Source organism: Schistocerca americana, chromosome 5 (genome assembly GCF_021461395.2).
Source record: "Schistocerca americana isolate TAMUIC-IGC-003095 chromosome 5, iqSchAmer2.1, whole genome shotgun sequence".
In the NCBI taxonomy this organism is placed as follows: domain Eukaryota; kingdom Metazoa; phylum Arthropoda; class Insecta; order Orthoptera; family Acrididae; genus Schistocerca; species Schistocerca americana.
In genome coordinates, this window is record NC_060123.1 from 622168125 (window position 1) to 622312303 (window position 144179).

General features: G+C 41.7%; 1 protein-coding gene across 1 annotated transcript; it reads left to right on the plus strand.

Moving 5' to 3' along the window:
• Positions 1 to 14105: 14105 nt before the first annotated feature.
• LOC124616724 lies at positions 14106 to 69062 on the plus strand. Its single transcript, XM_047145084.1, has 3 exons — positions 14106 to 14237; positions 39347 to 39410; positions 68298 to 69062. The coding sequence occupies exons 1-3, from the start codon at positions 14181 to 14183 to the stop codon at positions 68891 to 68893; spliced, it is 717 nt and encodes a 238-aa protein (XP_047001040.1). The 5' UTR covers positions 14106 to 14180; the 3' UTR covers positions 68894 to 69062.
• The last annotated feature ends 75117 nt before the right edge of the window (positions 69063 to 144179 follow it).

The window sequence follows — 144179 nt, forward strand, 5'->3', positions numbered from 1 at the left end:
TTCTGGCACATTTTGAGCTGGTATTCCATCCTTAATGATCGAGGTATCGACGGGACTTCAAATGAAATCATCTTGTTTTCCATATCTGTATTCACGAAGTTACTTCACTGCTAAAGAGTTATTATTCTGATTACATACATTCAGCAACACTTGATTCTAATCTTGGTACTCTAACCTGGACTTACTCTGTACTCTGTAATTCTTAAGTGTATTTAATTTCCATGTTTAGTAGCTTACTAGCATTTTACACTTATTCATGAATCATCTATTATTTGATACATACAAGGCCGTCTATAATTTATTCAATCAGTTCCTAATTCATATCTCCCCAAAATCAACGTCCATGCTCATTCGTTCATTAACTTTTACCGTAAATATCTCTGGTGAACAGGCATGTAGGTACCTCCGATGAATTTCTCCTACTCAACATCTTTAAGACACGGAACTTCCGCATCCGTGACACTACTGTGAAAAATATATGCAACGTATTTAAATGCGTAAGACTATAAAATTGTCGCTGCCATTATTTCCCACATAAGTGAGTGACATGTCTGAAGGCGATCGAGGGGGTGACCATTGATTAATAGATAGAATTCTATAACATGACAGATGTATTCTTAAAAACAATGGAACATGTGTCAACATAAACAGTTATTATATTCTCGTCATTTTATCTTGTTCCTCTGCTCCTTAGTTGCTTCAATATTCGTGGAGATGTGTTCCGTCTGTGCAACTAAATGAAAGGCAATTAGTTTTTGCTGTTGTTTCGCTTCTTTTATTTTTGCAGCATCTTAAAATGTATTTTGTAGTAGTCACAATATGTTGCCACACCACATGTTGTCATGGTTTTCTTTTATTTTTCAGATTAGAATCAACTTTTGTTGCACAAATTTCGTAATGTTTAGCTTATGATTCCGAGAGTTAGTAGTTCATATGTGTGGTCCTGGAGGTGTGTTCATTCAGTCCCCATGCTCCACCTTATCGATTTCCGGCGTTTTCTCCCCACATTTATTGTAACACATCACTTACACTTTTCATTTTGTGATCAACATATGTATGTATGTATGTTGCCGGGTGTCCCTGTGTGTTCTCTATGTCCAAAGAGATAAGTGGTGCCGTTTCTGGAAAGTGTCCTTTATTTGTGTAATGAGTTCATTTGTGTTTTTTACTGCCGTTCATCATTTCATAAATTTGTACTATGTTTTTTTCGTATGTTTTGCCACATGGTACATCGGTGTGTTCATGAACTTAACAAAAGATCTCAACAGAATAAGGAGTTTGTGAACCTTGTGTTGGCTTCTGGGTATTGGTGCTTTAGGGTCTGTGCGAAGTGGGTTTTTTTTAACTGTGAGTATGTGTTTGATGTCTTTGAGGTTCACTTTCATGTATTTTTGGAAACGTGCTGTTGTTTCAGATTTCAAATTTTTGATATTGTGAAAGAAGATAAAATATTTTGCTTTTGTACATATTTATCATTGTTGATCAGTACTGTGCTATTTCCTTTATCAGCTGTTGTATCTATAATTGTTAGATCGTAGTTTTTCTTTTAATTTCTTAGTGATGTTTGCTGTTTGAAGTTTCCTATTTTGCTCTTTCTTTGATATCTCGATTATGTTGTTTATTTCTTTCTTCACTAGTTACCGGTTAACCAAATATTTACAGTTTTATTTTCTTATTTCTCTTCTTTCGTCAGGATGGTTCATGTTTCTATATAAGATTTTCTACATAGTGGATATCTATTTTTGTACTGATGTGTTTGAACCCTTTCTCTGAGAGCTGTGTTTCTTCTCTGTTAATTGTGCATCTGTGACGTTTATTAATTTTTGGTGAAATTCGTGGTGGTGGATGTACTGCATTACGTGTGGTTTTATTTGGGGCTCTTTTTGTTAATAAGTGTTCTGATTTTTCGTTTGTGTTTGTTCTATGTGTTCTTGCTGTGATGTGTTGAATTTATTAAATTGATCCCCGCGGTTGGGTTGTTTATAAATAGAAATAACTCGAGATGTAATCATTTAACATCCTGTTAAGCTTGAATTTCTTGGTATAAAGCGATTTTATTTCATTTTTTAACTAAGTCCTATCTTCAATGCATTTCGTTCTTCATGCAACCAAAGAGTTATGCCGGAGCTGATATGTTGGATGGTTCTGTGAAGTCTGAGATGGATGTTCTAGAAACTGTTGTATAACTTGACGGGTAATACATGAGATGGCTTTATTATCGTCTTTGGTTCTTGTTCCGCCGCTACTTCCTTGCTTCAGAATTCATGGAGGCGTGTTCCGTCTGTGAAACTTAATTAGACACAGCTTATTTTTTTGCTATACGTGTATCGCTTCTTTTATTTATGAAGCATCTTCAGTGGCCAGAAATACACGTTTCGTTTTATACATGTAACAAATGTATACTGAAGAGCCAAAGAGACTGGTACACGTGCCTAATATCGTGTAGGGCACCCGCAAGCATGCGCAATTGCCACAACAAGACGTGTCATGGACTCGACTAGTGTCTGAAGTAGTGCTGGAGGAAAATAGCACCATGAATCCTGTATGGCTGTCCATAAATCCATAGAAGTACGACGGGGTGGAGATCTCTTCTGAAAAACACTTTGCAAGGCGTCCAAGATATGTCTGGGGAGTTTGGTGGTCAGCAGAAGTGTTTAAGCTCAGAAGAGACTCCTGGAGCCACTCTGTTGCAGTTCTGGACGTGTAGGATATCGCATTGTCCTGCTGGAATAGCCGAAGTCCGTCGGAATGCACAATGGGCATGAATGGATGCAGGTGATCAGACAGGACGCTTACGTACGTATCACCTGTCAGAATCGTATCTAGAGGTGTAAGGGGTCCACTACCACTCCCACTTCACACGCCCCTCACCATTACAGAGCCTGCACTAGCTTGAACAGTCCCCTGCTGACAAGTACGGTTCATGAATTCATGAAGTTCTGTCATATCCGTTAACGCCCATCCGCTGGATACAATTTGAAACGAGACTCGTCCGACCAGGCAAAATGTTTCCCGTCATCAACAGTCCAGTGTCGGCGTTAACGGGCCCAGGCGAGGCGCAATGCTTTGTGTCGTCATGCAATCATCAACGGTACACGAGTGGGCCCTCAGCTCTGAAAGCCGATGTCGATGTTTCGTTGAGTGGTTCGCACCCTGATACTTGTTGATGGCCCAGTATTGAAATCTGCAACAATTTGAGGAAGGGTTACACTTCTCACACTGAACCATTCTCTACCGTCGTCGATGGTCGCTTTCTTGCATGATGTTTTCCCGTCCACAGAGATATCGGAGATCTGATGTCTTACCTGCTTCCTGATATTCACCGTACACCCCTGAAATGGTCGTACGAGAAAGTCCCAACTTCATCGCTACGTCGGAAATACTGTCTCACATCGCTCGTGTACCGACTATAACACCACGTTAAAACTCAATGAAATCTTGATAACCTGTCATTGTAGCAGCAGTCACCGATCTTACAACTGCGCCAGACACTTGTCTAATATACATGACCGATCCAACGATTTCTCAGTTCTCTGTTTAAGAATTCACGAATATCAACACCAACATCGTGTTGGTAGGTGAAAACCACACTGTCCGTTCCCAGTCGTGGCAGAGCCAACGTTCCACAATGTCCATGTTGTATCGGCCTTCAGCCGGTCGACCACACTTTCAAATAGGCGCGCCGTCAGTTACCCTCCTGTGTTTTCTACAGCCGCCACCGCAGCGCAAGAGTGCTGCCACGAACGATTACGCCGCTACCAATGAGATGCAAGCACCCCTCTTCCGCCGCGTTGGGTAGCAACGAGGTCCGAGGCGCCTTGCAACAGTTCGCGTGGCTTTCCCCGTGGGAGGTTTAGAGTCCTCCGTCGGGCATGGGTGTCTGTGTTGTCTTAGCGTAAGTTATTTTAAGTTAGATTAAGTAGGGTGTAAGCCTAGGGACCGATGACCTCAGCAGTTTGTACCCATAGGAACTTACCACCACCATCCCGTTTCTGGAGCTCCAGCAGTGGGTGTACATAAGCTCCAACACTGAATAACATTTACAGACTTTCATAGTTGTCAGGGCTCGACATCTTTCGAATATACTGAAGAGTGACAGATTTATAAATCTTAAATGTGAATGTACGCTTTCCCGGCGTATACAGCTGGCGAAGAGTCCTCGGGCTTCCAGCCGGGTGGCGGTGTCTTCAAATTGCGACGTTTCGACGAGTGACATAGTCATAATCTTCTGGCGAACTGCCGAGACTTTGCGGATGCCGGTCCCTTTATACCTGCGGTGTGCCCCCCACCACCTGGCCGCGGGAGGCTGGGTCAACAGGAGTCGCGGGCGGGGTGGAGGGGTAAGCGGGTGCGCCGTTCGTGTCTCCGTCAGAGCATTCTGATCGCGTCTCGTGAGCTGGACGGTTCTTGTTGCGTTCCTGGCGTATTGCGGCTAATGCTGGATTCCAGGCCGCGCTCAGTTGATAGCCTTCGACCCTGTTCACAAGATTCTCGTGGACCCGTAATTCTATTGATTCTTTAATGACGCTATCCCAATAGCTCCCGGCTCGGCGCAGCATCCTGGTGTTTTCGAAATCAAATGCGTGGTTTTCTTTGATGCTATGTTCAGCTATAGCAGATTTCTCTATCTGTCCAAGTCGAACATGCCTGATGGGTTTCTCACACCTTTTAGAGATGCAGCGCTGCGTTTGACCAACGTACTGCACACCACATTCGCAGGCAATGTTGTATATACCAGGTGTGTTTAGTTTGAGTGGGTCTTTAGCTGAGCCCAGCAGCTCTTTCGTCTTCGGCGGTGGTCGGAAGACGGTATTTATGTTTGATTTTCTTAATAGCCTCCCGATTTTGGCTGATGTGGGCCTCAAATATGGAAGAAAGGCGAGTCCCTTGTTAACTTCCTCTTCCTCTTCCTCTTCCTGAGATTTGTCAGCCTGTCCCCTCTTGAAGGCCCTGCCAATCTGTGCTTCACTGTACCCGTTTTTCCGAAATACCTCTCTTAGGTGGTGTAATTCGTCTGAGAGGCTTTCTTTGTCACAAATGACGTGCGCCCTATGTACCAAGGTGGTCAGTACTGACTGGTGTTGCGCCAGATGGTGGCAGCTTGTGTATACATTGGAACATTCAGAGCTACTGTTAGCAACTAGCGTTAGAAGTACAGCATCAAAGTTATGTATTATTTTTACTGTTTGGTGTTAGATGTAGAATAAACTAATATCTGAATTTGCTGCTCATGTAAAGCATCTGTTCCTATCTCCTATATCCGCTGCAGCCTACAAAGGCAGACAATAGTCCAGACACACGTGTAATGGACTTTTCGCAGAAGAAAGAGGGCCCTCAAGTTTTAAGCAAAGGCAGTGCAAAAAACACATTATCTTTTAGTCAATCTCGGATGTGCTGCACGATAGTGTGGAAATTCTCTGTCGCACATTGCACTTCTTCACAAAAATGTTGCTTAATCATTGAAGTGTCTCACGAAACGCATCCTCTTCCATAAGCTGCTGCAAATGTTCTGCTAAATTCAAAGTGGCTGGCCTTATCATTGGAAGTGAGGGCTTAAGGCAACTATAACTGCAGGCGGCAAGTATTCACCTGCACTCCTTTACGTAAGATCTTCCCAGCGTCGGTTCGTGTTTTACGTTCAGCTCTCTGCTTGCGCTGTTCGTCGACCGCAGCGGACTTCCGTGCATAATTATACCGCACGCGGTTAACCGTTTCTTTACTCACTGCTGGCCGATCCGTTGACTTCTCCTTGCGGAGGCATCCTAAATCTTTCAGCTGCGTATTCCATCGCCAAACGGACTTCAATATTGGAGGATCTTTGTTTAGCTTCGTTCTGAAGTGTCGCTGCAGTATTATGGCAGACTGATTTGAATACATTTCAAGCCGACATGCTCTTTCCTCGGCGCCTGCCGCCATCTTGAGTAACTGCTCAGTACTGTTCTCTCGTGGCAGAAATCTGAAGCGCGTCTGCAACAATAAAAAATGTTGAGTCGTTTTGTATGTGTATTCGTGACAATATGCCAGTTAATGTTAATTTATGAAATCCATTGCATCATTTATAACAACATTGTAATTTAGGGCAGTGTTTTTCAATCAGGAGGTCGCAATGCCGTGCTCAGTTGGTCGCGGTCGCAGAAGAAAGCAGTTGCAGCATGGCTGGTAATGTATGTTTTACGACGACCATCTGCTATGGTGTAAATGTCACACTGAAGGGACAAGATTTCGTGAAAGCACCTCGCAAATTCGCTCACGTTCAGATCTGATACTTATTTATAATAATGAATACGAATTTAATTTAAACCTGTTGAAGGGTTCAAATACGCAAACACTTGCAGGAGTGAGAAGCAACACGATGTCTATCGTTCTCTTCCCACTACTGCGGAATGGAACTAGGGCGGCGAGAGTGACTAAGTCTTGCACAGGTGGTATTTACCTCTGAGAAATTTGCAGGGAGAGGGTAACGACGAAGTCAACTTCCGGGCTCGATCGGCGGTGCAGCGGCAGCGTCTTGTGTATTACTGACATCTTAGTTTGCGCGCTAATCATCTGCTGTGATAAAAATATCACACGGAACGAAAACAATTTATGGAAGCGCGTTTAAAAGATGCTCAAGTTTAAATGTGATACAAAGTGGCTGCAAGAACACGCACACAGCTCCTATGCAAGATTTGGCACCAAAGTTGCTTGAATGCATTTCAGTAACAGGCTTCGAACCAAACAACAGACCACTAGGATTGGCAGCAGTGACGCAAGGCACGAAGTACAATAATTTCTACCGACCGGATCTAGGATGCCTGAGATCAACTCAGACTATAGTTCACACACTGCATGTTGTGAATTCTGAATTGAGCATAACACAGTGTCAACGATAAATACGCTGTCTTTTAAATCGCTGATAGACTTATTATGGTTCTGGAGATCGCCAGAATATTTTTGCTCGGAAGAGGGGTTGCGTATTCAAAAAGTTTGAAAATCACTGGTTTAGGGACTATAACAATTTGTTCACCGCCAGCATCAACATCAGGAAAGAAGACCGAAAACGTCACATTTTTCCTCATTCTGAGAGTTCTGTTTTATACGGCAGGAGTGACCGAATATTTAAAATAAAATAACTGACAACTATTAAATGCATGGACAACAATTATCAGCACCTCAGGAAGTTTCTGCATCCTAATAAAACAGTGATTTTGATGTACCATTTTCAGATTTAAACAAATTAATTCACATGTATGTCAAATTGTGTAAATCTGTAACGTAAATATTTGGAGAAACAATAAGCCACCTACCAAGACAATGTGTTTCGTTCTCATTTGAACTGTGAAAACTTACAAGCCAGCCATCGTAATATGTTCTCATATAAACCAGACTGCGTGGATTATAGTGAACGGAGATATATGAGGAATTTAAATAGTGATATAAATATCTTTGCTCTGATAGTTCCGTCTTATACTTCTGAATGAGCCAAATACTTCATTTCGTTTGGGGTTCTCAAAATGTCTGTCACTGCACGTTTGATAAAACGTTCCTACTTGTACTTATACTGATGGGGCAGAACGTTATAGTTACTGCCGACCGCGTAACCGAATGCTGCCTGAAGAACATGATGCTGTAAGGAAAGTGTGTACGAGGATAAGCAGGGACGAACGGGGAGGCAAATTGGGGAACATTGTGCTGTTGATACTACACCGTGAATGGCAAATCCATATATGTTATAGAAATGTACGTACGCATAAACAAGGTGCAAACGTTATAAGCTGTCAAAGTTATGCACACGGTAAATCTTGGTGTACTTCACAAAAAGGTCTAACGAATCGTTGTAATGCGTTCTTTATTTTTGTGTTCCTAATAGACAAATATTTGTAGGTCTTATAGTAGACGGATTTCTGTTTACATTTTCAACTGACGGCTCGCAGCCTTGCTTGTGTGTTACCGACATCGACGCGGCGGTCAGAGAAAGGTAACGGGCGAACCAGAGCAATGCACACACTGGTCGCGGAGTGGCGGTCGGGTGCTACCTAAACAAGCACTGTAAACAGTCATTTGGTTGTCAAGAACGTGTGATTCGATTAACGTAAACAATGTATTACGTACAACCAGCCGTTTTCGATCTTACAACATAACGAAGGGCGTTGTAGGAAATAAAATGTCTTTCCCTTAGTACTAAATCAACTAATTTCCTGTAATTTGGTGTGCATTAAATACAATCAACTGTTTCCTTTTTTGACAACAATACCATAACGAAAATTAAATTCAGATTTTTTTTCCTTTTCTACAACAGTATGGTAACGAAAATGAAACCCATGTTACTTTGTTTCCTGTAACACCAGTACCACAGTAAGTGTTCAAAACGCAAACCATTCGATTCGAGACAGACTTTATTACGGCGAAACCGGTTCCATCGCGCTCATTTACATACATGCACGTCACGTTTGCCTTTATGGTACTGGCGGCATTGGTAATCCTCTGCCTAAGTTGTTCCACATTATTTACTTGCTGAGCATAAATAAGTTCCTTCATACGGCGCCAGAAGTAAAAATCCATTGGATTTAAATTAGGATGTGGACCAAGACGTCCTATCCATCTTCCTGGAATTCGTCTCTTTAAAAATCTCCTTACTCCGCGAGCAGTGTGGGATGGAACACCATCATGGAGGAACCACATGTTTTGACGTACGGCTAACGGCATGTTTTCTAATAAAGTTGGTAGTAATGTTTTCTTCAGAAATATTCGCTAACTGTTACTAGTCAATCGTGCAGGTAAAACGTAGACCCAGTAATGTAATAATCGATTGTACCAGCCCATACATTTACGGAAAAGGGAAGCTGAAAATGTGTTGCTACTGCTTGGCGCAGATTCTGTACACTTCTCAAGTGTATGTTATGGAAATTGGTTATTCCGTGAAACACGCTTCGTCTACGACGATTATTCTGTTTACAAAATGATTCTGCGCCCTTTATGACAAAACCACTCTGATTGTCGTCGCGCAGGGAAGTCTTGCTCTTCCAACGCTTGTAAGCGTTGAATGTGATAAGATCGCAGCCGCTCCTCTTTCAAAGTGCGATGAACGACAATGTGCGGTACATCCACTTGACGGGCGATGCTTCTAGTACACCGAGTAGGATCTTCGTGAACGCGGCCCTGAATTTGTTCCTCAGCTCCCAATGTACTTTCTTCGTGTTGTGAGCCTCTGCCATTTGCACGGAGTAGTAAAGAGCCAATATCTCTCAATCTAATTTAAATATGTAGTCCTAAACTGTATTACGCCATGATTTATTTAGTAAGAAAAAAAGCATATCAGACCAGACAATACGTTTCGCAGGCAGAATTAAATGCAAAAAAGGTAAAAACATCTACTGTACTTTGTTACGAATGAATTGCAAAGTAGAAGTGGAGAATTATGATGATACAAACCTTTGATGAATAGAAAACAAATGTATATCGTGTAGGAAGTCTTCCTTGTGCGAAGTGTTCTCGATAAATTCGTACAGTTGGTCTTGCAACATCTTTTTCCTCGTCATAAATTAAATGAATACCGCATAGTTCGGCGATAGTAAAGATCCCTTCCATCCTAACGCCCACGACGCACGAATACTCAGGCTTCATTTACCCATTATTTGCGGATGAGAGCACTTAGAACTTATATAAAATTTTACACATAATTTTAAACATAATTTTAAACATTTAAGGAAATTTTTCACGCTGACAACCCCCAAAAAATGATTACTTACTACATTTTCACGCTCATGCAATAAAACTAACCTTTCATGCACGACCTTTACATTTACTATAGTTATGTTCCTAACTCTATTCGCAACTAATTTAGCAGACAGTACCCACATTTGTCGCTGAATGTCTCTACAAAATTATATCACCGTACGACACGTAAACCAGGAGATATAACGTCATAAGCCGGCCGCAGTGGCCGAGCGGTTCTAGGCGCTTCAGTCTGGAACCGCGCGACCGCTACGGTCGCGGGTTCGAATTCTGCCTCGGGCATGGATGTGCGTGACGTCCTTAGGGCTGTTAGGTTTAAGTAGTTCTAAGTTCTAGGAGACTGATGACCTCAGAAGTTGAGCCCCATAGTGCTCAGAGCCATTTGAACCATAACGTCATAAACACTCAGAGATGTATGGTAAACTGTCTCATCATGCACGCCTTTTTAATTTATTAGGTATTTACTACGGATTCTACTCGCAACACATTTCGTACTCAGTATCTAAATATAATACTGAATTTACCAGCAAAATTGTATCTTTTTATGGCTCATTCTTCAGAAAATATGACGTCATGGAAATTGAGGTGCGTGAAAACAAAACTGCAAGGCGAAAGTCACTACATAAACGGGCGAAATGTGTATACAAATGTGTGTGAAACATGCTATGTTTGTCACATGTGCGTACTCTGACAAAGATGCAGGTAAGAAGCTCGTCATAAACCACACAATTCATTTCAACAAATCTTGGTTCACATGTTAATTACTATCCACGGAGAAATACCGTGGACGTAATAATCACCAATCTAATAGTGAGATGTGAGTGATAACTTGGTGTGAAAATATTTACTATCAAAAACAGTCTTGATCACAAATTATCTGTTCCAGTAACTGCTTTTGACCACAACTGTCGTCATCTTCAGCCCAATGAGTAAGAACCTCCTTCTGGTGGTAAATCGTAACATTGATCACTGTTAACTCCTACAATGTATTCCAAAGTAATTTGGCGAGAAAAGATGTAGGGACAGGACACGAGATGAACAGAGATGGTGAGGAGGAGATGGACACAGACAGGGGAGGACGAGCTGTACAGAGAGAGGTGAGGAGGAAATGCACAGAGGAAGGAGGCAGAGGGAGGGTGGTGTAGAAGATAGAGAGAGAGTGGAGAGCACGAGATGAACAGAGAATGGGGAGGAGGGGATGGAAAGAGTGAGGGACAATGGGGAGTTTGATTTAGAGGGAGTGAGCGGATGAAAGATGGAGAAGCAGATGATGGACAGACAGATGGGAAGAAGAAGATGGCAGTGAGATGGGGGCAGATATGTAGAAGGGCAAGAGAATATTTAGAGAGAGGTGGGGGGGGGGGGGCGCGATATTGACAAAGGGAGAGGACGAGATGGGCAAAGAGAGGGGAGTGGAGATTGTCTTAGGGCGGGTGGGGTCAGAGGGGGGGGGGAGAGGAGATGTGTTTAGAGCGGAAAGGAGATGGTGGACATAGAGAGGAGAAGGATCATATGGACAAAGAGAGGGGAAGGAGCAGATGGACAGAGAGAGTGGGAGTAACAGATGGGCAAGTAGGAAATCACAAGCAGATGGACAACAGCAGGAGGGGGACGTTGACAGAGAGAGAAGGAGAAGGATATGGGCAGATACAGGAAGGAAGAGGAGATTGACCCAGAGGGGGTGAGGAGATGAATATAGAGGGGCAAGAGGAGGTGGAGAAAGACGGTCATGCACAGAGAGACAAGGAGGAGCATATTGACAAAGGCAGGGGAGACGAGTAAATATCAGGGACAAGGGTGGCAGGAGATGGGCGGAGTGGGGAAGAGGAGGACAGAGGGGAAAGGAGGAAATGGACTAACAGTATTGGAATATATATTACCCAGGCGTCCCGGGTTCTCAGTCAGTCCAGTTAAACAAATGACTTTGCAAAGGACAGACTATCATGCACCAGTGACTAGGTCCAAAAACCTGGAGGTGTGATATGGCAGAGCTGGTCGCAAAGTGGTTTAGAAACGTTGGAACTGACAGCAGAAGATAAGGAGTTGGGCGTCCACGCCCCATCATAAAACTTGGAGTTCAGAGGCTTCCTGCCAGACAAAATTAGGCAACTACTGTGACAGATCCGACAACAGAGTAGAGTGACGGTGCAGGTACATCCTTCTGTGCACATTGTTTAGCATGGAACATTGCAGCAGACAACCACTAGCGTTTTCCTACGTTGACGTAACGACGTCATCAATTGCGACGGCAATGGGCATGGCATCATGGACAGTGGCCTACGGATTAATGGAACCCTGGTACATGGCCGGATAAATAACACTTCCTGTTGCGACAGGTCAGTGGTTGCGTCTGGATGTGCCCTCATCCAGGCACCTTTCGGTATGATTAATGTCCATGTCGTAAGGCCAGAGCCGTGCTACAGTGGTGCCATTCACATCATACTGAACTCATGTCGATATCTTTGGTGTCACCGCCAGACACCACACTTGCTAGGTGGTAGCCTTTAAATCGGCCGCGGTCCGTTAGTATACGTCGGGCCCACGTGTCGCCACTATCAGTGATTACAGACCGAGCGCCGCCACACGGCAGGTCTAGAGAGACTTCCTAGCACTCGCCCCAGCTGTACAACCGACTCTGCTAGCGATGGTTCACTGACGAAATACGCTCTCATTTGCCGAGACGATAGTTAGCATAGCCTTCAGCTACGTCATTTGCTACGACCTAGCAAGGTGACATTACCAGTTACTATTGATACTGAGTCATGTACAGTCAAGAGCGACGCTTATCATTAATGGATTAAAGTTAAGTATTCCACCAGCTACGTCCGTTTTTCTAAATTCTAATTTCCTTGTCCTGTTCCAGACCTCACGCCAGTCTGCGTGAGCTAAAACGCGTGGCTTTCGGCTTCCTCTAATAACCCGGTGTTGGGTCTCCTGCCATTGTTGTACAATATCTTCGCCACCAAATTCACCTGTTAGAAACGTGCACGATGCCGCACAAGCTGGTCGTTGGAGTCAGCATTAGAGCACGAGCGACTTTCACCTCAGCTTGCAGCGCACCCATGGCAAGAATGGGAGCCGCCATGAAACCTATGGGCTTCGTGACTATTTTGTGGCTTCCATAGGATTTACATCAGGCAAATCTGGTCGCAGAGACGTCAACGTAAGTTCACTATAATGCTCCTCAGATTACTGTAGAACGGTTCTGGCTCCGAGACAAGGGCAATTATACTGCTGAAAGATGTCTTCAAGTATGATGTCTTTCCTGATGGCGATGGTATCCTTCAGCACGGTTGCCGTCTGTGGCCACAATCACGCTACGCTGCTGTTGTTTTGGCCAACAAAATGGATCTGAGCACTATGGGACTTAACATCTATGGTCATCAGTCCCCTAGAACTTAGAACTACTTAAACCTAACTAACCTAAAGACATCACACAACACCCAGTCATCACGAGGCACAGAAAATCCCTGACCCCGCCGGGAATCGAACCCGGGAACCCGGGCGTGGGAAGCGAGAACGCTACCGCACGACCACGAGTTGCGGACTGTTTTGGCCAACAAATTCATCTAATGTGATGTGGATGGAACCTCATCTGAAACGGTATCTGGCACCAACTCCACGTCTATAGACGACTAGCCAGTAATTTGTGAAAATTGCTTGTATGTTGACAGTTTGTGCCATATACCACTGGTAATCTACGAAGGACGTTCGGTATGGACCTACACGCCATGCAGTGTCGCTGCTATATCGCGTTCGAAAATTCGACCAACACACTATTAAGCACCTGGTTACAACATTTTCGTTCATCAGTTTGTTCTCTCTGACACCATCAATACTAGTTGTTTACCTCCGTGCAAGTTTGTCCTCCATCTTCATCCTGTCTTGGAACTGAGCTGCAACTGATTTCGAACACCACAATAGCAAGAAAAATATTATTTGACTACTTATCTGTTCTGAGTAAACACAAAGTACGGTAAAATCGACACATAGTTGAGTGTTACGAATATTCAGTCTTTACTTTCAGTAGATGCGCGAGGCAGAATGCAAATGTCGCTCTTCAGTTCACCGTAAAACGTTAAGCAGGTGACTTTGGTGACTTCATTTCTTTCCGATACGGACGAAATAGCTAAGTTGATAGGGTAATTTTGTGACGAACAAAATGAGCCACATCTGTTCTGATTCAATGGGGCGTAAAAACTGGAAACATATTTGCTGAGAATAGAGTAAGACGTATTGCTGCTGAACGTTCTCTTGTTCGGAAGAACCATCACGTTCGGGACACCTATGACTTCGATGACATTCAGATCCGCCTTAAAGATAACACAGGCATTGTGTAGCAACTCGGCAGAGCCGCCATTTCGGTGTTAACGGCAGCGGCGCGCTCGCCCCTACTTTACGACTGCCATTGGTACGCAGCGATCGAGTCGCCCCGGCCGCTCTTCTCACCGCAGCGAACCCTGGCGATGGCCGCGCTCTGGACTCACCTGCTGCTGCTGTGCGCCGCCGCGTCCGCTGCTCAGGTCAGTGCTCCGCAAGTCCACCTTGGTGACGGTCATATTTCATTTTGGTGCTACGATTAGGAAATTTTCGTAAACACTGATGCGTCAAAACCTTATTATCACCTTCCTAATAATTTGCTTGTCCGTCTTTGGAACGAAATCATCACCAATTCTATGTATAGCGCGTCCGACAGTTTGTTTACAGGATTTTGGAGGCATGTGGCATTATATGTCTACGCACAGGTCATGTAATTCACGTAAATAAAGAGATTCTGATTTGCGTACGTAATGATGGCGCCCGATAGCGGCCCAGGTGGTTTGCATAGAATTTACATCAGGCAAGTCTGGTCGCAGAGACGTCAACGCAAGTTCACTATAATGCTCCTCAGACCACTGTAGAACGGTTCTGGCTCAGATACAAGGACAGTTATACTGCTGAAAGATGACATCGCTGTCGGGGAAGACATGATTCGCTGATGTCAGCGTGTATTCGATTACTACCATAGGTCCCATGCAAGCTCAGGAGAATGTCTCCCACAGCACAATAGTGCTTCCAGCAGCCTGCGTCCGTGGTGCGCTGCACGTTTCCAGCGGCCGTTCCCCTCTATGATGGCGCTTGTGGAGACGACCAGCGACCTGGGGTAGCAAAAATGTGATTCACCCGAAGAGCCGACCCGCTTATAATGGCCGGAGGTCAAATATCGATGGTCCCGTGCCCACTGCAATGTCATTGACGAAGTCGTTGCGTCGACGTGTGAGGAAGTACGGTCAACGGTGCGCTCCGAATAACTTGTGTGAACCATCATTGTGCCTTTTCGGAGGAGATACTACAGATCAACATCTATCCTACATCACAGAGGAGGCAAGCGTTCCAGTCCCACTTTCTGTGAAGAGTTGTGGACGTCCAACCATATAGCGCGTAATGTTTGTTTCACTGTCCTTCTACCTCTTTCCATAGATGCTCACGACAGTAGCACGTGAACGTTCGAACACCTTCGCCGTTTCAGAGGTACTCATTCACAGGCTCTGTCAAATAATAATCTGCCCTTGGCCAATGTCGCTTGCCTCAACGTATTTCCCAGTTATCAGCTAATATCTTCGCTAGGGTGTTCCTCGTCGGTGTCTGCTCCTCTTTTATCATCTGTTATGACGTCACGTGACCGCCGCTCGACCATGCAGCGTCCAACGTCGCGGTCGGCAGTATCACTATATTTTCATCGGGATTGTACACGTTATCAAGGCCAGTTCGAGAACAGTTTTCTACACGGGAGACATACACTACTGGCCATTAAAACTGCTACATCAAGAAGAAATTCAGATAATAAACATTCATTGGAAAATGTATTATACTAGAACTGACATGTGATTACATTTTCACGCAATTTGGATGCACAGATCCTGAGAAATCAGCATCCAGAAAAACCACCTCTGGCCATAATAACGGCCTTTATACGCCTGGGCATTGAGACAAACAGAGATTGGTTGGCGTGTACAGGTACAGCAGCCCATGCAGCTTCAAAACGATGCCACAGTTCATCAAGAGTAGTTACTGGCGTATTGTGACGAGCCAGTTGCTCGGCCACCATTGACCAGACGTTTTCAATTGGTGAGAGATCTGGAGAATGTGCTGGCCAGGGCAGGAGTTGAACATTTTCTGTAACCAGAAAGGCCCGTACAGGACTTGCAACATGCGGTCGTGCATTATCCTGCTGAAATGTAGGGTTTCGCAGGGATCGAATGAAGGGTAAAGCCACGGGTCGTAACACATCTGAAATGTAACGTCCACTGTTCAAAGTGCCGACAATGCGAACATGACGTGACCGAGACGTGTAACCAATGGCACCCCATACCATCACGCCGGGTGATACGCCAGTATTACGATGACGAATACACGCTTCCAATGTGCATTCACCGCGATGTCGTCAAATACGGATGCGACCATCATGATTCTGTAAACAGAAACTGGATTCATCCGAAAAAAATGACGTTTTACCATTCGTGCACCCAGGTTCGTCGTTGAGTACACCATCGCAGGCGCTCCTGTCTGTGATGCAGCGTCAAGGGTAACCACAGCCATGGTCTCCGAGCTGATAGTCCATGCTGCTGCAAACGTCGTCGAACTGTTCGCGCAGATGGTTTTTGTCTTGCAAACGTCCCCACCTGTCGACTCAGGGATCGAGACGTGGCTGCACAATCCGTTACAGCCATGCGGATAAGATGCCTGTCATCTCGACTGCTAGTGATGCGAGGCCGTTGGGATCCAGCACGGCGTTCCGTATTATCCTTCTGAACCCACCGATTGCATATTCTGCTAACAGTCATTGGATCTCGTCCATCGCGAGCAGCAATGTCGCGATACGATAAACCGCAATCGCGATAGGTTACAATCCGACCTTTATCAAAGTCAGAAACGTGATGGTACGCATTTCCCCTCCTTACACGAGGCATCACAACAACGTTTCACCAGGCAACGCCGGTCAACTGCTGTTTGTGTATGACAAATCGGTTGGAAACTTTCCTCATGTCAGCGCGTTGTACGTGTCGCCATTTGCTCCAACCTGGTGTGAATGCTCTGAAAAGCTAATCATTTGCATATCACAGCATCTTCTTCCTGTCGGTTAAATGGTTGGTTCAAATGGCTCTGAGCACTATGCGACTTAACCTCTGAGGTCATCAGTCGCCTAGAACTTAGAACTAATTAGACCTAACTAACCTAAGGACATCACACACACCCATGCCCGAGGCATGATTCTAACCTGCGACCGTAGCGGTCGCTCGGTTTCAGACTGCAGCGCCTAGAACCGCACGGCCACTCTGGCCGGCTGTCTGCTAAATTTCGCATCTGTAGCACGTCATCTTCGTGGTGTAGGAATTTTAATGGCCAGTAGTGTGTTAATACGTGCTCCTCCCTGCGAGAGTTAGTTGTCTTTCCTTGAGCTCTAGACCAGCCCTTTAATTTTTTTTTCTTTTAAAGTAAGTACCGCATAATCAGTAATTTCTAATAGAAACAGTTTCCATTGAACCTTTTAGTGCTGCTTGGTTGCTATCGACACCAAAAGAGCGCTCGTATTAGTAGTGTAGTGACTGTGTAAATCTCCAGTTACCTTTCTATACAACAGTTCTGTAAATAATTAAAGTAGTGTATACTAAATTTCAGTTATGTTTGTTGTTCAATTGCCAAAAACATACACTGGGCTGCCCAAGATATACCGAATCATTCCTAATGTAACCGAAATTTGCATGCCTTTCACTGTTGTGGGTTTTCATGTTGTATTAAGTGAATCCTTTGTTGTTATTCCAATTGCTTTCCAATTGAAATAGGTTTCCAGGAGTCACTTTGCTTTCTGTCACTGTATAGTAATATCTCAATCTTCAGTTCGTGTAGTGTGTGAAGAAAACGAAATGCCAATATGCGTAATATTTAAATAAGTCGAAGCAGAGATAACGTATGATAAATGAAATTCAGAATCATGTAATAAATGCAAGTAACCGTAACATCACACTGGTACAGAGACGGATCATAAGGATGGAGGAAGATGAATCAACATAGTGTACGAAGAAGTTTCCATCAAGAAGTCTGAGGACACGGCTTCAAAACACCATTACTCATCCTCCAGACGTGAGACGTTTAGCCAGCATTGCGAAACCGCTCTTTTTGTGGTTCAGTTTCCGTATGTTCGGATAAATATTTGGACACACTAACAGTGCAAAGAGACAGATGTGGTCGAAATTAAGGTTTCCTCTGGGTTACTATTTTTTGATCAGTTTTTGCCGATCCAGATATATGAGCGTGAAGGACCTTTGGGAAACAGATAGCTCTAGAATTGAGGTACATCACACTGCGATGAGTTTTAGCGGTTCCTGTTTAAGTTCAGATGTGTAAATTTTAATTATATTCGTAAAATGTAAGAGAGATAGGGAACAGATGGACTTGCACCTATTAGGGATATATCTTAACTGTTCCAGGCGAACTTAAGATAAAATACACACTCTCTGGACACACTACAGTTGACGAATCGTTAGTCACTTTCAGAGGAAAGTATCGTTTCCGCTAGTACATACAAGGAAGCCATTGAAGTATGATCAGAAAACTACAAACCTCTGTTGCGCCAGGACTTGCCCTGTCCTTGGCCAGGTCTTATAATGCCCTTTCCATGGACACATACGTCGTAAACTGCCAGATGGGGCATACAAAATTTCAAACTGGCCCAAGCTGTAGTAATTCGTCTGAGCAAGACAACTGAGCGGAATGACCGTAATATGACGCCAGATATTTCCTTTATGAGTTGTAGCTTCTCTGCAGAGCTTCACATATGACATTTAGTTTCGTTAGAACTGTTCGCAAAAATAAATCTTAAATTTCTCCGAATTTTTTGAGTGTGGAGCAACATGATGTAAACACTGGCATATTTTTATTTCAAAGGATTTGACAATTATTTCGTATGTGAAAAAAAACGAGAAGAAAGAACGTGATACTTCTTTCATCTACGTAATTCGGTAACAAAAGAGTTGTCAGCACAGGAGAGAATAAGAAACACGAAATTATCACAAGATAGCACAAAAACAGGCGTCGCAGTTTATATCGAAAGTGCTCCACCTACTCCACGTATAGAAAAATAAGGCTGCAATAATATTTCCTTATCTTGTATATTTCTGGAATAAACGCTTCAACAATATTCACGAGAAATAATGTGATCAATAATGTGGCCAGAAGACTGTTACCGCAAGCTAATGCAACATGTTGTACACAAGAGAGGGGGGAATGTGTGGCTACCTAAATCCATCAAATACAGTGACCAAGATGATAAGACAAGATGATGAGGATGAAGTAGCAAGCAAAAATATCGACGAAAAAAGAATTTAGAAGTAGAGATTTACCAAGTTCCCAAGAAGTTTAGATGTGAAAAAAGTTTATGTGTAAAGGGCATAAAAAGATGTTTAAGTCATGTAGTTAAAATATTTATTAATTGTTCCGATAATGAAGATGTTTCTGATTCAGAAATTTTCTGCGTAAAAGCCATTCCAGTGGGAAATTTAAGAGGATGCTTTCTTCCTCAAATATGACGCTACTCCAGATGGCACCTACTCATTACTCAGCTACCAGTCACACTTTCTTAGATATATTCGCAAAGAAATCTCCAAACAGAATAATCCGCCCCTCTCAAATATCTGCGCCTGGGATGTCTGCCCATGACATTATTTTCATGACGTATTCACTAGAATGTCCTAGAAAGAGACAAAAACTGTCTACACACCGAGACTTCAAACGCATAAATTTGCCTGAACTCGGAACTGAGGCACAAGAAATAGTTTGGGGGATGACCTCTACTCCCCTCTTGGACATAAACGAAAAACTTCAGGGTTTCACTAACAAAATTACTCAACTATATGAAAAATATGCTCCAATAATGACCAGAAAAGTAAAAAGGAAACCTGCACCTTGGCTGACTGATGAACTAAAACAGCTCATGAATCTCAGAGACGCTGCACATCGAGCATACAAGATACACCCTACACCTGAAAATCATACTGTATACAAGCAGAAACGAAACATAGTTAGCCAAGCGGTGAGAAACACTAAGCTCAGGCATGCCCGTACATTAACTGTCAATAGTTGTGGACCAGCTATCCTGTGGAAAAATCTCCGTAGGCAAAATAAAAGTTGCAGAAAATCCCATGGTCCCAGCTGAAGAACTAAACGGATTCTTCATATTACCTACAACCACAATCGAACCGCGAAAATAACAGAGAATCATTGACTACTTCAAGGGGATGAACGACTGTAGAAAAGAAAAATTCTATCTACAACACGTCACTTGCAATTCTATCAAGAAAGCCATCATGCGGATTAGATCAGCTTCTACTGGACATGATGGCATCACAATCCAGATGGTAAAACTTATTATTGATTCACTCTGCCCATTATAACAGACATTTTCAACGATTCCTTAATTACAAGTGTTTTCCTTGACTCCTGGAAATTGACACAAATTAAGCCACTGCCTAAAAAGGACATTGTCACAGCACCCTCTGACTACCGCCCCATCTGCATTCTTCTTGCACTATCAAAGCCTTGGAATATATAGTCCATGACCAGCTCACCACCTACCTGACTAGCAACATCCTACTAGACGAATACCAATTTCTTTTCCATAAATATCGAAGCACAACATCCTCGTTGATAAAGGTGACAGATGACCTGAAACTTGCCATGGATAGACTAGAAGCGACTATCATTTGCTTCTTAGATTTCAGCAAAGCATTTGACACTGTCGACTTCGACATCTTACTTGCTAAACTTAGTGGTCTAAATTTCTCTCCAAGTGCAGTGCAGTGGTTTCAAGACTCGTCAGCAACACACCCTGTCCAGGAATATAAAATCACAATGGCGGCAAGTAGTGTCAGGCGTTCCCCAAGGCTCAGTATTAGGTCCTATACTCTTCTCCCTGTATGTCAATGATATGCATCGGTTCCGACCTACTGCAAATATCACACGTATGCTGATGACCTACAGTTGAATCTAAGTGCATAACCAATCACTCTTAAGAAAGCTATTGAAAATTTCAATACTGATGCACTAGCAAAATGGGCATAGAACATAGGATTAAAACTCAGGCCATCCAAAGCCAAAGTGGTACTTGTTGGTCAGTCTAAGCTCATTCGCCCAAAACGTTGGGAATCCGTACCATCTCTAATCCTAAATGGAACAAATACCAACTTCTCTCATTCAGCAGAGAGCTTGGGAGTAATAATAGATGAAAATCTAAATTGGACAGAGTACGTAACTGCAGTGTTCAAAAAAACATCAACATCTCTTCATGCCCTACAAAAATATAAAGAAACTCTTCCCTTTCGATCTGAAAAAGTAATTAGTACAAACGCTTATACTCCCAGCCATTGACTACAGCAATATTATCCTACAAGGTATCACTCAGGAAAACTCGCGACGTCTCGAACTGGTCACGAATGCCTACATCCTATATATCTGTGACGGTCGACTTTTTGATCACATTTCACCAGCATATCAACAACTATCATGGCTGTATGCAGACAAACGCAGAGATTTCCATACACTCTATCTACTGTCTTATAAACATACGCTGTCCCTCATATCTCACCTCATCCTTAACTCTCCTGTCGGAACAACATGAAAGAAACACATGTTCCCATCATAATAAAATCCTATCTGTTCCAGTACATCTCTCAGTCACCTTGTCGATGTCCTTTACAGTAGCAAGAACCCGACTCTGGAATAACCTCCCTCGTTGTATTAGAGAACACAAAAACATGTCTGGCTTCAAAAAACCGTTAATGACGTATCTACTTAAGCAACAGTAATGCCTTCCTCTGTACATGAATGCACTTCACCGCATTCCTTTCTTCTTTCCTACTAGATCTTACCCAGTTCCCAATTTCTTCTTAACTGATGCGGTCTCCTTAAATTTTCCTTCCTCAAAACTCGCTGTACCAGTAAACATCTACTTTATACACCAATATATTAATCTACACCTGCACAAATCTTCATTGCTATTGCTTTTATCATACTTTTATGTGTAGAAGCTGTTGTAAAAATATTGCCAGTATTTACTTTATTAGGTCTTAGTCATTATTATGTATTCATATTGTAACTACATTAATCTGTATTTCTTATTTCAAACTACTGTCATTGTGTAACTAGGATGTGTAAAATGCTGCATGTGTGAAACACTGATCCAGTGTAAGAGAGGGTCTCATGGCTCTAATCTGATCATGGTAAATAAATAAATAAAATAAAGAAAAAACTTCACAAAAGTAATATGTATATATCAAATGAACATGCAAAGAAAAATTAGTACTACTTTCAGTACTATTCGTATTGTTAATGTGTATAAACACATGGAGGAGCTTAAGACTTTTAGTATAATAATGTTACAAAATAGATTTTTCGCACTATCACATTGCTTAGGTTCTTATACCTTGGGATGCTTCCCGCACCCCAAGTCCGTACTAATGTTAGAATACAGCGCACCTATCCATATGGTTTATGGTACTGAGATCATTGAAAGGTTTTAATAATAACAAAAAGAACTAGCATTAATAAGATCATGCTATGTACTACACTGAGGAAAAGAATAAAAATATAAAATTTCAGTTATTCTTCCACTTAATAATACCATTTAATAATTATATAATTTACAATTTCTTCGAAGAAATACAAAACGTTATCACACAATTTTATTTCGTCGTGTTGTACACAAGATACTGTTCACCTGCATAAGTTGCAAGGTACGAATGAAGAAAACACATGTGTAAAGTAGTTAAATTTCACGAAATTTGCCATGAAAGAAATCGTAAATTGATAAAAATCTATTGAATCGAAAAGAAAACAAGACATTGTCTGTAATACAAAGTCAAATGAGATGGAAGCTTGATCTAAAAGTTTGCGTTTCAAATACAATTAACATAATACTTAATACTGAAGTTAGCGCTCTTCGTAGGTACTCACCAGCAAGCTTATTGTATCTCCTTTGGAAACATCGTAAATTTGTCAGTGTCGCTAAAGATGCCAGAGATAGCGGTCATGTATACTTGAGATGTGTCTCCTTGTGTGAATTTGTGTCAGTTTCCCTTTCATTTCTGAAGAATTCGACTGAAAGCTAAGTGTGCAATACTCTTTTCGTTGTGCTTATCTGCAACTCGGTGTGTCATCTTCATGGCGGGTAGCAGTCCATCCTTTTCAGAACTGTTGATATTCCATCCTGGATTATCCATTGTTTAATACAGGGTGATTCAAAAAGAATACCACAACTTTAAAAATGTTTATTTAATGAAAGAAACATAATATAACCTTCTGTTACACATCATTACAAAGAGTATTTAAAAAGGTTTTTTTTTTCACTCAAAAACAAGTTCAGAGATGTTCAATATGGCCCCCTCCAGACACACGAGCAACATCAACCCGATACTCCAACTCGTTCCACACTCTCTGTAGCATATCAGGCGTAACAGTTTGGATAGCTGCTGTTATTTCTCGTTTCAAATCATCAATGGTGGCTGGGAGAGGTGGCCGAAACACCATATCCTTAACATACCCCCATAAGAAAAAATCGCGGGGGGTAAGATCAGGGCTTCTTGGAGGCCAGTGATGATGTGCTCTGTCACGGGCTGCCTGGCGGCCGATCCATCGCCTCGGGTAGTTGACGTTCAGGTAGTTATGGACAGATAAGTGCCAATGTGGTGGCCCTCCATCCTGCTGAAATATGAATTGTTGTGCTTCTTGTTCGAGCTGATGGAACAGCCAATTCTCTAACATCTCCAGATACTGTAGTCCAGTTACAGTAGCACCTTCGATGAAAAAGGGACCAAAAACTTTATTGGCTGAAATGGCGAACGAATGTTCAACTAAATAAAACTTTATAGCTCCCTTAATTCGCCGACAGATAGTGCTTAGCTCTGCCTTTTGGCGTTGCAGAGTTTTAAATTCCTAAAGTTGTGGTATTCTTTTTGAATCACCCTGTATAATGAAATAATTTGGTTCTTTTAATTTAAAGTGCCTTGTGAAGTACAATTAACTGGAGTGTCTATGCTTTATGTAAAGTTTTTGCAGTGGATATCTGAAGGTTCCGCCAACCTGAAATGTTTTTTCGACTCTCAGAATGTTTCTATAAGAACTGAATGGAAAGACTAGATAGTCATTAATCGGAGAAAATCTTACAGAGCGAGTTTACTTTCCTGTTGGCTAAAGGTCGGCGACTTCTGTATTGTAAGTAAAATAGGACATCGATGCAGGTTCCTACTCTCTCGACTACGTCGCAACACAATGTCCTCACCAGGAGTTATCTGTACTGTAGAACACCACAAAATAGTCAATGAAAATCAACATTCAGTTCACACTTTACATAGTTATCTTTATCTTGGAAGCTTCTATCTATGCAAAGATCAATAGTTCTTGATAATTATATCAAATTTTAGAATTTATTTATTTTATCTTAATAACTCACAAATTACTTTCGTGAATAACTAATTCAAGAAAACGATGACAGCTCTACTCTTCCTGTATCAGTCATCCCCAGAATTGTTCCTTCTTTATACCCACCTGCGCCCAGAATAAGAAATGTGAATAGAGAAATGCTGTGCACAATTCACTCTCCAGAATAAATCATTGTAAATATTATCTTTGGCGGATCGTGTGGAGATAATTTCTTTAACATTATAGCACAAGCCCCCAGTGTAAGAAGAAACGTTAAAATCATTAACAGTCCTGCTTACGTTCCCGCTCAATTATTTTTAGATTTCCCAAACCGACAAATGTAGAAAACTTCTCAAACTAATGGTTTAATATTTTCATTAAAAGGTTAATATTTTCATTAAAAGGGGCTAGAATACGCTAATTGATTGGTTTATAAGTTGTTTGCTGTAGTAAAATATTCTTAATTCTTTGCGTTTTGATTAAAAATCTACATATAACATCGTATGTATGAAACCAATTATAATATTCTATATCTATGAAAATGGTTTTAATGTCGACCCATAGAATCAGTCAAATGTTTGGGACCATTCTGTAATAACTGTGTCTGAACATTGTAATTGCTTGTTAATATTACATGTATGGCTACTGTTAGACGAACTTTACTTACTATCTGCATTGTAGCAAGTTTGAAAAGAGACTCCAGCCAGTATTTTACTTTAGCTGCTAGTCTAACTGTGATTCTTATTGGTTCTAAATTCCTCCATTCCGGCTAGGCTCACAGGAAAGCCAGAGAAAAAACTGAGTGAAACTAGTCAATTTTGGTGTGGATATGCGGACTACATGCAAATAGAGGTGTTAATAATTAATTTGGTAAATATGTAATATGCAACATGTATGTTTTCAGTGTTTCAGTGTTTCGTGTGACATAGTAATTCTTTCACATGCTGTTTAGTGTTTGTCTTGCGTGGAGAAATAGGTACGACCAACTGACAAGGGAAGCTCCCTACCGTACCCCCTCCCCCTTCAGATTTAGTGGTAACGTGGCCCAGTGGATACGCCGTCAAAAACTGAACGCAAATCAAGCATGGAAACTGGAAGAAGGTGTACTGAACTGTGAAAAAGAAGCAAAATAGAAACAGTGGACGGTCCAACAACAATACTGCAATAAAGGTCAGCGTCAAACAGCAGTGGTGCCGTGGGTAAGTGGCCATGCTCTTAGACTAGCACACAGGTGACCCGTGTTAAATCACTCTCGTGCCATTTACTTTTTTCAGCCACATTAAGAACTGTCCGTCCGGTCATTGATATGGTTCTTTCTGCAGTTTTGGTTATAGAATTTGAGTCATGTGGTAAGAATACGTTACCGTGTTACTGAATAGTGAGAGCAGGTGAGATACCACATACACGGCTCGCCCGCTTTCCGCTTTGCATTGTAACACTGTAACCATTTAACCACGATGCCATTTCCCTTCCCATCTGCCCTATATTGCACTTCTTCTTGTTGGTCGTTTCACTGTTTCCATTTTGCTTTTTTGTTCAAAGTCCAGTACGCCTTCTTCCTGTTTTCATGCTTCATCTGTGTTCAGTATTTGACATCCTGTCTACTGCGCTCTCTTAGCACTAAATCTGAGAGGGGTTCGATGTATGATTTCGGAGTTTCCCTTGTCAGATGCACGACCAGTTCTGATAAAGAACGACTGGAAAACTATTTTGAAAATAATTTTACGCCTTCATGATGTCCACTAGGGTAACGGAAGGGTAAATAATGAAGGCCTGCAATGGGGGACATAGACTCCATTCTTGCTGTCGGCTCAGGTTATGTTACACAGGATGCAAGGAGGGTGGGGATGTTATTGCACCAAACCAGCATCCACGAATTGCAAACAAATTTTACGTTATATCGACAGAATTTCGTGTAGAAATCTGAAGAATTTTCCCATTTTATACATAAGTGTTATGTTTACGTATATAGTACTTCATTAAAATTGTGAAGTTTTTCAGACAGATTAATTTGTTACAGTGTTAATCCCTGTTACAAGAAAGGTGCCAGGAGGAAATCTGTATGTTATTTTTGTTCAACTTCCTTACTGTTACCGTATTATAAAGTATTGCCCCGCCGAACTCATCCCCATACACGTGTAATGCACCAGTTCTTCAGTCCCAGGAATCGTACGCAATTGAGAAGAGCATTTATACATTTACTGCCCCAATGATACAAATCATAAATAACAAAATATTTACAAATCGACTTTCCTCGTGTAACTGATTTCCTGGAGGAATCATGGCCCTATTTTAGGAAGATTTAAAATTAACAGAATAAATGGTATTACAAAGCGCTTGTCGGAATCGTATTTTAATGAAAAATTAGGGGTGAATATTTTAAGTGACACGGTGATCAGTTATATTTCCGCTCTTACCCTTGATATAAATGAGTGACCTTCCATGATTATTTAATTTTCGTAACTAACACAATAGCAATAGCAAATTAATATTCCCGCCGTTTGGTAGAGACGCAACATACTTAGTTCTCTACAACAGCAAAGAATGAAACATCTAATTAATGCAGCACAAATCCGGGAGTTAGTGCAGTGGACACAATGCCACAATGCTACAGATTGTTGAAGGGAGCAGTGAGAATAGAATGTGGGTTTCACCACCTAATATGGCCTCATTAACTTGTTACTAAGGGTTAGTGGCTCAGAAGGAAGCTTACTTTCTGAACATAAGAGTGTTTCGACAGTTGTTCATTAACAATGTATGGCTTTCGGATAGTAAACAGTATCTACAATCTAATCTGAAATCATTTCTGCAGGGCAACTCCTATTCTTTTGACGAGTATATAATTCTACAATGGTGGCACGTTATGATACATGTGCCGACCACAGAATCGTATGATCGTATCTCTAATAGTATGTGTAAGACGGTAATCCACCAAGTGACCTTCGCAAGGGAGGCGGTTCTATTCAACCGCAGTGAAACCTTGTTCTACTGTTCAGAGCGTAAAGGTTCTCACACATTTCAACTCACCTATAGATGCTATCGTTGCTGCAGTTTTCCTAAGGTTCAAGATGCTTCCTGCGATATTGAAGAAATGATAGCGATCGAGTGTCTTTGCAGTGAGATGGAAAACATACAGATACTGGAATTTTATACGACTTGTTATCAAAAGAGAAAGCGCAGGAAAGAAACCACAGTAGCTGATAGTCACTAATAACCTGATTTTCATTCACGGAGGCAATTCCCATTCTGTTGGCGATGTTAGAACACGTTAGGAACTTAACTAAAAGAAAGCATTACATAGAATCAACTGGATGAAAATATTCCGAGCATTCACTGGTAACAAGTCATGTCTTGCCCAGTATCAACTGCAGGACTACACATAGGCCATCATCGCTGGTAAGGGCCTACAATCTTGCTAAATAGTACAAAGTATAATGACGGACAACTACCTCGAAAAACTAGTGGTAAGCCCTTAACCGAATCAATTATGTTAGACCTTCTCACTGGAAACAAACTCGATCAGTGCAGGGAGTCACCAGCGAGAGAGGAATTAGCGACCGTGCAGGAACAATGATCACAAATGGCAAGTACGTAATGAATGAATAATGTTAGAATTGTGTGGTCGATCTGTCAGACAGTCACTAACAATCTAGTTTAACTAAGGTAAAATGCAGGAACATTTGCGGTTTAACGACAAATATATCATTAACGGAGTTGTGGGTAAATACGCAGACCACCACACAAAGTAACGAACTACGAAATGGTTTATATTGACTTGGCGCTGCCTTTCGGAGAATCTTTCGAATGGAGAGGCAACAGACTTCCTGGAAACTGACTCGAAAATTTACATACCTAGTTGTGGATACGAAAAAGGGCTACAAGTCATACTACGATAATTTCCACAATCTGACCCTGATGAAAGAGCCATCAGAAAAATTATGGGAAGTTCTGATCAAATGAAAGGTCAATGGACAGACAGATACGTTCAAGTCAGTCTCTCGTGGATCAGTTTGATATGGGAAGTGAATACAGCAGACAGGTATCAGAAATATAAATTCCGCGTTTAAAAGTTTAATGGCTGTCCCGACTAACAAATTACAGACATTGACTTCAACATACCTGGTATTAGAACTCAATAAAGACTACGTAAAGTGAGCATGGTCTAGACCCTTATGGAACTACTGTTAAAGTTTACGTTCAGCACGGGGCTTGTAATTATTGCCAATCTCAAACGCAGCGATTAGTTCCAAGTGACGAGAGAAGAGAACATGGTATCCTGTATACAAAAGGTTAAAGAAACACTGCAATTACAGACAGAAATCTCTAACGTCCGTCTGTTGAAAGATTCAGAAGCAAATTCTGAGGTCTGGCGTTGTTACTTTACTCAAGGAAAAGAGTCGTTTTTCAAAGGATCACCTCAATTTCACGCAAAATATACTGCAAGACACAACTGGCTTTATTCATAGTTGGCATATTGGAAAGAGTGGCTGCAGGTTAACAACTACAATGCGCCTTCCCGGATTATCAAAACTGCTATGAGCACTATGGGACTTAACATCTGTGGTCATCAGTCCTCTAGAACTTAGAACCACTTAAACCTAACTAACGTAAGGACATCACACACATCCATGCCCGAGGCAGGATTCGAACCTGCGACCGTAGCGGTCATGCGGTTCTAGACTGATGCGCCCAGAACAGCACGGCCACACCGGCCGGCCCCGGTTTATCCAAATGCGCTCGGCACTGTGCCCCATAGTCAATTAACAAAACAAATACGATCGCATGGAGTCTTTTCTAAGGTATACCATTGACGCCGAGAAGTTTGGTCCCATACAATCTAGCATATTGGACGGAAAACGTTGGCAGAAACAAAAGTAACATCGAGCGAGCAGGAGAGACGATTCAGAAGACCTGTGATGTTCTCGCAAGGGAAACCCTGTCACAACCAAAACAGATTTAGTGGTAAGGTCCAGTGGATAGCCCGTCAAAATCTGAATACAGATTAAGAGTGAAAACTGGAAGAAGATGTAGTGAACTGTGAAAGGAAATCGGAATGAAAAGAGTGAACGGTCAAAGAACAATATATGCAATAAAGAGCTGCCTGAAAGAGCAATGACATCGTGGATAAGTGGTTGAAGTGCTGGAGTGCCATGCGGGCGAATCGTCTTCGAAACTCTGTCGTACTTTTTTTTTTCTCAACATTGTGAGCTGTACGTCCAGTCATTGAAATGTTTGTTTCCTTTCTGTAGCGTTAGCAGTTGTCATACTGTACATTCAAAGTACAAGGTGAACATAATTCTATGTGGGGACATTAACATCAACACTAATATCATACATGAATCCAACAGCACCCTCATAAATATCCTTCGAAGTTTTGGCACGTTCCTATTGATCAATAGTGCAACAAGGGTTACTACAATGACGACATCAGTAACTGATCATGTGGCCACAGATATGGACAGGGAAAAATGTCATGTAGATTAAAAAAAAATTCAAATGTATGTGAAATCTTATGGGACTTAACTGCTAAGGTCATCAGTCCCTAAGCTTACACACTACTTAACCTAAATTATCCTAAGGACAAACGCACACACCCATGCCCGAGGGAGGACTCGAACCTCCGCCGGGACCAGCTGCACAGTCCATGACTGCAGCGCCGCAGACCGCTCGGCTAATCCCGCGCGGCGTAGCTGTAAAAGATCTCGGACTAACAGTCCACCTCTGTCAAATAACAACAATAGCAACAGTAAAATCAGAGATCGACTCATTCCCTAAACTACAAGCCTACAAACGACATCTATCAGAAATTCTAAATAAAAGATTTTTCAAAGGAACTATCAAAACAAAGCTGGGATGAAGTGTATAAGGAAACCAATGTAAATATGAAATTCTCTAAATTGTCCATATCATTTAAATCGAACTTTTAAACGGCATTTCCAAATGTATGCACGTCTGTATCAACATCTCACAAAAACAGGTGGATAGCAACAGCTGCTAAGAAGTCCTCCCAAACAGTTAAATACCTTAGTCCCATGAAAAAGAGTCGTAGTGATCCAGAATTCTTAAATTTCTATCATAGATACAGTAAGATCCATTGGAAGGTGTTGATTGCTGCAAAAAAGTCATTTAATGGCAAAATAATATATAATTCAGAGAATAAAAGCAAAGCAGTCTGAGATGTTATAAAAAAGAAAATGGGGAGAAGCAAAGAAACGCAGAATAACATACTGCTAAGCGAGGGTATAGGGTAATAAATGATCGACAAAATTTAGGAAACTATGTAAATGAGCATTTTTTAAGTATTGCAGGGAAGTCACAGCAAAAACTCCCCGAAACAAATATAACACCTGTAAATAATGTTGTACTAAATGCAATGATGTTACTTCCAACCATAGAGAATGAAGTCAATAAAGCTGTTCAAAAACTAAAAACTAAAAGTCAGTAGGCTTAGATGAAGTACCAGTGTGTGTACTGAAACTATGCATAGATATTGTACAAGGCCCCTTAACAAATATAATAAATGAATCCTTCACGTCAGGGACATTTCCAGAGCAGTTAACACAGGCAAGAGTGGTACCTTTGCTTTGGAAAGGTAACGCAGAAGACATAGAAAATTACCGGCCCATTTCACTGTTGTCATTATTCTCGAAGTAACAGAACCAATTATGAAAGACAAATTCATCAATTACCTGAATAAATACAATTTTGTAAGTGAATCACAGTTTGGTTTCCAAAGTGAAAAAAATTCGGAGTCAGCCGTAGTAGAATTCATAAAGGCTGTACTTGATGCTCTTGACAAAGATGAGTGTCTCACAGGCATATTTTTGGATCTTTCCAAGATCTTTGATACAGTTGACCACAAGGTTCTATTAAATAAATTAGAAGCATTAGGAATAATAGTGGTAGCTATTGACTGGTTTCGATCATACCTAGCAGGTAGGGTGCAAAGAGTAGAGATAACACATACTTCAAATAGATCTAAACATTTCGTAAAACACTTATCAGAACCAAAATACATTAATATAGGGGTTCTGTTCCTGGTATACATCAATGGCTTTCCCAGTAGTGTTACTCATGGTGAAAAAATTCTCTTTGCAATATAACAGTCATTGAGAAAACAAGAGAACTCCTTGCAGAGAAGGCAAATGAAGCTCTCAAGGAAGTTTAGATTTGGTCAATAAGCAATGAAGTGACATTGAACATAACGAAAACTAATGCCAATGCAAAATTTCTAGGAATGAATATTGATTCTCACTTGAGGTTGTGTGAACACACAAAGGCACTTGCAAGCAGAATGTCATCAGTGTGTCATGCAACGCCGGACGGAACACGAGAGGTGCTTACGCCTACGCTATCCAGAAAAATCAGCCGCGGCAGAACACGCCTTAGAAAATGGACACCGAATTCTATTCGACGAAACATCTGCCTTTATGAGGACGAAAGCATTTTGAGATAGCGTCATAAAGGAAGCTATTGAAATAAAAACCTCTGAAAACACCATCAACAAGGACGGCAGTTTGCAGCTCAGCACAGCCTGGGACCTGGCCATCGCAAGATTAATACGGGAGCGACGGACGCGGGATGAAAACATTACCAGAGATCTAGTGACGTAACAGCCAGCAGTGCGTCTATATAACGACACTTCCACGGCGACCCTGCAGTCATTTTTACCACTTGACAATGACTGAGGAGAGCTGGGTCGAAAGCTCGTGGGATTTTAACCACCTGACGCGGCTGGAAGCTCGAGAAAATTTTATTAACGGTTCAGTGTGTCCCAAAATATGTTCGACTTTAGGATGTGACTTTTTCACGAATTTGTGGGAGGATGTTTGATGTGGAGTCGTAGGATTCAGAGAAGGAGTCATAAACCCTGGTGGAATTCCACAAGCCATATATCTGAGGAGTGAACTAGTTTCGATGCCAACCACAATTCTTCTTACATCGGGATTTCTCCATATCATTGGATCGTATACCAATTCGTGCCAACTTACTGCAAATCTAGTGAACCATACGTTGCACCGCAAATCCTGGAACACTATGGTTACATCTCCGTTTCCACTGATGTACTCGTCACCACGTGCAGGCCATTTATTTGATTATCAGTTGTGTGCAGCTAATGGCCGCGATAGCATCGCAGTACGCATAGTGTTGTTCCCATTTCGCCCTGGCTTTTTCCGGGGCAATAATTTCCGTAAACTGATTCAGTCTGGTGTCTTATTGTCCATTCATAAAAGATGTGATACCGTCCCGAAGCAAACTCTGCTGTCTTCTACAACTCCATTTTGATAATACGGAACTCTTACTTGTCGTAGGCAGACCCCAAACTTCTGCGTTACTACATTGCTCGTTTTTTCAACACCGTAACAATCACTAAACCATCTTGTATGTTTAATTCTGAAACTACTACAAGTACTTTCCTTGAAATTTTGAGTTCCATAGAGTTTAAGTGCTTACAACACTTTCTTCTTTGAGAAGGAAACTCCATTACCTGTCTTCAGTAATCCGTTATGGACAGTGGACGGCAGGCGGACCTGAAGCACCTGAATAAGCAAAACTGAACCCAGTAGCTGTATTAGATATACTGTAATTCAGATGTCGTTTATTCAAAACATACTACCAGTTTCGAAGTGAAAAAGCGTCGTCTTCAAGCTCCTTTATATGAGAACATACATAGCATGATAGTAAACTACAATGAGAGTACTGACCACAAAAATCACAGCTAGTGTCTAACATGCGGATACATCACAACATGTAACTAAATAATAAAAATATACTGTCGGGACCAATACAAAACAAAATCCCAGCATCTAATTTACAACGCTTAAAGTTTTAAATATATATACAATAACTACATAATCAAGTGACATAATGCACACAAGGGCAATCCACGCGTACAACGAATTACACTAGCAAAGAAACGGAAGTCCTGTATACCCCTAACCGGAATACCTACGAAACAGAATGTACTAATAATAAAATGGAAGTACTTAATGACATAAAACTAACAAAACCCTAATGAACAAACAAAATCCAGAAGAACAGACACTTAATGTGAAGAACCATAAGGAACAAAGGCTTGTTGGATAATTAAAACCCATTGATATAGTATCACATGCATTGTAGTGACCTCCAATACATAAACAATATAAATCAGGTGACATCGCAGGCTTTCCTGGCGTAATAAGTCTTGAAAGTCTTTTCGGGTTTGCTGCCGGATCCTAAAATCAACTCGATGAGATATTTCAGCGATCATACTGGTCGCCATCTTAGGGAGAATGCTGTTTCTGTTGATGAGTCCCCTGAGAACTGTTCTCAGTGGGACTCATCAGCAGAAACAGCATTCTCCTGAAGATGGCGACCAGTTGGATAGCCAAAATATCGAATCGAGTTGATTTTAGGATCCGGTAGCAAACCCGAAGAGACTTTCGGCCTAGAACCTAGTGTACAAATAGTGTTGAAGACACCAAGAAACTGTAAACACGTGCCCATTGGCATTATTATATAGCAGCCCGGACCTATCCCTAAGGACATGGACACACTAACATAGCAATAGCAGGGATGCCGCTATCCCGACGAGCACTGCGCATTTCAGTACATATGAAACAGTTGTTTTTCGTAGCCTTGTGAATACATTAAAACAACTACATTGATGCAGTAGATGATCCGAAAGAAAAGAATGTTTTGAAGGATATAGCTTCAGTCAATGGCTTCCACCCTGGGTTTACAGATAGAGCGCACAGAGTTGTTGTTAGGAGATATTCTAATCTGAATGTGATATTAACCTTTCTCAGAGAGGAAGTAGTACGGAAATACACTGGAGCAGCAGGTCGTATCTCTGATAAAATGACACAGGCCTTCCATAAAACCAAAGTTAACGTTAATATTACGAGTAGGTACACGCTTCCAAATGTACTGTTCTATACTATTATAAGGTTTGACTTAATGTCGAGATCGAAAGTATATAAGATAAAATGCAGCGTATATGTTGGTCAGAAAGGGAGGACTTTTAGAGAACAGTTCCGCGAACACACAGTGTTACATACCATTAAACACTCCACGTTTAAGAAACACATAAGGAAAGCTAAATATGGTGTGATTCGTGTAGATGACAATTTCGAAATACTACACTTCACAGACAAAGGAATAACTATCGATTTTACGAGCAATGTAGTAACGCAGAAGTATGGGATCTGCTTACGACAAGTATATTAATGCAATTAAGCATTACTCGAAGCTCATTAATGAATAAACTATATCGAAGAACAGGCCCTTTTTTTGAAATTTTTTGTGAAGTTATAATTAGGTTCTGTAACCTTTTGAAGATTCGTCTTGTTAGACAGGAATGTCACCTTACTTTAGATTACGTGAATTCCCGTCCGGCTTTATCGGTCTGAACTTGGTTTGTGGGCTCTAGATGCGATTTAGGCGTAGTTCTGTTTGAATTGCTTGTCTTTGCTTCTATACTAGGGAATAAAATGGTCATAGTTAGAGATGCTGTTGAACTATCGATACACGTTGTTGACGTATGTCTTGAGCTAGAGAAATCCTTGTCTTTCCTCCATGTCTTGGGGAGCTTCAGTTGTTATCTGACCATCGGTGGGCTTGTTACTGGTACGTAAGTAACGCTCTATCAGTGTGATTTCTTTGTAACAATTTCATGGTTCCATGATTATGTGGTTTTTCACCAGAAGTTACGGAATTCAGATGATTTCGGTCTCCCTGCACATGCTGGCTTAACATACTGAATATGCTGTACTGTTTTCACCTGAAGACTCCGTTGGTCTTTGTCACTGTTGTTCGTACGTTGGTTGCAGATTCCGCTTGGTGAGTACACATCTTTTATTTGTGATTGGTTTTTTCCTGTAGGGCTCCAGTATTTCTTTTATGGTTATGTGTTCTCATTGCACGAGGGTTTTGCATGACAATAAGGTACCAGGACCGCAGCATAGTGAGTTACGTGTTTTATCCATCATGATGAATGTTTCACGCTCACTACTTGTTATCTGCTATTTATACAGGAGTGTCTGAGTTCCAATATATTTACTTTAGTGTAAAGCTGACCTAGGTTCCTTGTAGATGTCACTGCCTATTCTTGTTTCCTTGGAGACACCGCGGCCGTAGAGATCGCCACCGCGTAGTGTTGATCGACAGTGATGTTGTATGTACTTATTGATGATATGAACACAGTGGTTCCCATAGATTTCATTGTCTCACTCCAGAGGTGGTCGTACATGTTGTTCCTGCAGCAGTGGTGCACTGGTAATGATCACGTAGAATTATTTGTTTTAATAAATTTTAAAAGTTTTGCTCATGTGACTGTGGTTGCTTTGTGCTTTACGGTTACAGAAATTGCTTCATTGCACTATTTAGCATTACGTCTACAGCTGTGACTCCTACTGTTTTTTATAGTTCACACAATGGCGGTGTTTACTTTATTTTTGCTGGTGGCAGCTGGACATTCTCGAGTCGTAGATACGGTGTGCGTGGCACATACGGCATCAAAGGTTTGTTGCACTGAACTCAGTCGTGAGCCACAGTGCAGGCCTTTTACTTTCCGACGTTACTGGTCTGGTGGTAGTACTGTAGGTCTGACACCAAGTTTCGTGCTCTCGGTAGTTCCTCGTACCACTTTACCTTCGGCATGTGTTGTACTGTGTACAGTCAATTATGTGTATTCAAATGTTTCGTCGTTCTGTGTTTATAAATACAGACATATGTTTTCCTATGAATTACCGCACTCGGTGAGGATATGTATTTAGTTTTTAAGGTTTTCTAAAGTTTTCACCTTTTTAGGGTTTTCTGTGTTCCTCATCTACAAATTTTCATTTTGGTAGTTAACATACATTCATTGGCTGTTGCCATTTCCAAGAGGCTACTGAAGTCAAGTGTAGTTTATGAGTACTGGCTGTTTTTCTTAGAAGTTCCGCACTATGTCGTACTGCAATGGTCGTTTGGACCATTTTATATGGGTATTTAGCGACCACTTCCTGTTTTAAGGTACGTGATCGTATCGCATGTTTCGTATATTATTTCACCCTTTTAGTACTCTGTGCATGCTTCTACAGAACTCAGTTGTGACTTCGTTGCGACTGACTTTACGCTATGTAATGAATAACTTCAACTGCCACATTTGTTTGTGTTTTAAATGTATGGTTTTGTATTTCGTTCACTATAACTGGGAGAGTGTACAGTGCTGAGATTATCTGCAGGAAGTGCATTTTGCCTTCACAATTTGGTTTTACACTGGTACTCCAGTATCACAATGTAGTTTAGGTGTGCATAATTTTAATATATGAATAATGTATTTCGTCTAATATTACTGTTTGTAAATTGTGACTCGGTGTGTGACGGATGCCACTACCTCTTCCTTGGTTAGTGAAGTCATCAAGAACTGTGCTTGATGTTTGTGACGTGCAAATTATTGTGTGGGTTCATCTTCTTATGCACTCTTCAGAGTTCATTGTCTTGAAATGTATGTTAATAAGTATGTGTCTCTTGGCTTCATTCCGTTCGATTTCCATGTCAACGTTTCTATGTTCACGGTCCACTATGTGTTTGTTATACATAAGTGGCTATAGGCTTTACTGGTTGCTTTATAGGCTCTTGTAACATATGTATACAGGAACTGTTGCACGAGACGTTCTTTGGTAATTGTTTAGGGATATGTATAATGTACATTACTTTGAACCCTGTGGGAGCACATTATTGGTGGTTGTTACTAACATTGGAACGGTCTTCTACGTCCAGTAGATTTTCTGGAATTAAGAGAAACACGGGTGATGCCTTGTGTCCAGTACATTGATTGGAATTGGGAGGAACAACTGTGACTTGTTTTGTGGTTACTTTGGAGATATTGCGTACATATGGCCTTTCACTTACGCAAAACATAAATTTGCTACGATATTTTGTTCGTGGCCATTATGGGTATGACTGTGTTGCTATAATACCAGGGGAGTATGTATTCTTAGCTTTTTGTGACTTCAACGCTATTTGTACACCAGCTTTTAGACAGTGATTTACTTTGTTTAAATATCTGATTTTATTTCAGTTTGTTTTCAAAATACAGTGAACGTTTGTTTATTAGGATTTTGTTGCATTTGTTTACTCTAGCTGTTTCGTTTTATGTTATTAGGTTGTTTCGTTATCTGATTGGTATATCCCGTAATACATGACATCACTTGGTCTGATGGTGTAATTCGTTGTACTCATAGGTTCCCATCAGAGTCTTACGTCACTGGTGTGTGAGTGTGTGTATAGGTGCCGGTAGTAAAGTTTCATTATTTAATGTATTTCCGTTTTTGTCAAAAATTGTGATTTCTGTTGTCAATAGTCTCACTGCATTTTGCTGTCATTCTACACTCCTGGAAATGGAAAAAAGAACACATTGACACCGGTGTGACAGAACCACGATACTTGCTCCGGACACTGCGAGAGGGCTGTACAAGCAATGATCACACGCACGGCACAGCGGACACACCAGGAACCGCGGTGTTGGCCGTCGAATGGCGCTAGCTGCGCAGCATTTGTGCACTGCCGCCGTCAGTGTCAGCCAGTTTGCCGTGGCATACGGAGCTCCATCGCAGTCTTTAACACTGGTAGCATGCCGCGACAGCGTGGACGTGAACCGTATGTGCAGTTGACGGACTTTGAGCGAGGGCGTATAGTGGGCATGCGGGAGGCCGGGTGGACGTACAGCCGAATTGCTCAACACGTGGGGCGTGAGGTCTCCACAGTACATCGATGTTGTCGCCAGTGTTCGGCGGAAGGTGCACGTGCCCGTCGACTTGGGACCGGACCGCAGCGACGCACGGATGCATGCCAAGACCGTAGGATCCTACGCAGTGCCGTAGGGGACCGCACCGCCACTTCCCAGCAAATTAGGGACACTGTTGCTCCTGGGGTATCGGCGAGGACCATTCGCAACCGTCTCCATGAAGCTGGGCTGCGGTCCCGCACACCGTTAGGCCGTCTTCCGCTCACGCCCCAACATCGTGCAGCCCGCCTCCAGTGGTGTCGCGGCAGGCGTGAATGGAGGGATGAATGGAGACGTGTCGTCTTCAGCGATGAGAGTCGCTTCTGCCTTGGTGCCAATGATGGTCGTATGCTTGTTTGGCGCCGTGCAGGTGAGCGCCACAATCAGGACTGCATACGACCGAGGCACACAGGGCCAACACCCGGCATCATGGTGTGGGGAGAGATCTCCTACACTGGCCGTACACCACTGGTGATCGTCGAGGGGACACTGAATAGTGCACGGTACATCCAAACCGTCATCGAACCCATCGTTCTACCATTCCTAGACCGGCAAGGGAACTTGCAGTTCCAACAGGACAATGAACGTTCGCATGTATCCCGTGCCACCCAACGTGCTCTAGAAGGTGTAAGTCAACTACCCTGGCCAGCAAGATCTCCGGATCTGTCCCCCATTGAGCATGTTTGGGACTGGATGAAGCGTCGTCTCACGCGGTCTGCACGTCCAGCACGAACGCTGGTCCAACTGAGGCGCCAGGTGGAAATGGCATGGCAAGCCGTTTCACAGGACTACATCCAGCATCTCTACGATCGTCTCCATGGGAGAATAGCAGCCTGCATTGCTGCGAAAGGTGGATATACACTGTACTAGTGCCGACATTGTGCATGCCCTGTTGCCTGTGTCTATGTGCCTGTGGTTCTGTCAGTGTGATCATGTGATGTATCTGACCCCAGGAATGTGTCAATAAAGTTTCCCCTTCCTGGGACAATGAATTCACGGTGTTCTTATTTCAATTTCCAGGAGTGTATGTTGGGTTCCATATACAGGGTCCAGAATATGATTCTTTTATGCGTCGAAACTGGCAGCATGTTTGAATAAACGACGATTACCAAACTGGAAGCTCGTCTCAGCAGGTTGAGGGGATGAGCCGTCACAAGTCAAATGGCGTTTGAAACCCAACTGTTTCTTCGAGCGGACCTGAAGTACGGGTCAGCAATGCGTATTAATGGATTTGTAAATGCAAAGATGCTTTAATTTTCACAACAGTTGTCCTTCTGAAAGGGACTTAACTCGGAAAGTCATTTGAGTTTGTGTGCCATTTCCTTGGGAGCCTACTATAGAGATCTATTTCAACAGCGCTTCCTCCACGCTGCATGACGTTTTGCGCTAATCTAGCGTTTAATGTTTTTTTTGTTTTTTTTTTTTCAGGCGGCGGTGGCAGTGATGGCGGCGCCAGTGAAGCAAGTCAAGGTCGCTGCTGGTGTGGCAACTGGTGAGTTTTCGAGTGGCAGTTCTCGTGGCAAACCCAGTTTACCATTTTTATTTTTCTGAATTGAGTACACGTGTCTCCCTCATCGGCAGATATGTAAGTCACTCGTAATGATATGAGGACCAGTTCTGTCCAAGGACCCTTTTTCTTACGGGATGTATTAGAGGATGAGGCGGCTTCCTCACAGTTACTGTTCGCAACCGTCGAACAGCCAATTGCATTACGTAACGTTTGACGCAGTCCCGGTGACGTTGCCACTCGACAATGGTTGAGGAGCAATCGGCTGGAAGGTCATGGAAGTATGATCGCTGGACGTGGCAGCAATCCTGAGGAGACTTTGGTCGGAAAACTCGTGGATTGCATGTTCAAATTATAGTAACATTTATCCCGTTCAATAAATTTCGCACGTTCTCATTCACCGCTACTTGCGGATACAATGAAATTTGTACCTGAAAAGTGTTATAGTTTCGACGATCAGGCCTTGACAGCTACACAAAGGTATTTAGGATATCTTCCAGAATCGTACTTGACGGATGTAATTAATCGCTGTTTAAACTGTGGGGGAACTCTCTTGAGTTGGGGAGTATTATGTTAAAAAATAATTGCCTGCCCTAAAAAGAAATTTCACAGGCCTCAGAACTTTATTCTCGAAACAAAACTCACTATTGTATTTTTTTAATTAGTTTCATGAATGTGTCAGCTCTGTTGAAGTATGCAGAAGCTTGGAAATCCAAAGGTGCTTTGTTGTATTTATAAACAAAATGCCTTTCACTGGTGATGTTTTTGAGTGTGTTACCGCAGAAGCGTTCAACTTTAATCTGAAAGGCCTATTATTTGATTTTAATCATCCTGATTATAGATTTCAAACACTTGGCATTTAAATTCCATGTGTAATGAGTAGGTACCTGTGGTTGACAACATGACTCAAGGTCATAATCACACTTGAGTTTCACTTTCCAGTTTCCTAGCCGCACTCATCTCTAAGTCATTCAGTTTCAAATTTCATAAAAACTGTATTCTGCATGTTTACTGCTGATAACCTTTTCATCTGTTCGTAAATTTGTTACGAGAATTGTTTTACGTTACATCTCTGATCTGAATGGTTTCCTGAAGAAATATCTTTTATTTGTGTGTGCAACTGTAAACATTCCTTGTGGTAGGTTATGGTCTCTTATCGCGCCATACCCAGTCCCCCTCCCTCTATTCCTTCCTCTTCATTCACCTTTGACTAATGCCTGTCTCCTCATCACCCTCACCCTCTTCCTTACCCCTCTCTTTTCCTCCCCTGTCCCTTTCTGTCATACACATCACCTGTTCTCGCCTCTGTGTGTGTGTGTGTGTGTGTGTGTGTGTGTGTGTGTGTTGGTGTTACACTTTTTCCACAATTTCTGTATCAGCAATTTACGTTGCTAATATGTACGTTGTCTTACAGAATGATTAGATCTAGTTGTGGGACGTAGTAGAGAATAAGGGACAGTTCCGGGGCGAAATTCAAGGTCACAATTTGATATCGCTCCCACGTTTCGTGGACATTTCCGTCAGATATATTCACGTGCCCCTCTCCCCTTCCGTTGGCTACGGCTGTATTGCACCTATGTGTGGTACATTCAAGGTCAGGATGTAGTCTGATACCCCACCTCTCCCTCCCTCCTTACTAGTCTCTAGACAAACAGGAATCATGTTCCCCTACTCTCCTCCTTTTTTTCCTATTCCAAAAGTGTGAGTTTGCTGTTTAACAACTGAGACAAATATAACGGTAATTTATGTGTTAGGACACTCTGATATTACAATGTGTGATTAGGATGGGGTTCAGTTACTATAATTTAATGAATAATGACATATTCTGCAAAAGATGAGAACTATAACGTGTCACGTAAGAAAAAGCGAGTTACTTTTCTGTTGCTGAAATGGCTAACAGTAAATTAACGACAGCATGACATTCCTACAAGCATTCCATAATCTGACGATTACCCATTCATAGTAACAGTTTCTGGCCCATTTTAACCCACTTTCAAGAATACAAACATAAATACAGAACTGAACAACTAGTACAGTGTCATATTTACGTCAGTTATGTCGACTTCCACATTAAATAAAATCAGGAAAGTAATATTTGGGCAAGATATTACTGCTAAACACATAATCCAAGCAGACAAGCCTATGTACACATCCGTCCTTTGCTATTCACAAATCGTTACAAGTTTGTTGATTTTTATCTCAGTATTACAAAGTCACACGCATGAATGAGAGACTGAACTATTAGCACACAACACAATTAAAAATATTTAAATAATATGCTACAATCCCCCACGATAAGCAATAAGCACAGTGTGATATTTTAACAAGTACACACATATCTCGCTTTTAACAGACAACACACTGCAACAAATACATACCAAGCTTACAAGGAAATTCCACTTCTATTGTTACTGTGTTAAAGGACAGTGTCACTATATGGTTGCCTTAGAGGATGACAGGTTTTCTATCGTTATACAGTATACTAATCTACTGTAGTTAGTATACTGTATAACGATAGCAAAAAATCAACTATGATCACACATGTTACTTTTAAACATGTACTATAATTCACTACAGGCACAGGATAGGAACGGTAGGAAAAGCACTGTATTTAAAGTAAACTGAAAAAAATACAGGGAGTAGTACTGCGCGAGGTTCCAGATAGCTGTCTCCGTGCCCACTGCCGCCCTGTTGCCTTGCGTATGTATATTGTTAACAGCGTCCAGCCTCAGGGAACCACCACCACACACCACACACCAATGCCTGCAGCCAGTATACTATTATTTCCTCACATTACACAACTTCGACACCAGCAAAAGGCAGCAGCATGTGACACAACTGGAGGGAGAGAAATATTGTTAACAGCGTCCAGCCTCAGGGAACCACCACCACACACCACACACCAATGCCTGCAGCCAGTATACTATTATTTCCTCACATTACACAACTTCGACACCAGCAAAAGGCAGCAGCATGTGACACAACTGGAGGGAGAGAAATTACTCTACCTTTGTCACACATCTGCATGCTTATCCGATATGGGCAATGTTCATAAAATCTGACGCAAACACTGGAGAGAAAGTGAGTGAAAAGGAGAATGTTGCACAAGGCACAAACCCTCAATAATTCGTCCACAGACAGTGGACAGCGGCCTGCAGTAGCTCACAGAGTCACACCAGTCAAGAGACAGCCAGTATTGGAAAATATGATCCAGACTTGATAAGCTGCAACTCACCAGAATATATTTAATGCCAACCACTACAGTATTTTATTACTGCATCTACACTCCTGGAAATTGAAATAAGAACACCGTGAATTCATTGTCCCAGGAAGGGGAAACTTTATTGACACATTCCTGGGGTCAGATACATCACATGATCACACTGACAAAACCACAGGCACATAGACACAGGCAACAGAGCATGCACAATGTCGGCACTAGTACAGTGTATATCCACCTTTCGCAGCAATGCAGGCTGCTATTCTCCCATGGAGACGATCGTAGAGATGCTGGATGTAGTCCTGTGGAACGGCTTGCCATGCCATTTCCACCTGGCGCCTCAGTTGGACCAGCGTTCGTGCTGGACGTGCAGACCGCGTGAGACGACGCTTCATCCAGTCCCAAACATGCTCAATGGGGGACAGATCCGGAGATCTTGCTGGCCAGGGTAGTTGACTTACACCTTCTAGAGGACGTTGGGTGGCACGAGATACATGCGGACGTGCATTGTCCTGTTGGAACAGCAAGTTCCCTTGCCGGTCTAGGAATGGTAGAACGATGGGTTCGATGACGGTTTGGATGTACCGTGCACTATTCAGTGTCCCCTCGACGATCACCAATGGTGTACGGCCAGTGTAGGAGATTGCTCCCCACACCATGATGCCGGGTGTTGGCTCTGTGTGCCTTGGTCGTATGCAGTCCTGATTGTGGCGCTCACCTGCACGGCGCCAAACACGCATACGACCATCATTGGCACCAAGGCAGAAGCGACTCTCATCGCTGAAGACGACACGTCTCCATTGGTCCCTCCATTCACGCCTGTCGCGACACCACTGGAGGCGGGCTGCACGATGTTGGGGCGTGAGCGGAAGACGGCCTAACGGTGTGCGGGACCGTAGCCCAGCTTCATGGAGACGGTTGCGAATGGCCCTCGCCGATACCCCAGGAGCAACAGTGTCCCTAATTTGCTGGGAAGTGGCGGTGCGGTCCCCTACGGCACTGCGTAGGATCCTACGGTCTTGGCGTGCATCCGTGCGTCGCTGCGGTCCGGTCCCAGGTCGACGGGCACGTGCACCTTCCGCCGACCATTGGCGACAACATCGATGTACTGTGGAAACCTCACGCCCCACGTGTTGAGCAATGTGGCGGTACGTCCACCCGGCCTCCCGCATGCCCACTATACGCCCTCGCTCAAAGTCCGTCAACTGCACATACGGTTCACGTCCACGCTGTCGCGGCATGCTACCAGTGTTAAAGACTGCGATGGAGCTCCGTATGCCACGGCAAACTGGCTGACACTGACGGTGGCGGTGCACAAATGCTGCGCAGCTAGCGCCATTCGATGGCCAACACCGCGGTTCCTGGTGTGTCCGCTGTGCCGTGCGTATGATCATTGCTTGTACAGCCCACTCGCAGTGTCCGGAGCAAGTATGGTGGGTCTGACACACCGGTGTCAATGTGTTCTTTTTTCCATTACCAGGAGTGTATATCTGAACCTCTTCATTCTTTTCAGTAATAGATCACTATTAAAATCACAACATCACGAGGGCGAAATCGTCAGACAGATTGCACAACTACGAAGTTGGTGGGTTCTTATTATGAGGGTTGCCCAGAAGGTAACGCACCAAATATTTTCTTCAACAGTTCTTTATTCAACATAACGAGAATTACACACATGAAAGAATGGTGTTTTTTCTACACACTCTGTTTTTCTACGTAAGCTCCATCCTGTTCTATGGCCTTCCTCCAGTGCAAAACAAGGGCGTGTATACCCTGTCGGTACCAATCCTTGTTCCGATGGCAGAGCCAGTGATTCACTGTGTGAATCGTCTCCTTATCGTCCTCAAAATATCTTTCACGAATGGCATCCTTTAATATCCTGGCGAATGACAACATCAGCTCGCGGCAACATGTCAGGTGTGACAGCCGTTGATTGTCTCCCCGACCGCTGCAAATCGTGGCGCTCTGCCGAACCGTATTCTGAAGACCTCACCCTCCGTTCCCAGCTACTAACTGTATTCCTATCGACAGCAGATGCTCCATAGACTTTGCACGAGCGTTTGTGAATATTCCCCACAGTTTCTTTCTTTGCAGTGAGAAATTCAATGACGTCACGATCCTCGTAAGGTAAAGCGCCTATAGATGCCATATTGAACATGTCCTGCAGCTGCGCTATTAGTTGGCGGTGACGAAAACTTGGCGCGCTCACTCAGGACACTTCAAGTAATACATACGTAACGTTTCGCATTCGTAACATTGTTTTCGGCTGAGAAAAAAATTCGGTGCATTACTTTCTGCGCAACTTTCGTAATTCCGCATGAATTTGACAAAGGATGTAACACATCATGCATACTTTTGGGGAGAAGATTTCCAGTACTGTTCACGTACGGTATCGCTGGAAAATGTGGAAACAGGTATCAGTCTGTGAGAAACGTATATCTTCCATGAAAGAAGTCAATTACAAAACTCCTACAGGACTTGACGTCTTTTTACTAATATTTTCTTGTTAGCCTGAGGCCCTTAACAGACTGGATTCGTAAAATAGCTCAGGTTTTTGTCTTTAGATCACGAGAATATTGTGGAGGCAGTCACCAACAACACTGGTACTCCAGTATCATAATGTAGTTTAGGTGTGCATAATTTTAATATATGAATAATGTATTTCATCTAATATTACTGTTTGTAAATTGTGACTCGGTGTGTGACGGATGCCACTACCTCTTCCTTGGTTAGTGAAGTCGTCAAGAACTGTGCTTGATGTTTGTGACGTGCAAATTATTGTGTGGGTTCATCTTCTTACGCACTTTTCAGAGATCATTGTCTTGAAATGTATGTTAATGAGTATGTGTCTCTTGGCTTCATTCCGTTCGATTTCCATGTCAACGTTTCTATGTTAACGGTCCACTTTGTGTTTGTTATACATATGTGGCTATTGGCTTTACTGGTTGACTTCTACTCGGTTGCTTTATAGGCTCTTGTAACTTATGTATACAGGAGCTGTTGCACGAGACGTTCTTTGGTAATTGTTGAGGGATATGTATAATGTACATTACTTTGAACCCTGCGGGAGCACATTAATGGTGGTTGTTACTAACATTGGAACGGTCTTCTACGTCCAGTAGATTTTCTGGAATTAAGAGAAACACGGGTGAGGCCTTGCGTCCAGTACATTGACCGGAATTGGAGATATTGCGTACATATGGCCTTTCACTTACGCAAAACATAAATTTGCTACGAGATTTTGTTCGTGGTCATTATGGGTATGACTGTGTTGCTATAATACCAGGGGAGCATGTATTCTTAGCTTTTTGTGACTTCAACGCTATTTGTACACCAGCTTTTAGACAGTGATTTACTTTGCTTAAATATCTGATTTTATTTCAGTTTGTTTTCAAAATACAGTGAACGTTTGTTTATTAGGATTTTGTTGCATTTTTTTACTCTAGCTGTTTCGTTTTATGTTATTAGGTTGTTCCGTTATCTGATTGGATTCGTAAAATAGCTGAGGTTTTTGTCTTCAGATCACGAGAATATTATGGAGGCAGTCACCAACAACAATTACCTTCTATGGCAGATGCTGCGGGAGAGCAGTATGTACTGTTGGGTGCTAGATCCGCCAGAGATGGGTGCTGAGGAATAGGTGAGGCTTAGACAGAAAGCAGAAATGATTAGAAGCACAGACAATCTGTGTGATACTGGTGTTTACTTAACTTGATACAGAAAGTCCAAGAGAATCCAGTAAACAGAGCCTGATCGTCATAAATGATCACGATACAGAGACGCTACTATAAACTCCTGAGGCTTCGGCCGACTGCGCTCATAGACTGCAGGTATACACGGCTCGCTTCGCTGCCGGCGCTTCTTACTCTGGCACCAGTGGTGGAACCGTCGCATGGTCTATTGGCAACGTCGGGACGTGTTTTGCCTGGTGTGATAGCGATACTGTATGACACCACACTGTAAAAACAAAATCCAGGAGAGTTTGTTGCGGATGATGGGTTACTTTCTCGCACACCCTCTACAGAAGTGACAGTAATGCGGAAATACAGATCTTTACCAGTAGCTGTTCTTTCTGTGCTAATGGAGTAGGATGGTTGTTACAGTATTCCCTATCACACACTGTTACGAATCTGATTTTCTCGGCATGGTCCCCAATATGGACCCTAGGATCATCTTGGAAAGATGTATTTCGAATGCTACTTAAGATTCTAATATGCATACGCAGCTCTCACAGTGCACGGTCAGGTATATAAAGAAGGTGATGATGATGATGTTTGGTTCGTGGTGCGCTCAACTGCGCGGTCATCAGCGCCTGCACAAAGTCCCCATTTTCACACAGTCCAATTTTTTCACAGCCCAATGTAGCCACTGTCACGAATGATGATGATAATGAAATGATTAGGACAACACAAACAACCAGTCCCCCATATAGCAGGTGAGTTCACGTAACGCCCATGTGGGTGGACAGAGGTGGGAAGTGGGTGGGCTGTAGTCGAAATCTGATATGTATTTACTGTACTAGACACAGTAAAATTTAGATATAATAGAACCACCAGATTTTTCGAACCTCTGCCATTGAGACTCTAGTGTCCCATCTATAGTCGATGTGTTTACAGCTTGTTCTTAGCATTTTATAGTTAAGGAGATGAGTTTTCTGTATCAGATAGTCACTCTAATGGTCGGTTATTCGGTTTTCATTCTAAACATTAAGTACAGTCATGCTAGACACTTATGTTTACCAGAAGGAGGGAGATATGGGAATCCATTCAACATATGTTGAGAATGTTTATCGACAGGATCCCGAATTTATACCCATACTTGTTGGATTCTGAGGCAATGAAATGAGTAGTCCGATATCTAATCTTATATTCCAACCTTGCTCCTTGATATCTATCTGTGGATCAGGAATGCTTTCACAGTTTGTAATGACTTTCTCCCGCACGTCTGAAACGAGAGCAAACTTGTCATTTTCCGTCACTCTGACCATATCGACCTCAGTTTAAGAAGCAACATGATTTCCCTGAAGCGTTTACTTGAAATGAGAGACTTGTAAAAATGTAGAGCCTGACATACGGAATACTAGGTAATGCATAAGGCTCTTCTAATGGTAGTGTCCAATCCTCACCTTCCAACTCTCCACGCACCTCAGTTTCATTGCATTTTTGCAAATGTTTGAGAACAGATTCGTCAGTAAACAAGCGTCAAACATACGACGGAAAATGACACATGCCACATCTTAATATTTATGAAAAAGGATCAGAATTCGACTGATGAAAAAGCTGTTTTGCACGCCTTCTAGGACTCCCATTATTATTAGGGACTGCTTCCTCCTTTGGTCCATCAGGAGCTTCAATCTACGTACCGCAGTACATTTAATATGGAAGCATTCTATTCCAGAATTACGACGCCTTTTATCATGTGCATCGACAAGTTGCACAGTTTCCAATTGCTTGTGCTGAAGCTCCGCACCATCACAATCTGCCCTCTGTGAAACTCACATACATTACGTGCCTTCCCCATTCTGTATATATCACTGCCCTCTGATTTATTAGAGCTCCGTGTGGAGCCTTGTTTCGAATCATAATCAAAATCATTTTAAATACTGTGTACATGCGCTTCTTCAGTATAAGTTACCCGTGCTTACATCTGCTCAACCGTGAGACCTGGACGACCAGCCATGTTGCACTACTTCACACTGACTCTTTTCTTATTTATGAAGGGAAGTTTTATTCCGTCAAAGATGCTGCACATACCATTTAGATATCTGACAGGTAGCAAGTGTCCGTCAGTTTCCGGTCGTTTAACAATTACGGCAGCACTTTATTGAAACAAATAAACTCGGCCTTGCTACAAAGTGAAACTAACTGACTTCGAAAGAAAGGCATTGTAATTGATCGACTGCCTGGGAGAGTACCATGAAAAATCTCAATATTACCTAATTAAGACTGACTGCTTCGGGGCATAAAACATGTTATTTGTAGCAGCACACTCACCCTGCAATTTGTCTACTGCGATAATAAGAACACACGATAATTTTCTTGTGCAGAAGTACAAGTTGCTGACACTCAGGGCCGAAAAATGCTATAAATTATGATCCCCCCATCTTTAGTTTTAATTATTTGCTTGTAAACTGTGTGAAAACCTGTTTTACGCATCCGGTTCCATTGCACTGCTGGAATACGGCTATTCTTCTTACGGAATCTGCATTTCAGTATCAGGATGGGGTGAATATGCTGTAGAAGAGTACAGAAGAGTACTTCTTAATGTAATGTTTGTTGATTGTGCATATCAATACCAAAGACCAGTAGTTTGCTAAGAAAGAGTACTCACAGATATATGAAACATGTAATCACTCCACTGAAAAATTAGGTCTGACAAGTGTAATGTAGACTACAAGACATACAGCATAGGAGTAATATATAAGTGTTACATTAAGGATTTGGAAACGCATTTTTCTCAGGCCAGGACCTTGTTAAAGGTGAGGGATAATAACTAAGGTACAAAATGTTTTGAGCAGAATTAAACCATTTCCTTGAATAGGGAATTTTGCTCTGCAGTTAAGTTACTGTTATCATAACAATGACCCAAGGAAGTTTACCTATAAAAGTATCCCTACAAGACACTCAAAACCAAAAAAGGCTATTAACTATGCATTGTCTGCCTATGTTTTTAATTTTGCACATATAAACTTGGACTAAATAATTAAGAGAGACAACATATGTACCATATTGTACGTAAGTGGCATATTTTAGATAAGTAAACTTTGTTTCAATCGTGGACTTTGTTAATTAATCGTAACATGACAGATTCAAAATGAGGCAGCACCCTTCCGCATCCCACTGAAAAAACTTGATTGGAGACCTGAAAACAAAAGAAATATTACGTGATATACTATTACATGACCAACATATGTTTAGGCAAAGGCAGCACAAAGGCTTGACAAAAGCCCGCATCTCGTGGTCGTGCGGTAGCGTTCTCGCTTCCCACGCCCGGGTTCCCGGGTTCGATTCCCGGCGGGGTGAGGGATTTTCCCTGCCTCGTGATGGCTGGGTGTTGTGTGCTGTCCTTAGGTTAGTTAGGTTTAAGTAGTTCTAAGTTCTAGGGGACTGATGACCATAGATGTTAAGTCCCATAGTGCTCAGAGCCATTTGAGCCATTTTGAGCTTGACAAAACTCGTGTCACAGTTGGAATTGATTTGCAAGGTTACAGCGCCTTAACTATCAGTTTCTCTGCCCACCACATAGTAATCATCAGAGTAAAATGTCCACCTCACACAGATATTGTTGGTGAAGGTTACAGGAAATTAAAGTATTGTAACATGGTCCCAATAGCATGGGTAAAGTTAGAGTTCAGTGTATGTCATCGCTCAACCAGAATCATTCCTTTCGCGATGTGACTGATTGGAGGGGAAACCTTGTACAGGAGAAAGGACATGGAATATTACCACCTTCCAACTCGCGAACTGTAGGCAAAAGTATATGAGGAAACCTTTTTCTCAGATCGCTAGACAATAATTCAAGCAAATCGTATTAATCAGTTTTTATTACAGAAAATAAATGACAATATGTTGTGGACTGGCAAGACAGCCAATCCACTATGACAGGAAGCCGAAAGGCACGCGTTTAAGCTCACGCAGGCTGGCGTGAGGTCTGGAACAGGACAAGGAATTGAGACTAGCAAAAAAGGTACATAGCTTCTGGAATACTTAACTTTAATCCATAATTGGTGAACATCGGTCTGACGGTACATGCATCACAAGATCAATAGCAAATGATAATGGCGCCTTGCTAGGTCGTAGCAAATGACATAGCTGAAGGCTATGCTAACTATCGTCTCGGCAAATGAGAGCATAATTTGTCAGTGAACCATCGCTAGCAAAGTCAGCTGTGCAACTGGGGCGAGTGCTAAGACGTCTCTCTAGACCTGCCGTGTGGCGGCGCTCGGTCTGCAATCACTGATAGTGGCGACATGTGGGTCCGACGTATACTACCGGACCGGGGCTGATTTAAAGGCTACCACCTAGCAAGTGTAGTGTCTGGCGGTGACACCACACAATACGTAACTTTGAGAAATACAGTTGTGTCACGAGCAAAGCGCGACAAACAAACAAGAAATATTTTCAGCATACACAATTCGTAATACAAGAGAAGTAATACAGTGAATGCTTCTATCCAGATAGCTGGTCTTGATGCTTCTCGTGGAACCCACAGAACTGGACCGCGGCCTGGCAGTGTGGCGCTTATGTCCTCTTCGTGCAGAGGGCACTGTCGTTGCGTTGTCGTCCTGGACAGGGGTCGGTCGGCGTGCAATTGTCTGACGTCTTCTTCAGAGCCCTCTCTGCTGTTAAGTTCAAGGCTCACGCGCTGGCGTTTGACTTTACGCTGGAACATTGTATGTTGTTTTAGATATAGCCTTCGCTGAAGTCAGCCTTCAAAAGACCTGTAGAATAACAGTACAGTTTCACAGTGTATTTTTTTCTTAAGATCTACGGAGTACCAAGATGCATGCTTCGACCGCTACAACCTAGTAGTGCTGCAACCCTACTACACAGTGACCTAAAAAAAAGGTAAACAAATATTCCGTAAGCAACTGTGTTTTGTAGCAGTCTTTATAAGGATTTACATTTGACTCTATTGAACGCAAAGATCTATTAAAAATATGATGTCCGTACGTGTCTGTAATTACCATAAGCGTCTTTGTATGATGACTACGAGAAATTTAATGTTTTCAAAGGTGAGAATACAGGTGCGGGTAGGTTCTTGTAGAACTCCAGGGCAACGATGAAAGTATGATGGCCACTACACTGTTGACTGTACTCTGCTTAGTATGGTAACGACTTCACTTCATATTTCGACTAGATTAGAGTATATCTAATCCCTCACCCCTCTACCAATATACTGTGTGAACTCATCCCCTTTGTTTACCTGATTCTGCACTGTATCATCTGTATATGTTTTTCTACGAATTTAAACAGCATTTGTGATTTCCCTAAATTGTTTCAGGCAAATGCCGGGATGGTTCCTTTGAAAGAGCAAGGTCAATTTCCTTCCCCATCCTTCCCGAACCCGAGCTGGCGCTCCGTCTCTAATGACCTCGTTGTCGACGGGACGTTAAACAACACTAACCTAACAACTAACCTAAACAGCATTCAGAATTTAACCGCTTTCTGAGAGAGCTTTCCCAGTGTCCATACACAGACTGAGTCGAGAAAATCATATTCGTTACATTCCACTCATAGAATGAGGTAGAGAGTACGATACGGTACATCCTTGTCTATTAGCATGGAAAGTATAGCAGTTGGTTAACATCCGTATTTTTCTGTTGTGTTCGTTTCCCTAGCGCGTATGCGAGAAATTAAAACATCGCCTGCACTATACACCGTTGGACTTTTTTCTCAGCTATTAATGTCTCCCCATAACGCATAACACATCTCTCATAGCAACTACAAGTAAAAAATGGTTCAAATGGCTCTGAGCACTATGGGACTTAACAGCTATGGTCATCAGTCCCCTAGAACTTAGAACTACTTAAACCTAACTAACCTAAGGACATCGCACAACACCCAGTCATGCAACTACAAGAGCTTACCGCTGTGATTGTTGACTATTCCTATAAAAGTTTTGTGATCCGACTACTATAAGCTCCTATATTTTACTAGTCCAACCTGGTGAGGTCCTCAAGCTGATGAGTAAATACTCGTAAAGTTAAATGGATCTAATAGGTGTTTTGTAGCTGACTTCTTTCGTGGGTGATTACATTTCTCACGGACTGACATCTACTTCCTATTTTTAGATCGGTTGCTCCTAGCTATTTTATAGTAACTACTGTTTTGCAGCGATCATGTAGAAAAACACTACTGTGTTTCTTGTTCTCTTATGTGTGCATGGTACATTGCATACCAGCTCGGTGCAAAAATCATAGTAACCCATCAATTTCGTGGCTGTGGAAGCAGTTTCTAGAAAAAGAATGAACACCATACCAATATACGATTGCACCCTTATGATGTCATGATTTCAGTGACGACCTGGTACTGACAATTTCCTTGGGACTTCTGAAAAAAAAGGAGTAATAAAATAGAATGGTCAGTAGTACACTGTGCATTTTGGGTAGCTGCAGCTTGCTGACGCTGGGTTTCGTGTGGGCTGCGTCTCGTTATCAGTGTGGCTCTCCAGGCTGCCTCTTATTATCCTCCATGTACCGCATGTGAGCGAATGATTGACGGTTCGTGGCTTGTGTGACAGAGACAGAGGACAGAGGACTCGCGCTCTCTCCAGTGTCTGCATTTGATACCGTGGGTGTTACTCATTTAGGTGAGGCACCGGGAGTGTGTCAAAGATAGTCAATTCTTCCTCTCTTTCTGTCCAGATATTTAGGATGCTACCTTCCGTTGCTTGTGGCCAAAGTGTGTGATAGCTGCAAGTTATAGCGTGCTGGCTTTGGTTGTGGGCAGGCGGTGTGTGACAGCGTGCCAGCAAGAGGGTAGACATACAACATGTTCAATAAAATTCTGTCTGGGTTTGAGGCCGCATTGTCATCTGTAAAATTCCGACGTTTCGGCGACTGTTGCAAGGCGCCTTCGTCAGGGTGTTAGCAATACACCCTGAGGAAGGCGCCTTGCAGCAGTCACCGAAACGTCGGAATTTTACAGATGACAATGCGATCTCAAACCCAGACAGAATTTATTGATCGTGACAACGACCGCGGAAGCCTACGTTTACATACAACACGTTACCCGAGCCGTCAGTATAACGGGTTTGTAGGGCAACTTTTTCAGTGTGTTTGTGGCAACAAGCTAAAGGAGAAGTGAGACGAAGTTTCATTACCCTTATATGAAAACAGTACCAAAAAGTGGTTGAGATTACGCCCTCCTGCTCGAATGCATACCGCACAACGACGCTGGAGTGACTGTCGCACTCTTTCAAACACTCCTGGAAAAATGGAAATGGCATCGGAGGCTACCGTAAGGCGTGCTGTATGCTCATCATCAGTTTCAATGAATGTTTCTTAGGCAGTAGTTTTCAGGTGACCTCAGAAGAAAAAATCAATGGGCGTCGAGTTGGGGGACTGTGGATTCCATTCCACCGGCCTACTGCACCCTAGCCAGTTCTTGCCAAAGGTTTCATCAGAATGTATTCACGCAGGATGTGTGTTCAGTCAGCGAGGTAACGCGTATGGACCGGCCAGAGTATCGCCAAGCCGGCCCAAATGTTGACAACGAGGCGATCTTTGTGACCACGAACAAAGACGGTGTGCGGATTTTCCCGCGCCCACAAGTACTGAATGTGGCTGTCAAACATACCCTCTCGTGCAAAGCACGCCTCATCCGTAGAAACTGCACTGTTCGGAAAGTGCGGTTGACTAGCACACCTTTGCAAAAATCATTGGCAGAATACAATTGGACGTGGAAAATCGTCTGGGTTAAGTGCGTGAATCTTCCGCAGGAGGTCTGGGTGCAAATGGTGCCACACACGTCTAACTACGCGATGGCTTACACTCATCTGGCGTGCAACATGCCACTGACTGTCGACTGTGCGTTTTCCAGAAGTGCTAACTCCTCCTTTTCAAGCCTGCTGTACGCAATATGTGTTGACGACCGCGTCCGTCAGGAATTGGCACCCCCAACACAAAATGAATACACTGGGTTTCGAAGTAGACCTTAAATACACGTGTGCCGTTACGAGAACGTAATAGTGGAAAACGTACCTCAAGTGAACCTGTCTCTCGTGGTGATCTGTGAATGGCAGTTAATGTGCGTGGATCTGGCACTCGACGTTTCGGAAATCGTCGAACCTTGAGCAGTGTGTGGATTTCCATCCGCCGCCCCGTAAGCACAGTGCATGTCTGCCCTTTCATCCAAAAAATGGGGCTCAATTTCCTATCCACTCCACACTGTAACTAACAGAAAAGCTTCCCCGTTGAGATGACAAGCAGACGCAGGCCGAGCTAGACCTGGCAGTGCGCACAAGTGCTGACGTCTATGCAGCACCCATTAAACAGCCATTTGCGCAGATAAAAGCAACTCATTCTTGTCCAGGTAAGAGGCGGAAAACCCCGTAGTGTTGTCCCGCCTGGAATATCCGCAACTACGAGGGCGGTTCAGAAAGTAACCTCCGATTGGTCACAGTGCGGGTTGTGGGGGGAGTAGCGACGCCATCTGTGCGTTCACGCACTCAACAGGCTAGTCGGCATCAAGCCGTGGTCGAGTGAACGTCGTACCTGCGCTAGTTTAGTTTTTGTGGCAGTTTGAAATGTGTGCGGCAATAGAAAACCCCGCCAAATGTGAAGTGCGTGCTGTCATAAGGTTTTTTACAGCCAAAGGATATTCTGCAGCAGCTATTCATCGTGAGCTTTGTGCCGTGTACGGACCAAGAGTTATGAGTGAAGGAGTTGTCCATGAATGGGTACATTTATTTAAAAGTGGACGAGAAAACGTTCATGATGAAGAGAGGAGTGGTAGACCATCATTGGTGACTGACGAACTCGTTCAGACAGTTGATGCAAAAGTTCGTGAAAACCGACGTTTCTCAATGTCGGAGTTGTCTACTGGTTTTCCACAGATTTCTAAGACTCTCTTGTACGAGATAGTGACAGCAAGATTGGGTTACCGTAAGTTCTGTGCAAGATGGGTGCCCAAAATTCTTACCAACCACCACAAAACTCAAAGAATGGCCTCTGCATTAGACTTTCTGTCACGTTATGAGGACGAAGGAGAACCATTGTTAAACAGAATCGTGACCGGTGACGAAACCTGGATTAAGTACGTGAACCCTGAGACAAAAGAACAATCAAAGATGTGGGCACATTCAAATTCGCCTACCAAACCAAGAAAAGCCTCGCAAGATTTTTCTGCCAGAAAACTGATGGCAACGGTGTTTTGGGATGCCAAAGGGATGTTGTTGGTTGAATTCATGGAACGTGGTACGACCATTAATCAAGACGTGTATTAAAGGCGCTACAGTCTGGAACCGCACGACCGCTACGGTCGCAGGTTCGAATCCTGCCTCGGGCATGGATGTGTGTGATGTCCTTAGGTTAGTTAGGTTTAATTAGTTCTGAGTTCTAGGGGACTTATGACCACAGCAGTTGAGTCCCATAGTGCTCAGAGCCATTTGCACCATTTGAACCAAGACGTGTACTGTGAAACAATAAAAAAGTTACGACGGGCTATACAGAACAAACGCCGTGGTATGCTGACTTCCGGTATCGTTTTTTTGCACGATAACGCCCGTCCTCACTCTGCTCGCAGAACAACGGCCCTTCTTGAGTCCTTCAAGTGGGATGTTATCAACCATCCACCTTACAGCCCAGACCCGGGGCCAAGTGATTATCACCTCTTCATGCATTTGAAGAAATGGCTCGGGTCACAGCGGTTTGATGACGATAAAGAGCTCAAAGATGCGGTCACAGGCTGGCTCCAGGCACAAGCGGGTGATTTTTATGCAGAAGGAATTTCAAAGCTTGTGGAGAGATACGATAAGTGCCTCAATCGCTATGGAGACTATGTAGAAAAATAGTGCAAAGATGTAGTTGTAAGATGTATATATTAAAATATTTTTATTTAACTTGGTGTATTTTCTTAAATCAACCGGACGTTACTTTCTGAATGGCCCTCGTATGTCGACTACAGCGTCAACAATCAAAGGTCGTAAAACTTCAGCATGACACCTCCTCTACGTTGATGTCACAAATACATTGAAATCGTTGCCCTGCAGACCTGCTACCATGATGGACCGGATGACATGTTGTGTGCCTATCCTCTTCGCTGTGCGCGACGCTGTTCAACGACGCCTAGTGCGGTACGCTAGGGGATACGGATATACGAGGTGCATTCAAGTTCTAAGGCCTCCGATTTTTTTTTTTTTTTGTAGTTAACTACTCACCCGAAATCGATGAAACTGGCGTTACTTCTCTCGACGTAATCGCCCTGCAGACGTACACATTTTTCACAACGCTGACGCCATGATTCCAATGGCAGCGGCGAAGGCTTCTTTAGGAGTCTGTTTTGACCACTGGAAAATCGCTGAGGCAATAGCAGCACGGCTGGTGAATGTGCGGCCACGGATAGTGTCTTTCATTGTTGGAAAAAGCCAAAAGTCACTAGGAGCCAGGTCGGCTGAGTAAGGAGTATGAGGATTCACTTCAAAGTTGTTATCACGAAGAAACTGTTGCGTAACGTTAGCTCGATGTGCGGGTGCGTTGTCTTGGTGAACAGCACACGCACAGCCCTTCCCGGACGTTTTTGTTGCAGTGCAGGAAGGAATTTGTTCTTCGAAACATTTTCGTAGAATGCACCTGTTACCGTAGTGCCCTTTGGAACGCTATGGGTAAGGATTACACCCTCGCTGTCCCAGAACATGGACACCATCATTTTTTCAGCACTGACGGTTACCCGAAATTATTTTGGTGGCGGTGAATCTGTGTGCTTCCATTGAGCTGACTGGCGCTTTGTTTCTGGATTGAAAAATGGCATCCACGTCTCATCCATTGTCACAACCGACGAAAACAAAGTTCCATTCATGCTGTCGTTGCGCGGCAACATTGCTTGGCAACATGCCACACGGGCAGCCATGTGGTCGTCCGTCAGCATTCGTAGCACCCACCTGCATGACACTTTTCGCATTTTCAGGTCGTCATGCAGGACTGTGTGCACAGAACCCACAGAAATGCCAACTCTTGAGGTGATCTGTTCAACAGTCATTCGACGATCCCCCAAAACAATTCCCTCCACTTTCTCGATCATGTCGTCAGACCGGATTGTGCAAGTCCGAGGTTGTTTCGGTTTGTTGTCACACGATGTTCTGCCTTCATTAAACTGTCGCACCCACGAACGCACTTTCGACACATCCATAACTCCACCACCACATGTCTCCTTCACGCAAATTCAAGAAACGAATGATTGCACGCTGTTCAAGTAAGGAAAACGTCGCCATTTAAGTATTTAAAACAGTTCTCATTCTCGCCGCTGGTGGTAAAATTCCATCTGCCATACGGTGCTGCCGTCTTTGGGACTTATTGACAATGAACGCGGCCTCATTTTAAAACAATGCGCATGTTTCTATCTCTTTCCAGTCCGGAGAAAAAAAATCGGAGGCCTTAGAACTTGAATGCACCTCGTAGGCAGCTCGTTGTGACCCACTCTACCAGCCCTCCCATTTTCTAATTTAATTTCAGATGCACCCTGTATATTTGGACAATATACATGCGCGTTAGCATGCGTGTCAATGGATGCTATCTGGTTACCCTCATAGTACTACTCTTCGGATTTTGTTACATACCTATCTTATGTCTTTAGTGGGTTGGGGTAATTGTTTAAAGTGAAAATTTAGTGACGCATTGACATAATATTTTACCACCATTATTTACAGGCTTACTGTTGATCTGTACTGTCGCATTCCTTTAAGGCAACCTTGCAATTACGTGATTATTTTAATACAGTTATAAAACACGTACCACTTCCCCACGGACTTCTCTGTATCTATTTGTTTAACGTCGAATATGCGTGAACTCGCCAAAATGTCGTGCTGTGATAATTATTTATTGTGGAATATGATGCACTTGTTTAGATATTTCACGGTACTAACTGTTCAGTTGCGTATTCTTGCGTGTTTTCTTTTCTATACTATACTGACAGAGAACTGACAAAATTGTAACTCAATTGATTTCATATTGTAGTTTAAACGTACATCTTGCAGAAGTAGAGGCTTTCCTGATTCCTCTGACAGTGGAGCTCCTCTATTGAAAGCTCTTTGCTTTCCATATTTTTGGAGCAGCATAATATAGAAAGCAAAGAACTTGGACTAGAAGATACCCACTGCGAAAGGCATATATATATATATATATATATATATATATATATATATATATATATATATATACTCCTGGAAATTGAAATAAGAACACCGTGAATTCATTGTCCCAGGAAGGGGAAACTTTATTGACACATTCCTGGGGTCAGATACATCACGTGATCACACTGACAGAACCACAGGCACATAGACACAGGCAACAGAGCATGCACAATGTCGGCACTAGTACAGTGTATATCCACCTTTCGCACCAATGCAGGCTGCTATTCTCCCATGGAGACGATCGTAGAGATGCTGGATGTAGTCCTGTGGAAGGGCTTGCCATGCCATTTCCACCTGGCGCCTCAGTTGGACCAGCGTTCGTGCTGGACGTGCAGACCGCGTGAGACGACGCTTCATCCAGTCCCAAACATGCTCAATGGGGGACAGATCCGGAGATCTTGCTGGCCAGGGTAGTTGACTTACACCTTCTAGAGCACGTTGGGTGGCACGGGATACATGCGGACGTGCATTGTCCTGTTGGAACAGCAAGTTCCCTTGCCGGTCTAGGAATGGTAGAACGATGGGTTCGATGACGGTTTGGATGTACCGTGCACTATTCAGTGTCCCCTCGACGATCACCAGTGGTGTACGGCCAGTGTAGGAGATCGCTCCCCACACCATGATGCCGGGTGTTGGCCCTGTGTGCCTCTGTCGTATGCAGTCCTGATTGTGGCGCTCACCTGCACGGCGCCAAACACGCATACGACCATCATTGGCACCAAGGCAGAAGCGACTCTCATCGCTGAAGACGACACGTCTCCATTCGTCCCTCCATTCACGCCTGTCGCGACACCACTGGAGGCGGGCTGCACGATGTTGGGGCGTGAGCGGAAGACGGCCTAACGGTGTGCGGGACCGTAGCCCAGCTTCATGGAGACGGTTGCGAATGGTCCTCGCCGATACCCCAGGAGCAACAGTGTCCCTAATTTGCTGGGAAGTGGCGGTGCGGTCCCCTATGGCACTGCGTAGGATCCTACAGTCTTGGCGTGCATCCGTGCGTCGCTGCCGTCCGGTCCCAGGTCGACGGGCACGTGCACCTTCCGCCGACCACTGGCGACAACATCGATGTACTGTGGAGACCTCACGCCCCACGTGTTGAGCAATTCGGCGGTACGTCCACCCGGCCTCCCGCATGCCCACTATACGCCCTCGCTCAAAGTCCGTCAACTGCACATACGATTCACGTCCACGCTGTCGCGGCATGCTACCAGTGTTAAAGACTGCGATGGAGCTCCGTATGCCACGGCAAACTGGCTGACACTGACGACGGCGGTGCACAAATGCTGCGCAGCTAGCGCCATTCGACGGCCAACACCGCGGTTCCTGGTGTGTCCGCTGTGCCGTGCGTGTGATCATTGCTTGTACAGCCCTCTCGCAGTGTCCGGAGCAAGTATGGTGGGTCTGACACACCGGTGTCAATGTGTTCTTTTTTCCATTTCCAGGAGTGTATATATATATATATATATATATATATATATATATATATATATATATATATATATATATATATATATATATATATTACACATAATTTTAAACATTTAGGAAACTTTTTCTGTCTGACATCCCCCGCAAAGTAATGAAAGGAACAAGAAATTATCACTTACTACATTTTTTTTCTGCCCATTCAGTAAAACTGCAGCATGCTGCCTTCCGCCTTAATTTATTACTTCTTACTAATAACATCCACATAGCATCCACGTATCCTGCTGAATGTACCATCAAAATTATACCATCCTTCAATACATATTTCTGGACAAAGGACGTTATAAAAACAATGAGATGCTGAAAAACTGCCACATCATGCAGGACGTTTAAATTTTTTACTTTTCTGTTAATAACTCTATTCGATACAAATGTTTCAAACACTACCACATTTGCCAGTGAATGTATCTAGAAAAGTATATCATTCTGTGACACGTAGTGCAGGAATTTTGTTGTGGTTTTCAGTCCGACGAGTCGTTTGAAGCAGCTCTCCATTCTGCTCCATCCTGTGCGATCCTCTTCATTTCCGAATAACTGCTGTCACCTACATCTTTCTCAGCCTGCTTACTGTATTCGTCTCTTGGTCTCCCTCTATGATGTCTCAGAAACTGTCCTATTAATCGATCCCTTCTTATGGTTAGGGTGTGCCAAAAATTTTTTGTCTCCCCAATTATATTCAGTATTTCGTCATTAGTTGCGTGATCGTCCCATCTAAACTTCAACATTCTTCTCTGGCACCACATATCGAAAGCTTCTGCTCTCATTTTGTCTAAAATCTTTGTTGTCAATGCTTCGCTTCCATGTACGGTTACACTCCAGACAAATACCTTCAGAAACGTTTTCCTAATACTTAAATCTATATTCATTGCTAACAAATTTCTCTTCTACAGAAATGCGTCTCTTTCCATTGTCTGTCGACATTTCACACTTAAGTGCCAAAGAAATTGGTATAGACATACATATTACAAATACAGAGATATCTAAACAATCAGAATTCGGCGCTGGCATCGGCAACGACTATATAAGGCAACAAGTGCCTGGCGCAGTTTTTAGATCGGTTACCGCTGTTTCAATGGTAGGTCATCAAAATTTAAGTGAGCCTGAACGAGGTGTTACTGTCGGCGCACAAGCGATGGGACACATCTCCGAGGTAGCGATGAAGTGGGGATTTTCCCATACGACCACTTCACGGGTGGACCGCGAATATCAATAATATGATAATAATAATAATGTCGTGTGACGAGGGCCTCCCGTCGGGTAGACGGTTCGCCTGGTGCAAGTCTTTCGATTTGACGCCATTTCGGCGACTTGCGCGTCGATGGGGATGCAATGATGATGATTAGGACAACACAACACCCAGATCCTGAGGGGAGAAAACCTCCAACCCAGCCGGGAATCGAAACCGGGCCCTTGGGATTGACAGTCTCTCGCGCTGACCACTCAGCTACCGGGGGCGGACAATAATATGGTAAAACATCAAATCTCCGACATCGCTGCGTCCGGAAAAACGTCCTACAAGACGGCGACCAACGACGACTAAAGAGGATCGTCGAACGTGACAGAAGTGCATCCCTTCGGCAAATTGCTGCAGCTTCTAGTGCTGGTCCGTCAACAAGTGTCAGCATGAGAACTATTCAACCGAACATTATCGATATGGGCTTTTGGAGCCGAAGGCCCGTTCGTGTACCCTTGATAACTGCACCACACAAAGATTTACGCGGCGCCTGGGCCAGTCAAAACCGACATTGGACTGTTCATCACTGGAAACATGTTGCCTGGACGGTCGAGTCTCGTTACAAATTGTATCGAGATGATAGAAGTGTGTGGCCGAGCGGTTCTAGGCGCTACAGTCTGGAACCGCGCGACCGCTACGGCGCAGGTTCGAATCCTGCCTCGGGCATGGATGTGTGTGATGTCCATAGCTTAGTTAGGTTTAAGTAGTTCTAAGTTCTAGGGGACTGATGACCTCAGACGTTATGTCCCATAGTGCTCAGATCCATTTTTTATGGAAGTATACGGCTGTGGAGACAACCTCATGAATCCATGGACTCTTCATGTCACCAGGGGACTGTTGAAGCTGGTGGAGGCTGTGTAATAGCGTGGGGCGTGTGCAGTTAGAATTAAAAGGTTCTGAGTACTATGTGACTTAACTTCTGAGGTCATCAGTCCCCTAGAACTTAGAACTACTTAAACCTAAGGACGTCAAACACATCCATGCCGGAGGCCGGATTCGAACCTGCTACCGTAGCGGTCGCGCGGTTCCAGTCTGTAGCGCCTAGAACCGCTCGGCGACTAAGGCCGGCGGAATTAAATGGGACCCATGATACGTCTAGATACGACTGATAGCTGACACGTACGTAAGCATCCTGTCTGATCACCTGCATTCGTTCATGTCCGTTGTGCATTCCGACGGTTTTGGGAAATTCTTGCAGGACAATTCGACACCTAGGATTGCTAAAGAGTGGCTCCAGGAACACTATTCCGCTCGCTACCAAACTCCCCAAGACATGAACGTTATTGAGCGTATCTGGAACGCCTTGCAACGTCTTGTTAAGAAGAGATCTCCACCCTCCTCGTACTCTTAGGGATTAATCGATAGCCCTGCAGGATTCATGGTGTCAGTTCCCTCCTCCACTGCTTCGCACATTTGTTGAGTCCATGGCATGTCATGCTGCAGCACTTCTACGTGCATGCAGGGACCCTACATGTACTAGGCAGGTGTACTCATTTCTTTGGCTCTTCAGTGTGTATCCTTCCTACTTCGCCATGGTCAGGTATGTTGCTGCCCAAATTACGAAATTCACCTACTTCTTTTAGTGTCTCGTTTCCTAATCTGATTGCCTTAGCATCACCTGTTGTAATCGGACTACATTCCATTATCCTTGTTTTGCTTTGGTGGTAAGGTTGCTAGAGAAGAGGGGAGGAGGAGACGGGCTGAAAGAGTAGGAAATGTACACAGATAGGGAGAGGAGGGCATGGACAGAGAGATGAGGATGTCGAGATGGACCAAGAGAGGAAAGAGGAAGAGATGAACAAACAGAATAGCGAGCCAGTGATGGGCATAGAGGGGGAAGGAGGTGATGGGCAGATGGGGGAGGAAGAGACATACAATAACAGAGTGGAGAGCTGGAGGATGGAGACAAGGTCAGCAGTGGATAAGCAGAGGGAAGGAGAGAAGGAGGTGGACAGTGAGTGAGGTTGAAGGACATTCACAGGTAGAGGTGGTGGGGAGTTGAATTGAGGAGGTGAGGAGCATTTGGACTGAAAGCGGGGTGAAGGAAATGGACAGAGAAGGGAAGACGAGGATATGGATGTAGAGAGGGGAAAGGAGGAGCTGAAGAGAAAAAGGAAAGATAAGATAGACAGAGGGAGGAGATGATAAACAATGAGAGTGGGGAGGAGATGAAAAGTGTGAGAGGGGAGGAGGGGATGGACAGGAAGAGGGTAGTGGAGGAGAAGGAAAACGTGGAGGTGAGGAGTATATGGGCAGAGTGTGGGTTAAGAGGAGATGGATAGAGAGAGTGTGGGAGAAATGAGGGGGAAAGAGCAAATGGACAGATTGGGTTGGAGCAGATGGGCACAAAGAGGGGAAGGAGAAGATGGACAGAGAGAGGGGCGGGAAGAGATAGGCAGAAAGAAGGGCAGGTGGAGATGGACAGGGAATCCGGGCTTAAGGTGGTGGATAGAGAGAGGGGATGGAGGAGTTGGACAAAGAGAGGGGAAAGCAGGAGATCGGCTACTGGCTGATTCGAATAAGTATACACTCTGTCAATGCCGGACTTCTTAGGTTTGAAATTCTGCTTATTATCCAATGTAATGTAGCGAAGACGGGAATACCATGTAACTACATTTGCACATACATGTGGTATCACCTGAAAGATGGAATGGTCATTCCGTCTGGAGCTTTTATCTACTCGTGTATTACATCATATACGTTTGGGTTGTATATTTCATTATTCCATTGCTTACACATTGTAGTTTTAACGCGTTTCCTGCAGGGGTAGAAACTTCCCTAAATGCATTTGTGTCATACATATTGTTTGTAGGTTTTAGTTATCACAGAAATGTACGAGCAGCGGCACTGTTATGTGACAGTTATCTTGGAACTTAGCTTTAGCGCCTGATTCTGATTTTGTTACACGACCATATCAAGATAATTACTAGCCTGTTTCTGTCTGTGAAAAGAAAAGAATAACGTTGCGCGTCATGATTTTTTTTTCTTTTGTTAATCTCTGTCTAATGTCCCAATGTTTACAATTTTACCTTCACTTTTGCATTCTCTGAATTTCTGATTTTATTTCCTTTTTTTCACAGTTTATTTCTGTGGCTAAACGTGTTCTCAGCCTGAAGGTTGGTTTTAGTGTCACTCTTGTCTACTTGGTACGGCTTAGCAGGACATGCCATTGCCTGCATCCAACTTCTGAGCTGACCTACCCATCCCTTTCTAGACGACCACAGATTTAATGTGGATTCCAGAGCACAGTCAAACTTCATAATGACACAAAAACGTACCGCACAGTTTGTGTTTCATTACATTAGAACCTTTCACTGTGCTGACCAACGTCTTGACTTTTACATTAAGTCATTGACAGAGATAACACAAGTATAACTGACAGAGCTGTCGAAATGTCACATTGGAATTATGCGCTCTACTAATCTGTGTCGAGAGGATGATTTTACCATCAGTCATCATTCACATGATATTTTGGCGTTCACTTGACGAAATAGAAATTTTTGTACAGTCTGAACCAGAATCCTGAGTTTACCCTAAATGAACAATCTGTGTACTGAAATCTCCAATTCGACACTGTATTCCTTAGGAATTTCTGACTTAATGCATTTGTGCTCCACTGGTTGTTGAATGTTAATTCCCGAAAATAATGTATCAACAATTTTATGATATTTACTTTTCTATTCGTTTATCACTAAAATTTGTCATTATTTTTTGTCTAAGATTTGTTATTATGCTACTTTTATTTGAAATTTTACTGATTTCACAGATTTCTGCCTATAAGACCACAAAATTTAAACGCAAAATTATATTTCTGAAGGATTTGTAAGTTCTCGGTACTTTCTCATAACTAACGAATGTTGAATCATGTCTTTCGCACAGTTACTCAGTAATACTGTTTTGCTCACACAAAATTAACTTTTAACAGCTTCCTGTGGGCTAGAGAGCTGGTAAGAGAATAGTTGTCTGCAGAGACCAAAGGATTTTCTGAGCGCGTTTCCTATTACGTGGGCTAATTTTTTGTTCAAGCATGACGTAAACACGCTTTCCATTTTCACTGGGTTACTAAGTACACTCCTTTGTAGGTTACTGGCAGAAAATGTCAGAAATTATGATAAATAAGCGGTTACTTTGCGTTTTTCCAAACTTCAACAAATTTTAATGCAATAACATGGGAGTTTTCAGCTACTCCCATCCACCCTAGGGATATTTTATCCGATTTTGGAACTGAAAATTGTCACCTGGAAACGTCCTAGGAAGCTGAGAACCCAACGGTAAGTAACAAACTTTTGATGTAACATTTAGGAAAGCTTTTTATGTTCTGTTGGGACTTTCCTGCAGCAAGCTTATTTTCAAGTTCTTTCCTTCTTGCAGTTGATGCTCTACATTCTCGGAATAGGTTTGATATATATATATAGGGTGTTTTACAATTATGTTACAATCTTCTGCAGATTCTAGAGGGCACGTAGTGGATCACGTTGTATATGGTAACCCGCCCGAAAACGTCATCCAACGATACAACAGATCGTCAATGGTATAGGCGGCGGGTGATTTCGTGATGATGTTACAGACATTCTAGGGTGGTGGAAAACAATAAATGTGTCAATTTGAGGCAAATTTACCTCTACCTGAAACGAACGAGCCTGAAGTTATCAGCGAAAGCCATTGTGATATCTCCGACAATGGAATACATGTGTGGGTACTGTTGTTGCTAAGACTGTAGTGTAGGCAACTTTCAGAGGTAGTAGTAGGGACGAAGACAAAGAAAAAATATATAGTAAACCGGGGAGTCTTCGATACTGTAAAACACATCTCTATTGAACAAGTGCTCATAGCTCCTCATATATTTATTTTGGAGCCCATGTTTACTGACATTTTTTCTTTGTTTTCGTCCACACTACTACCTCTGAAAGCTGCCTGCCCTGCAACTTTAGTAATAACGGTACCAGTACATCTATTCCACTGTCGGAGCTATCGGAACGGTTTTCGCTTATAAAGTCCGACTAGTTCGTTTCCGGTACCGGGTCTCGTACATCAAATTGATAAATTTATCTTTCTCCATCACCCTAGTAAGTCTGAAACATCACGGAATCGCCATGTATATAGGGTGATTTTTTCCCACCGTGTACAAACTCTAGGGGTTGATCGATGACAGGATACGGAACAAAAAAGGTCTAATGAACTTATGTCTGGAAACGCAAGGTTTCCATACAACAGGCCATTGCTCAGTCATACTTTGTTACGGATACTGAGGTGTAATACGCGCTGCACCATGCAGCAACCGTTACTGTACGCAGAGGGCGGTACGATCGTCATACGTCACGACATAGCGTCCACTGTTGCCAAGTAATTGGTAATATTGATTCCGATTCACGTCTCTTGCTGACTCACCTTGTAGTGGATTTGATACAGCGTTGTACACAATGGTTCAGTATTCGAATCGAGAACTTGCCACATGGTGTTTACTTACGGAAAGGCTCATGGCAACGTGCGGCGGGCAGAAAGGTTGTATCAGGAGATCTGTCCTAGCCGAAAACAACCGCAGCATTCAATGTTTGCAACAGTGTTTTGTTGTTTGCCTGAGACAGGGTCGTTTCAGGAAGCAGGAAATCACGAAGAACGTAACCGAGATGTTCGGACACCAGACTTGGGGGAAAATCTGGTTAACACTGTGAAAGGAAACCTCCGTGTCAGTACCATGCAGTTTGCCCACCAGTACAGGATAAGCCAGACGACTATGTGGAACACTCTCCATTACAATTGTTACTAACCTTATCACTTACAGCGAGTGTAGGCCTACTAGCGATAGACTTTCCACATCTAGAGCAGTCTTGTCACTGGTTTCTTCACCAGGCATCACGATCCTGGGATTTGTGTCATCCATCCTATTCACAGATGAGGTGGCCTTTGTGCAGAGAAGTATCATCAACTTTCATTACAAATGGTTCAAATGGCTCTGAGCAGTATGGGACTTAACATCAGAGGTCATCAGTCCCCTAGACTTAGAACTACTTAAACCTAACTAACCTAAGGACATCACAAATATCAATGCCCGAGGCAGGATCCGAACCTGCGACAGACGCAGCAGCGCGGTTCCGAACTTTCGTAGTCACCTGTGGGACAGTGTGCAGAACCTCCAATGTATACTCACAGTGAATCATCAGCAGCGGTGGAAGCCGGAATGTGTGGGCCGAGATAACTGGTGCCCAAACTTAGGGACCAGTCTTCCTTCCACGTCGCCTAACAGGCCGGAACTATGAGAGCTCCTTGCGGGTGACATTTCCTTCACTGCTGGAAGAAGTGCCATTGATGATTTGAAGGGTACTGTGGCTGGTAAATGATGGTGCTCCAGCCCGCTTCGCCGTTTACGTCCGGACTCATCTCAATTGTGTCTTCCGTGGTCGGTGGACTGGATGAGAGGGTCCAGTTGCATGGCCTGTCGTTCAACGGATCTCAAGCCGTGTGATTTCTGGTTATGGGGCCATCTCAGAAGTATCATGTGTGCAGACCCCGTTGCAGGTGTGGAAACAGTGGAGCAGCGTGGTCCTGTTGTCTTTGATACTGTTCGGGTGCAGCCTAACATGTAAACGTGTGTGACAGAACATGCTACAGCACTTACACGCATGCGTTGGCACATGGAAACCATTTTCAACACATACTGTGAATGGGGCTGCATGGTGTAGCACGTAATAGACCGCTGTCTCTGTAACAATGTATGATTGAATGAAAACTCACTAGTATTAAAGCCATGGATTTCGAGACATAAGTTCTTTGGACCTTTTCTGCTCTATATCCCCTCATCGATCAGTCTCTAGAGTTCACCCTGGACATACACATTTACAGGTGCAGGCGCCTATAATGTTTATGCTTTGCTGCGTCGTTGGATGGCGTTTCCGGACATTGGTTCGTATGTAAAAAATGATCTACTAGAACCCCTCCACAGCAAGTTTTAACACGAATTGTGAAACACCCTGCAGATCTACGACATGATTCAACTCTCGCATCTTTTGCAACAACTTCAGCTCGATTTAGCAATACTCATTTGGTGAAACGGTCCGAAACCTTAAAGCTCTATTTGCTTCCACAGCTCTGCGGACACCAGTGCACGTGCACGCGCCAGCGAAAGTACACATGCACCGGGCAATGGAAATGCACGTGCACAAGCCAGTGGGAACAGTGGTGCGCGTGCCCAAACCAGTGCACGTGCACAAGCCAGTGGGAACAGTGGTGGGCGTGCCCAAAGCAGTGCATGTGCACAAGCCAATGGGAACAGTGGTGGGCGTGCCCAAAGCAGTGCATGTGCACAAGCCAGTGGGAACAGTGGTGGGCGTGCCCAAGGCAGTGCATGTGCACAGGCCAGTGGGAACAGTTGTGGGCATGCCCCAAGCAGTGCACGTGCACAAGCCAGTGGGAACAGTGGTGCGCGTGCCCCAAGCAGTGCACGTGCACAAGCCAGTGGGAACAGTGGTGCACGTGCCCCAAGCAGTGCACGTGCACAAGCCAATGGCAGCAGTGGTGGGCGTAACCCAACCAGTGTACATGCACAGGCCAGTGGGATCAGTGGTGCGCGTGCCCCAACCAGTGCACGTACACAGTGCCACCAGGATGGTGCCCCACCAGCACTTGGTGCGAGTACGCCCGGCTGGGCACAGCTGCGGCCGCGTGGTGCCCGTGGTGGGGTAGGGTGCGTCGTCTGCACCTATGCTGCCTCGTAACTCTCCGGCGGAGGAAGCCCGGCATAATGCCAGCAGCGGGACTGCACGCCGTCTCAGCTGATTTATTGTGGTTCAAAATTTCACGTGAAACTGTTGTCCAAATGTACAGATTACATTCCACAGTTACGACGAAATAAATAGTCGGCATAAAAATAATTAATACAAAAACATGTAACTGTGTTCAGTTCTTTATAACCCCACATCCTCCACATCCATCCCTGTTTCGTTAATGCTTATCTTCGAGTTGCTACAGCAATGGGCTACTAAGGTAACTGCACAAACTATTAACTACCCCGTTAAAAGGTAACACTGCTTAATTTGTAGCACTGTGGACGTTGTATAACTGCTACCAGACATTGTGTGACCCTACTGCACTAATGGAATTGTTTGTAGTATGGCTAGTGCGTTCGATATGGAATCAGTGCAATAACATAGGTTGACCCGGAGACCTGCCAGAATGTCGGAAAGACGGTACAGTGTTTGACTGTAGAGAGCTACTGACTCTGTCTACTTACATACGGGATGGTCTCATGAAACTTTCGCTAGTAGTTTTTGCTCGATGTGGGCCGCAGATGCGCAGTACACGCCTTAATATGACGGGTGATACAGAAATTATTGCTATTGTCAAAAGTGATTTCGTATATTCCCGGATTTGTGTATTCTGAGATTTCGGCCATTCCTAAATGTTGTTTTCTTACGAGGTTGTTATTAGTACAGAAGACCAGTTGAATATGCTTTTTCTCGAACAGAATGAATGTCCTTGTTCTTGTTTGAAATTTGTTCCAGGTTAATTGTAAGTACATGACAATCGCAATAATTTCTATAACTGCCAAACACGACTTTATTTTACTATCAGATTAAAAAAATCGCACCAGAAACAGCGACATTAACAAGTCTAGCTTCTCCTTACATCTAAAAAATCGACAGAACACAGTTGAAAAAATGGAAATTACGTTATAGATACCACACAGAATCCGAAAGGACTCACAATGAACATACTAGCAGAGTTGGAGATAGATAAACATACAGAGGTCTACCCAGACAAAATATCCAGACGCAATATTAAACTAACACACACAATTTAAACATAAATATTATCGGTGAAACTTTATTGACATACTGGAACACGAAAAGGGATAGTACATATGGACAAGAAAAGTTACTCAGACTGAAAATGTAATGCACAGAAAAATTTAATGAGTGAAGTATAACATTATCTTGGCCTAGCAAATTATACTTTGTAAGCTTGTAGCGTCATAGTGAAGGAGCTATCAAATAAATGTCAAATCGTACTTAATGCCAGGGAAACGAACACATTAATGAAAAAACGCATTCAATACATTTACAATTACTGCAAGTCACGTAAAAACTGTGAACTAGATTACAACAGTGTACTATAAATGCTATATGGACGCAAAATCAAACTACACGTAAGTACCAATATAGTACTGTGGTGTACAATTATTCACATGGATAACCACCATGTCTGTAGATAATTTCATCAGTGTTGTATTCGAAGGTTAAGGCCACTTGAGGATGGTAATGAAGCCTAACACCAGTCGCAATAAAGAATATTAAACTTATTGCAGCTAGTCTGGACCCTTCCTAAAAAAGAAAAAAAAGAAAAAGAATATGGTGAAAGAAATAAATTACCTGAGAGAGGGCACCTTGGAATATGAGTGGTTGCCCGATAGTGAATCTCTGTAGAACAGGTGTAAGTATATGGAGAAGGGAAAGAACAAGTTAACCTTTGGAGGTGTGATATGACCACTATTATTCTCTATACACACAAATTATTTGGCGGACAGTGTGCGCATCAACCTGCGTTGTTTCCTGATATGCTTTGGTGTACGGTGACGTGTCGAAAGTGAGTGACCGTAAGGGATACAGGATAACTTACACAAAATTTATGGTTGGTGTGATGAATGGGAGCTAGCTGTAAATATATAAAAACTTAAGTTAAAGTGGATGAGTTGGAAAAACAAACCTGTAACTGCTTGACACAGTCACATCGTTTAAATATACGGGCTGTAGCGTTGCTCTTTGGGGACGAAAAGAAAAAGAATTGTTATTTTTATATATATATATATATATATATATATATATATATATATATATATATATATTTTAAAGTGTCGGAACAGTGAATATTTTGGGGGGCCACTTGGCAACAGAATTAGGGATTGATTACACAATTATAATAACATACGTTGAGCATTGAAAACCTGACTAAGAGAAACATTATCATTTCTGTGCATTTTTATATTCGCGATGTAGTCATACCCGGAACAACACTAAGGGACCAGAAGATTAATAGACTTTAAAAGAAATGCAACACTACACAATAAAAAAAAGTTGGTTCACAAATAACAGGAAAACGATAATGTTCTTTGTGCCTCATGATGCGTTCGGCCCATCAGCGTGATCGTAATTTCTGGTGATGAACTAACACAAAATAATTATCAAATGAGTAAATGAGTATGGTTCAAATGGCTCTGAGCACTATGCGACTTAACATCTGTGGTCATCAGTCCCCTAGAACTTAGAACTAGTTAAACCTAACTAACCTAAAGACATCACACACATCCATGCCCGAGGCAGGATTCGAAGCTGCGACCGTAGCAGTCGCGCGGTTCCGGACTCAGCACCTAGAACCGCTAGACCACCGCGGCCGGCAGTAAATGAGGAGATGGAAATCATCAAGGTTAATTTACTAAAATAAGCACACTTATCTTTAACACACGTTTTTTAATGCTACGTACCTTTTCATATTAAATTACAATAGATGACCATTGTGGTTAAATACTTTATACATAACAGTCAAAATGTCCTCTTGATGCTGTCTGTTCGTAATCAGTTACAAGAAATTACATGTTTTCTGACTGGAAGAAATAACAATTATCATATTCACTCAATATTTTCACATAAAATATAAAATACAGTTGCGGAACGCAGCAAGTCCGCGTCCGCCTTTCATAGAATACAAACAGTAAAGGGTGAGGCGCCGAAAGCCTCATTTGTCTTGAAGCAACAGAATTCTTTTTTATACCATTAATCGATACATGTACATAGAGATTTACAGGCACCGCGCAAGAACGGCAAAGATAAAGAATAATAGACTCTGTCGCTGGTATGCGATGGTTCATTTCTTTTACTTTACAATTGTTCGATAACTTTAGGCCATCAGGCGTTTACTATTGAGGGTATATTAATGTTTGTGAGGCGAAAATTACTAATATTACTCTGCCTCCCTTGAGGAGGGCAGGAATACCGAGGGTATTACTTTCATCCTCATTCCCGTTGGAATATTTGTAATTTTCGGGTGTAACATACCGGTTATTAAAAGTTTCATTTCACATTCATTCCGTAATAAAAGAATTAGCGTTTCAATTTGTAATTACTGACGGTGGATCATTGTGAATTTGTTCTGTGTTTCTATCAGTGTTTGCATGGATTCAGTCTTTCTTGATGATTCTTAAAATTAAGGCTATAAGTACACATATTAACAAAATTTATAAGGAAATAGAGCCACACTTCATTTTTCATCGTTCCAAAAGTAATTTGACTATCACAACTGGTACACAACTTTCTGTTTTGACTGTATGCATTATATTGTCATCGTCTTCTCAATTGATTGCCTTGTCTGTTATCGCACTTAATTATACAGTTATTTTCGTCGCACATACACTGTTTATGATAGACTTGGATTGTAGAGCAGCCATTGGTGATGGCTTCGACAAGGAACTCCATATCTTTCACTTTCAGGGCTCTAGTGTGGCTCTCCGCATTATTTCACACATGAAACAGATAAAATATCTTATATTAGAATAGCTTACAAACAAATTTTATAAACATGTGGGATAGGATCTAGGAAGGATCGGATCCTTTGACGTATTTTCGTGTGCTTATTTTCATTCGTATCGTGACCTCTAGTTAAAGTTTACATTTCAACAGTGTTCAGAGGTGACCTTGTGACTCATCTCTGTGTACAAACAGTCATTGTACTAAATACGCTAACTTTTCTATCTTAGAGTCTCTCAGAGGGTTTATGATACATACAAAAATGTTTTCAGTACTGGCTGTGAATGCTTTTGCTCCAGAATGTAGCGCACAGCATCTGCTGTTGGCGGCTGAACGTTTACATTATTTCGTCATGGTGTCTGTCCGCCTCCACTGTTGCGAGCAATCTTGAAATTCAGTCTGTGCGCGCGCACGTGACCGGAGCTTCCTTGCAGAGCGTTGATTTCGCGTTTGAGGTGCCGTGCATCGCTTTTGTTCGGTGGATCGTGGCTTTGTGCTTTTTAGATTGCTGGAGGGAGCTTCTGCCACACTTCCTGTCCACTATCCAGTTACGGATTCACAGGTAAGTGGTAGCTACCGCTGCAAGAGCATGTGTGGAATGACAGTGATTATTTCACACTGCACACATTAACGAATTTTTCACACATATGGTGCAGTAGAAAACTGCCACTGAAAATCGTCGAACTTTAAAACTTCACTTGCACTGCGGTGAGCGTCTGCGTGAACGGTGTATTAAAAGAAATTCTAGCTTCATAACATCACATGGTGTTTACAAGTTGATTTACATACTAATATTTATAAGAGTTCATTTCAATCGAAAAATAATCTAATTGACCACTTTGAGTCAGAATAATTGTTTCTTAATTAATCTTTTTTTTTGCTATTTATGCCTACGGTCACAGGTAACCTATTAAAAGTCCTTTTTCTTTGACCAAATTCATTCCAGTCTCCTTTACAAATTAATTTCATTCATAGTAATCTTTACCAAGCTTGCTTATTCATTTTGTAGGCCCAATACATTTTTTTAATGCTCATCTTATTTAGTGACTTGTGAGGGGAGCTTCATTTATGGCAAGGTTTCTCTCGCATGTGCTTGTCTTTAAAGAAAGTTCGAGGACAGATTTGAAAATAGCAATTCCGCCTCTGGATTTCGTGTAGAAATACAAACAGTCCAAAAAGAAAAGTGGGCATAGCGGGCCTACTCGCGGATGGTTGACAGAATTTAAATTAATCCTCAACCAGGTCGAAAATTTGATTTACATTACGCATTACAAAAGCAATTTGCGGGTCGCGAACCTACTCATTTTTATACGTAGTGCCTCACTTCCCAAGCACACGTGCACCTTTACAAGTTGATCCTGGGGAGTGGATAGGATCAAGGATCTTAAAGGATTTGCACTTAGGAAAGGGATTCAATAATCACATAATCACAGAGAAAACAAAAAATATTGCAGTGCGCACTTAAAATAAAATCTATCACTTCAAACCTCTATATCTAATATGTATCTTGCTGCAGTTTCCTTACTACTCTTTGTTCATTTCTTAGTCTAAGTCAAGTTTATGCAATACGCATTTACGTATTAATTATCATTTGTATATGTAAGCCTCTCACTAGAGTGTTTGCTGCTGTGGCGACCTGTGAAGCTTGGGCGAGATTCTTATTCTATTTGCTGCTAGCTTGTGAATTTGCAGTATCGCTAATGCTCAATAGTACCGTGAACTTGCCATAATAAACCACGTTATTCATATGTTCTTTTACTCAGCTGGTTTATAGTCTGGGCTCGTCTTACTTTGAGTTATATAATAAACTTCCTTTTTATTCCATCACGCTTTTACTTAAGGTTAACGTCAGGTCTTTTTAGAACAATTGCACTGTTCGTGCTTAATCCTAGGTATCTGTTTAATTCAAAGAGATGTTATTTTATCGCTGGCGCAGCATTGTGTGGGGACTTACGAGTCAAATCTACCGACTGTTTTGCGCTAACAGGTGGTGCCTTATTTACGTCACATTTAAAAATAGGGAATAACCTCATGGAATCGAATCTTTCCATACTACTTTCCTCTTTTGTCTGGACGTTAAGTATTTTCTTTCAAAACAGGTCATTAATTTGTCCTTGATTGCATTTCACTTACTAATACTAATCACATATAATCATCATTTTCATATTACTATTTAGCGAGAGAAGTGCATTATTCGCTCCTTCCTGCTCATTTTCAAATTACTATTTAGCGAGAGAAGTGCATTACTCGCTCCTCCTCTTTCCTCATTTTAGTACCTCGGTGCTAATTAATACATCATTTTTCTTACATACTAACTTATAATTAAAATTGAAAATCGCCTCTAGCACGTCCTCCTGTTTACATAAAGATTATTCTTATAAATACTTGTCTAGAAATTATTCTGTATTTTATTTTCCAGGCGCGTTACTTTAATACATAAGGTTTCCTTTTAGCACCGGTTAACGTCTGTAGTCAGTTCAGTTCAGTTCTTGTCACTCATTGGTTAATCCTGATCTCCAATACCTTAGAATTTTCTTGCAGATTAAACTAACTTAATTCCTGGCGTTATAAAATTCTCTTAAATCATGATGGTGGAACAATCCTTTGATTTTATTCGTGGCAGGGTCAGATAACAAGTAGCTACCAATGTGGGGTTTCCTCATTATCGCAAAGGGACCTTCATAAATGTGTTGCCACTTCTTTAACAACAGGGATGGTTTAAAGTGAGTCCTGAGTAATACCTTTTCTCCTTCATTGAAATCGATAACTCTGTTTACCTTCTTATCAAATGCCTTTTTTTGGAGGTTAGCATACGTTCTCAATGATATGAGAGCTTGCCTGATTTTTGCGTCTAGGTCCAATTCGTTGTCTTGTAACTTTGGAAGGGGGTCTATCCATTCATTCCTTTCTTTTGATCTTGACATTAACTCATGTGGCGTGAATCCGGTCCACAGATGAGGAAGATGGTTTACAATCTGTTCGAAAGGTGTTACGAAGTCTACCTACTTAGATTGCTTATTCGGAATGTACGTCCTTATAAATCTGTTAAATTCTTTGAAGATTCTTGCTGTCGGATTCGATTACGGTCGAAACCGGGATATCAAAATTTGTTTGATTTCATGGCGAGCAAGAAATTCACACCACGGGCGTGATGTGGAATTTGAAGCATTATCGCACAAGATTGATTCTGGAACCCCGAATCGTAGGGAAATAATCATTTTCAATGAGACGAATTATCGGATTTGCACAAGAAGATTTCACTGCGTACAGTCTTATGTGCTTAGGAAAATTGTCCAGGATTGCTACTAAGTATTTAGCGCCTCCCCTACCGGTGGGTAGTGGACCTGCCAAATCAATACTAAGAAGATGGTTTGGCTTTTCAGCAATTATTGGATTTAGTGGGATTGAAGTGGAAATGTTCAAGGATTTTGCCTTTTGCCTTTCTCAATAATTTATTGATTCTCTGATGTAGATTCGGAACGTAACAGTAAATCGAGATTTTCCTTTTACATTTCGTGGTTCGTAGTGACCCCATGAAATGTGAGTGTACCAAAGAAGATGTTCAATGAAATTACGAGGGATGCAAACACACCACCGATCAGATGACTCACATGTCTTATGAAAAAGCACTTGGTTATGAACTTTATAAAACTTTGACAACTTGTGGGCTGGAATTTCGTGACGAATTTGTCTAACCTTTCTTCGCTTTGGATCTGTATTTTGAAGAATCTGAATCTGCCTACATAACTGAAGAAAATAGTTTCTGTGAATTGGATCTTTCATTAACAAAACTTTATAATTAGACATTTGTTCCACCAGTTCGCTGGTTTCTGGTAAGCCCTCAGGTGAGCGAGAAAGTGCGTCTGCTCTAACATTATCTTTACCTTTTATATATATAGTGTCAAAGTCATATTCCTGCAGGAATAAGCACCATCGAGTAAGACGGGGATGTTGCAACTTGCATGTAAGGCGGGATGATAAGGCTTGATGGTCTGAATAGACTTTAATTTTTCTTCCATAGATATAATAGTTAAATCGCCTAAAAGCCCATACAACGGCGAGTGCCTCCAACTCCGTAACCGAATAAGACTTTTCACACTCAGATAACACTCGACTCGCAAAGCTAATCACTTGTATTTGCTCGTGTCCATCTACTAATTGAGTCTGGAAAAGACAACCGCCGATACCCACAAAGGAAGTGTCTGCAGTGATGCAAAATTCCTTATACATCTGAGGATGATGGAGACTGTTCCTGTTAAGCGAACTGTCTTTTATTTTCTGAAATCCGTCTTGGCATTCCGGCGTTTGTCTTTTCCAGATTCAGTTAGTAGATTGACACGAGCAACTTGTTAAGCTCATTCTTCTGTTGTTTGGATAATTCAATGGACTCACTAGCTTTACCGTATAATTCATTCTGACCGGGAATTAGGTCTTTATACTCATCGTCATTAACACTTTCAAGATCTGTCATGTCTTCTGTCTGACTGTACTGTTGTCCTTTAGTCCATGGCCGTACTGCTATTTGAAGCACCCCAAAGTTTGTCTTCTCCTTACTTCTTAACAAATTTACAGTTACTTGTTGCTGGCTCGCTACTAGAGTACAGATTCCACACTCCATGTCAATTTTAGCTTTCGTCTGCCTCAAGAATTCCATACTCAGGATACATGGCACTGATAGGTTTTTAACAATAAGAAAAATGCACGTTGCTGAAATAGACTCTATCTGGATTTGAAGCTGAGTCTGAAAATTTACACGTCGTGTTAGTGGACCAATTGCTCCCGAAACGGTGCAACCTTGAATTGGAAGTGATAAAACTTTGCATACAGAGGATATTTGCTTGAATAAACATAAAGATAAGACATTTATAATAGCTCCTGTATCTACAATGGCTGTTACTGGTATGTTGGCAATTGATACTCTTATGGAAGCTTGAACTTGTTCGTCCCATACGTCATCATTGTCTTTCGTCTCAGTGTCTGCTACTAGATCATCCCGTAAGTTGGTCTCTTTGTCATACCTAACTGCTTTAATTTTGTGTGGAATAAGGGACAGGGTGGCCCCATTCAAACCTGCAGCACCCTCTAGGAGGCTCAAAAGTGCTGCTTTTAATTTTCCGCTCGACGCTTACTTTCCTGCTGATTTATTTTTCTTAAAGTTTCTTCCGTCTGGAACTGGTGTTGGTTTTGTGGTACGATCTCGGGTGGAAATGGATCTTGTTGTCCAGGCGTATTCACTTGCGCGTAATAAATTTGCGCATTATGCGGGCGTTTAGGCTTCAGACTTCCCGAAGGTCCGTTCGCTTGTTGCGTGAATATTTTGTGGCTGAAAAGTATTTTGCTGTGGCTTGTGTTGATTATAACCGTTACTGAAAGGTGTACGTTGGTCTCCACCTTGATTATGCCATTTATTTCCTTTCCACTGACGATTTGAACGTAAGACTGATCGTTTTGATAATTACCGTTGATCGGTTGCGTGTTTCCGTATTGCTGGGGCTGTGTATTATAATGTGCATTTCCGTACTGAGGTGGTGACGAATTATATATTGGATTGTATCTCTGGCCGTTATTTTACTTATTTTTGTATTTGCTGTTGGAGTACGTAGTGTGTTTATTTTTGAAACCGTTGTGGGGTTGGTACTGGCTGTCGCTGTGACGCGCTTTCGCTCCGCCACCATTGTTGCCTGCGTATTCTGTATTGTGCTGGCCGCCTGCACTGAAGTGGGCGTTGCCAACATCAACTCTAGCGTCCTCGTAAATCAGATCTAATGAGTCTAACACTGATAGGAAGGTGTCCGTATCGTCCTCAGATACGTTTGCTAACTTTTCTCTGATCGCAATGGGTAGCTTAGTTTTTAGAATCATAATAACGTCTTTGGCGGTGATCGGCGAATCCCAGAACTTGATTTTCGCTAAATACTTTTCAAAATATCTTCTCAAACTACCGCACTTACTGTTAAACACTTCGGCGTTGTAAACCTCTTTTCTCACGCGCTGCTGCACACCAGCACTCCAGAATTTAGCTGAAAACATCTGTTCAAACTCTTTGTAACTTTTGCATGAGTCGACCATTTCGATTCCCCATAAGGCAGCATCGCCTACGATAAATCCAGTAACGAATTGAATTCGCTGGCGATCACTCCAGCTATTCGGGAAAATTCCTGAAAATTTCGGAGGAACACTATAGGATGAATTTCTCTTTTCTGTGGGTGAAAGGTCGGAAGAACACGATGTTAGATGACGCTTTCCTCCTGCATCAAACTGACAAAAGTGGGTGGCCTGGTACTCCGGTTAAATTGTGCTTCTATAGAACTATGAGTTTGAGCGTTGTCAAATGGTGAGTTTGAGCGTTATCAAATGGTGAACGGTAATGTACCTGCTGTTCTTCATTACATCGCGGTGAATTATTCCACTCTCCTGACACCGGAGGTGGGGAATTTTCAACTTGACATTTTAGTGGACGAACTTCATCAACCATCTGTTGACGCCATTCAGGTAAATCTTGAGCTAACGTTCGTCTTATCTGGCCTAATTCTGACATGACCGTGTCTCCTGTTTTTCCAGGGGCTGCCAGTATTTCAAAGGTCACGGTTTTCACATTTTCCCTGAGTTCGTTCTTGACCTTGTATTCTATGAATCCGTCTTTGTTTTTAATCCACTCTTGGTAGTGGTCGGCCAATGCTTCAGCATTTGCCCTAACAGTATTCTTTATTTGATCCTCTACATTAAGAGTCTCAATCTGTTTGGAAAGATCAACAACATTCTCGATTGTGTCTACTGCGGTTTTAACTACCTTGACCTCATCAGAGACTGGAGTATAATCTTCTTTTAAGGTCGCAGCTTGTTTTTGATATTCCACCACTTTTGAATATATCTCTCCCTCGGCTGCTTCGATTTTTTCATCTAACCGTTTTGGTATATCCTCTATTTTTTACTCTACTTGTGTGTCAATTTCTAGCCTCATGGTCGTGATCTGACTACTGATTTGGCTTTGGACATTACCCAACAAGTTATTTAAATCAGCTGTTATGTCTGCCTTTAGTTCGACTTTTACCGAATTTAACCGTGTATTTAGGTCATATATCTCCGTTTGCAGATCTGTTTTTACTGAATTTATGCCTGCTTTTACTCAATTGCACAGATTTGTAAGGACCTGACCTTTATTATGCCGTCTTTCGGCCTTCTCTTTTTCTTCGCGGGCTTTTTCATCTAATCTTTCCTGTTTTTGGCTTTCGAACTTACGTTCCATTATTGCTTCGATCATTGCGGCCAAGTCATTTTTTTTTTCAAATGCGGGAATAGTTTGCACACTAGGACCGGCTTTTATAACTTCGGTCGAGGCTGCTTCTGCCTCCGCTCGTGTACCTATCGCGCGTGATCGTAATGGATAGTGAGGTCCATTCGCATCACCGTTGTCGTCTGCTTTTCTTTGTGTCCGCTGTTTACCGTCAGCCATGTTCATGAATTATTTGTCAAACGTCAAGATGCTACAGATATTGTTTGTCACTGCCGTCAGTCGTTTGTGACGTAGTGCTATGGCTTATGGGATCTAGGATGAAATTTTAACTCTGGGTAACAACTGACGCTCATGTACGCTAAGAAGACAAAATGGTTCCTACTAATTACAAACAAATGAAATATCACACGTTTTACCAGTTTTGAGGGTAATTATCCGCCAAATTGTAATTTTTTTTAATGCACTGACAACAATGGTCCACTTTCACTGAATTTAACTACATAAGAATGGACTATGGACAAATTGAAATAAAGCTGTTTCAAGGCAAGGAAAGACAGGTTTACTTTCTGATCGACTCGAAAAGCGCAACGTCAGTAGTTCCAATTGAATGTTGTCTACTCAGGGGGCATTGTTTCGACTCAGGTCTTTCAGTGCACTGTCAAACTCTTTACGCAGTATCGTATCTCGCATTTCATCTGCATCTACATCCTTTTTCATTTCCATAATATTGTCATCAAGTACATCGCACTTATATAGACCCTCTATATACTCCTTTCACCTTTCTGCTTTCCCTTCTTTGCTTAGAACTGGGTTTCCATCTGAGCTCTTGATGTTCATACAAGTGGTTCTCTTATCTCCAAAAGTCTCTTTAATTTTCCTGTAGGCAGTATCTATCTTACCCCTAGTGAGATAAGCCTCTACATCCTTACATTTGTCCTCTAGCCATCCCTGCTTAGCCATTTCGCACTTCCTGTCGATCTCATTTTTGAGAAGTTTGTACTCCTTTTTGCCTGCTTCATTTACTACATTTTTATATTTTCTCCTTTCATCAATTAAATTCTATATCTATCATGTTAGAAAAGGATTTCTACTAGCCATCACCTTTTGACGTACTTGATCCTCTCTTGCCTTCGCTATTTCATCCCTCAAAGCTACCCACTCTTCTTCTACTGTATTTCTTTCCCCAATTCCTGTCAGTTGTTCCCTTATGCACTCCCTGAAACTCTGTACAACCTCTGGTTCTTTCAGTTTATCCAAGTCCCATCTCCTTAAATTCCCACCTTTTTGCAGTTTCTTCAGTTTTAATCTACAGGTCATAACCAATAGATTGTGGTCAGAGTCAACATCTGCCCCTGGAAATGTCTTACAATTTAAAACCTGGTTCCTAAATCTCTGTCTTACCATTATAAAATATATCTGAAACCTGTCAGTATCTCCAGGCTTCTTCCATGTATACAGCCTTCTTTTATGATTCTTGAACCAAGTGTTAGCTATGATTAAGTTGTGCTCTGTGCAAAATTCTACCAGGCGGCTTTCTCTTTCATTTCTTAGCCCCAATCCATATTCACCTACTACGTTTCCTTCTCTCCCTTTTCCTACTACCGAATTCCAGTCACCCATGTCTCTTAAATTTTCGTCACCCTTGTTATTGTTGTTGTGGTCTTCAGTCCTGTGACTGGTTTGATGCAGCTCTCCGTGCTACTCTATCCTGTGCAAGCTTCTTCACCTCCCAGTACCTACTGCAACCTACATCCTTCTGAATCTGCTTAGTGTATTCATGTATTGGTCTCCCTCTACGATTTTTACCCTCCACGCTGCCCTCCAATACTAAATTGGTGATCCCTTGATGTCTCAGAACATGTCCTACCAACCGATCCCTTCTTCAAGTCAAGTTGTGACACAAACTTCTCTTCTCCCCAATCCTGTTCAACACCTCCTCATTAGTTATGTGATCTAACCATCTAATCTTCAGCAGTCTTCTGTAGCACCACGATTCGAAAGCTTCTATTCTCTTCTTGTCTAAACTATTTATCGTAGGTGTTTCACTTCCATACGTGGCTCCACTCCAAACAAATAATTTCAGAAACGACTTCCTAACATTTGAAACGTCCCCTTAGAAAAATTATACATGACTGTGCTTAAACTGACTCACAATATTTTTAGCGCAACGCTATCTGACTTTCAAAAATCCCTACAAAAGAATGGCCCTGACTAACATTAATCTATACCTTTCGCAAATCACTTACCTCACAAATATCTTCGTTACTCGAACTACTGCAATACAGCGAGCGCCACTACTGCCAGCTAAATAAAAGATTCAAACTACTGAAGGCACTAACTACTGATAGGTATAGTTAGCAAATGAAAGATTTTAATAGAGAACAAACAATGTATTTACCTTAATAGTCATGATATATATAGCAGTTCATGCCATCCAGTCTTACAAATTTCAAAACTCCGCCATTTCTCTCCCCACATCCACCACTCCTGGCGGCTCACCTCCAACTGCGCAACGCTACGCGCTTTTAACAGCCAACAGCCCAACACTACAATAACGGATATTACAACAATGCCACAGACTGCACACAGCACAGCCAGTAATTTTCATACAGAGCGCTACGTGGCGTTACCAATATAAAAACCTAAACAGCCTACTTACGTAGCCCCCATGCTCCCCACAGAAAATTTTACAAATTGTTTTGTGCAGTGGCCAATACAGATTTGAAAAAATTTTTCCTAATTACAATAACAAACAAATCAAATGCACACACTTATTGATACAATGTTGGTCAAAAGCTAAAATTTTCTCACAGTCCATAAAGACAGTCCTGATCATTCATCACAGTGAAATTGCAGTTTTTTTTCTCAAAGTCTGAGCAGTAAAAGAAAATGCACATGGAAGTAGTGGTTTTCCATGCTGTCTTGAAGAAGTAGTGTTGTCCTTCCAACGGAAACACAGTGCTGACTCTTGAAGAATATTGGTAGGTAGGTCATCACAGAGCAGACCCACTGTAGTCCTGGTAGTGATTACGGTATTGGTGGGCCACCAGAGATGCAGATCCACTGCAGTCCTTGTAGAAATAATGGTATTGGTAGGCCATCAAAGATGCAGACCCACCGCAGTCCATGTAGAAATAATGGTATTGGTGGGTCATCACAGGTGCAGACCCACTGCAGTCCTTGTAGAAATTTGTGGGCCATCAAAGATGCAGACCCACTGTAGTCCATGTAGAGATGGCCAGCAGCCATCTGCTGCGACTGTGCAGGTGCACAATCACCATCGAAGAGCTTTGCAGACATTATAGCAAGTCCATAACCACAACTTGTGCACTCACAAAGTTTTTGGAATTGTCCTTAGAACCAGCAATGCTGTTATCCAGTCCCTTGCTGAATTATTAACACATGTGCAAACATTATCAGTCCCTACTTCTCACATATTGTCCATATACTATGACCAACCAAAACGTGTGCAGTGAAATGTAACATACAAGTTACTTGATTTGATGAACTGGTGACAATTACAATTTTATAACATTAGAATACAATAACAAAGGTACAAAGTACATCATTAGAAACATAATAATACAGATAACATTCGTAGTAATACAGGGTTTACAAAAGAATAGAAATACACATATACATCAGTGTTACAGGAATTATGAAATAAGTAAATATATAAAATAATGAGAATAGTTTTTGAACATTAATTTCACACATGAGCATTGAAACAGAACAGAATTAATAATGTCTAAACATCTTTACGAAGAAAATAACATAGTATATGAAAAATTCTGCAACATAATTCTTATTAGCTAAACACATTAAGACAGAAAAAACACAAATTCACATAGTGTAATAACACAAAAATACAGGACAGGGTTCGTTTTCAGTGTGACATTTGGTACTGCAGTCAAACCCAAAACTTCGTTCTGTAGATCTTTCCCCTTATTTCAACATTTGTTTCCACCAAAAAGTCCTATCTGTAGTCTGTTCACATCCTCTTACCTCATTATTTATTTTCCATTATCTTACCTTGTAACATGTACATGGGGCACACAATACTCCTTAAAGCCTGTACTATGGTAAGTGAGCGGGGTTCACCTTACAAGACACGATTTTTGTATAGGTATTGACCGCGTGTACCTGAATGGTGGCCAATCAGACTTACACTCACTCTGTAATAACAATGATACATCAAGTAAGTCCGAAATGCAACTACACGTCAGGACGGACAAAAAGCAACACAGAGATGCTACCAATTGATTAATAATACGGTCGCCAGCCTAATTAGGCATTAACTGAGTTCCTTCCCTGTACAAGTTGGTGTATATTCATGCAAACCAGCACGTAGTAACACTGCATAATACAGTAAATTTTAGAACCAGACAATCTATTGAACTGATAGTTTCACGTTATGTACTGATATGGAAAAACCATAAATACATAACACTACACTATAGTGTATACTACAAAACTTTGTACAGTCCATTGATCTGATTAAAATCGGGCATAGGTTACCCTAGAAACAGCACTTTCGAGTCCCACACACAATGTCAATTTTGATAAAGATAAAACACTGATAAATTTTGGCTTTTATATGGACTTTAACTTTTGCTAGTCAAACCAATTTAGAACACTTCAGAATTCAAATGAATAAAAAAAAGGGGGGACCCTGAAACTCTTATGATCACTGTATTAAAAAAATTGATTACTGAAATTATTGTGCGTTCAAAATTTCCAGAATATGAGTTAATACTCTTCTTATCTCATTTACTGCTCATTTAAATACCTTTATATCTGTCTCGAAATTAATTATCTTCATTACTATATCAATATTAAAGTTATCATTCGACTTCATTAGACCTTCGTTATTCATTTACTGGTTCATTAACAAAACAGTTCTTTAAACACCATTCTAACATAGTTAGGTCTGCAAGTAAATATTATTAGCACAAAAGTCAATTTTTCATTTCGGGACACTCGGATTGCACAACATTTGGAAAGGACCCTGTGTAGGTTAGTTGTGAGGATAATTAAGTGATAGGAAATTTCTGGTAAAATTCAAGTTGTAATTGAATAGTCCACTCTCTGGTCCATACAAATACAGTACCAAAAGTTTCAATCTGCTTGTATGGATGCGGCGCTCAGCAGGCGGCGAGATGGCGAAGCACAGAGCACAGATACAACCACAGCTATGGCTCTTGACGTATTGGCACTTTAATTCTTCTTAGCGTCGCAATACTTTTCCATTTAGTGCCTATGGAATTTTGCCATGCTGTGTGGGTGTTGGAATGGCAATCCCGAGGCTCAATGAAACTACATCTTCCAGGAAAGCATCCTCGCTCCAGAAGGTGTTGCTCAGACCTACGCCAAACTCCAACTACTACTGCTGAGCCCGTTGTGCCGTGCAGTGCCCGCGTGCATTTTCCTGCACTCACCTGCCATCTACCTTTTACCGCTCCCTTACAGACAGGATATTCACCCGAGGTTTTGCATTCTACATATCCTAACACATTGCCTACATATGGACCAGACGCAGAGTTACAATTTTAAACATCTTACAATAGTTTCAACATTTGTTACATTTCAAATCTATTACAATATTGCTTGACATTTGACATAAACATTAATATTCACATAAAAACTTATTTACAGTTTTCTTAACACAATGACATGAAACAAAAAAGAAATGAAATCAGAACACCAATTACACTAGTTTATCGAAAAATCAGATCATAAAATTTTTTTATATGTACAATAGTACAGCGTTGTTGTTGTTACACATGCCCCTGTTTCCAGTAAATTTCACTAATTGCAAATTTGATGGGAACACTGAACTTTATATTTATACAGTGGTTCTGAATCTTTGAGTGAATGTACCATCATAAAATTTTGTATCACTAAACTTACTTTCTCTCACATTATAGAGGTATATACTTTTTAATATACTGAGAACATTTACCTATCATTTACTTAAGTGCCTTTGGCACAGTCCAACCTCCTATCACAACATAATTTAAGTAGCAAACTACTCATTATTACTAAATTTCTCAGATAAATTAAAATCAAATTTGGAACACAAACACTTAACTTCAAAGCAGATACAAATGCCTATATACACTATAAAACAATTTGTTGCTGCTTGCATTAAATGGCAGTCATTTGCTTATTTCCTAATAAACACACAATGTTTTTTAGAAAAATCACTACATTTATTTACTGCCTATTATTCAGATTTGGGCAGTCCATTTTGCATCATTTTATCACATCACCTGCACCACACTTACAATTCTCCTTTGACTATTTATCTGCCCACTTTGAGTTTTGGCAGTCCCATCTTTTATTTGGCTTGCTGCATTTACCCTTTCTTTTCAGCCCTTTTCTCCATACATCTTTACATTTATAATACATTTGGTAATCTGAAACTTACATAAGTACATTAGCACACTGACATTAGTATACATACATTTACAAAGATTTGTTACATTTAGAATAAAATTGTTTCAGCATAAGATACAGCACATTTACTGCAAATTGCTTTCTGATTGTACTTAGGTCACTCACTCCTAGGAAGATACAGTTTCAGGTCCACAACGTTTCTTACACCTAAAGGTCTCTTGGATTTTGGGTAGATCAGGTAGTAAGCATTATCGTGTGGCATGTTCTGTATTATATATGGTCCATTATAAATATATTTAAATTTGGAAATTTCATAGTTCAGTTCACTAGATTTTTCGTGGGTTCTTAAACGAACGTAATCCCCAATTTTAAATTTTGAAACTTTCAGATTTTTATCATGTCTTTTAGATCTAGATTCAGCTTTTTGCTTTGCCCTTTTTCTGACTAATTCTTTCTTTTGACTCAACCCCAAACTTGTACAAGGTGGAAACTTTAGTTTTTCCTCAATTAAACTTTTGCTTCTGCTGCCTAACAAAATTTCTTCTGGTGGGAACCCAGTAGTTTCATGATGTACTGTGTTCATGACATTCTCAAAGTCCAATATAAATCTGCCCCAGGCTCTACGGTTATGACTGCAGTACGTTCTACACAATCTCCCGATTTCTCGCATGTACCCTTCAACCGGGTTGCTAGCTGGGTGGTAGGCTGAGATATATTTAACCTCCACACCAATTTGCTCCATTCCTTCCTTCCAAAGTTTGGATATGAACTGGGGTCCATTATCAGATAGGAGTGCCTTGGGTTTCCCAATGGTTCTGAAGTATTCGACCATCCTACTAAATACAGCTTTTGCTGTTGCCTTTTTCAAGGGGTATAATTTCACAAAATTTGAGAATACTTCCAAAATTACTTCGGGAGGGGACCATACAAATCTACTGATAATAATTATAGGGTGTCCTCAGGTAATGTACTTTGCATTGGACCTCTACTTGTTGAATTCGGTACTGTGGCCCTTTGACAGACATCACATGACTGAATTCGTTCATTTAACTTCTTTCTAACACTACCAGCAATCACGACTACATTATTCAATTTATCCAAACATTTCTTTGGCCCACTATGCCCCAATGCTAAATGAAAATAGTCTATGACATCAGTATCAAACTGGTGTGGCCAACATACTCTCTATTCCTCAGTGATTAAATCTTTCCTCCTATATAAACTGCCTTTAAAGATTTTGTAGAATTTCTTAATTTGAGGATACTGCACACTGTCAAAATTTACCTTCACAGATTTCCACGTCGGATCCTCATTTTGATGGTACCTCATGTTTTTACATATTTGCTCAATTTTCCTTTTTCCTGAAACCTCTTTCATATACCTTATCTGAAAAGTACCCTCTTCACCATTTTCATCGGGCACTTCACTCATACCATTAGGCAATCGAGATAAAGCATCTGCCACGTAATTCTCAGTACCCTTAACATAGCAAATCTCGTAATCAAACTATTGTAGGTACAAAGCCCAACGAGTTAACCTGCCATTAAGTAAACGACAATCCTTAACAAAAGTTAAAGCTTTGTGGTCAGTACGTATGATGAGCATATGGCACCACAGATAATTCCTGAATTTCTTTAATCCCCATATAATGGCTAAAGCCTCCTTTTCTGATATAGTGTAGTTCCTCTCTTATTTTGTTACAGTTCTACTTGCAAACGCGATAGTCATGTGTTCGATTTCTTTGCCATCACAGATTTCTTGGAAAACTTCTATACCAATTCCATAAGCACTACTGTCAGTACTCATGTGGAAAGGTTCTGACAGTATGGGGTGATGCAAAATATTGTCATTCAAAAGTTCACTTTTTAAATTTTCAAAATCTCTCATGCACCCTTCAGTCCACACAAAAGCACTATTTTTCTTAAGTAGATTATTCAAATGAGGACTATTAAAAACTTGCCCCTTGACGAATTTTCTATAGAACCCACATTAACCTAAAAAGGCTTTCAACTGTTTTCTATTTCTAGGAGATGGACACCCTGCTATTGCACTTAACTTTTCCGGGTCATTGCCAATACTGGTAGTAGTAATAATGCGCCCCAAAAACTTTATTTCCGACATCACGAATTCACATTTCTTCCACTTAAGTGTCATGCCCCCTGCATGTAGAGCAACAAAAACTTTCTGCAATAATTCACAATGCTCTTGCCATTCCTCAGTAGTAATCAGTAAGTCATCTACATAAATGGTTAGCCGGGAACTCATTTCTCTCCCTAATACAAAGTGCCCTAATAAATACCGCCACAGAAGTGCTAAGCCCAAATGGCACTACTTTATACTGATAGCATTTCCCGGCGAATAGAAAAGCGCTATATTTACGGGATTCTTTGCTCAATGGGATTTGCCAGTATCTGGCGGTCATGTCCAGACTGGTTAAATACTTCACATTATAAAACTTTTGGAGCATTTCGTCCAGATTTGCAGGTCTGTCTATTTCCTTCTTTATAATTTTGTTCAAAGTCCTGGCGTCAATGACTACTCTTACTCCCCCATCCCTTTTATTCACGATGATAAGGGGACTATCATATTCGCTGCTACTCCGTTCGATTACACCCCATTCTATCATTTTACCTATTTCTTCTTGAACAGCCTGCCTCTTTGATATGGGCACCGAAAACGGTCTTAAAAAGAAAGGTTTATGCTCTAATGTCTCATCTGGTATTCAAAGTTCTTAACTAGGCCAGGTTTGCCCGAAAATACGGTGCTATTACTTTCTAAAACATCAAGCAATTCTGTTTTCTGATCAGGAGCTATCTCCTTCAAATTTTCCACAATTTCTTTAAAATCATGCCCCTGCCTGTTACTCTCATCTATTAACCTCTGGATATGGTACATTTCATACATGTTTGTCAAACCATCATTCCCTTGGTTGATCTCCAGCAATAAAGAACCAATTTCTGAATCGAACACCTTCCCATTTTCCTCAAATTTCAGTTCCAAATTCGTAGATGCATTATTAATTTTGACCACTTCCTGGCTACAATCAATAATAACTTTTTCTTTATCTAGCCAATCTATAACCAGAATCATTTCAGTACCCAAGTCTGGCACAACCAAAAAATCGTGTTCAAACTTTTGTCCTTTTATATTAAATTCAACCAATATCTGGTTCTTTACCGGCTTGCTAGTCTTGCCAGTAGCACCAACAATTTTTACACCATTCACTGACATAATTACTAGTCCAGGCTTATCATAGATGTGTTCGAAAAACGATTGGGAGATCGCACTTACCTGAGATCCTGTGTCAAGAAGTACTTGCAATTTCGCATTATAAATTTCAACTGGTATTATAGTTTGTTTAACCGTCAAATGCTTTTCATTGTTGTGATCTTCCCTAAGCAAATCCGGGTCGACGATAACACTGTCCCAAGATATGCTCTTGACCTGCACATCACCTATATCTGGCGGTTTCTTTGGTTCCTGGAGATCAAAGTCATCAAATACTTGAACTTTTTGTAACATTGACACTGAGTCGTCCGGTGGCTCCTTTTTTCTGTGTTCAGTTTCAACATCTGGATTTTGTTTTGAATCTTCGTCATCAGTAGGTACAATATCGCTATTAGCTGTATTCCCATTATTTTCACTAGTACCGAAATACTCGTCATCTGAACTATTGTCAGAACCCGACCATTCTGGATCGCTTTCAGGTTCTAACATAAAAGCTTTTCTGAGACAGGCACTAAGTTCTTCCTCTGCATTTTCGTCAGACTTTGATTTTAACTCAGTATCCTCCTTTGGCAAAATGGCCTCTTTATCAGCTTTACTCACATCCACTGTTACTTCATGTTTAGTGTAATCCTCGTGGACTTTAATTATTCTTAGGTCCTGCCCCTTCCCATGGTGCCCTTCGGTAACAACTTGTACTCTTGGTGGATCGTTAACAGAAGTTACTTCCTCGTCAATGCTTAGGATTTCATTCTCCAATTCCTTCCTATCTTTAACCATCGTCCTATCGGCAGCACGCATACTTTGCGCGGCGCTATTTACTCTCTCCTCTTTAAATTCGGGCCACGTCACTTTATCGACGTCCCTACTATCTCCTTTTTTACTAATTAACCTCTTTGTCTCATATTGCTTCTTAAAATCCTCCCACTCACATTGCTTGAGGCCCTTGTACAGATCGGCGATCTGCACACCCCAATCAGTTACTTCTGCTAATTCATTCTCGCCATTTATTTCATTGCTGACACTGCTAACCACACCTCTCTGTGTATCCACTGTTCCATCTACTATTTCCTTCGCCACGGAATTACCACTCGTAATGTATTCGCCAGCTCTAACGGCAATGTTTGTACCTAATTCTGCCGCCTTGCCAGTGGCTTATCTCTGAACAGCTGTTCTGCTAGGCTGGGCCGTTGCCCTCTGATGCTCCACTTGCCTGTTAGCATGTAGCGCTCTGCGTGGCGAAGAGGAGTCATCTGCGCTCGCACCTGACGCTTGTTTCGCAACAACACAATGCGTCGTTCCACGCCTGTCTCTAAGCTGTCTCATAACTTTACTGTCAGTCCGGTAACATTTCTTGAATCGGGGCCGGTACGTTCTGTCCACTTCTGTTTGGCCCGCACCGTTCGCGGAAATCAGTTTCCCACGTCGTTATTATTTTGCGCGGTGTACCCTCTACCGCAACCTAGACAACTCCCTCTTCCTCTGCCTCTACCTCTCTGTATCATGTTGACGCGAAACCCATAGCCGTCATTACAAAAAAATGGTTCAAATGGCTCTGAGCACTATGGGACTCAACTGCTGAGGTCATTAGTCCCCTAGAACTTAGAACTAGTTAAACCTAACTAACCTAAGGACATCACAAACATCCATGCCCGAGGCAGGATTCGAACCTGCGACCGTAGCGGTCTTGCGGTTCCAGACTGCAGCGCCTTTAACCGCACGGCCACTTCGGCCGGCAGCCGTCATTTCTCTCGTCATTATTGCGGTTATTTCTGTTACTAAAATTCTGATGATTGGCACGACTTACGTGCCAGTGGTCTTCGTCTTCGACCCTTTCGAGAAACGCTTGGAATCTGCGATGATTGCTTCCCACATATCTCTTCGAATCTTCTGGAAGTTTTTTACATAGCTCCCATATGATTTCAGAATCGTATCTTCTCCCTCTTAAGTGTGTCAACTTTCGGTACCAATATTCGCAGAAATCTTTCAAAGAATTCCTGCCCCTGTTATGATGAAGTTTGACCATGATAAACTCGCGCCACAAATGATCCTGTTGTTGTTCGGACCAGTATGCTTCCATAAACTTTTGTTTAAACTCTTCGAACGTCATTAGTTCGGTATTCAAGTTAATTCCCCAGCGCTTAGCATCACCTGCTAAGGCGCTGATTACTGCGTTTATCTTTTCCTGACCAGACAAGTGTTTAGGAAACATCCTCTCGCAATTTTTGATGAAATCTAACGGATGCCATCCGTTGTGTTTTTTGGCGGGATCGAAGCGTTCCTCACCTTCCAACAGCTTCGTAAGTGGCGTGCCATTACAGACCACGCCATGCCTATCGTTGATTTTACTCTCGAGATCGAACATTTGCCTTGAATTTTCGAAGCATTTTGTTCACACTTTTGTACACATTGCATGGGGGCTTAATTAAATAGTTTGAAAATATTTTTGGTAGCTGTATGTCCGATTACGCTGTGTCTCGTAAACGGTTGGCCCTGACTAGAATTATTACGCTATCTGACCGCAAAGAACAACAACAAAGAATGAAATGAAAATTTTCATAAACACAGTTAGTTAATTAAGTCCCCAGCAACTATAAAACCTACAAAACCAAAGCACAAATGTAATTGTTCTGTGTGTGGGAGTGTGACTCAACGCACACATCTGGCACGGTTCTTCTTCAACAAGACAAGAAATTCCAAATACCATTTATACTGACGTGATAAAGAAAATTACAAATACTATAATTGCGTAAGGAAAGCAGAATTAAACTCTAATACCAGAACACATGCCAGATGCTTTGTTGACTGAACCTGTAATGACACATTATTTAGGATACTGAAATAAAAAGATACGGTGTTTATTACCTCATTTATATTGATGAAAATCACTCTAATCCTTACATTATATCTCAACCAGAACTCTCCAATATCACATCTCAGCAAGCACTGCCTAATAGCACATCTCAACAAACACTCTCTGCTACAACATCTCAGCACAGACTACCACGAGACCTCGACAGGCACTGACTACGACGAGCTCTCGACAAGCACTGACTTCCACGAGCTCTTTCCAAGCACTGACTGCTATGAGTTCTTAACAGGCACTGACTACTACAAGTTCTTAACAAGCACCGTGGAGGCGGCTTAATAATACTCTTTGGCGCAATCTCTGGCGCAGTGGCTCAGTGTAGCCACCTTTCATATGCCCCTCCTCCACAGGCCAGAATTTGATGGTATTTTTGCCAGCATTGGTGGTGAAAATACCACCAAATTCGTCCACAAAAATACAGACAAAAATAAAAGATAATATTAATACTTAAATATCACATAATTATTTAAAATTTTGGCTTTGCACTGACCTTTCAATGACCTAATATATAAAATGCAATAGGCAATACAAATTCTTTTCATACATGTGGCTTTACATAATAGTTTGCACAATACACAAAAAAATCAGTTTATACAAATGTTCACATAAAATACTTTTAATTGTTCAAAAAAAGCAAATAGTTGATAATTCCAGCCCAGCAATGGTCAACAGGTGCAAACACCAACAAGTGACATCATTTCAGTAGAAGCAGTCCATCAGTTGCACCCAGCAATGTTGAGCAGGTGCAGACACCAACAAGTGACATCATTTTAGTAGAAGCAGTCCGTCAGTTGCACCCAGCAATGTTGAGCAGGTGCAGACAGCAACAAGTGACTTCATTTCAGTAGAAGCAGTCCATCAGTTGCACCCAGCAATGTTGAGCAGGTGCAGACACCAACAAGTGACATCATTTCAGTAGAAGCAGCCCATCAGTTGCACCCAGCAATGTTGAGCAGGTGCAGACACCAACAAGTGACATCATTTCAGCAGAAGCAGTCCATCAGTGGCACCCAGCAATGTTGAGTAGGTGCAGACAGCAACAAGTGACTTCATTTCCATACAAGTAGTCCATCAGTTACACCTAGCAATGATGAGCAGGTCCAGAGAGCAGTCCATGACATTCACTATCACCGATCACGCTGTTCATCAGAGTATATAAGCACAAATTAAACATGTCCTAGTGGCACCAATCATGTAGAAAAAGTACAAGTAACAGTCCATAATATTCACTATCACTGATCACACAGTTCATCAGCAGAAATTAAACATGTCCTAGTGGCACCAATCATGTAGAAAAAGTACAAGTAACAGTCCATAATATTCACTATCACTGATCACACAGTTCATCAGCAGAAATTAATCATTCGTAAGTGTCACACATTATGTTGAAAAAGTGCAGGTAACAGTTCATAATATTTACTATCACTAATCAGACAGTTCAGGCATGAACAATAGCTTGAATGCACATACAAATGCTTTTACAATAAACATACAAATCATAACAAACACACAAATGATGTCAGATAATTTTCATATTAACTATTACAAATACTCAAATATCAGTAAACCTATAATATTTATGGGTGTCAGTGCAAGCCACTACAAACAAATAAAATAATATTTACGAGATATGTGGGTAGGATTAGGAAAGGAAAACACACAAAACACACTCATTCATCTTTCATCCACATTAAGTACCATTGTGTAATTGAATGATGTTAACTGTGTAAATGTAATTCTGTCAAAATCTGATGTTCATCATGTGTATCAAGTAGTAGTGGCAGCAATGTATAACAGTCAATAATAGTTAGGTCAACGTCATAGTCATCATGTCAAGACCAATGTTTGCCAAGCCAGATCAAATGTACTGTTGTTGAACAACTTTCAGTGAGCCAAGATATGCAAATACTTCCTCTCTTCAAAAAAAATATATACTGCTTAGTGATTTAACAAAGTGTGTGTATAGACTATCTTCCTTCTACTTTAGTGTTCTAGTCTGCTATCTTCATCCTCCTTGTTCCATAAGACCACCAAAAAAAAATATGCATCTCACTTACTTTACCTCTTATCCACCAAAACTCCAATAATCATCAACTTCACACAATCTCAATAATATCCGAATAATACCTCTTCAATGCATCGATACATATAAATCTTATTACCAATATCATTTCACTTTCATAACAACTCTTTCCTCTAGTCAGTCTCCTCGAACAAGTACAGATAAAATCCTAATGCAAACCTCATCATCCCATACAATCCGAAGACACATTGTCAACACACAACCTCTGTGTAATCCATCTGAGCCAAATCTTCTACTCATTATGAATTATAAACAAAAGAAATGCATACATGACCTCTAACAGACTTAGCTCGAATAACTCTCAGCAACTAAGTACGATTACGGAATGTGAATGATCATAATATTTCACAGTGTGTACACCACTTCAAGAATTATGGCAAACAGAAGCAAACATGTGGAGAATTTCTTTGTGTCAAGTGTCACTTCCTATTTCAATTGCTCACGAAGAATGCAGTGTAATAACTGTTAATGGTCTAAACCTAGTAATGGTATGTCATGTCGTTAGCTTCCTTCCTATTAGCATAAAGTTACACAGCTTCCATAAAACCTCCAGCTCATGTGACTTCTCTGAAGTTTCTTGTACTAATGTCGTTTATGCCGAATTATAGCAGTTCATTTTCTTTTCTTAAAAATGTAAGGCACTGAGCGTAAGCAAAACAAGCAATAGCGAGTAAATATACCAGTAGAGAACAGAATGTCAACAAGTGGATGCAGCACAATTCTTACAACGAGGCTCTGCCAAGCGAACAATCTATAATTACCACCATACTGTAACCTAAACTCTATGTTCGTACACTGTACAACAGCATTGCTATATACCAAATTAAAGAGTAGTTATGACAACAACAGATATGTATAAATATGCAATCATTACGTAAAGCAGTAAACATGTCATTAGCATCATATCAGCATAAGCAAATAAATGTTCATATGTCATCTTAATAAGTAAACATGAAGGCGCAAGCAGATAAATCACAAAGTATAACTTACATACATATCAGCACAACTAATCAGGTGACAATTATAATTTAAATAAATAAGCACAGCAGGCACATAATTAAAAAAAAATATGATATCAGTGAAAAAGCATAGCAGCCAAGCGATGCATAATATATACAAATAACAATCCTGTTCATTAATAAAACATTGACAAAAATCAGAAAATGTACGCAAGCATGTCGCTTCACACGTAAATTCATAGAACATGAAATTAGCACAAAGTATGAATCACGTAATCGCGAGCAGCAAATTACGTCTAAAGTACGTACCTAAGTGGAAATATGTTACCTGAAAAATAAACTCAATTAATAGTTACCTTTTTAGTTTATTAGTTTCTTCTTCGAAATTACATTCTTCCTGAAAATTTCTCGATAGCAAGTCCTCTTAACGTCGGAGACACAGAATTTACCTGCAGTTCTTAAATATTTTATAGAACCGTATCCTGAAAAATACTGAATGTTAATAACATAATTCATCAAGTCACTATAGCTTTATACTGAATTTAATCAGAGAAATTAAACTGTATATTTGTTTACGGCTGTCAGTGCATTCGCACTGAGCGCTCGATCAGCTGTAGGCGCGTGACGTAGGAAGCAATTGTTCGCGGTCAACGACTGCCTTGTGCGGCGCGCAGACTTGACTGTTGCTTTGAGTATGTGCCGCCGCCAAAACACGGCGCGGTATCCTTGTACTCTCCGCATGTTTACATGTAGCTGTTAGTATCTCTAAAGTATGTCATTCCACAAAAATTTTTCAAAAGTATATCATTCCACAAAAATTTTGGAAACTAGGAACCTCACGTTTTGTGGTAGGAACAGCATAATTACGAATACCGTCTAATTTTTTTGGATCAGGAAGAATACCGAGAAATTTCACCTGAGGACGACCAAATTCAGATTTTTCGAAGTTCACTGTAATGCCAACTCTTGCACAGATACGTAATAATGAATCCAAAATTTTGTTGTGCTCACTCCAAGAACGTTTAGCAATAATAATATGGTCGACATATGAAGTAATATTGTCACGAAGATAAAGAGGTAAAATTTTATTTAAGCTAAGAATGAATGCTGCTGAAGGTACAGTAACTCCACATGGTAATTTCCGAAATCACTTTTGGGTAAATTAGTCAAATCCGGTTATTGTTTACTTACTCACTAGATAGATTGATAGTCGAAGAGTTGTTTTGACAGATGCAAATAATAGTACAAGAGTAGGCAGAGGTGCAGAAAACTAAAAGAGAAATAGCACCACTACAGCTCGGGGCCCTATGCTCGCTACGGCACATATTCACTTAGAGTAGTGAATCCCCTGAGGACTTTAATAGCCGCACATAATTTCCAGTTTGTGACTCAATGGCAACTTTGGCGGGAGTGCGTACATAAATTGATCCATCCATGAACATGGATGTATGTCATTCTTAGAATTGCGGAAGATCTTAAATTTCCGAACAGTCAAAAAGTGTTTATAGTCAAAGTTTTCGCCTCGTGGCGACAAAGACCTACCGCGTCTGTCCCAGTCCCAATGACGATTATTGTCAAGTTCGCGCGCCTGGCGCTCTCTTATTGCATCCCGTACACGAAACAAATTACTTTCTTCAAAGCCCTCTGGTATCTGTGATTGTAAATTTCTTCTGCTATCTTATCCTACGATTTCGCCTTCAATTTGCTTGACTTGCTTTTTTAATACCTCAAATTCCCTTTTAACGCGTTCATTAAATTTTCCCTGATTTTCAACATGTTTATTTACGTTCTGGTGCTCTTCGGTTTCTGCAAATGGTAATGGAGCTGTATCATCCGAATCTCTGTCCCCATGTAAACTAAGATTTGTCAATTTATCTGAAATCTCCTCAACTCTTTCCGATAAGTCACCTATTTGTTCTTTCTGTTTATTTACGTCTTCTGTAAATGTCGCGACTCGGGTTTCGGTGTTGTCACATTTAGTAGTTAACTGTTCACACTGTTGCGTTAAGTTATATATTCTGTCATTTGATACGGATTCCTCGACTCTTTCAATTATTTCTTCCTTATCTTTTGCATGTTGTAAATTTAACTCTGAAAATTTCTGTACTATCACGCGATCTCTTTCTTAATGTTCTCTGCCCTGTTCCTCTTGTCTAATTTCTGTCGAAATTAAGCTATTATTGTGAGCCTTCAAAATCGGTTGTACTTCTTCTCTAATTTCTTTATTTGATTCGTCTTTCATGTGTTTGAAACATGTCCCTGTTCGTGAGCCTAACTGTGTTTCCATTGTTTCCATCTCTGTTTTAATTGATCCTATTTGTGAGCATAACCGTGTTGTCATTGCTTTCATCTCAATTCTAATTATTCCTAATTCTGATCCCAAATTGATTATTGCACTCATTAACTGCTCCATTTCTTCTGTCGTTAACCACGTAGTCTGTGAATTTTCTGATTGAGAAAAATTTTGAACTGTTTCCGGACTATTTTCCCGACTTATTAAATTGTTTTCAACTCCATTATTCATCATACTGTTGTCCTGTGTTGGCGAGTTCGCCATTTCAACAATTTCGTCATTCTCACTATTCATCATTTTTGCCTTTTTCATTGATTGCGTAATCATTTACAAAACATAAAAAAATTCGTCACTGTACGAAAATTACACACAATGACTCTTTATCTCCAACAATACCATTCACATGAAATGTTTCCCTCAAACACGATTAACAAACAATTGACATAATTGCACTAGATTGTCAAACGCGTAAACAAGACAACAAATCAAATTCTGAGAAAAAAAATACCATTAGAAGAATGACAATTACCAAATCTACACATGCAAAATAGACTACAATTACTAACTCAAATTACTACAACAATACTACGGTCTACTATTTTTACAATCAGAAGAATTCCAAGGGACGATCCGAAGCAGCGGTCGCCACGTGCATGGGGGCTTAATTAAATAGTTTGAAAATATTTTTGGTAGCTGTATGTCCGATTACGCTGTGTCTCGTAAACGGTTGGCCCTGACTAGAATTATTACGCTATCTGACCGCAAAGAACAACAACAAAGAATGAAATGAAAATTTTCATAAACACAGTTAATTAATTAAGTCCCCAGCAACTATAAAACCTACAAAACCAAAGCACAAATGTAATTGTTCTGTGTGTGGGAGTGTGACTCAACGCACACATCTGGCACGGTTCTTCTTCAACAAGATAAGAAATTCCAAATACCATTTATACTGACGTGATAAAGAAAATTACAAATACTATAATTGCGTAAGGAAAGCAGAATTAAACTCTAATACCAGAACACATGCCAGATGCTTTGTTGACTGAACCTGTAATGACGCATTATTTAGGATACTGAAATAAAAAGATACGGAGTTTATTACCTCATTTATATTGATGAAAATCACTCTAATCCTTACATTATATCTCAACCAGAACTCTCCAATATCACATCTCAGCAAGCACTGCCTAATAGCACATCTCAACAAACACTCTCTGCTACAACATCTCAGCACAGACTACCACGAGACCTCGACAGGCACTGACTACGACGAGCTTTCGACAAGCACTGACTTCCACGAGCTCTCTCCAAGCACTGACTGCTACGAGTTCTTAACAGGCACTGACTACTACGAGTTCTTAACAAGCACCGTGGAGGCGGCTTAATAATACTCTTTGGCGCAATCTCTGGCGCAGTGGCTCAGTGTAGCCACCTTTCAACATCCGGTAACTTTTTCGCCTAAATCTCTTTCAGTGTCTGAAACTGCCTTTTTCAACTGTGATATTCCATGTTGGCATTCGTTTACGATCTCAGTTTTAAGACCGAAAACTTTTTCGTCTACTTTTGTTTCAACTAGAGGCTCTACTTTCCCTTGGATGTTGAGAATTTCAACATCAAACCTACTGTTAATGTTGTCAATTTCCCCCTGCATAGTATTCATATTTTTATTAATTGTGTCAATTTCAGACTTCATAGTATTTACTACAGAGCTTAAATTACCCACTTTTTGTTCTACCTGTTCTACTTGTTTGCTAATTTTAATTCCTTGTTCTTCGACCTGTGTTTTAAGCTGACCAACGTGTGTTTTAAGCTGATCATTCTGTGTTTTGAGCTGATTACTTTGTGTTTTAAGCTGCTCGTCAACGTGTGTTTTAAGCTGATCATTCTGTCCTGCAATTTGTTTGGTTAATTGTTCAAATAAATCGTTCATGCTTAAAATTTTCGCGCTGCTTTGTTCTACGAAATCGGTGTGTTCCGATCCTACATCAAAATTTTCTTTCAGTTCTTTCTTTATCTGTGGTGAATCAAACATCTCAGTGGATTCGTTCACATACCCACTATCATCTACAAAGTCACTCCCTACTTCCTGTTTTATTCCTTGCTTTGTTCTGGGCAATCTCGACATTTTAATCTGTTCATTAACATGTTCGTGATATTGTATGTACGCCAATTGTCTACAGCTAACGCCATCTATTATCTGGCCGCGTAAACTCCTGTCATTGCCAGCCGCATCTTTCATTACGCTCGGCACATCTACTATGTCTACGTTCTTGTCCATACTGAACGCAAATTACTCCTCACTACCGTACTTGACGTTCAGTCCTATTTACTTTATTGAATAATATTGCAATTCGTGCCACTGAACATCCACTGTTCGGTATTCACGTTAATTTGTAACCGAGAACAACTGGATGTCCTGTCACCAGGAGCCACATGTAACGTGTACATGGGGCACACAATACTCCTTAAAGCTATGGTAAGTGAACGGGGTTCACCTTACAAGACACGATTTTTGTATAGATATTGACTGCGTGTACCTGAATGGTGGCCAATCAGACTTACACTCACTCTGTAATAACAATGATACGTCAAGTAAGTCCGAAGTGCAACTACATGTCAGGACGGACAAAAAGCAACACAGAAGATGCTACCAATTGATTAATAATACGGTCGCCAGCCTAATTAGGCATTAACTGAGTTCCTTCCCTGTACAAGTTGGTGTATATTCATGCAAACCAACACGTAGTAACACTGCATAATATAGTAAATTTTAGAACCAGACAATCTATTGAACTGATAGTTTCACGTTATGTACTGATATGGAAAAATCATAAATACATAACACTACACTATAAAGTATTCTACAAAACTTTGTACTCTCCATTGATCTGATTAAAATCGGGCATAGGTTACCCTAGAAACAGCACTTTCGAGTCACACACACAATGTCAATTTTGATAAAGATAAAACACTGACAAATTTTGGTTTTTATATGGACTTTAACTTTTGCTAGTCAAACCAATTTAGAACACTTCAGAATACAAATGAATAAAAAAAAGGTGGGAGGACCCTGAAACTCTTATGATCACTGCATTAAAAAAATTGATTACTGAAATTATTATGCGCTTAAGATTTCCAGTATATGAGTTACTACTCTTTTTATCTCATTTACTGCTCATTTAAATACCTTTATATCTGTCTCGAAATAAATTATCTTCATTACTATATCAATATTAAAGTTATCTTTCAACTTCATTAGACCTTCATTATTCATTTACTGGTTCATTAACAAAACAGTTCTTTAAACACCATTCTAACATAGTTAGGTCTGCAAGTAAATATTATTAGCACAAAAGTCAATTTTTCATTTCGGGACACTCGGATTGCACAACATTTGGAAAGGACCCTGTGTAGGTTAGTTGTGAGGATAATTAAGTGATAGGAAATTTCTGGTAAAATTCGAGTTGTTATTGAATAGTCCACTCTCTGGTCCATACAAATACAGTACTAAAAGTTTCAACCTGCTTGTATCGATGCAGCGGTCAGCAGGCAGCGAGATGGCGAAGCACAGAGCACACATACAACCACAGCTATGGCTCTTGACGTATCACCACTTTAATTCTTCTTGGCGTCGCAATACCTTTCCATTTAGTGCCTATGGAATTTTGCCATACTGTGTGGGTGTTGGAACGGCATTCCCGATGCTCAATGAAACTACATCTTCCAGGAGAGCATCCTCGCTCCAGAAGGTATTGCTCAGACCTACGCCAAACTCCAACTACTACTGCTGAGCCCGTTGTGCCGTGCAGTGCCCATGCGCATTTTCCCGGGCTTGCTTGCCATCCACCTTTTACCACTCCCTTACAGACAGGATATTCACGCAAGGTTTTGCATTCTACATATCCTAACACATTGCCTACATATGGACCAGACGCAGAGTTACAATTTTAAACATCTTACAGTAGTTTCAACATTTGTTACATTTCAATTCTATTACAATATTGCTTGACATTTGACATATACATTAATATTCACATTAAAACTTATTTACAGTTTTCTTAACACAATGACATGAAACAAAAAAGAAATGAAATCAGAACATCAATTACACTAGTTTATCGAAAAATCAGATGTAAAATATTTACCTATATGTACAATAGTACAGCGTTGTTGTTGTTACAACCTCATCATTTATTTCCAAGAAAATCCTACCTAAACCTGTTATCCCTAAACCCTACTTTTTTGTTCATATCCTCTTTCAAAATACTTTTTTGGCCAACTCATCTTCTTATAGCTTCTCAGTGCATTTCTTCCAATTCATCACAACTCGTTCTCTTATATAGCCTACCCCATCTTAAGCTAACTTAAATCTACTGATTTCAGATGCTAAACTAAGGGACGAGGCAATGCAGCAGCACAAAACAATTAACACAAACAGCAATTGATAAAATAGTGCGAATTGGCAAAGCAAGCAGCAATATTACAACTAATATAAGGCAATGAGCAGCAAACAAGAAAAATAAATCAGTAGTAAATCTGGCTTAACAGTGTAATACAAAGTCAAATTCAGTAACATTATGCCTGGCAAACAGCAGCAGCAAATGAAATAACTTATATCTAAACATGACATAGCTCAATCAGAAAAAATAGTACACTAAAGACAACAATGCAGATACGGGAAATGTATATTCACATTTTAAAATCTATGTCATTAAAGTGGTGCACCACAAAAACTTATTCTATGAGATAAATTACCAAATATTTGAAAAGAAAATAATGTATGCAGTTCCTGTGAAGGGAAATGTATTTTTGTGCTCCCTCATTTTTTTTTTGGAAGTATCACAAAATTATTATTTACTGGATCTGTAGACAGAAAATATCTATATTAGTACATCTATAAAATTTTATTTTAACCAATGCTACAGTGCAGCTACAAACTAGATATTAAACAAAATGAGCAAATATGTACAAAGGAAGGCATGAAACATCATTCATTAGCCATATGACATTTTATAAGTAAAAAAATCTCTCAACTAGAAAGACAGTAGTCATAATCAGGTGTATAGACATAAAATATTTCTCGTCATTTCATTAGGCATTTCAGTAAATAGCATAAATTAAGAGCTCCACAGTGTAATCATGTGTTTTCAAGTGTGGGCGTGTCGTATTTGCGATGCTTTCTACAAAGAAATGTCAGTAGTGAGGATAATGGCCTCTTTTTTTCTCTCCACCTAATGGCTTTCTTTTGTCAGACGGCTATCTCTCAGCTGGGCGCCCAAAACGCATTACGTCATGGTCACTTACCTTTCTTGCCGAAATATTTACGACAGCAGTTTCCGATACAGTGACATTCTCATATAAAAATTTCACAGGTAGAGAATTTGCGTTACAAATGTGTAGAAACAAAATCCTATGGATATAACAGTGTGCAAAAAATTTTCGCCTGCATTGTGATACATTCACGCATGTACACACATTTCATAATTCTTAAAGTACGATTCTTGGTTTCTAACATCCTTTTCCACAAATCAGAGTCCCTAACCACTACTCATTATTCCTTACCTTATTATACGTATACATATTCGTCGACACTTCTTCAATATTTCATCATAAGAAATACATAGCATAATCAAATTCCTCATATATGGTAGCATCATCTTATTGATCATAAACATATCTCAACAGCATAATACACATTGTCGTCGTAATAATATCATAACATCTCAGTCAATTCTCAAAATCGTCGTAGCTTCCTGCAATAATTTCAAATCCTAAAAAAAATTCTCTGCTCATTTCAATAGTGTCATCTACCTCAAACGTACTTTAAAAATCATGATCCCATACCAAATACATCATTCAAAGCTCTCATAGTATCACAATGGTTCTGAAAAAACATGAACATTTCACAAAGTACAGACAAAATACAATTTCATAAGTGTAAAGTTATCCAACTGTGTAATTGCGTAAACATGTGTCACTCACATAGTAAAAAAATTTTTCTCTCTCTGTTAAATAATCAGATAGCTGTGTGATTATGTGTTAGAGAAATATGGAACAGAGGTGTGAAGTTGTATAAGCAAATACCATATTAGCTAGGGCTCCTTGTGCTTGCCAAACACATGGTACACAAAGTAAGCGTGTACCCCCCTGAGGACTAATGTAATTATACCCTCAGGTGTTACAGATTACAGCAATGGAATGAAATGTATCACGGAAAACTTTCTTTGTAACTCAAATATCTTAAAAAATAAATGGTTTAAGTGCAAAATTAATCACTCAAACGCGTGTCCTGTAGCGCTAAATGTGCGTCCTGCTGTAAGATAATTCTGTGGACGTGTCCTAGTTATCGTCCTCTGTAAGCAAAGTTCTGCTGAAGTCAATGTACTTACCTCATCATAAACGAAAGTGAAATGCTTTGCATATATACATTGTAGTTATTACGTACCTTACTGTGATCAAGAAAGTACTGTAATGTGACGTATTGTTGTGCTACGAAAAAGGCTGTCTCATTGTAGCTATACCACAAAAGTTACTACTAAAACATGTTTTACTTTCCAGAATAATACAGAAAAACTGCGCAGATATAAAACAGATACACCGCAAAAGCAACAATGTAAATTGTGTCACATATTAATAGCGTCGTGATATAATCATGTAGCTATCAAAGAAACCAAATGCTAAGTCATCTTTAATCTCACAGAATATACTTCAAATAAAGAGTATCTTTTCAAGTAAACCAAAATGTTGCATTAATATCTCATTAGCAGTATAAGTTCTAAGTATGTAAGCCTGATAATCGTTACGTAATCGTGCAACTTGTTGCAAGAATGTATAACACTGTGTCGTCTGTTCACTATAACAATGCATTCGTAATTACTGTCTAAGTAAGTTGCCCAGGTTCTTGACTGGATATTTAACTTCAAACATTGTTGCATGGTAACAGTTTCTTAAGTCTGACAAAGCATACTAGAAATGTGAAGTGAAAAGTTTTATTGCAAAGACAAAGTTAAAAAGCAGATTATCTTTCAACAAACGGTTTTACATGTGAAATGTGATGTAAACCTTTACTCTTCCTAGTACGCAGAGTTTCAACTTCAACGCAATTATCATGTGGTATACGTCGGATTCTGTAAGGTCCATTGTAAACTAGAAAGAATTTGTGACTCAAGTGTTTCTTCTTATGTGACAATGAATGAGCTTTAATGAGAACTTTCTGACCAATAAATAATTTCTTTGCATTTGCTTTACCGTGTAGTTTTAATAGCCTAATCAACTATGTCTTTGTGTCGAAGTTTACGCGTATTCGGGAAAGGTACAAGCTCTCTGATTCTGTTCGGTGGTTCTTCATTCTTCAGTACAAGAGTAGGTGGTAAAGCAGTGGAGTCATGAGGCGTTTCATTCAGCACATTTTGAAATAAGTGTAAACATCTGTCCCAATGCTGATGCTTTCTGTGACAATAAAGTCTGCAAAGCTTATTGATTTCTTTCATAATCCGTTCAAATGGGTTACAATGTGGTCAGTACAATGAAATAAAAACAGGTTTGATTTTATGGTTCCGAAGCATGCGTGACCAAACAGCAGATCTGAATTGCGGTCCTTTATCTGAAATGACTTTAGCAACATTGCCAACTTCACGTAAAATTTTTTTAACAAAGGCGTTGGATACAGACCGTCCAGTGGCTTTACATAACGGAGTGAAAGAAACAAATTTTGAAGTAAGTTCAACAGCGACTAGAATGTACGAAAATCCATTCGATGTTCTGACAAGGGGTCCCAAGAGATCAACACCAGCAAATTCTTTTAATTTAGAAGGAATGATAGGAAACAACGGAGCACGATGTGAGATAGTAGATGGTTTCGCCTTTTGACTAAGTTTACAAATAGACAAGACTCTTCGAGTTCTCTTTTCCATATTGTTAAAATAACAAGTCGTCCGAAGAATATGATAACATTTTCGTGGACCAATATGTGCATTGCTGAAATGAATGTACCAAATGAGCTTATTAACAAAATCGTCAGGAATGCAAAGTACCCATAGCTTGTCATCAACAGTGCAGCGTTTGAACAGTATGTTGTTTCTAACCAGATAATAATGCCGAATCTGTGTGTGTGTCTTTTCATGCCATTTACTTTTGATGTCTTTCCAAATCGGATCTTTATCTTGTTCATGAGCAATGTCCTTTAAAGATGTGGTGATGAAGTTTTCAAAGGCGAAATTCTGAATGTAAAGAATACTGAAATTTTTCTCGAGGTTTCCTTCTGTGTTATTTTTCTCAAGCCCAGCCGGTGCGCGTGACAGTGCGTCCGCAACAATGTTCTCCTTGCCGGGAATGTAGACTATTGTGAAGTGGAATTCTTGCAGAAACAATGCCCAACATTTTAACCTGTCACGACTTAATTTTGAAGACATAAGAAATTGTAATGCACGATGATAACTGTATACTTTTACGTGCTTACCAGAAAGAAATAAACGGAATTTGTTAAATGCCCAAACGATAGCTAAAGCTTCTAATTCAGTAATGGAATAATTTTTTTTCACATTTTGTTAGCACTCGGCTAGCAAAAGAATGGTTTTCTGAACAGTAGTGTCATTTTCTATGGCTTCTTGAAATAAATGGGCACCAAGACCGACTTTAGAAGAATTCGTGTTAAGGCAGAAATCTTGTGACAGATCTGGATGAGCTAGTATTGGCGCGTTAAGTAACGCTTCTTTCAAAGAATTGAATTCCAACTGTGCTTGTTCGTCCCAGTTCAAAATAGTATTTTTTCCAGTGAGAGAACAAAGTTTTGGTGTAACTAGAATTTGCATATTCAGGAAACGACGGTAAAAATTTACGAGACCTAGAAAACTGCGGACTTGTTTTTTTGTGGATGGAACTGGAATGGCTCTGATTGTTTCTAACTTTTAAGGATCCGGCTGAATGCCTTCAGAAGAAATAATATGTCCCAAAAACTTCACCTTTGTCCTACCAAATTCAGACTTTTCCAGGTTAACTGTAATTCCAGATTCTGCTAAAATATGTAACACGCTGTTGAGGATGCGATTGTGTTGTTCCCATGAGGCTTCTGCTATCAGAATATCGTCCACATATAAGGTGATGTGACGTTTTAAGAACTCAGGTAATATGGAATTTAGCCCGCAAATGAATGCTGCCAAAGAAATGTTTAAACCAAAAGGAAGTTTCCGAAACTTATAACAAACGCCGAAACAAAGGAAAGCTGTGTATTTTCTACATTCTGGATGAAGTTCGATCTGATAAAAGCTGGATCTGAGATCAATAGAAGACAACACTTTTACAACATTAAAATTTTGAAGAAGTTCTTCCAACGTTTGCGGCCTGTCTGTTTCAGGAACGATGACAGTATTGATTTGTCTCGAATCTAAGACAAGCCTGATCGATCCATTTTTCTTCTCAACGACATGTAATGGATTGTTGTATGAGCTTACTGCAGGCTCAATAATGCCCTCGTCAAGCATAGATTGTATTTCTGTGCTAACACGGTCCCTGTAATGTGCCGGAATTACGTATGGTCTAACACAAAATTTAGTATGCTCACTAACACGAAATTGGTATTGAAATCCCTTGATTGTTCCTGTTTTGTGAGTAAAAACTGTGGAATGTGCTTGTAAAATCTCAAAAAGATCTTGCCTATCACTGTCATTACAATTCTCAATTGTTTGAATTATATTCTGAATTAACTCATTAGTATCAAATGCGCCATCGATATCATCCCTGTCAGTACTTGCAGAGTGATTCTTAGTGTCAAGTTCCGTCGAAAATTCCATACTGTTGTCTAACAGGAGGTAATTCCGATTAATTTCTTCGTCATGATTTGAGAGCCAATCTTCAAATTTCAAAGCTATTGTCTTACCTTCTTTCTCTAAGCTTATTTTAGCATCGTGAAAGTTTAAGATTGCTTTGTATTCATTAAAAAAGTCTACTCCCAATATAATTTCCGTCGACAATAATGGGACAATAAGAAAGTTCACAGAGAAGCTGTGGCTTTGACAACAGAATTCTAAGTTGGTTTGTTGGCGTACATCTACACTTTTTCCAAAGATTGCACCTTGTAATTTAATCTTAAGTAACGGAAGTGTGGGGCACTCGTTAGATTTGTTGCATTTGCTAAAGTCTGTTTCACTAATTACTGAAATGGGACTGTCAGAGTCAAGTACTACCGTAAATTTTACGTCGTTTACTGTAATGTGAATCACAGGATATGCAATGTTGTTATGTTTTACGTCGTGTTCCTGGAGTAAGAAGTCCCTAATGTCTTCCATTTTTACATAATTACTAGCTACGGCAGCTGCGTCGTCAGTTTCATAAGTGCGTTTTGTGGCTGCCAGCGGTATGAGTCATTGCCTATTGTGTCTTTGTTGGCGCGCGTCGTTATTGGGATTTGGAGACCTAACTTCTACAAATTCACCTTGTCGAGAGGGCCCTGCTCTGTTTGAATCCCGCCAGTTCTGATGCAATTGAGGTCTGTCGTTACGATCATATCGTCTGTCGTCATGTCGGTAGATTCCATAGTTTCTTTCTTGTCGGTCACGTGGTGGAGAATTTCTCCCTGAATCGTAACTGCGCGCTGGACCGTTGCATCTAAAATTATTCTTTCTCCCTTGATAATAATTATTTTGGTTCCCACATTGTCTGTTTCTCTGATTATCTCTGTGATAGTCATTACTGCGGAGAGGTGATCTTTCCCTGTAATTATTACTACTCTGCCAACGATTGTCATACTGGTGGTGTCTGTTTTGGTCACGATTTACGTTGTAAGAATAGCCTTGTCGTGTATTATTTCTGTCATCGTGGAATTGTGACAGATGTGGCCTGTAATTGCTATGCTCCTGTTTTCGCGTTCCGCGATTGTCAGTGTCAATTTCCCGTTCGTGTAACAGTCCCTGAAAAGCTTCAATGTCATCTTTGCAACGTCCTGCTAAAATAATATGTCGTAAATGTTCAGGTAATTTGATTAAGCAAATGCGGATGAGTTCTGAGGGGCTGTATGGGTTTGACAGGTACTGATTCTTGTGCAACATGTCTTCAAAATATTTCACAAGACTGGAAAATTCAGATTGTTCGAAATGCTTCATCATTATGATGCTATGTTTTACTCGGTCTTGTGTAGCTTGAGACCAATATGCTGAGAGGAAGGCATGGTAAAATTCTCCTGCTCTGTGACAATCGTGAATGACCGATCGAATTCTTACAGCTGATTCATTCTCTAAATAGCCACACATAAATTCTAATTTGTGCTCTAATGACCAGTTGGGAGGAAAACAATGAGAGAAATGATGGAGTCACGCTTGTGGATGAATGACGCTGCCAGAATTCTTAAGTACTTTAAATTTACGCGTAGTAATGAACAGCTTATAGTCAAAATCATCATGTCGCCGAGTCGCTTATCGGTCATTGTTACGTCGTTTCGGCGGTTCCGTTTCAAAATTCGGTGCACCTTGCCAATTTCTTTCATAATTTCCGGTATGCGCTGTGTTATTACTTTGTGGCTGTTCCGTATTTCTATGTCCCTCTTCCCGTATTGGGGAGCGAGTGTCCTCTGAAATACTAATTCTTGTATTACCTGTGCCAGCTGATCTTGTACTTCCCGGATTTCTCTTTGGTGTTGCGTATTAATTTGATTCTGATTTTATTTGAATTTCCTTATTTGTTCGCACTCTTCTGTGTCATTAAAGACTACCGGTTTTGTGTCATTCAGATTATCATCTACCTTCGTAGATAAATTATTTAGCTGATCCGAAAGTTCAACTACTTTCTCTGATAATGAACTAATTTCCTCCATGTGTCTTTCTGAACCAATTTTCAGAGTATCTACTGTGTCCTCTAAGTTTTCCTGAGTTTTTGCAAGTTGCGTAACCGAATCGGAAGATGCAACTGAGTCAATTTTAGCTTGCTAGGTCTCATGACTTTCATGAACAATAGTTTGCTGTTCTTTTATGGCTGCTCGTGATTCTGTAATGCATTTTCATGCCGCGAAAGAATAGGTTGAAAATGCTCACAAATCTGTGTTTTTACGTCATTACAAACTTTTTGACATTTCGATTCAATGTTATGTAACTCAGTAGTTAAATCTTCACGTGTTTGTTCAAGCGTGGTGTCTAACTCTCGAAGATTTTGTTGCATTGTGTCTAACTTTTGAAGATTTTGTCCCATTTGTTTCTGATTTTGTTCCAGCGTTGTGTCTAACGTTTGAAGATTTTGTTCCATTGTGTCTAACTTTTGTAGCCTTTGTCCCATTTGTTGCATTAACTGTAATAACAATGCACTGGTGTCTGAAACATGTTCCTCAGTGCTATTCGGCAGTGTATTTGAACCGGCAATATTCGCATTTTGAAAATCAGAATATGTGTCTTGATTTATTTGAGAAAACGGTGAGGACGCAAAACCTGAATCTACAGTATTTGCAAGATTGTGTCCTGTCATTTCGTAATCCTGAGGCGAGCTGTTGCCGACAGATCGATCGATAATGCTTCCCTGTTCACTAATTTTTTCACTGTCTACACCATTATTTGCCGCTTGCTCCATTTACCTATGCACAATTACCAAATTACTACTTTGAATGTCTGGTAATTCATTACACGGTTGTGCTGATAAGCTACGCTCGTCGTCACTATTATTTCTCAGTTTACATTGGAGCCTAGTGTTACGTTTTTCACACGCCATTATTGTCACAATATTTCACACGATAACACAGAAAAGCACAACTCGAAGAGCAAAAATAAGAGAACACATTAACATAGCACTGCAAAAATTATCTAGTTAATTGCAAGCGCAGCTGCGAAATACTTGGTGCAAATCTACATGCATGCCACAACAACAATGAAAGACTGCAACTACAAAGGAGATTCTCTCTACAATTACGCGCTAGCAATAAACAATAGCTACATTAATTACACAAACTACAATAAAAAAAAATCAGAAGAGTCCAGTGAGGTATCCTCGGCTAAGGGTCGACATATGAAAAGTCCCATTAGAAAAATTATACATGACTACTTAAACTGACACACAATATTTTTAGCGCAACGCAATCTGACTTTCAAAAATCCCTAAAAAAGAATGGCCCTGACTAACATTAACCTATACCTTTCACAAATCACTTACCTCACAAAAATCTTCGTTACTCGAACTACTGCAATACAGCGAGCGCCACTACTGCCAGCTAAATAAAAGATTCAAACTACTGAAGGCACTAACTACTGATAGGCATAGTTAGCAAATGAAAGATTTTAATAGAGAACAAACAATGTATTTACCTTAATAGTCATAATATATATAGCAGTTCATGCCATCTAGTCTTACAAATTTCAAAACTCCGCCATTTCTCTCCCCACATCCACCACTGCTGGCGGCTCACCTCCAACTGCGCAACGCTACGCGCTTTTAACAGCCAACAGCCCAACACTACAATAGCGGATATTACAACAATGCCACCCAGCCACAGACTGCACACAGCACAGCCAGTAATTTTCATACAGAGCGCTACATGACGTTACCAATATAAAAACCTAAACAGCCTACTTACACACTTAAATCAATACTCGATGTTAACAAATTTCTCTTCTTCAGAAACGCTTTCCTTGCCATTGCCAGTCTGCCAGTCACCCTTCACTATCTGAATAATTTCTTTTATTTTATCATACATTTCTTCAATTTCTTCGTCATCTGCAGAGCTAGTTGGCATATAGACTTGTACTACTGTAGTGGGTGTGGGCTTCGTATCTATCTTGGCCACAATAATGCGTTCACTATGCTGTTTGTAGTAGCTTACCCGCATTCCTATTTTCCTATTCATTATTAAACCTACTCCTGCATTACCCCTATTTGATTTTGAGTTTGTAACCCTGTAGTCACCTGACCAGCAGTCTTGTTCCTCCCGCCACCGAACTTCACTAATTCCCACTAATTCCCACAATATCTAACTTTAACCATTCCATTTTCGTTTTTAAATTTTCTAACCCACCTGCCCGATTAAGGGATCTGACATTCCACCCTCTGACCCGTAGAACGCCAGTTTTCTTTCTCCTGATAACGTCATTCTCTTGAGTAGTCCCCGCCCGGAGATCCGAATGGGGGACTATTTTACCTCCGGAATATTTTACTCAAGAGGACGCCATCATCATTCAATCATACAGTAAAGCTGCATACCCTCGGGAAAAATTACGGCCGTAGTTTCCCCTTGCTTTCATCCGTTCGCAGTACCAGCACAGCAAGGCCGTTTTGGTTATCGTTACAAGGCCAAATCAGTCAATCATCCAGACTGTTGCCCTTGCAATTACTGAAAAGGCTGCTTCCCCTCTTCAGGAACCACACGTTTCTCTGTGCCCCTCCGTTGTGGTTGCACCTACGGTACGGCTATCTGTTTCGCTGAGGCACGCAAGCCTCCCCACCAATGGCAAGGTCTGTGGTTCATGGGGTGAGGACCAGAAGATTAATAGACTTTAAAAGAAGTGCAACACTACACAATAAAAAAACGTTGGTTCAGAAATAATAGTAAAACGATAATGTTCCTTCTGCCTCATGATGCGTTCGGCCCATCAGCATGATCGTAATTTCTGGTGATGAACTAACACAAAATAATTATCAATTGAGTAAATGAGGAGATGGAAATCATCAAAGTTAATTTACTAAAATAAGCTCACTTATCTTTAACACACGTTTTTTAATGCTGCGTACCTTTTCATATTAAATTACAATAGATGACCATTGTGGTTAAATACTTTATACATAACAGTCAAAATGTCCTCTTGATGCTGTCTGTTCGTAATCAGTTACAAGAAACTACATGTTTTCTGATTGGAAAAAATAACAATTACCATATTCACTCAATATTTTCACATAAAATATAAAATACAGTTGTGGAACGCAGCAAGTCCGCGTCCGCCTTTCATAGAATACAAACAGTAAAAGGTGAGGCCCCAAAAGCCTCATTTGTCTTGAAACAACAGAATTCTTTTTTATACGATTAATCGATTCATGTACACAGAGAATTACAGGCACCAGACAAGAACGGCAAACATAAAGAATAATAGCCTCTGTCGCTGGTATGCGATGGTTCATTTCTATTACTTTATAATTGTTCGGTAACTTTAGGCCATCAGGCGTTTACTATTGAGCGTATATTAATGTTTGTGAGGCGAAAATTACAAATTTTACCGGGCGTAACATTGGAAAGCAATACAAAATGGAACTAACCTGTGAGGATGTGGTAGGGAAGACGAATAGTCGACTTCGGTTTATTGGTACAATTCTAGGAATATGTGGTTCATGTGTAAAGGAGACCACATATAGGACGTCAGTGCGACCTATCTTTGAGTACTGCTGGAGTGTTTGGGATGCGCACCACGGCTGATTAAAGTAAAAGGTCGAGGAAATTCAGAGGTGGGTTGCTAGATTTCTTACTGGGAACTACACGCAGGCGTTTCGGAGATGCTTCAGGAACTCAAATGGGAACCCCTGGAGGTAAGGTGACATTCTGTCCGAATAACCCCATTAAGGAAATTTAGAGAACCAGAATTTAAAGCACGACTGCAGAACGATTCTGTTACGTCCAAAATACACTCCTGGAAATGGAAAAAAGAACACATTGACACCGGTGTGTCAAACCCACCATACTTGCTCCGGACACTGCGAGAGGGCTGTACAAGCAATGATCACACGCACGGCACAGCGGACACACCAGGAACCGCGGTGTTGGCCGTCGAACGGCGCTAGCTGCGCAGCATTTGTGCACCGCCACCGTCAGTGTCAGCCAGTTTGCCGTGGCATACGGAGCTCCATCGCAGTCTTTAACACTGGTAGCATGCCGCGACAGCGTGGACGTGAACCGTATGTGCAGTTGACGGACTTTGAGCGAGGGCGTATAGTGGGCATGCGGGAGGCCGGGTGGAGGTACCACCGAATTGCTCAACACGTGGGGCGTGAGGTCTCCACAGTACATCGATGTTGTCGCCAGTGGTCGGCGGAAGGTGCATGTGCCCGTCGACCTGGGACCGGACCGCAGCGACGCACGGATGCACGCCAAGACCGTAGGATCCTACGCAGTGCCGTAGGGGACCGCACCGCCATTTCCCAGCAAATTAGGAACACTGTTGCTCCTGGGGTATCGGCGAGGACCATTCGCAACCGTCTCAATGAAGCTGGGCTACGGTCCCGCACACCGTAAGGCCGTATTCCGCTCACTCCCCAACATCGTGCGGCCCGCCTCCAGTGGTGTCGCGACAGGCGTGAATGGAGGGACGAATGGAGACGTGTCGTCTTCAGCGATGAGAGTCGCTTCTGCCTTGGTGCCAATGATGGTCGTATGCGTGTTTGGCGCCGTGTAGGTGAGCGCCACAATCAGGACTGCATACGACCGAGGCACACAGGGCCAACACCCGGCATCATGGTGTGGGGAGCGATCTCCTACACTGGCCGTACACCACTGGTGATCGTCGAGGGGACACTGAATAGTGCACGGTACATCCAAACCGTCATCGAACCCATCGTTCTACCATTCCTAGACCGGCAAGGGAACTTGCTGTTCCAACAGGACAATGCATGTCCGCATGTATCCCGTGCCACCCAACGTGCTCTAGAAGGTGTAAGTCAACTACCCTGGCCAGCAAGATCTCCGGATCTGTCCCCCATTGGGCATGTTTGGGACTGGATGAAGCGTCGTCTCACGCGGTCTGCACGTCCAGCACGAACGCTGGTCCAACTGAGGCGCCAGGTGGAAATGGCATGGCAAGCCGTTCCACAGGACTACATCCAGCATCTCTACGATCGTCTCCATGGGAGAATAGCAGCCTGCATTGCTGCGAAAGGTGGATATACACTGTACTAGTGCCGACATTGTGCATGCTCTGTTTCCTGTGTCTATGTGCCTGTGGTTCTGTCAGTGTGATCATGTGATGTATCTGACCCCAGGAATGTGTCAATAAAGTTTCCCCTTCCTGGGACAATGAATTCACGGTGTTCTTATTTCAATTTCCAGGAGTGTACATCGCGCATAACGACTACAGAGACCAGATATGATAAATTAGGCTCGTAGGGAGAGATACAGACAGTAGTTCTCACCTCGCTCTGTTTGCGAGTGGAGCCGGACAGGAAATTACTGGTAGTTGCACGGGTTCCCCTACGTCACGCAACGTACAGTGAATTGCGGAGTGTCTCTTTCAAATTCTGAAGGTGGCAGGGGTAAAATACAGGGAGCGAAAGGCTATTTACAATTTGTACAGAAACCAGGCGGCAGTTATAAGAGTCGAGGACACGAAAGGGAAGCAGTGGTTGGGAAGGGAGTGAGACAGGGTTGTAGCCTCTCCCCGATGTTATTCGATCTGTATATTGAGCAAGCAGTAAAGGAAACAAAAGAAAAATTCGGAGTAGGTATTAAAATCCATGGAGAAGAAATAAAAACTTTAAGGTTCGCCGATGACATTGTAATTCAGCCAGAGACAGAAAAGGACTTGGAAGAGCAGTTGAACGGAATGGATAGTGTCTTGAAAGAAGGATATACGATGAACATCAACGAAAGAAAAACGAGGATAATGGAATGTAGTCGAATTAAGTCAGGTGATGCTGAGGCAATTAGATTAGGAAATAAGACACTTAAAGTAGTAAAGGAATTTTGCTATTTGGGGAGCAGAATAACTGAATGGCAATGGCAAGGAAAGCGTTTCTGAAGAAGAGAAATTTGTTAACATCCAATATAGATTTAAGTGTCAGGAATTCGTTTCTGAAAGTATTTCTATGGAGTGTAGCCATGTATGGAAGTGAAACATCGACGATAAATTGTTTGGACAAGAAGAGAGTAGAAGCTTTTGAAATGTGGTGCTACAGAAGAATGCTGAAGATTAGATGGGTAGATCACATAACTAATGAGGAGGTATTGAATTGGATTGAGGAGAAGAGAAATTTGTGGCACAACCTGGCTAGAAGAAGGGATCGGTTGGTAGGACATGTTCTGAGGCATCAAGGGATCACCAATTTAGTATTGGAGGGCAGCGTGGAGGGTAAAAATCGTAGAGGGAGACCAAGAGATGAATACTCTAAGCAGATTGGCTCTGAGCACTATGGGACATAACATCTGAGGTCATCAGTTCCCTAGAACTTAGTACTACTTAAACCTAACTAACCTAAGGACATCACACACATCCATGCCCGAGGCAGGATTCGAACCTGCGACCGTAGCCGTTGCGCGGTTTCAGACTGCAGTGCCTAGAACCGCTCGGCCATACTGGCCGGCACGCTAAGCAGATTCAGAAGGATGTAGGTTGCAGTAGTTACTGTGAGATGAAGAAGCTTGCATACGATAGAGTGGAGAGCTGCATCAAACCAGTCTCAGGACTGAAGACCACAACAACAACAACTATGTAGGTACAGAAGAAACACGTTTTAATTTCCACAAGAGAGGGTAACATAGGTTGGTAAATTGTTAATTGCTTGTCATGTTTACGTTTCAGGTTACAAATGTTGCTCAGTGTGACTACCATTTGTATCAATGACAACCTGGAACCGCGATAGTGATTGTCCTATTGCTGCCCGAAACGTATCAGGTGGGATGCTGGCTATCTCCATCGCAATATTGACCTTTAACCTATAACGTGTGTTAGTGTCCTGTTGACAAAGGCTGTCCTTCAACCAACCCCACATCTATAAATCACATGGGTTCAATTATTGTGATCTCGCTGCTCATGGAATTTGGAAAGATTGGCCAACGATTCGGTTTTCTCCAAATATGTTACAGACAACTGAGTGACAGCACAAGGTAAATGAGATGGAGCTCAATCGTACTTGAAAACGGTTTAGTTTAAAGCACTCTCTCCTGCAGAGCAGAAATCACATGTTGGTGAAGGAGATCTCTGTAATACTCCCCCAGTCGTTCGTCTACTTAAATATCTGAGTGTAATGATTTTATACCTCTCTGCTCTGCAGTTTCGAGATGTGCAAAGTAAGGGTACTTTGCAGTGTATTTATTGTTGTTGTTGTTGTTGTTGTGGTCATCAGTCCTGAGACTGGTTTGATGCAGCTCTCCATGCTACTTTATCCTGTGCAAGCTTCTTCATCTCCCAGTACCTACTGCAACCTACATCCTTCTGAATCTGCTTAGTGTATTGATCTCTTGGTCTCCCTCTACGATTTTTACCCTCCACGCTGCCCTCCAATGCTAAATTTGTGATCCCTTGATGCCTCAAAACATGTCCTACTAACCGATCCCTTCTTCTAGTCAAGTTGTGCCACAAACTTCTCTTCTCCCCAATCCTATTCAATACCTCCTCATAAGTTATGTGATCTACCCACCTTATCTTCAGCATTCTTCTGTAGCACCACATTTCGAAAGCTTCTATTCTCTTCTTGTCCAAACTGGTTATCGTCCATGTTTCACTTCCATACATGGCTACACTCCATTCAAATACTTTCAGAAACGACTTACTGACACTTAAATCTATACTCGATGTTAACAAATTTCTCTTCTTCAGAAACGATTTCCTTGCCATTGCCAGTCTGCATTTTATATCCTCTCTACTTCGACCATGATCAGTTATTTTACTCCCTAAATAGCAAAACTCCTTTACTACTTTAAGTGTCTCATTTCCTAATCTAATCCCCTCAGCATCACCCGATTTAATTTGACTACATTCCATTATCCTCGTTTTGCTTTTATTGATGTTCATCTTATATCCTCCTTTCAAGACACTGTCCATTCCGTTCAACTGCTCTTCCAAGTCCTTTTCTGTCTCTGACAGAATTACAATGTCATCGGCAAACCTCAAAGTTTTTATTTCTTCTCCATGGATTTTAATACCTACTCCGAATTTTTCTTTTGTTTCCTTTACTGCTTGCTCAATATACAGATTGAATAACATCGGGGAGAGGCTACAACCCTGTCTCACTCCTTTCCCAACCACTGCTTCCCTTTCATGCCCCTCGACTCTTATAACTGCCATCTGGTTTCTGTACAAATTGTAAATAGCCTTTCGCTCCCTGTATTTTACCCCTGCCACCTTCAGAATTTGAAAGAGAGTATTCCAGTTAACGTTGTCAAAAGCTTTCTCTAAGTCTACAAATGCTAGAAACGTAGGTTTGCCTTTTCTTAAACTTTCTTCTAAGATAGGTCGTAAGGTTAGTATTGCCTCACGTGTTCCAACATTTCTACGGAATCCAAACTGATCTTCCCAGAGGTCCGCTTCTACCAGTTTTTCCATTCGTCTGTAAAGAATTTGCGTTAGTATTTTGCAGCTGTGACTTATTAAACTGACAGTTCGGTAATTTTCACATCTGTCAACACCTGTTGTCTTTGGGATTGGAATTATTATATTCTTCTTGAAGTCTGTGGGTATTTCGCCTGTCTCATACATCTTGCTCACCAGATGGTAGAGTTTTGTCATGACTGGCTCTCCCAAGGCCATCAGTAGTTCTAATGGAACTAGTGTACTTATTATGCAATGAAATTATTAAAATGCTACCTTAATAGGTATACCCGTCACATAAGAAGCCCCTCACTCCATGGAGGAGATGTTTAGAGCACAAATTACGAAAGCCAATAACTGTTCCCCAAAAAGAGCACCCTGCAAGGAAATTTATGCAGCGGACTGTTCCAATCCGTGTGACATTACTCTGTCTCGTGCCCTCCTGAGACACACCAAATACTTCCTGAAATCGATTTCTAGTAGATACACAGCATATGAACAAATTACATGATGGAGGGTGAGCTATGCTTCTACTGAAATGATAAATTATACCTTTTACAAAACAATTTATTTGTGGTAAAGCCCCTTCTGATGAACATAAACAATAAATAAGTTACCAAACGTCCAGTGGACACACAAAACCAGTAAACTAATAATTCACTCTCTACCAACCAATTCTGCCCAGCTGTGGATAGCGCTGTCTGTGATTCTCTACATGAAATGAGTGGTATTACTTCCGGACTGAAAACCTGGAAGAATCTACTCCAGTCAGTTGACGTGAAATCTCAGTGGAGAAACTTTTACAAGTGGTCCCAGCAGTTTAAACTATCCGCCCTGAACACTGGAGCGCGCATCTCAGAAAGCATGCTGGAGTCGTGCAGTGACAACTCTCGAAGTATCGTGCGCTGCCAACAAGTTTGCAGCCCCGCAATGTTTATACTGCTGAAACCTAAATCCTCAGATAGCACCCTACTATCGAGAAACTGCTGAGTCCAAGCTCTGTCAAAATAGCTTCACTGCCAACAACCAGTGAAGTGAACTCCCAGCCAAAGAGGCCAATTTTAGAATTGCTTTAACCGTAAGTGAATAACAGAGAAAGCTCTCCAGAAAACTGTATGCCAGATGCAAGACGAGATCTTGAGAGACTGAAGGTCACTTTCACTTTTGATACGGTGCTGCTTAATGTTCTTAGGGAACATGATCTATATTGTTTGGTTGCTATATTTGATACAATCTGACTTCATTCATGTGATGAAATGGTTGGCATTAGTTAACGCTCTTGCTTGTGTGCTCTAGTGACGGCATAGTGGCAGGCTTTTGCCTGCATTCAGAGGAAGAGTGTGCCGAGTTAATCGACTGCAGTAAAAGTTTACGGATGCTGGGAGCCGAAGGGAGCGTTTGCCAGCGTAACCTGGGTGAAAACGTTTGCAGGCAGTCAAGTCCCCCGATCTCATTGTGCAGACACTTTGGGTGGCACCGGGCAGTCGGCAGCCGTATCCAGATAGGTTGACTAGGACCTATGGCTGGCTATAAAGCAGAGTTTGGCCCCTCGTTAAATAGAAAGTGGATGAGATGGCTCATAGTTTCTGCGAATTCCGTGGGACAGGGCAGTGGAGCCAAGGTGTCCAGACTCAGCTGCAAAACATATTTGTGAAGGCACGAGGCTTTTAGCGAGTTTATGGCCATTCTCCGGAAAGTACGAAATGTATTCAACGGGACATAACGATCTTTTTATGGAGAGCAGTGGTTCCTTCCAAGCCATGCTTTCATCAAAGATACGACGTGAACATGTGGGAAAGAGTGCGCAATGCTGAATCTTTTTTCCTTTTCTCCCAATTGATTTTTAAAGTTGCTGGTTGGTCAAATCGGTGTATGCAGAGCAAGGGGGCGGTCACCCAGCTTCGAATACCGAGCTCCATCTCTTGGTTGGCTAGTGCTGAAGTGGGTGCAGCCAAAGCATGTAAATGTGCTATGCTACCGAGCTGTGGAGGAAAGCTGTAGAGAAAGAAAATAACTCACTCTTGTACTCGTGCTTCGCTAGTAAAGAACGACAGGTCTTTACCTAAACGGTGAGACTTGTGTCCTTTGCTAGTGTGCCAGTCACTATCTGAACCATCAGAGATACTGTTTCTTGCATGAAGCACACAACGAGTTATGCATGTGTGTACATATTTATTTTGAGTCGGCCATCTAACGTTTGACGCATTCTGTCACACATAGTCATGTCACGGGGTCAAATTGGTTTGGCAGGCCAGGAAATGAGTCTACCTGCACACTGGAATACACCGGGGTTTCAGAAGCTCACAGGGAAGTATCTGCATTCCAAATCACCCTAACGCGAGACAGCGTACTTGAATATTTCCGGGTGCTCGCCATTAGTAACAGATTGTTGCTGTCCGCGATTGCAATCGGCGAGCATCGTGCTGTGCCCCTCTGACCTGAAGAAGGGTTACGTTTTAGCTGCTGTGGCGTGGGGCTCCAATATATGCTTCTCAGCATCCTGTTCTTAGGAACCATATTTTTCGTTATGGAATAGTAGTGCACAGATGCTTGATAGTAGTGTAGTTTTTCGGCCATACCACAGATTCACATTTATGTAGTCAGATAAAGTGATTAGTTCTAGTTGGTGTGGTGTGTTGATCCTCAGCTTATCACTTTGATAACCATACCGCATTTTATTGAAAGCATTTCTTTAGTCATCTTTCGTCATGTGTTGTTAAGAATGAATAAATCTATTGTTAATTAGACACAACTCCTGCCGGTGTTCTGGTTAACAATACTTTGCCATTTTATTAAAGTTCTAATTACATTTTAAAGAGTCGGAGGCTCGCAATTGGCGATCCGCTGCCAGGATCTATGTCCTTGGCACTTCTGTGATGCTGTCATTTAGCGTCCTTGCCATACAGGTCCACATGATCTTGAAATGAAAAAAGAAAAATATGATTCATTAGTATGTTGTAGATACTTATTTCTCTAAAAAAATTGTTCAAATGGCTCTGAGCACTATGGGACTTAACTATTGAGCTCATCAATCCCCTAGAACTTAGAACTACTTAAACGTAACTAACCTAAGGACATCACACCATCCATGCCCGAGGCAGGATTCGAACCTGCGACCGTAGCGGTCGCGCAGTTCCAGACTGTAGCGCCTGGAACCGCTCGGCCACCCCGGCCGGCACTTATTACTCTGATTGTGTTCTTTATGTGCTGATTTGTTTTACATACAGTGCATTTGTGTCAGTGACCTTTGTGTCACTTGTCGACCATTCTACCGTGGTCCCCAACAGCGTTGTTGTATTACTTTTTTGGTGTTTACTTTTGTATTTGTTTCGTAATTCGTTATTTTTCATTGTGGATCTCGTGTAGTATTGTCGTAGTCTTAGACTGCAAACTGCTTTGCTAATTTTTTTTACGTCATTGTATTCTACTCCATATATCTTGTGAGTTAGATAATACGGTTGTCCATGTGTTGTACGGATAATTAAAGTTTGCTGTTGATAGAGAATTTGAATGATAACGAGAAGTAGGGCAGGTAGACAAGTAGACTGAAGTGGGAAAATGAAGTGTACGTCATGCAGGAAGAGTGTAATGAATGGCCGGCCGAAGTGGCCGAGCGGTTCTAGGCGCTACAGCCTGGAACCACGCGACCGCTACGGTCGAAGGTTCAAATTCTGCCTCGGGCATGGATGTGTGTGATGTCCTTAGGTTAGTTAGGTTTAAGTAGTTCTAAGTTCTAGGGGACTGATGACCTCAGAAGTTAATTTGCAATGAAACGGTGAAGGCACAGTTTGAACGTAGGGAGGCGGTGCTGTTGAACGGTGTTAGTAACAACGATTTCATGCAGCAAGAAAAATCAGGGAGACGAAAGCGATATGGTCTATCTTGAGGGTCAGTCTCAGATCGCGTGTGATAGAAGATGTGAGCGTACTACTACATATCGGAGCAGAGATGCTTAATAGAAATCCGGACAGAGATGAAAGGGAGGTATCAGAACGCAATGATGCGGTAACAACTCGGCAGAAATCAAGTATGAGTTAGGTAGATCACTATACTGAGGAAAAGGAAGAGGACTTTCATCTGGTGGCATTTTTAATGGGAATGAAGAAGAAAATTTATGGACTAAAGGGAATGGAGGCAAGACTAAAAGTAATGGAGGAGGAGATTAATAGACTAAAAGGAATGGAGAAGAAAATTAATGAGTTATTACGAGATAGTAACGACACAAGGACGGACATCAAAATTATCGCTCACGTAGATCAGATGGGAGAGAAGTCGTGGGCAAATAAATTCCAGGAAAACCAACGTAAAACAAACACCAAAGCAATTAAAAGTTTTAAGATTGCACATGATGCTAAGAAGACGGCAGAGGGCGCTAGGGTAGTAGCAACTTCCGCGAGGCAGGTGGCAGCTGAAGCTCTGAAAACGAACAAACGCACGAAGCTGCATGGACGAGATGAAGTGATTAGTTTGAACAAGAAGGTCAAAATCATGGAAAAGCGGCAAAATTACGCTGAGAAGCGCATCGACACGAAAATACGTAAAGCCACGAATATTCATGAGACAACGACGATGGGCAAATTAGAATCCGAGCTGTGCAAATTAGGGACTGGTTCCGACGTGACAACTGGAACTCCAGTGAGTGAAGCTGAAGGTTTCCGGACTATTCTTTCGCACAAGTCTCAACACGAAGTTATCAACACGCTTTTGGAGAAGAAATTGGAGGAGGCGCTAAGGAATCAATTTCAAATACGGCCAAGCGCGAACGTAACAGGACCGGAAACAACTTCGGACGGGACGAATAACTGCATATCGTTAGCAGCGAGCAGAGGACATGGTGAGATGAACGTTGCATTTTCTCGAAGCCGTGGAGGCATCACAAATGAGGGGACGTCGAACAAGGACATTCAAAGGACTGATATTTTCCGTAGGACGGAAGTTACCGACGAAACGCCGTTTGATTTTCAACATTTCTTACAAGTCCGAAATTAAGAAATTTTTCAAGATGCGCGTAATTTTACTCACCCACGCACTTGGATATCACAATTTGACCTCTCTTTACCTCCTACTTGAACTTTAAAATACAAATTAGACTTCATTTGGTTGCGAAGAAAACGCGCGGAATATCAGCGACGTGTAGGAGTTACCATAACTTCAGGGACAGTTTCCTAAATATCTACTGGTCCAAGGAGACGCAAGAGCGCATAAAGTACTTGCAAGGGTCAGTTCCGGAGAAAATGCGCGGAATACCAGTGACGTGTAGGTGTTCCCGGCAGTTCAAGGACAGCTTCCTAAATATCTACTGGTCCAAGGAGACGTAAGAGCGCATAAAGTACGAAATGATTGCTGGCAAAGATTTCGAGAGTTCAGGTTACGAAAGCCCACTCAAGATCCTTGATGCAATGATTGACAAGAACCAGTATCTTGAAGTACCACGCTCTGCTGGTGAAATCATACGTCACTGTTACACCAAACTACCGTCAGCGTATCAACAAGTATTAGCTGGCAGGTCTAATGTCGAGCTCAATACTTTCCGTAACACTCTTTACAAATTAGAGTACGTATTCCGAGCAGATAATATCAGAGAACACAGAAGAAACTATTACAGATACCTGGCCGGCCCTATGTCGCCTTCACAACATTTCAATTATAATTATAAGAATGAAAATGTTCGAAATGGAACGCCTCACAAAAACCATTCACGGTCCGGAAATTTTGGAAGTAATGAAGTGGAACAACGAAGAGACTGGAATGGGACCCGCAATAGTTACTTACTACGGTACAGACGCTGTAATGGAAGGAGGAATGAAGGCTGCGGACCACAAAACAACGGATGGCGACAGCGTGGAACTGGTGTCAGTGACAATAATAGTAGATGTGCTTGAATGAACAACGGAGGAAACGGAAATGGAGGTGAGGACGAGGAAATTGAAATTTGGGGACCGAACCTAGAACGAGGGAAGCGAGGAAATGACAACCGACGTCAATTACTAGTTGAAAATACAGAAACGGCACAAAACGCATCTGGAACTGAGCTCGGACATGGTCTCACCAATGTCATTAGATACGACCATCTTGAAGAAACGTTGCTGGAAGATTGCTATTCCGAACAGGCCACAGATAGTTTAATGGTAGGTGACAGCCGAACATAAGCATAATAGTATAAGTTGTGTTTAGTTATAATAGTGTTAAAGACAACAATCATTTCTTTAGATTTGTTTTTTAATTCACTATGGTAATTAGCATAGTAACTTCTCCCATTAATGCTAGTAGTAAGCGTTATGCGATGTTAGAATTTCACTGTACAAGTATTTCTTCGTAACATGTATCAAGTTTATAGGCGTCCAGATGGTCACCCCAGAGATGACTAATTACAGTTGCTGAGAGTAGAAATGCGCCTATTTCACGAAGAAAACTTCGTTGTTTATTAGAGTCCCATTTCGTGTGAATTTGTTTTCATAGCAGTCTTGCAGTTTGCATGGAACGACAGAATCAGGTGTCACAACAAAGACAGAAATTTATGTCTTAGAGTCCGAGAAGAGTGCATGAGTATTCGGGACGGAATTCTTCTTGCAACATCTTGGAGCTCAGCTACAATCAAATTTCGTCTGTTTATTGAGTATGCATCGCAGTAAACGCCCTTGAATGTTCCGTTATTCAATTCGTAGCATAGTGTGTGAGGGGGACGTCGTTGAGACTAATTTGCGAGACCCAAGGAGGTATTTTGCAGGATGGTCGTGTATCGTCCACGCAAGGCAAGAGGCGTGTTGACTTTCCTGTGTGTTATCGCTGTGGTTTGTGACCATTGGAGGGTGCAGTGTGTTTTTGCTGTGGGCTGGTTATTTTCATCGGCAGTGGTGCGATGTATTTGTGGTGTGTTTTTCGTCTAGCGATGTCATCTTTGGTGCAATGTTTCTACCGAATGGGACGTTTTATTCCAGTGTGGTTACACAGACGAGCTATCGCGTCTTATGCGAGTGTTGTTCACTGTGGTTATTCGCTTGGGGTGTTCGCATTTACGCACTATTGTGCGATGATTTGGGGGGGCTTCTGCGAGTGGTTCGCGGGCGTCTGAGTGGTAGGTCTTGGGCGATAGTTTGTACTAAGTGGCGTGAGCACGGAATGTGCGAGTCAAATGGTTCAAATGGCTCTGAGCACTATGGGACTCAACTGCTGAGGTCATTAGTCCCCTAGAACTTAGAACTAGTTAAACCTAACTAACCTAAGGAAATCACAAACATCCATGCCCGAGGCAGGATTCGAACCTGCGACCGTAGCGGTCTTGCGGTTCCAGACTGCAGCGCCTTTAACCGCACGGCCACTTCGGCCGGCTGCGAGTCACTTTGGTATATTTTTGCAGAGTGAGCGACGCACACCATCAATTTGTGTGAGAGAGAAAAACGGAAGAAATTGTAATATTTCTGGCTTAGTCAGCCATCATATTAGGCTCCAAGAAGCTGTTCCCAGAGCAGTGGAGATGCAAAAAGTATATAGATGACGAAATGTGGTGTGAGGTACCTGTGACAGATGTTAGATTCGGTACCATTCCCGTGAGAAAGACCGCCTGCATAATGCCACTGCTCTGTGATTGGCTGCTGTGTTCGCAGCAAGGGCGCCAAAACGTTAAAGTATAGTTATTATTATCAGCTAAACTAATTGGAATGACTTCACTTTTTGATCTAAACAGCTGACTATCAATCAGTCATTTTAGAATTATTAAAAATAATTTAAATCAAAAACGGAAGACTTACGAAATTGCAGACGAAACACTACGGAAGCGTTCGGGTCACGCCTTTTGTGGTATGGCGCGCGAAGTGTTTCAGGCTGTTGGTCTCTCTGGATTAGGCAGTCGAGAAAAGCAGACATGTTGCCTGTCGTAGTAAGTGTTTCCAATTTTTAATTAAGTTCCTGTTCGTCACTCTGGATTAGGTATTCGAGATGTACAGTCATGTTGTCTGTGGCAGGACGTGTTTGCCAGTATTCAGTATTAAAAGATTCACTCCGGTAGTCATGAGGCACAGACACGTGCCACAAATAGTGTAAAGATAAATTTTCGTAAACATTGTGTTTGATCATGTACTTTGTTGTATCAGAAAGTTTTGTGTTAAGATCATGTAGTCTTCTCCTGTGGCTATATTAAAATACGCGAGTGGCATCCCAAAGAAGTGATACATTATTTCAGAACAGAACCTCGCTAAAAGTCAATTTCAGCCTCAAGATACAAAACCTATGACCTGCGTGCTGTTTTCTGCGCTGGGGACATCAACTTGAAGACAGCAGGTTAGTGAACTATAACAGAATCTTCGTATTCCACACAGTGGAGTGGAAACAACCAGGTGCCTCACGTGTGCTGCATGCACAGAACAAATGTGCTCAGTGACACGTCATCTGCAGTAACGCAGAGGAGTTGAAGGAGGATGATCGTTATTAACACCATCAGTCAATTCATTCTTCCTTCCTTGCCGTAAAATGTAGCTTTGCAGTCAAATGTCGATAATACCTCGTGCTTTTTTTTTTGTTTGTTTCAGCAGTTGGAGCGGAAAATTTGAGAAATGTTTGTGTCAGTTTCAGCAAAAACAGAATTTCACAGCCGAATTGTTTTGCCCACAAAGCACAGACAACAGACTGGTGACGTCGGCACTCATCGAGATTCACGCCATACACCAGCGTTAGTGCGACCATAACGACTTAGTAATGGCGAAATAGTCTCTAGTACCTACAGTGGTTCGTATATCTTTTATAGTAGTTGCGTTGCATGAATAAGTAGTAGACTTGGACAGTGTGAGAGTGACTGAAGTGAATGTGTAGTCTAAGCCAGCTTAGTACTTTGATTTGCATGATAGGTTGTGGGAAATTAACACTACACTATCACTCGTTACAACATCATGACCACACCACTACCTAAGATTATAAAGATTTAGACACAGAACAGTAATCATTTTAAATTATTGCTGTAATACAATCAAAGAATAATTCTGTAATAGAATCAAATTTTATTTTTTGTCATAAGAGCTTTGTATGCCATTTTACTTCTTTTTTTTTTTCTTCCAGTAATCATATAAACCAATCCTTTGCAGTTTCTTTATAATTCTCTCTGTGTTTATACGATAAACAAATTTGTTAAAACACGGCACTAAGCCCACATGTAAGCATTGTGTAGACTACGGGAGCTGAATGAATGGTGACATATCAGACAGTTGGAGAGGTGAATGACACTGGGGCGGCCATAGCAGTCGAGCAGACGGGCGCCAAGGACTGGAGAAGGAGTTAAGGTCGTCTGCCAGCCCTTTGAGATGCAGAGGGCACAGCTCTCTGCAGGTGCATTGACCCACACAGTGACAGCGAGGCAGCTGGTCGACTTTACGTCATTGGGCTATGTACGGACGAGCCTGGGCATGCCACGAGCTGTCAAAGGGCTTATGCGTTGCTGGGAGGCGATTACCTTCGCTACCGCTTCTGGCTTCCCAGGTCCCATGGGACCTACTACTGAATGGAAAGGCGAGTATGCGCAACAGGGGCGAAGCTGCGGAGCTCTGAATGGAGGTATTTACGTCTCTGGAGACACGGGTGGACAGAGACGGCGATGCAGGAGGTGATTTACCCCAAACCAGTGTCCATATGCTGTCTGGCTATTCCCATGAACGTCTCCAATGACGGCAATGCATTGCCGTCTACCATGTGATCCAAGATGGTCAGTAATTGAGATGCCACTGATTGCTGCCCAAAGACTAGAAGGAGGTCTTGCCACACCAAGGCTGCTGCCTCTACTGCACATGCCAAGTAAAAGGGGTAACCCATCTTGGCAAACTCATCCCGCATAGCTGCAAAATCTAACTTGTCACATGATATGTGTAGTTCTGTGTTTATTCATCTGACAATCGTAAATTTAAAAAATTGGGTTCCCTAAAAACCTTTGGGAAGGGAGCTGTAGGAGATATTTGACGTTCTTCATTAATTTTTTTATATGTGCCTTGATGTTTTCATTTTTACAATTACATGTGTTTTCTGTGTTTTCTTACCAAGTTTTAATTTTCGATTTTCGTAAAGATTCACTTGTTTTATGTCACTTATATGTTGTTTGTTGTGTTGACACATCTTTGTACTGATATAGCCAAACTAAACAAAAGTGAGCAAATACTAATAGGACATAAAACTAACAAATTAACAGAGAAGTGGCTTAACAGTAATCCAGTAAAGGAAGCTAAAGAAGAGCACCTGAGATGTCCTGCTAAGCCCGAAGGACATGACATGTAGTTTAAGTTGTGGAAAGGGGCCAAATTAGCGGCCATCAGTTACACTCGAACATACAACCTTATATTTGATGAAACATTATCGAGCCAAGATAATTTTAAAAGAAAGAAAACAGAGCTTCAGGTTTGGAACTTAATTAGTGGCTGAATGCGCTATATAATCTCATGCCTTAAGGGAAAGAGCACTTTAATTTAAAAATGGCTGAAAGCCAACAACTTAAAGCTCAACAAAAATCAGAAATTAGAAAGGCAAAACCTTATCTTAAATTAGTTCCTTAATTAGGCTGAAGGCCCAAAGAATCTGACACTTTATTAGCAAACAACTGAAATTCAAAATCGGCTGAAGGCCCAACACTTAAGATTCAATAACATTGATTTTAAAAGTGCCAGCGGCTTTACATAAAACAGTTCTTAAATTAGGCTGAAGACCCAAACCATCTAACACCTTAAGAGTAGAATAACTTTAATTCAAAATCGGCTGAAGGCCTCCAAGAATCTGACACTTTAAGAGCAAAACAACTTAAATTCATAATCGGCTGAAGGCGCAACACTTAAGACTCCATAACATTAATTTTAAAAATGCCAAAGGCTTTATGTAAAACAGGTCTTAAGTTAGGCTCAAGGGCCAAAACATCTGACAGCTTAAGAGCAGAACAACTTTAATTCAAAATCGGCTGAAGGGGCAAAGATTCTGACACTTTAAGAGCAAAACAACTTACTTTCAAAATCGGCTGTAGGCCCAACACTCAAGACTCAATAATATTAGTTTTAAAAATGCCAAAGGATTTACGTAAGACAGTTCTTAAGTTAGGCTGAAGACCCAAACCGTCTGACGCCTTAAGGGCAAAGCAACGTTAGTCTAAAAATCGGCTAGAAGCCATACAAGTACAAACTACAAGGACAAACAAGACAAGGCAGCACACCCAATGGCGCTCAGAAGTTCGGAGGGTCGGCCTGAAATTAAAACACTAGTTCTCGCTTAGGTGAGACAGGCAGTCGGCCCAACCATTGTTGATCCGACGACAACCCAACCGACAGACAGTAGAGAGTCAACGGACCCTCTGACAAGATAACATGAAAGCACACCTTGTTGGTCATGGGAATATCCCAACATCGGACAACGAACTTAAAAAATGGTTAAAATGGCTCTGAGCACTATGGGACTTAACTTCGTAGGTCATCAGTCCCACAGAACTTAGAACTACTTAAACCTAACTAACCTAAGGACATCACACACATCCATGCCCAAGGCAGGATTCGAACCTGCGACCGTAGTGGTTGCGCGGTTCCAGACTGTAGTGCCTAGAACCGCTCGGTCACACTGGCCGGCACGCTAAGCAGATTCAGAAGGATGTAGGTTGCAGTAGTTACTGGGAGATGAAGAAGCTTGCATAGGATAGAGTGGAGAGCTGCATCAAACCAGTCTCAGGACTGAAGACCACAACAAAAACAACTATGTAGGTACAGAAGTCGTTACTTGTTGGTAGATTAAGTCAAAATCCAACTTTCTTGTCCAGGATCGGTGAGCCACGAACCTCGTAGCAATGCGAACAGCGCCGCACACTCCGACACCACAAAGAGGCCACCAGCGGCCTGGACAAACCACGCACCGCAGGGAATTCCTCGCTGCTCCACGCCAATCGACCTACTGTCCAGGCCTGGAAACGGTGGAAGGACCAAGAATACGTCGGCCGATGAGACGACCAACCGAACGACCAACCAACGGTCGTCAGACTCCAATCTCCCTCCGTCGGACAGTTCATGTATGTCGCCAGCGGTCGGCGAGCACTGGCTGTCGGTGCCTCACCGGCGCTCCGTCCACCGACTTTACTGCTGCTGTATCCCGATTGCACTGCTGGTGCGTCCCGGATTGACTGCCAGGCACACGACGAGCCAGAAATAATATCGGACGCTCCAGAGATGATACGACAGTGTACTTATCGATACGCGCTGCTGCTGCCGCTCACGGGCAAGTAAGGCAGGAAGTTAGTGACGCCAGTAAATGAAATAAGAAAACGAGGTGGCAGTACCGTAATGGAAAATAACAATAAATGGGATAAACGGGAGCCATGTACGGCTTAAAAAGATCAACAAGAATTTTATTCAGGGCAATGCCCTAATAGTAAAATCTGACAAAGGCAAATGCAGTATTTATCATCGAAAAACATGATGTATAAATAAAACACTTGAGTTCTTCCAGAGTAATCATATGCAAGAAATCTCTCATGACCCCACACAGAAATTCAACAGTAAGCTAAAGAAATAGTTGAATAAAATGTGGTGTCACCGCCAGACACCACACTTGCTAGGTGGTAGCCATTTTAATCGGCCGCGGTCCGCTAGTATACGTCGGACCCGCGTGTCGCCACTATCAGTGATAGCAGACCGAGCGCCGCCACACGGCAGGTCTAGAGAGACTTACTAGCACTCGCCCCAGTTGTACAGCCGACGTTGCTAGGAAAGGTTCACTGAGAATTACGCTCTCAATTGCCGAGAAGATAGTTAGCATAGCCTTCAGCTAAGTCAATTGCTACGAACTAGCAAGGCGCCAATTATCCTTTGCTATGTATCTAATGACGCATATACTGTGTCAACTAGACCAATGTTCACCAATTGTGGATTAAAGTTAAGTATTCCAGCAGCTACGTACTTTTCTTTATAGCATTCATTACGTATCCTGTTTCAGACCTCACGCCAGCCTGCGTGAGTTTGAGCGCGTGCCTTTCGGTTACCCGTCACTGTGGATTGGCTATCTTGCCAGTCCACAACATAAAATATGCTTCTTCTTAAGAAGGGAAGAAACACAGCGATTCACAATTATGAACCCAACAGCCCCAAAGTTAAGAGCCCAGCCAAAGATCCATAAACCTAATATCCCTATTAGACCAATTCTCAATTCCATAAATCACCCAGGCTACAAAGTTATGTGTAAGCTGCATTCAATTTGACAAAAACAATACAGATTTAAAACTTCTTATTCAGTGAAAAAAACTATCAAGACATTCAAAGTATTAAAGACCTTGATATCCCATCCAATGCAAAGCTCATCTCCCTTGACTTTTTTTTTTTTTTGGTCATCGGTCTACTGACTGGTTTGATGCGGCCCGCCACGAATTCCGTTCCTGTGCAAACCTCTTCATCTCAGAGTAGCACTTCCAACCTACGTCCTGTATTATTTGCTTGACGTATTCCTATCTCTGTCTTCCTCTATAGTTTTTGCCCTCTACGGCTCCCTCTAGTACCATGGAAGTCATTCCCTCATGTCTTAGCAGATGTCCTATCATCCTGTCCCTTCTCGTTATCAGTGTTTTCCACATATTCCTTTCCTCTCCGATTCTGCATAGAACCTCCTCATTCCTTACCTTATCAGTCCACCTAATTTTCAACATTCGTCTATAGCACCACATCTGAAATGCTTCGATTCTCTTCTGTTCCAGTTTTCCCACAGTCCATGTTTCACTACCATACAATGCTGTACTCCAGACGTACATCCTCAGAAATTTCTTCCTCAAATTAAGGCCGGGATTTGATACTAGTAGACTTCTCTTGGCCAGAAATGCCTTTTTTGCCATAACGAGTCTGCTTTTGATGTCCTCCTTGCTCCGTCCGTCATTGGCTATTTTACTGCCTAGGTAGCGGAATTCCTTAACTTCATTGACTTCGTGACCAACAATCCTGATGTTAAGTTTCTCGCTGTTCTCATTTCTACTACATCTCATTACCTTCGTCTTTCTCCGATTTACTCTCAAACCATACTGTGTACTCATTAGACTGTTCATTCCGTTCAGCAGATCATTTAATTATTCTTCACTCTCACTCAGGATAGCAATGTCATCAGCGAATCGTATCATTGATATCCTTTCACCTTGTATTTTAATTCCACTCCTGAACCTTTCTTTTATTTCCATCATTGCTTCCTCGATGTACAGATTGAAGAGTAGGGGCGAAAGGCTGCAGCCTTGTCTTACACCCTTCTTAATAAGAGCACTTCGTTCTTGATCGTCCACTCTTATTATTCCCTATTGGTTGTTGTACACATTGTATATGACCCGTCTCTCCCTATAGCTTATCCCTATTTTTTTCAGAATCTCGAACAGCTTGCACCATTTTATATTGTCGAACGCTTTTTCCAGGTCGACAAATCCTATGAAAGTGTTATGATTTTTCTTTAGCCTTGCTTCCTTTATTAGCCGTAACGTCAGAATTGCCTCTCTCGTCCCTTTACTTTTCCTAAAGCCAAACTGATCGTCACCTAGGGCATTCTCAATTTTCTTTTCCATTCTTCTGTATATTATTCTCGTAAACAGCTTCGATGCATGAGCTGTTAAGCTGATTGTGCGATAATTCTCGCACTTGTCAGCTCTTGCCGTCTTCGGAATTGTGTGGATGATGCTTTTCCGAAAGTCAGATGGTATGTCGCGAGACTCATACATTCTACATTCCAATGTGAATAGTCGTTTTGTTGCCACTTCCCCCAGTGATTTTAGAAATTCTGGTGGAATGTTATCTATCCCTTCTGCCTTATTTGACCGTAAGTCCTCCAAAGCTCTTTTAAATTCCGATTCTAATACTGGATTCCCTCTCTCTTCTAAATCGACTCTTGTTTCTTCTTCTATCACATCAGACAAATCTTCACCCCCATAGAGGCTTGCAATCTATTCTTTCCACCTATCTGCTCTCTCCTCTGCATTTAACAGTGGAATTCGCGTTGCACTCTTAATGTTACCACTGTTGCTTTTAATGTCACCAAAGGTTTTTTTGACTTTCCTGTATGCTGAGTCTGTCATTCCGACAGTTATATCTTTTTCGATGTCATCACATTATTCCTGCAGCCGTTTCGTCTTAGCTTCCCTGCACTTCCTATTTATTTCATTCCTCAGCGACTTGTATTTCTGTATTCCTGATTTTCCCGGAAGTGTTTGTACTTCCTCCTTTCATCCATCAACTGAAGTATTTCTTCTGTTACCCATGGTTTCTTCGCAGCTACCTTATTTGTACCTATGTTTTCCTTCCCAACTTCTGTGATGGCCCTTTTCAGAGATGTCCATTCCTCTTCAACTGTACTGCCTACTGCGCTATTTCTTATTGCTGTATCTATAGCGTTAGAGAACTTCAGACGTATCTTGTCATTCCTTCCGTATCCCACTTCTTTGCGTATTGATTCTTCATGACTAATGTCTTGAACTTCAGCCTACTCTTCATCACTACTATATTGTGATCTGAGTCTATATCTGCTCCTGGGTACGCCTTACAGTCCAGTATCTGATTTCGGAATCTCTGTCTGACCATGATGTAATCTAATTGAAATCTTCCCGTATCTCCCGGCCTTTTCCAAGTATACCTACTCCTCTTGTGATTCTTGAACAGGGTATTCGCTATTACTAGCTGAAACATGTTACAGAACTCAATTAGTCTTTCTCCTCTTTCATTCCTTGTCCCAAGCCCATATTCTCCTGTAACCTTTTCTTCTACTCCTTCCCCTACAACTGCATTCCAATCGCCCATGACTATTAGATTTTCGTGCCCCTTTACATACTGCATTACCCTTTCAACATCACCGAGCGAGGTGGCGCAGTGGTTAGCACACTGGACTCGCATTCGGGAGGACGACGGTTCAATCTCGCGACCGGCCATCCTGATTTAGGTTTTCCGTGATTTCCCTAGATCACTCCAGGCAAATGCCGGGATGGTTCCTTTGAAAGGGCACGGCCGCCTTCCTTCCCCATCCTTCCCTAATCCGAGCTTGTGCTCCGTCTCTAATGACCTCGTTGTCGACGGGACGTTAAACACCAATATCCTCTTCCTCCTCCTTTCAACATCCTCATACACTTTCTCTATCCGTTCATCTTCAGCTTGCGAAGTCGGCATGTATACCTGAACTATCGTTGTCGGTGTTGGTCTGCTGTCGATTCTGATTAGAACAACCCGGTCACTGAACTGTTCACAGTAACACACCCTCTGCCCTACCTTCCTATTCGTAACGAATCCTACACCTGTTATACCATTTTCTTCTGCTGTTGATATTACCCGATACTCATCTGACCAGAAATCCTTGTCTTCCTTCCACTTCACTTCACTGACCCCCACTATATCTAGATTGAGCCTTTGCATTTCCCTTTTCAGATCTTCTAGTTTCCCTACCACGTTCAAGCTTCTGACATTCCACGCCCCGACTCGTAGAACGTTATCCTTTCGTTGATTATTCAATCTTTTTCTCATGGTAACCTCCCCCTTGGCAGTCCCCTCCCGGAGATCCGAATGGGGGACTATTGCGGAATCTTTTGCCAATGGAGAGATCATCATGACACTTCTTCAATTACAGGCCACATGTCCGGTGGATACACGTTACGTGTCTTTAATGCAGTGGTTTCCATTGCCTTCTGCATCCTTATGTCGTTGATCATTGCTGATTCTTCCGCCTTTAGGGGCAATTTCCCACCCCTAGGACAAGAGAGTGCCCTGAACCTCTATCCGCTCCTCCGCCCTCTTTGACAAGGCCGTTGGTAGAATGAGGCTGACTTCTTAAGCCTGAAGTCTTCGGCCGCCAATGCTGATTATTTATCAAAATTTAGCCAGTGGCGGGGATCGAACCCGGGACCGAAGACGTGTTGATTATGAATCAAAGACGCTACCCCTAGACTACGAGTACATGGTAAACTTACGTAGCTGCATCCTATCAAAGTATCCATCGCTATAATCAAATATACTTTGTTATAAGATCAGACTATATCCACAGCTGAAGTAGTTGAATTAATAGAATTGCTAGAGCTTGTCCTTTCACACAGTTATTTTACATTTAATTGCAAAATGTACAAACAAGGTGAAGGCCTATTAATGGGAGTTCCTCGAAGTGAAATCATTGCAGATATTTTCATTAACCACTTGAAAATAAACGTCTCAGCAAACAAAGACATAATAACCCAGAAAATTGTTCACTACTGCAGATATGTTAATGACACATTCATTGTATACAAAGGAAATGATGAAGAAATAGAAACTCTATTAAACAGATTCAATAATTTACACTATAATATCCAGTTCATTATAGAACATGAGAAAGATAACAAAATTAATTTTCTAGACATGACAATAACTAACAAAGACGAAACCCTAAACATCAATGTATACAGAAAACCAACATACACAGACAAAGTCATTAATAAGTCTTCCACGCATCAGAACTCACACAAACAAGCTGCATTCAGATCCTTCTTAAACAGAGCACAGATATTCCCACTTAATGCTGCCAACTATGAGACAGAAATGAACATTATCAGATACATTGCACATAATGACTATCACAACATGAAATAGACACACTTTCACAACGCCCAACTAAAAATGACAACAAACAACGTGAAATAGCTTTTGTAATGCCATATAGCCCGATGATGAGGTATACCCTTGATAAATAAATATCAGTTAACAAATTTTGTGACTGGTAGCGGTAGTTAAAAAACTCTATATATTTTTTGAGACAGTCACAGTCTAAGAATAGTCAAAATTGCTTCAAAGCCCTCGAATGGTGCTATCGAAATTTCCTACGTTCACGAACTTCTGCAGAAGTCCAACAGGTCCCTACAGCTGTCATCTGAAAAATTTAGGTTTAATCTCGACTGATACGTCGCGATTATTACTCTGGAGGAACCATCTGGCGCAGGACAATATTACCGCACCATCATGCAGCGTCGATCTCTTGTTGCCAAAACCGACAAAACTACACATCCTGTACACAACACCATTTATACTCCACAACTGAACACTTAACAGGATTTGAACATAGTGACTGATTATTTTAAGATTATAGGAAGGCCATATTTTCAGTAACATTAATGCAGTTTCTTCAATTGGTCGCACGTGAACGTTATGATGAATGAAAATTTGATTAAAGTTTTCGCTGTTGTATGTGTTACACGTGAGTTAGGATTAGAATTTGACTAGCTCTTCCCTGGTGGCATTACTTCTTGTAGCGGCGGTTAGTATCTGAGTTATCTGCGTCTTAGCGAAATGGTTAAAATTGTCACTATATTCTATTAACCATTTTCAACTCAATGAGATTGTGATAGTAGGCTATTAACGAATATTACCGCTACACACGGTGTTTCAAATTTATTCTGCACTTAAAAAAACTATTTACACCTCGAGATCAACATTCCAGATAGTATTGCTTTGACAGAATTCCTGAACAGATTTTCGATAGTATTGAGAGAGGTCTATCACTTGACACTCCGTCCGTTTCACTCACGATGTGCGAAAGTAAATAACATTTCAACACAATCTTCCAGTATCAATATATAAAGTTCTACTACACTTACAGGGTAGATGTTTCGATGTGCTTCCTCATCCAGTTTTTACTTTTTATGTGGTACCACTGCCTATTATATGTCTTTGCTAGTAAGGATTTTACTTATGCTCCAGCTGTGAAATAATATGCGACTTTTCAGCGTTCGCCAAGCTGCAATACTTAAGTCACATTTTAGGCTATTGGTGAACCATCGACATACCCCCACAGCTGAAGTAGGTAACTATACCGATAATCAGATCGCTTCCAGTAGTATCAAATGAATCTAATTACAGGTGCTATGCAACAGGTAACTTAATTACTTTAATTTATTAATACGTGAAACCTCCATGGGTGAAGTAGCTATTGGGATGATAACCAAACTAAAGAAGGAAACAATGATGACTGTAAAACCGTATTTATTACAATTTAATGCAGACTTCATGTTAAACACATGGGCACAAGGCCACGAAATTACCACGTCCATTGGATATTAATGGAAGTTTACAATGTAATTAAAGTGAAAACGCCTTGGCGAAAAGTCAGGCGATGAGATGAAGGTGAATACGATAAAGCAAACACAAAATGAGGTGGGGACCATTTAGTTTGCAGAAATCACACAGTGATTGCCGAACGTTAATCAGAAAGCATAGAAATAGGCACATAAAGAATCATGCATCTTTATTGGTTTCGATATTACTAGCGACTCTAGTGAATTAGAAACTAAATATCCCTAACTGCAGTTGCAGAAGTTCACTTATGGTACAACCTATCTCCTTAGTCGCTTTGTTTGGAAACGCCGCAGCGGCTCAGCATACTTAGTGTTACCGATGCCTGAGAGAAGACATTTGTGGTGGTTGAAAATCCCGAGTCATCTATTCTGCGCCGACGGCTGCTCTTCCTCTAAATCTAAGTCCCCATCTCAGCTGAAGAGTCATTTGGTGAGTATCGGAAGAAAGTATTCCCAAGGAGCGCTCCCAGCAAGGAGCAGACTTGTACATGATTTGGAGCGCCAGTGACAGTGATTCTTCCAAGTGCCGACCAATCTCGTCCTTTCTGATATTGCAATAATTTCCCTTCCATAGTCACTTTAAACATAACTGACCATTGAAACAAATTTTTAGTGTTGGAGTGAAGAAACAAAGCTCCTGACACCAACCATCCGTCGTACATCTTTTTTGTAGCCAACTGGGTATCTCATCCACGCAGACAGCAGTTCCTTTTCTCCCACTCTACAATTACTTCGTATTATCGAATGGCAGCAATTCTTACTATTTTGCAACATGGTCAAAAAGGAAGCAATTAACTTGGCGCCAGCCACACAGCTGAGGGTCCCGTGTTTCTGGACACAAAAGTACCAGTTGATCTCAAGTCTCATTCCCCTTCAGATGTATCTACCTTCGTATTGTTGTGAACTACCTTTTCCCAGAATGCTGAATTCCCGGTAAATGCAGAGCACAGTAAGTCTGTGACTTGTCGTTGTCTGCTCGTGCCATGTCCCTTAAGGGCCAAACGCTACCCTACGTTAAAAACACGATACAATGGCTTCTGTTGTGAAGGACACAGCACAAATTCTGCCTCTTTGGGGCGGTTTAGGCCTAGCACAATATGCTATTCCAACACTATACCTGCTCTTCTCATTGCTCTGGCTGTATTTGCCCTTCGAAAAAGCCAGCGGCCTACCTAATGGTCAGAAGCAGTGTTGTTTCCCCTTGCTGTGGTTTCCTCTGCCCCACCTGTACTAATAAGACTCCCAACTACATTTGAACACACCTCCAGGAGAAGAAATGAGTAAGGAAATCGTAATTTGATTTGGCAATCAGCCACTTCAGCTTTTGTCATATTTATACTGTCGTTTGTAGCTTGGGTCTGATTTAGATTGCCTGGACTTGTTAATTAACAGAAACTCAATTGCTGTTTGGGACAGTTTTGGCAAAAACGATCGCGTGGCACATTAGTGGACTTGTGATGGCCACTTGCCCATGGAAAGCCATTCGCAGTAACGCTTATGTCTCCTTACCGTCCGTGAATATCAGGTTTACTTCGTGGCCCGTGCGCTGTGCCAGTAGGAGAGAGTCAGGAGTTGTCTGCTGGTCAGACAAATGTCTCTACTTACTACGCCCCACCCGATCTATTCTACCATAGAGCAGAGAGAGTCCAGACGCGCCTGTCCGTCATCTCTGGACACTCCTGTGACCACACTGTGAATCAAATTGCTCGAGTTCTTGTTGCATCATTCCATCAACACGTTGTTAACAACGGTCGTGCAGAGATCTTAGCCGACAGGGACAAAAGAAATTTGTCGAACCTTTTCACTTGAATTCTGTTTGAAAGGCGTTAGGAATCTTTGCAGCCAGTGAGACAGCCCCATCTGAACCAGTTTCCGAGCACACACTGTGAACTGCATCCAGTTGTAGACTTTGAGTGTAGTGTATCTCGCAGACACTATCTCGTGGTGTAATTTCGCTACCTTCTTTTTTGTAGATGTATTTTGTAACACGGTTCGATGCCACTTATTGAGGTTATCGAGATCATGGCCAGCCTAGCCCAGAAAGTAGTGCACCACATTCTTTCTCTTCAACAATTCTTTAATGAACATAATGAGAATTACACACACCAAAAAGTGGTGTTTTATTTACACACCCTGTTTTTCCATGTAATCTCCATCCTGCTCTATGGCCTTACTCCAACGCGAAACAGGGCGCTTATGCCCTGCGGTACCAATCCTTGTCCTGATGGAGGAGCCAATGCTTCACTGTATGAATCACCTCCTCATCGTCCTCAAAATGTCGTCCACGAATGCACCAGCCCTCGTGAATGACAAAATTAGCTCGCTGCAATATGTCAGGTGTGACAGCCGTGGGTGGTCTCCCCGACCGCTGCAAATCGTGGAGCTCCGCTGAACCGCCCTCAACTGATTCAAATGGTTCAAATGGCTCTGAGCACTATGGGACTCAACTGCTGAGGTCATAAGTCCCCTAGAACTTAGAACTACTTAAACCTAACTAACCTAAGGACAACACACACATCCATGCCCGAGGCAGGATTCGAACCTGCGACCGTAGCGGTCGCGCGGTTCCAGACTGTAGCGCCAGAACCGCTCGGCCACCAGCGGCCGGCCCGCCCTCAACTGACTTCACCCTCTTCGCCCAGTGATTAACTGTGTTCTTTATCAAGATTAAAAACAGTCTTGATCGCAACTTTTTATTTTTATTGGAGTGACCTGTTTCCAGTCTATTTAAGAACCATCTTCAGACTCTGAAACAATATATTACCAGACAGAGGGATCGTTATAATAGTAAGTATATATAACAAAATGTAGAACTAATAAATAAATATACCCTGAACGGCGGATGGACTCCGTAGAACCAGTTGCGCCGTCGCTCGACGCTAGAATAACTGCTAATCGGACAATTTTTTTTTCTTTATTGTTATTTCACTCCCCAAAATGGGGCTGGTAGCAGCACTATATGCCACACTTCAGCCAAGAGAGTAACAGAAACAACATAGTCAAATGAGAAAAGAACACATAACAGATAATGGTATAAAGTGATGAAAAAAAGAACAAAAATAGATGGCTATAAACTGTGCATTTAAAAAAAAACATAGATGAGAGCCATACACACATGCGAAGAATGAACACTGTGAGTCAACACGAAAAACAAAGAAACACCAGTGTTAACTCAAACGAATGATGCTGGCGACAGTGTTGTTACTGGTGGAATGTAGCACTGTACACAGCACTGGAGTAACACTGACACTACAGTGAAAACGCTAAAAATCACTGCACCCAAGGGGACCTACCACCGGGTGAAGGGTGGAGGGGGGGATGAAAAGGGAGTGGGGAGACACGGTAGGGCGAAACCGGGAGGGAGGTAGGAGGGGGGCAGGGAGAAGGAAAGGAGATGAAAGCCCGGGGGGGGGGGTGAAAAGGAGAAAGAAGGTGGTTGGCAGGGGAAAAGGAGGAAGAAAGGAAGAGGAGAGGGAGGGAGAGAAGGAGCCCTGAGGAGGGTGAGGGGGAAGGAGGACAGATTATATCTGGTAGGAGGGGTACATGGAAGGCACGAGGACGTCATCCGGAAGAGGGCAGAAGCCACTTTGGGCGAGCGTAGGGAGTGTGTGGAGATTAGACGAGACACTGTGGTACAGGCGCAGCAGCGGGCTAGGGTGGGAGAGGATGAGGAAACCAAAGGATGGGGGGAGGGGGGAACCAGTTTGCTGGAGATTTATTCGTTCTAGGGAGAGGAGGAGATGGGACAAGGGAATCAAATCATAAAGGATCTGCGTGGGGGACAGGAGACAGATGCAATAAGCGAGGCAAAGTGCATGGTGCTCAAGGATTTGGAGGGATTTGTAGTAGGTATGGGGAGGGGGGCAGAAGTCCAAGTGGGGTAGGAATAAGATAGGATGGGGGATATCAAGGACTTATGTAGGATAGAGGAAGGGTCTAATCCCCATGTTCGACCAAACATCGGACAATGAGGGAATGGTTATTAAATAGGCTTGGTCAAGTCAACCATCCTGAGTGCATTGCTAGCCAATCAGAAAGACGTCTATGATTAGGAAGACAAGAAGTAGATTAAAAAGTGCGTTATAGTTCAATTACATCGTAATATAATTATAAATGATTATTTGTCATAGAATATAAACTATAAAGGTTACTTGGTTTAAGATCAGCGAAAAGTATGCTGCCCTCTAACGTCTATTCTGAGAAGATACACCAAAGGTTGCTAAATCGACAGTGAGACGCTACTCGAAAAGATACATCGAAGGTTGCCGTGGAAACGGCGTCCTATTCCGATGTGGCAGTCTACAGTGCTGTCAAAGATTACATTAGGCGAGGACCAACGGCCTCTCTCGATATAACATGTTGAAGATAACCAGAAAGTGAATCATAGTTATATTATATCATAACATCACGTAAGTCTCATTGTTCGTCATGAGGTATAAACTGTAAAGGCTAAAGATTTAAGGTCAGGTAATGTCACTTCTGTAAAAGATGCATCAGAGGTTGCTATATCGCTAATGAGAAGGTGCTAGCGGAGGTACATCGAGAGTTGCCGTGGAAACGACGTCCTATTCCCATGCGGCAGTCTACAGAACTGTCAAAGATCGCTATAGATAAGGACTACCGTCCTCTGTCGATATGACATGTTGGAAATAAGTATATGTGATTGTGGTTTTAACAGCCATTACAATGAGTGTGTGGGGAGGCAGTCTTCAGATTAGTACATAGTGAAAAACATAGATACTATAGAGTAGCATAAAGTTACTATATGCAGGTTCTATTCTATCTAGTATTGATTACGAAAAAGTTAATATGTAGAATCATGATACTATTAGGTAGAATGGTGGCGATATTCGTGCACACTAAGGTAAATAATCCCATAATGAGAGATAGTTGACACTAATATGTGACATAAACTTTACTTTTCATATAGCATTTAGAGGACAGAACCTCTATAACCAGGAGACACTTAGCAATGTAGGAAAAATAGGGCATTATTTGCTAGAATTGACATATAGTAAATCCAAGTTTTATCATGAATGTAATGAGACAACAGCAATGGTTATATCGAGATATACATATTTACCACGCGGAGCCATCTGTTGGCGACTGTTTCCCGCCGAACCCGGATAACGGTTCATTGTTCTTAGGAGCTATTCGTATTGCTCTGCTGCACATCAATGTTGACTTACAAGGAGAGGTCAGAAGTGTGGAATCGACTCTTTGAAATCAAAAATACGGTGACGTATGCTAAAATCCCAGGTGTCACACCCTGCAGTGATTCAACCCGATGGGTATACGTTTGCGAGCGATTGACGGAAAAGCAAAATTTGGAATTTTGTGTGATACTTAGTAACGTTAAGAAAGTTCCATTGCGCAGTGTGCTGGCGTGGTGTAATGGGCAGACAGCTTCACCTGCAAGAAGTTGTAAATTCGAATCTTTTCAGGACCAGTACCATTTTATTTTCTCGTTTTTAAATCTTTAAAGAAATTATTTCGATCATTATTTTTATTTGGTTAATTAGTTTAAATGTAACTTTTTATTTCTAGTCTTTTTAATATTTTAATCAACATATGCACTATAATCTAATTATGTTGACTGTGCAAGGGTGTAAAAGACGTATTTTTTGTTACCAGATGCGGTTTTTTATTTTATTTATTTATTTATTGCTGGATAATCGTCATACAGACATTTAAAAACATAACCTTTAATACCTATTACCGCATGGACAAAATAACGCAGATGAAAATTTAAATGAAAGACGGTTTTATAAGTAAGACGGAATTCAAAGTCAATGAGAACTAGGTACAATGAACACAACAATGTGAACGAAAATGCGGGTGAAAAAACGAAAGAAAATGAATGGAAATTACTACTCAACATTAATTACAAACCCATGAACAAAGACCTCAAGTGGAACAGAAATGATAGGAAGAAATATTAGAGCATATGAAGAAGTTGATATTACGATTAAAATCACATGATAAAGGAGTGGAAACAAAAAATTGCGTTTAAATTAATGATCAAGGTCATTTAGATAAAGATTTAAAATAAAAATGCTGTACCCGCCGAGTTTTGAACCCACAAACTCCTGCACGTAAATCTGTTTTCCCACTCATGCTACCATGCAACCGTAGTAAATAACACCATTGCGTTAATGCTGTTGCCATAGACACAAAATATCGAGATTTTGTTTTTTGTCGATAACCTGCAAACGACGACGTACTAGCGGGAATGGCTGCAATGTGTGATACCTGGGCTCTTTATCTACACAATTGTATAGATGGTTTTAAAAAGTCGATACCACCTGGTTACTGATCTGGAATTGGAGCGTTGCAGCTCCGACTTCGCTACGTCTCAGACTCGTTACTGCTTTCTTCACCTTGTAAATTCAGTCTACTGTGGCTTACAGGAACGTGTGTTCTTTCCTCTGTGGTTCGGTGTATCCACCGAACCAAGCGATATGGTGAGTTTCTCCCCACGCTACGCAGGATACAATACATCTTGTCCTGTTTCATGTGCGAATGGGCCAGAAAGAAATCTTCGTCCATTGTACAGTAAGAACTCGTTATTTAAAAGTAGCTGGTACACAGCGCGTCGCTGCCGCATAAGCAATAATTGTGGAAATATCGTTTGTAATTTGAAACAGTTATCTTGTTCAATTAGCGACGGTACAAAGAATGATACTTATTTTGCTGTTGATAACGAATACATATATTGAAATTGAGAGATATTTAAAGGAGAAGTATAAATGATATTCATTTTATTCATTATTCTTTCCGTATGGGCCCAATAAGACCATGAGAAGTATAATCTATCAATGTCACTTTTCATCGTTAGCCTTCCTTTGTCTCCAAATTTGTTTAAACCTTTCAGGTTGAAGTCTCTTCCTTTAATCAGACCACGGTGTTCCAGTCGTTTTTCTAACTTCCCTCTGACCAACGTTCCAAGCCTGATTGTTTTTCTATTTGTAACGTCTGACGGAGCTATATTGGCTACTTTTAGATCCTCCTTAATCGCAGCGATCCATTCAATTGGCTCAGTTTTGGCCTTACTTCTCTTTTCGTAGAATTCTAGTATTTGTTTTGTCAACCTAGTGGGTGTCTTTATGTTATTGCGCCCGTAAAATTTAAGTCTCCATTTCCTCACGTCACCATGTATG

Excerpts from the sequence above, each read along its gene's own strand:
- LOC124616724 (XM_047145084.1), top strand. The coding sequence starts at position 14,181 with ATGGCCGCGCTCTGGACTCACCTGCTGCTGCTGTGCGCCGCCGCGTCC. Across the intron at positions 14,238-39,346 it reads CCGCCGCGTCCGCTGCTCAG|GCGGCGGTGGCAGTGATGGC; the intron begins GTCAGTGCTCCG and ends TTTTTTTTTCAG. Across the intron at positions 39,411-68,297 it reads CGCTGCTGGTGTGGCAACTG|CTCTGCGGACACCAGTGCAC; the intron begins GTGAGTTTTCGA and ends TTGCTTCCACAG.